This window comes from Pinus tabuliformis, chromosome 8 (assembly GCF_031772625.1).
Source record: "Pinus tabuliformis cultivar Carrire ecotype Pingquan chromosome 8, CPIR1, whole genome shotgun sequence".
In the NCBI taxonomy this organism is placed as follows: domain Eukaryota; kingdom Viridiplantae; phylum Streptophyta; class Pinopsida; order Pinales; family Pinaceae; genus Pinus; species Pinus tabuliformis.
Genome location: NC_142294.1, coordinates 1540030444 through 1540174622, shown reverse-complemented (window position 1 = coordinate 1540174622; position 144179 = coordinate 1540030444). Strand labels below are relative to the sequence as shown.

At 37.4% G+C, this 144179-nt stretch overlaps 1 pseudogene; it reads left to right on the top strand.

Moving 5' to 3' along the window:
* Window positions 1-51083: 51083 nt before the first annotated feature.
* On the top strand, window positions 51084-140548 carry LOC149241807 (GEM-like protein 5; annotated as a pseudogene).
* The last annotated feature ends 3631 nt before the right edge of the window (window positions 140549-144179 follow it).

The following is a 144179-nucleotide window of genomic DNA, read 5'->3' as shown; positions in this document are numbered from 1 at the left end:
TCTTGGCCATACAATTGACAAGGAAATATGATAAAGTATTGGTAGGCATTCCTCAGTATCTTTGTCTTGTAGATCTGGTTGGGTGTCAACCTGAAACAAGCCAGCTCCTTTACCCAATTCTTTAGAATGTCTCTGGAGTTAGCACTACTGTTGGGTAAGTTGGATGGAGTATTCATGAAAATCACGGGCTATGACATCTAATACATCTCATCATAATCTCGTGCCCAGAAGGTTGCAAGCTTCGTCCCACTGAAACTGCTCAAGGTCATTGTCTCGAGGTCAGTGAGAGACGATCCAGTGTATCATTTCCACGCATGGGAACATAGGTTATCTGCATGCAATCTAGTACAAGCCAAACTTGTGAATGTTCACGTACACCTGACGGTCTTCAAGGACTTCCTCAAAAGTGCTTGCAAATTTTTCATTGACATCTTGGAACTTCAGTTTGATATCCCTTTCTAGATACAGCTTTGTATCTTCATAGATCAGTAGACTAGAGGACACTTGCTCAACTACTGCTCCAGCTGCATTTCCAACTGTGTCCTATGATCTTGTTCTTTTGAAAGCCATTGATCCAGTACTTCTAGGAGATGGAGGAACACCTGAAAGGTCTAGAGACAAGTAACATGCATGGAAAGGAATCTGTTAGCAAAAACCAAAGAAAATTCAGGGAATGACACAACACATACCTAGGAAGCTGATGGGAAAGATTGCGCAATTTCTTCTGGGAAGCTGGGTGACTGGCTGCCAGAATTGCACAAAAGTTAGTCCGATCTCTCTAGAGGCAAGAATGTCTATTGGACTCGCGCAATCTAGATTAGCTGCTGGGATTGCATAATGCACAATTCCAGCTAGGAGTGACTATAGGCTCAGGGACTGCGTTGCACAATTTTCTAGGCCAATAGTCACTGTCCCTCAGAAAGGCGAAAAATAGTCCTGGAGGATAGCGCTGGGCAGAAATGCACATTTCTAGAGAGGAAGACAAAGAATTCCTTCCCCATATTGTGCAATGCTATCTCAGTGAAGGCAGAGTTCGAGCCATGGTTGGTCCGACTCGCTGATGGGAAACTGAAAGAAAATATGACAGTGAATGCATGGAGACACTAAGTGAAAGCAGAAGTGATTAATAGTGCGTGCAAACATGAACGAAAAATTCAGCAAACAGGTTAACATGCATGTGGGTGAAGTGATTCATCGAATCGATGACCATTCGTGCAAAACAGTTTCATGCATGCGACAATAGTGAGATAGCAACGAAAATTGAAACATAGCTAGGAAAAGCTAGTATACATGAAAACGACACAAAGAATTCAAAGAAATAAATCAAACAACACTCACACAAGAAAACACACAAAAAGTGACACAAATGCTGAAAAAGACAAGTTGAGGCTACTTACCCATGAATAGCTGAGCCGGTTGTGTCGAAGAGTCCTAGATGTGTTGTGGGATGTCAGAGATCCAAGATCAATGTGAAATAATCAGCTCAAATGCGTCGAATAAATAAGTTTTGAGCTCATGACGCACATGCCACAAATCTAGGAAAAAAGTGACAGTTGGAGGAAGGTTTCTAAAACAACTTTGCATGTAACCTCTAGCTGCTAAAAATAGATCCCTAAATCATGGGATGCATTTTTCATGTTGCCTTTTGTTATTCCGAGAAAAAACAAGCCATGCATGCAAGTCAAGTTTCCTTGGTCCCGGATGGAATTGGTCAACCAGACTGCTCATGCATGAAGCTACTCAATTGCTTGGGGAAAATGTGCATTTTTGGCTGGGAGCTAGGCTGGCTACCTAGGAGATTTTCACAATTTCTCGGTAGAGCAGCTGACTACTGCCTAGATGTGTGCAAATTCTGGGCTGAGCAGGCCTGCTGGGGAAAATTGCGCAATTTTCACTAGGAATGTTAATTGGCAGAATTGCACAATTCTGGAGCCAAGCAGGTTGCCAGATAGGATTGCATAATTTCTAGAGGGAAGGCTAGTTTCCCTCCAGAAATGCACAATTTCGTGGGGGAGTTGCTCAACCTGCAACTGGACCAAGTCTGGGTGATCAACTTGTGAGGGGAATGCATCAAGATGTGATCAACATGCTGCCTTTGTGCAAGCAAAACACTGAAGCTTGTGTACTTGATGAAGTAAGACAAATTGCATTGAAAGGTTTGTAGGGAGGCTCCAAAACGAAGCTAAGACAAAATTTTTGAGGGTGGCTGTAGCCGCTACAACAAGGTCATAAGTGTGTTGAGAAGAAATTATTTTACATAGATTGTGAAGAGGAGGAAGAAAAGGAACAAAGGACATCAAAAGAAGAGGATATATAACAAGAACCAACCCCAGAGAAATAATAAATGAATCTGGCCATATCTTGTAATGCATTAGCGGGAATTACCACTCCTCAAACTCTCAATATAGAAGGATATATCAAGAAGAAAAAATTAATAGTGCTAATTGATTTGGGTAGTACACATAGTTTTATTCATTGTAAGATAACCGAGGAATTGAATTGCTTTCTATATCCAACACCACGTGTCAAGCGATGGGTGCAAACGGAGGAATTATAAATTTCTCTTGAAAGTACCATAATATCAAGCTAACCACGGTGGAATATGTATGTAATAGTCCAAAGATTTCCATTCCAATGGATGATATTGATGTTGTACTAGGAGTCTAATGGTTATAATCTTTGGGGACGATAACTTTTAATTTCATGAAATTTTTCTGAGAAGAAAAGGAAATTGAATTAATGAGTATCACAGGGAAACCAGGGAACATAATTAGATCTAATGACATGGAAAAACTTTTGAAGGAAGAACAATGGGGATTAATTACAAAATTATGCTCACTAGAGGTTCAAACATCGAAATCATCCATTTCTCTAGATCTCCAAAAAGTCTTGGACAACCATTCCAAGGTATTTGAGACTCCCAAAGGCCTCCCACCTATTCATGATTAAGATCATGCTATTCACTTGATTCCAGGAAGTGTTCCTCCAAACATCAGGCCTTACAAATATTCCTATACCCAAAATAGTGAAATTGAACGTATGGTTGCAAAAATGCTAGAGGCTGGATTTCAACCTAGCAAAAGTTCTTTCTCTACTCTAGTAGTATTAGTGCATAAGAAGGATGGATCATGGAGTATGTATTTGGATTGTAGGGAGATCAACAAGCTCACTATTAAATATGAATTTCCCATTCCTCTCATTGATGAATTGTTGGATGAGTTACATGGAGTAATTTACTTCACCAAGTTGGATCTTTGTTTAGGATACCATCAAATTAGAATCAAGACTGAAGACATTTCGAAAAAAACATTCAAAACTCATGAAGTTCATTATGAATTTTTAGTCATGTCTTTTGGCCTTAGTAATACACCTTCCACATTTAAAGGTTTGATGAATTCCATTTTCAAACTGTTCCTTAGAAAATGTGTTAGCATTTTTTGATGATATACTAATCTACAAGAAGTCTTGGAAGGATAGTGTTCAACATGTTGAAAGGGTGCTTAAATTATTGGAGGAGAAATAATTATATGCAAAAACCTCCAAATATTTCTTTGAAGTACAAGAGCTAGAATATTTGGGTCATATTGTATCTCATGAGGGTGTTAAGGTAGACCCTAAAAAAATTAAAGCCATTAAGGAATGAAAAATCCACACAACCCTAAAGCATATTTGAGGATTTCTTGGATTGATAGGGTATTATCACAAGTTTTTTAAGAAGTTTGGGAGAGTAGGAGCATCTCTAACAACATTATTAAAGAAATATGCCTTTTCTTAGACTCCAGAAGAAACTAAGGTCTTTGAACATCTTAAAGAGGCAATGTGCCAAGCACTAGTCTTAGCTACACCAAACTTCACAAAAATCTTTATTGTGGAATGTGATGCCTAAGGAAATGAAATTGGTTTTGTTTTAATGCAAGAAGAAAGACCCATTGCTTTTGAAAGTCGTCCAATCAAGGGAAAATATTTATAACAACCTATTTATGAGAAGGGAATGTTGGCAATACTACATGTAATAAAGCAATGGCGACCTTACCTAATGGGAAGACACTTCAAGGTAAAAAAATTATCATGATAGTATTAAATATTTTTTAGAACAAATATTATCTTCAGAATAATGTTGAAATTTGATGACTAAAAAAAGTTTCCAAAAATCCCAACCCGGTTTTAATTTCACCTTATCACTCCCATTCAGTTAAATGGCCTTTCCCATAAACATACATTCAGCATATAGAATTATGGAAATGAAATTTTCAGATTAAAACACATGGGACTGTCAACACATACTGAAAATAAATATGGACATAACCAGACCAACAACACACATAAAAATACACACAGATTTTTGGTCAACTTAGACCTAGGCAAAACCCCTTCAATTTTCTCCGAGGAAAACCGGTTAGAGAGTTCTTCAAATTTATTTATCTTTCAAGTTTAGGAAAAATACATTAGCAGAAAAAAAAAAAAAAAACAAAATACAACTTATCTCTTCAGCCAAAAACTCCTTGAAAATCATGCCCACTTTGCCTCAATTTCTGTGCCCACTTGACGCTGAAAATATGTACTGTACGATACGGCTGTACAGACGGTCTCGTACAGACTGTACAGATTTCCGTACTGCTGTACGGACTGTATGATGCTTCTTTTTTTCAAAAACTTCTCTCGAACAATGCGCATCTCACAACATTCAATGATGTTCGTACTGTACCTTTTGCTGTCTTCTAAACCTTGATTTCCATGCCCCGCTTTACCTAGAAATCACTCCAACTTGCGGCAACAAATTTCTCCTTCAGAACTTTTCTCCAGCTCTCAACCTCCTTTCTCCAATCTTCTCATGAAGAATGAATGCAATCTCTCTTTTCCTTTCCCCCTTTGTTTTCCTAAATGACTTTTGGGCAACCCTAAGATCTAATGCCTCAGATTCATTTAGATCAAGGGATAAGAATAAATGTGCATTTAATTCTCACTTTCTATTTTTTAACTTACCCATTAAATAAAGTAACCACATTGTAATTTATGTCTAAAGTCACTTTTCACTTTATAATTTAACATTGAATTTACCACTTGTAAAGTCACTTTCACTTTATAAAGTCACACTTGGGAAAATAATTATTTTGGACACTTTTCCCTAAGTAGAGACCAACCCATGGGAAACCACTTTTCCAAGGTACATTAAAAATCAACACTCCCTCTTACTGAGGAAATTTTTTCTCACCACACCCATTTTGTCCCTGAAATGGACATGCTTTTCTCTTATCAAGGACTTCGTGAGAACATCATCCACTTGCTCATCTTTTGATATATACTCCAGCTTCACTGCCCCCTTCTAAACATAGTCCCTAATGAAATGATATCTGATGTCAATGTGTTTTGACCTGCATGAAACATTGGATTCTCCATGAGTTTAATGCAACTCCGATTATCATAGTGAATAACCGTCGGTCTTAACTCTTGATCAAATAGGTCATACAACAACTTGCAAAGCCAAATGGGCTCACAACTAGCCTGGCTAACAGCCATATGCTCAGCCTCAGAAGAGCTCAAAGCAACTGACTTTTGCTTTCGAATGAAACACGATACAACTATCAAACCCAATCCGAAGCAACACCCTGAAGTTTTTTTCCTATTAGAAGCACAACCTGCCAAATATGAATCTGTGTAACCTGCCGACTTCACTCCGTCTCCCCACCTATAGTCCAGAAAATAATCAACGGTCTCTTGCATGTAGTGAATAATGTGCTTTGCAACTACCTAATGCAACTTCTCAGGCTCAACCATGAACTGGCTAAGTGTGTTCACTGCAAAGCATATATCTAGCCTAGTGTTGACCAGATACATCAAGGACCCAATAAGTTTCCTATACAATGTGGGGTCCACCAAACTAGAATCTGAAGCATGAAGCTTCTTCCAGTTGGTGATCATATGTGTAGACATGGGTCTACAGTCTTCCATGTGAAATATCATCAACACATCCACAACATACTTCCCCTACCCCATAAAGATATGCCCTTCCTCTTGCCACACCTCAAACCCCAAAAAGTAATGCATAAGCCCAATTTCCTTCATCTCAGACTCCATAGAAATATCCTCCTTGCAGCCACTAATTAGTTTCTTTTCCCCAGTAATGAACAAGTCATCAACATACAACACAACAATGAGCGGATCATCCCCTACAACAATGTAGTATAGGTTTGGATCTGCATCACTCTTTGTGAAACCCAGTTGCTGCAAGTAAGTATCAACCCTCGAATACCAAGCTCTCGGAGCTTGCTTAAGTCCATAGAGTGCTTGCCTCAACTGGAATACATGGGTATCCTACCTAAGTACCTCAAATCCCTATGGTTACTCAACATACACCTCCTCTTCTATAAATCCGTTCAGAAATGTGATCTTCACATCCATCTAATGGATCTACCAACCCATTTCTACAATAATAGAAATAAGGGACTAGATAGAAGTGTTCCGAGCTATGGGAGAAAAGGTCTCATCATAGTCAACTCCCTCTATCTGTGAGAACCCTCTAGCCATAAACCTCGCCTTGAACTTCTCAATGCTACCATCCACAATGTGATTGATCTTGTAGAGCCAACTGGAAGTCGCAACTGACTTGCCCTCAGGCCTAGGCACCACATCCCAAATTTTTTTCTTAATGATAGAGGCATGCTCCTCCACCATATCCTCTCTCCATACCCCTTGGATGGCAACCTCCTCATAGCTAGTAGGTTCAGAGTCAACAGTTCTGGTAGCCTTGGCTACATAAATGCAAAACTGCTCAGGTTGCACACTCTCCTTGTTCACCCTCTTTAGAGGACCAACAGAATCTGCTTCCTTCAATATGTCTTGAATCCCTGAAGAAGCATCTCGATAGGGAACCTCATCCTCTTCCCCACAGTCTGGTGAACCTGAAGGTCTACCAACTGACCCTGGTGTGCTATTACAAACACCTGTCCTCGAAGAACCTGTACTGGCACCTATGCCTGTGTCAGCTGAAGTGCCATGTGAGCTCTGTACCAGTGGAATCCCTAAATAAGTGCTCGGTGAACTCGTCACTGGTGCCCTAGATGTCACTGACACTGAAGTACCTCTTGTACCAGTCGATCCAGAACCCTGAGGTTGTGCTCCTTGTACCTGACCTCCCTGCTGAGGAGATTCATAGGGAAAATTTTAAGAACCCCCCCTAAATTTACATGTATAATAAATGGGCAAATATCCATGGTATATAGGAAAAATGGAAGGCGATTTTATCAATAATATGATATGTATATATAACTTTTTGGCGAATCTCTCACCAGGCATGGTGAATATTTTACTCAATTATAAAATCTTGTGTTTATTGAATACACAAATGAAATCATTGCATTTCTTTAAAATATCTTTTGAAATCAAAATTACCGAAATTACATATCGATAACCTAGTGGATGTAGGATAAAATTCACCCGTGCCATTCACAGAAAGCATGAGAAAAAACCTAATACTATATATAAAACCAAGAAAAATTCAAATTCATCACTTCTAGGGACCTCCTAACCACCCTGCCAATACACAAGTATGTTCCTATTTGCAATTAGAAAAATTACCCAAATTACAATCTATTACTAGTGAAATCAATCCATTCTTTTTAGCCCTGGATTTGTTTCAGTTTGAAACAAAAGTATATAAATATACTTGTCCAATGTCTATGCTTTAACCATTCACCTTAAGATGTTTTTACAATATAATTTCCTAAGTCTATTTAATATCTTCATTATCATAAAAACCAACCTATATCCATCTTAACTCCACATCTACCACTCTTAAGGGGATGAAATCTATTTATTCCTCTGAGCACTTGGTAGACCCAGAATTAAGATAGATCTAAGATGATAGAATTTCCCCTTTAAATAGTCTATGCTCACATGAATACCATGGTATTACCATGGGTCAATACCATGGGTTATCATAAACCTAGAGCTTAAAAATTACTATTAGTAATTTATAAAAATTAATAAAATTAATAGTTGATTTTTATTTTATTTTTTATTTTAACCAAGCTAAAATGTCTAACATACAACATCCATTTTTACTCTTGATCGGATCAAATATTTTTTCACTCTATGCTATTTTGCATATCACGATATTTGATACCTCTCACGGGTTAGTAGATCCAGAGTAAAGATGGATCTATGCTGGTTTAATTCCCCCATTTAAATAGGCTACATTCCAGGTGAATACCATGGGTCAATACCATGTGCCATTTTGGTGAATACCATGGTTCAATACCATGTGCCATTTTTATTTTTATTAATACTAATATTAGGGTTAATAATGTTTTTTTTGCATGGTATTAGTAACAATCCAGTCCATGGTATTTGTCCCATAGTATTTTGCCCATAGGTTTCACCTAAATATAAAGCATTTTTTTAGTGTTCGTAAATATAAGTTGACTTATGGAGTAAATATAAAAAAATGTTTTATTTGTTTACCATACCTCACGTTTAGTTGTATTTTTATTAATTTACCATACCTCTTTTACAAATATGGTATTTGGCCCATAGGATTCACTTAAATAAAACCTCTTTCTTGAGCCTTCATAAATAGAACAAGGGTTATGGACTAAATATAAACAGAGGTTTTATTTATTTACCATGCATCTAATTTATTTGCATTTTTATTTATTTACCATACCTTTTGAGTAAGTATAAAAAGACATTTTATTTATTTACCATACCTCCACTTTACTTATATTTTTATTTGTTTACACCCTTGCATGTATATAAGGTGGCTTATGGAGTAAATATAAAAAATGTTTTATTTATTTACCATACCTCTCATTTATTTATATTTTTATTAATTTACCATACCTCTTTTATAAATATGGTATTTGGGCCTTTGGCCTATAGGATTCACTTAAATAAAACCTATTGTTGAAAATGGGCGAATGGATTCACTCTATTCTTGAAAATGGGCGAATGGAAGGTTGTAACTCCTAATTTCAAGGGCTAAATTTACCTTTTTTACCCTCTCCCTTAAAATAAGGTGGGCTATTTGAGGTGATTTGTAAAAATGTACTATGATACAAAATATTCGCCCACTAAAAATTTAAAACCCCTTAATTTCGCCAAAGGGCTAACATTCGCCCCTAAAATTTTCTATGGAGGAGAAGTCTGTGACTCTCTCTCATCATACTTTTGTGATCTCTGATAGGCCCTATCCTCCTTGAACTTCACATCCCTCCTAATCACCACTCTCTGTTTAGAAGGAATGAAGATTTGATAGGCCTTCGAAGTCTCGCTGTAACCCATAAAGATACCCTTCTTTGCCATGGGTTCTAGCTTCGTCCTCTGCTCCTTAGGGATATAAGAATATGTGAGACATCCAAAGATACAAATATGTGCCACATGAGTCTTCTCTCTAGTGAAAGCCTCCTCTTGAGTCATATTCCAAATACTCTATGAGGACTCCTGTTCTAAAGATAAACAATAGTATTACAGGCCTCAACCCACAAAAACAAAAGCAACCCCTGATCATGAATCATCTCTCTAGAAACCCCAACAATAGCTTTGTTCTTCCTTTCATACACCCCATTTTTCTGGGGGTTGTAAGGAACCGTGAACTCTCTCCTAATGCCCTCCTATTCATAGAAGTCAAAAAACCCACCATCTGTGTACTCACCACCATTGTCTGACCTCAAGACCCAAATATTCCTACCTATCTGCTTTTCCACAAGAGATTTGAACTCTTTAAAGTGATTGAAGACCTCACCCTTGGTCTTGAGGAAATATATCCAAGTCCTCCTAGAGTAGTCATCAATGAATATAACATAATACTAATAACCACCCAAAGACATATGAGACACGCGACCACTAACATCATTATGAATCAAGTCTAGTATACATGTAGATCTGTTGTCGCTTGCTGGGAATGGTAACTTGCTGTACTTGCCCAAAGCACACCCTTTGAAGATCTCATAATGCTAGACACCCTCTAAAATTAGGAACTCCAGTAGTGATCTCCCTCACTCTCAAAGCTCCATGATGTATATGTGCCATCCTCCGGTGCCATAACTCACACAAGTCTCTACTGCTAGTGGTACTAGTGTGAGTGCTACCAGATGTGCTACTCACCAATTCACCTGTAGACTGAACATTGAACTTGTATAGTTTCCCAGAGCGGACTCTAATCACTTTGGCCGAAGTGATGGAAGCTCCCCTGGGATGCATCAATACCTACCCTCCTAAGAAATTGACGTCAAACCCCTTCTCCTCCATAGTAGACACTGAAATCAAGTTCTTCTTCATCCCTAGAACATACAAAACATACATGACCTTCAAAGGAGGCAAAGAATCCCTCTCAAAGGTCACAATACCCACACCAATAGCTCTCATAGTGTAGTCATCTCCTAATACAATTTCAATATCAAGTTCCCTCTCTGAAAGCTCTAAAAAGAACTCCTATACACCTGTCATATAGCGGGAATCCCCGCTGTCTATGTACCACACATTGTATGATGTACTCCTACTAGATGTATAAGTAATAAATGCAAAGTCCTGGTCAAATTGTGAAGGAAACTACTCCACCTATGCTAAAGCTGCAATACCCTTCTTCGCGTTGTTCTTCCTCTCAGGACAAGTAGCAGCATAGTGTCCCATATTCTTACATGCCCAACATTTGACTTTGGACATATTTGTATCTTTCTTCTTCTTCTCCTCCTTTCCCTTAGCCCAATTTGATGATGCCCCTTTCTTGGCCTTCCCTTTGTTCTCCTCCCTGGCTGTCAAGCCTACATCCTCCTCATCTGCTATATTCACCCCACCACTGCTAGTCTTCCATATCTCATGTTGCACACAATCATCCCAGAATCTGTCCCAATTTGGAAGATTCTCCCTAGAGGTAACAACATCTCCAAATACCTCCAAAGACTTAGGAAGTCCCACTATAGGTATCTTGACTAACTCTGTGGGTGCAACTATCTCATCAAAAACAGTCAAATCATCACGTACCTGTTTGACCTTGCCAAGATAATGAACTACACTTTTAGCCTTTGTCATCCCGATGTTCTTCAATTGTTCTTTGAGTACCATCTTCCTGCTCTCATTGGTACTATGATAGAGAGTGGTTAGATCTATTCACATCTGATATGCATATGTGTTCCTCTCACCTGAGGAACCACATGATCCTTCAGACTATCCATCAAAATCCTTTATACCTTTGCATTATTTTTTGTGAATTCAACAAGTTCATCTGCAATAGTAGGAGGTACAACCGCTTGCCGCACTATGTCCCAAACTGCTGCCTCCTCAAACATTGTCTGAATTCTGTCCTTCCAAACAACATAGTTGGATATCCCATCTAGTCTATCATGTATCCTTAAGAACATGGCATGATTGTTGTCCAAAATTTACAAAACCAAGAAAATGGAGAAATGAACTTTCCAGCACACCTTGCTGTCCCAAAATATCAGTTTGCTATCCAAAAATTAGTTTGTTGTCCAAACCACTGTTTGCTGTCCCAAAATACTATCTGTTGTTCAAGCTGCAATTTTTAGCCTGTACCTCTAATACGATGTTGAATTTTGATGACTAAAAAAAGTTTCCAACAATCCCAACCCGGTTTTAATTTCACCTTATCACTCTCATTTAGTTAAATGCCCTTTCTCATAAAAATTCATTCAACATATAGAATTCTGAAAATGAAATTTTAATATTAAAACGCATGGGACTGTCAACACATTCTGAAAATAAATATGTACATAACCAGACGAGCAACACACATAAAAATACACATAGATTTTTGGTCAAATTAGACCTAGGAAAAACCCCTTTAATCTTCTCCAGGGAAAAAATGTTAGAGAGCTTTTCAAATTTATTTATCTTTCAAGTTCAGGAAAAATACATTTGCAGACAAAACAAAACAACAAAATACAACTTATCTCTTTAGTCCAAAACTTCTTGAAATCCGTGCCCACTTTGCCTCGATTTCCATGCCCACTTGAAGTTGAAAATATATACTATATGGATATGACTGTACAGACTGTCCTGTACATACTGTACGGATTTCCATACTGCTGTATAGACTGTATGGATTTTTTTTTCAAAAAATTCTCTCGAACGACGTGCAGCTCACAACATTCAATGTTGTTTGTATTGTACCTTCTGCTGTCTTCTAAACCTTGATTTTTGTGCCTATCTTTGCCCATAAATCACTCCTTCGGCTTGCTACAACAAATTTCTCCTTTAGAACTTTTCTCCAGCTCTCAGCCTCCTTTCTCTAATCTGATCATGAAGAATGAATGGAATCTCTCCTTTCTTCCCCCCCCTTTTGTTTCCCCAAATGACTTTTGGGCAACCCTAAGATCTAATGGCTCAGATTCATTTAGATCAAGGGATGAGAATACATGTGCATTTAATTCTCACTTTCTATTTTTTAACTCACCCATTAAATAAAGTACCCACACTGTAATTTATGTCTAAAGTCACTTTTCACTTTATAATTTATTATTGACTTTACCACTTATAAAGTCACTTTCACTTTATAAAGTCACACTTAAAAAAAATGATTTTGGACACTTTTCCCTAGGTAGAGACTAACCCATGGGAAACCACTTGTCCAAGGTACATTAAAAATCAACAAAGAACAACAAAAATGGGTTACAAAGAGGTTGGGTTATGATTTTGAAATCATCTACAAAACATGGAAGCAAAATGTTGTTGCAGATGCACTCTCAATAAAGGATGTGGATGTGGAAGCATTGCTTTGTGCCATTTCTATTATCCAACCTGATTGGATAAATAAAGCAAGGGATGAATGGAAGAATGAAGAAGATGTGTGGACACTCATTCAAAAGTTGCAGCAAGATACCATATATCTGATACATTTATTTGGAAAAATGATTCATTATGGTACAATGATCACTTATATCTATGTAAGAATCCCGAACTCAAACAAAATATTCTTTTGGAATTGCACCCCCACCCCCTTAGGAGGGCACTAAAGATTTAAAAAAACTTACCACAAGATTAAGAATAATTTTTTTTTGATATGGCCTTAAATATGATATTCAGAAGTTTGTCACAAAATTTTCGGTTTGCCAACAAAATGAGATTGAGACCATTAAGACCCCAGGTACAACCTTTAGGAATTCCAAGTCAGTGTTGGGAGGAGGTATCAATGGATTTTATCATAGGTTTACCCAAGTCTGAATGAAAAAGTGTCATCATGGTGGTAGTTGATAGACTTACCAAGCATGCACACTTTTGTGTATTATCTCATCCTTTTAAAGCCAATACAGTTGCTACTGCATTTATGGAAACAATTCAAAAGCTACATGGAAAACCAAAGATTATTGTAAGTGATAGAGATCCCATTTTCACTAGAATTTTTTGGACAAAATTATTTTCTTATCTTGGTACTCAATTAGCTCATAGATTTTCTTATCATTCTCAATCTGGCAGGCAAACTGAGATAGTGAACAAATGGGTCAAGTGATTACCTCTAGCTGAATGGTGGTATAATACTTCCTTCCATATTGCAATAAAAATGACCCCATTTATGGCACTTTATGGACATCACCCACCATCTATCACATCATCTTAAATAGAAAATTCTAAGGTTCAAGAAGTGGAAGATCACATTGAGCATCAACAACAATTTATCCAACCCTTAAAGGATAACCTCACGCTGGCGCACAATCGAATGAAACAATAGACATATCAACATCGCAGTGAAAGAAGTTTTGACATAGGTAAATGGGTATTTTTACGGCTACTACCATATAAACAAATGTCCCTCCAGCAAGCTAAGAAGATAATAAATTATCACCCAAGTACTATGGTCCTTACAAAGTGTTCAAAAATATTGGTACTATGGCATACAAATTGGAGCTACCTCCATCTCCCTAAGTACACCTAGTTTTCCATGTTTCATGCTTAAAGAAGGTTATCAATTACAAGTTTCTAGTTTAAACAATATTTCCTGAACTTGACGAAGAAGGAAAAATCATATTGGATCCTAAAATAGTCATGGAAATAAGAACCTAACAACTATGGAATCAATCAATTTCAGAGTATCCCATTAAGTGGAAGAACATACCCACTGAAGATTCTACATGGGAGGATGAAAAGTTTATACAAAAGTATCTAGAACTACTCAGCTGTTAAGGACAACATTTTTTGAAGAAGAAGAGGGGGCATGTTAGGTACCTATAATACTAGTCTAGCCTCCTTATTGTTATTGTTAATGTAACCCCCTTATTGTTATTGTTGTGCCCCTGGAAAGCCCACTATTGTTATTGTTGTTCCTTACATTATTATTGTTATGTAGGCTTTGATTATATTATGACCCCTTAGACTCCTATATATACCAAGGAGGTATTGTCATTTGTATCATCCAATAATTGTCATTTAGGTGATGTAAAGGAGGTTACCCCTTGAAGAGGATAATTTTCAAGTCGTTCATATAACATTTCTTTTGTTTTGTGATTTGATTGCATAACACTTCTCCTATTTCCTAGCTTACCATAGTTAGAAATTATATCCTTAATTATATTGATTCTCTCTGCCCCTCCAGCTTCCAATTTCTTTATTCAATTAGCATATGGAAGTTGTTGGTTTTGCTTCAGATATCATAGAGTAGTGAAAGCCTATGGATAAATGGAACTAATTCATTTTTAGCAAATCACTTTTAACCAAATTCATAAATGTTACTATTTACCATTGCAAACACGTTAAATTGAAAACTACTTGCCATGAATCACCAATAATTTCTAATCTTCGGCATATGTTATCGATGATATGTGACTTCACTAAATTAAGTAGATTGAAATCCTTGTTAGATGCTTGTGGTGTCGCAACAACAAAACTTGAAAATGAAGGCGACTGTATTGCTATTGGAGTCATTAACAAATGAACTCAGGATTTAGAATGTCTTCTAGTTCTTTTAATCTCTTTTTCAGTCTAAGATTTTCTGCAATTAGTTTGGAAACATACTTAGCAAATGAATCAGTGTTATATTGATGCAATACCATGAGCCCCATCATGTCAATGTCATACATATCAATATCCATTTTTTCTTCACGAATAATATTTTTATTTTCAACTTTTACCTTTTCAACTCTCAATTTTTTTGTCGCTTTGTCATATTTTGCATTTTGCAATGTCATATGATGTTCATCGAAAATAATTTCCTCTTTTGAAATTTGCTCCATCATCTTCTGATTCTCTGCTAAATAAGAAGTAACCCAGTCAGGCGATACACTATTGTCATTTTCCATGTCTATAGCTTGTTGAATGCTTTATCTATTTATAGAACTTTTGGACTTGGCTATTTGAACGGTACACATTTTGTCTGGAAAGTATTTACAAAGATTCTCTTTGTAATATCAATGACCTAATAGTGCACCATTGATTCAGGTGGATCTCTAAAACGTATCAGTGGCATGGTAAAAATAATCAAAACTCAAAGTGGTAGAAACTCTATAAACTTAGCATTAGATTGAAGTTCTCGTCATCCTGATTCCAACGGTGTAAACGACACTAAAATTCGAGTTCATATGAAGAAGTTATAGAAAGTCAAAGATCAAGTTTGAATTGGATAGGTGGCAGGAGGAAGTGACGTGGAAAACTCTCAGTGAATGGGGAAGCACCAAGTGGAAGGATGGCATTGGTCTCGCATTTCACTTATCGCAAAAGGCAGAGGTTAGTGGTTTCATATCGGCCCTAGGAAATAAAAGTTGTGATGCGACTATCGCATATCGCAGTTGCAAAAGGAAAGTGTTTATGAATCGGCCCTTGATAGGATCTAGGTTGCAATTGTGATATCACATATTGTGGATTGGAGGTGGATCAAGTGTTTACAAATTGGCCCTCGACAGTCAGGGTTGCGATGCGATGATCACAATCACACATCACAAAGGGAAGGAAGTACAAAATTGGTCCTCGACGGTCAGGATTGCGATTGCGATATCACGATTTCATATTGCACATGCCGCATTCATAGACCATAAGACTTGCAGGTTCTGCCGATTTTCGATTTGCAGAGCTCTATTGGATCCGATATATATATTGTATTGTAGTTGACAAATACCATCAGGTTCGCCTTTTTATTGCCTTTTGCTCATCGCTAATGTAAAGGCACGGGTTTGTCCATCGGGTTCAAGAGTGAATATGCCGAGTATTCCGTCGTTTGAGGTTTAATGCGAAAACAGTCTGTGAACTATTCGATGGTGATTTTTCTATGTTTAAACAGGATTAGTTACCTGCGTATTAGTCACAGCCCGAAGAATATCTATTGGAAAATGCTTGCCTGCTAAAATTTGTCATTTGTTTTGGAAGTGCCCGAAATTGAAGAGTTGGCCGAATAAGTTATATATTGGGCATCCACATAGCAAGAAGGGGGAGAGCAGCAGGGAGAAGCTGCGGGATTTATCAAAATACCATTGCAGAGTAGTAGCACCTGCTCCTGGCACGTGGCCGAAACCTTGCCTCAAGTTTCTAAAGGTTCCGAAAGGTGCAGGAAGCCCAATTATCAGAGTTGGGCGTTCTGACATGCGTTTCTTCATGATTTTTCACTAGGATTTTAGTGATGCTGTTTGTTTCTAGAGTTGGGTTCTCCATTTGTAAGCTATATTTCATATTGGAGGTATAAGGGTGTTTATACTAAATCTACTTGTACTTATTCTCTTTTCATGCCACTTAATAAATGAAGGCCTACCCACTGTTAAGTCGGTCCCGAAGACATTGTCCAAATTGGACAAACTCCGTAATCAAATCTCTGCATCTTGATCTCATGCTTGATTATGTCCTTTTATCTTCCTTTATAAGCTTATGTTTCATGGTTTTAATAAGATCAATTACATGTAATTCCGATGCATCTATAAGAAAAAAATCCTGGATCAAGTGGTATCAGAGCAGGGCTTAGTTGATGCGAATTGCATGAGTACACTAACCATAAATAAGCCTCAAAGTACATGCATCATGAAGAGGAGACATGGAATATGTTGAAGCTCATTGGGAAGAGAAGTGGTCTTGTTGTTGTTAAGAATTGTGAGCGTGAATGACCGAGTGTGTAGCCATGGAGAATCATAAAGAAATGCATGAGACCTTCTTGCAAATGTCCAAAATGGTGGACATGTAGGTTTTAACCCCATACATAAATTACCTGCATATGAATTCTAAAACATAGAAAATAAATGATGCAAGAGCATAACACATAAAACACATATACATAGAGATTTTCCCCTGGATCCCAAAACCGGGACTACCAGCTTGATTTTTCATTATGTTCCTTTCAATGTTATAATACATATTTATACATGCTGAAGCATCCAATACCATGGACCGAAAACCATCGTGTCCAATACCATGGACTGAAAACCATTGCGTCCAAAATACATGTGCGAAAGTCATGCACAAAACCATAGGTGGGTCCGCCCAACCTAACATAGGGTCCAAAACCAAAATTTTCTGGGGCGCTGCCCCGAACCCCATAAAGTGGGGTTACCGGTGCCCCTCAAACCCCCTGTGACCTCCCCCCCTCTAACCCCTGGTTAACTAGTCGTGGAAAGAATATAACACAACCCAACATTCTCCCACTTGTTGTTTTCTTTCCACAGGGGGCCACAAGAGAGCTTAGTCATTTATCCAGCCCTGCAATGCCCATTGTTTCTCTACACCAAGAGAACTTCTCAGAGCTCACAGATTTTGTCAATGCATCTGCAATATTCTTCAAAGTGTCCACCTTTACCAGCAACACCTTTTTGTCTTCTATCACATCCATCACAAAGTGACACTCAACATCAACGTGCTTTGTCTTTGAATGATATGCGGGGTTCTTTGCCAAGAAAATTGCACTTTGGCTATCACAGTCTATCTTTATAGCTTCCTATACTAACCCCATACTTGAACACAATCTCTACAACCAAATTGCTTCCTTGCTTGCATGAGTGGCTACCATGTATTCTACCTCTGTAGTTGATAGCGCCAATACATATTGTTTCTTCCTCATCCAACTAACTGCACCTCCAAATAGGTTAAACACATACCCACTTATAGATATTATCTGATCCATATCTCCAGCCCAGTCTGCATCAACAAAGCCATGAATATCCAACACTCTGTCCAATCCTGGTCTTCCTTGGTAGCACAAACCATAATCACTAGTGTCATGCAAATACCTGAAAACCCGCTTCACTGCTGTCCAATGCTCCTTTCCTGGTTTTGACATAAACCTGCTCAATACTCCCACTGCATGTGCAATGTCTGGTCTAGTACGGACCATTGCATACATCAAGCTACTGACTGCACTTGCATATGGAACATGGGACATGTCCTCTTCCTCTTCTTGTGTCTTGGGACACTGTTCAACAGATAACCTCACACCTACAGGAATAGGAACCTTCACTGGTTTACTATCCTGCATATTAAACCTCTGAAGTATTGTCTCGACATACTTCCTCTGGTTTAACCAGAGCTTCCTCTTTGCCCGATCTCTTTTAATTTCCATGCCCAAAATATAGTTTTCAGCACCAAGATCTTTCATGTCGAATTTGGAGGAAAATTGGGTCTTCAAATCCTGGATAACTTCTTTGTCATTTCCAACCAGCAACATATCATCCACATACAAGACCAGATAAATAACATGGTCACCAATTAATTTAAAATACACATAGTGATCTGCTTTGCTTCTGGTGAAGCCAAGTCCCCATATAAATGTATCAAATTTCTGATACCACATCCTTGGTGACTGTTTTAACCCATACAGAGACTTCTTTAACTTGCATACCAGTTCTTTCTTACCCTTCACCGCAAAGCCTTTAGGTTGCTTCATGTATATTTCCTCTTCCAAATCCCCGTGAAGAAATGTTGTCTTTACATCCATCTGTTCTACCTCAAAATCAAAAGCAGCAGCAACAGATATAAGTAATCTAATAGAAGTTACCTTGGCAATAGGAGAAAAAATATCACCAAAATCAATTCCCGACACCTGGGAATAACCTTCTGCTACCAACCGAGATTTGTATTTCTCCACCTTTCCTTCTGCATTTTTCTTCTTCTTGAACACCCATTTGCTGCCAATGGGTTTCCTTCCAGCCGACAACTCCACCAAATCACAAGCTTCATTTTTGAGAAAAGATGCCATTTCATCAACCATGGCTTCTTTCCAGAGTTTGCCATCCTCTAAATCTACTGCTTCCTTCACAGTTCTGGGACCATCGTCAGTAATAGATAAAGCAAAATTTGAACATAAAGAAGATGGACTATACCTTTCTGGCTGCCTTCTTTCTCAAACTAATCTTGTGGCTCTTCTTCTTCTGATTCCTTCTTTGCTGTAGAGACTGATTCTTCCTCCTTTAGCTCAAACTCTATCTTCTTAGGTTCCTTTGGTTGGACTTCATGTTTAATAACATCTTTTACCTCTCTAAACACCACATCTTGGCTATACACAACCTTCCTTGTTACTGGGTTCCAAAGCTTATAACCCTTTAAACCATCGTTATACCCAATAAAGATGCACTTTTCAGATTTACTATCCAACTTGGTTCATTTCTCCTTTGGAACATGTACATATGCATCACATCCAAATACCCTCAGATGTGAAAGAGAGGGTTTCTTACCAGTCCATACCTCTTGTGGAGTCTTATCCTCCAACGCTGATGAAGGTGACCTGTTGACCAGGTAACATGCAGTATCCACTGCCTCTGCCCAGAATTCCTGTCCTAACATGGTACCACTGAGCATGCTTCATGCCCTTTCCATCAATGTCTTGTTCATTCTTTCTGCAACTCTATTTTTCTAAGGTGTATATGGAGTAGTCTTTTGTCATGCTATACCACACTTCTTACAGAATTCTTAAAATTCCTTGCTGCAAAACTCTCCACTGTTATCTGTCCTCAACACCTTTATCTTCTTCTCTGTCTGGTTTTCCACCATAGACTTAAATTCTTTAAACTTATCAAAGACTTCAGATTTCTTCTTAAGGAAATATATCCATGTATTCCTTGAGAAGTCATCTATAAATGATATATAGTACACAGACTTACCCAGTGATGGAACCTTCACAGGTCCAAACACATCACTGTGCATAAGATCTAATATATGTTTCACCCTCTTACCACCAGAGGGGAAACTCACCTGATTCTGCTTCCCGTATACACAATTTTCACAGAAATAAAAATCCAGAGAGCTATTACTCATACCTTCTACCATACCTTTACCATGAAGTATTCGAAGGCCCTTCTCTCCAATATGTCCAAGCCTTTGATGCCACAACATGGTCTTTTCTCCAGAGACCACTATATTTTCTGCTCCACTTTCAGGAACCACAGAACTATTGCACCCATCAACAACAGTGCTACCTTGCAGCTTGTACAGAGTTCCAATCCGAACTCCCTGCATCAATACCAGTGCTCCGCGAACCATCTTGCAGGTATCCTTCTCGAACACTTTTTTTAGACCTGCATCATCCAACTTGCTTACAGAAATCAAATTTCTAGCCAATGCAGGAATATGCAGAACACCAGGAAGTGTTCTAACCCTTCAAACTTGCAACTTCAACTTTATTTTTCCGTGACCAACGATTCTAGCCTTCCTATCATCCCATAAGAAGACATCACCACCATCATATTTCTCATACTCGCAGAACCACTCTCTGTGGGGAGTGAAGTGAAAGGATGAACATGAGTCAATCAACCATGCCTCATGATCTACATGTGTACTTGAAGAAGCCAAGTACACATCCCCACCTTCATCTGAGGTGGTTTTGACCTCTACAGAAGGAGCATCATCAGATCCCTTTCTTTTATCAGGAGCTTTAGATTTACAGTCCCTTTTGAAGTGGCCTTCCTTTCTGCATTTCCAGCACACCACCTTTACAAGTTTTCCTAGAGATTTAGATCTCCCTCTAGATTTAGATCTCCCACTCAATGACTTATTTTTGTTTCTATTCTAGGACCGTCCTCGTACAGACAAGGCATCACCATTCTGGCTCCATATTTTTCCGTCTCATCTCCTCCGTCAGCAAGGATGAGACTATTTCATCAAAATGCAAGGTAGTTGCATTGCTACCTATTGCAATAACCAGACTATCCCACGAATCTGGTAGAGAACACAACAAACTGATGCACTTATCTTCATCTGAAATTTTAATATCAACAGATGCTAACTGAATTACCACAATATTAAATGCGTTCAGATGCTCTGTCATCGAGTCTCCATCTTTCATCCTCAGGTTATACAACTTTTTCTGCAGGAATGGTTTATTCACCAGAGACTTAGATTGGTACAAAGTCCCTAACTTTTCCCACAAAGCCTTCGCCATAGCTTCCCCTGATACATTCAGTAATACTGAATTTGAGACACACAATCGTATTGTGCTCTTTGCCTTCTGATCCAACTTCTTCCATTCTTCATTGGACACTCCCGTTGGTTTAGTACCCGGATCTACCACGATCCACTGATCTTTATCCACCAATAGATCCTCCATCTTGAGTTTCCACAACTCAAAACTCTGACCATTAAATTTCTCGATCTCTATCTTTCCACTACTCACCATCTTCTTTCACCACTAGAATCGATCTCACAGATCTCCCACTGAACAGGGTCTACCACAGGCCTGAGCGAAACCCCTCAGCAACAAAGGTGTCCCCTTGAAGCTAAAACTGCTTTGATACCAAATGTAGGTTTTAACCCCGTAAAAAAATTACCTGCATACGAATTCTAAAACATAGAAAATAAACAATGCGAGAGCATAACACATAAAACACATATACACAAAGATTTTCCCCTGGATCCTAAAACCGGGACTACTAGCTTGATTTTTCATTATGTTCCTTTCAATGTTATAATACATATTTATACATGCCGAAGCATCCAATACCATGGACTGAAAACCATCGTGTCCAATACCATGGACCGAAAACCTTCGCGTCCAAAAAACATGTGCGAAAGTCATGCACAAAACCATAGGTGGGTCCGCCCAACCTATCATAGGGTCCAAAACCAAAATTTTCTGGAGTGTTGCCCCGGACCCCATAAAGTGGGGTTACGGGTGACCCTCAAACCCTTTGTGACCTCCCCCCCTCTAACCCTTGGTTAACTAGTCGTGGAAAGAATATAACACAACCCAACAAGACACCATGTTTGGAACGTATGAGAATAGAAGAGAGGAGGAGACAGAGAGATCAAGAACAATTCCTCATCCACATCTTCTGGTGCTTATGCATCTTATTCACTGCCTTCCTTGAATCAGGAGATTAACCAGAGACTTCAAGAAGATAACGTTGAATTAAGAAGGCTACTGTGAGAAGAGAAAGATGAGAAGAAATGATTGCAACTTCAGTTGTGAACCATAGATGAGGCCCTGGAAGAGTTGAAACACAACGACCAAAGTCTTCAAGAAGAGCTTGCTAAATTAAGGAGGCTTCTACATGAAGAGAAAGAGGAGAAACATAGGTTACTATGCCAGCTGCAAGCTAAGGATGAGGCCTTGGAAAATATGCACTGTGACACCCGTGAGGTAAAAAGGAATTCTTTGACTCCATGTATGTTTCTTGATGATGATTTTTCTATTTTTGAAAACCATACGACAGGAAGCGGCTCCAAACTGTTAAGGGGAATGGGGTATGAGGGGAAGGGCTTCGACATTAATGGCCAAGGCATCATAAACCCCATCAAAGTAGAGGAACTACCTCATCAGGAAAGACTTGGGTATGTCAAGAAGGAGGTTGGGGAATGCACCAAAATAACCAGTGAACCACCAATGACAGATGATGAGAATCCCTCTTCAGTTCTTTCCAAATCGACAGTGGAGGTAAAAGATGTTGATTTATCTTCAGTTTCATCTTCACATAGTATAATTTCTGTTGGAACTGTGGAAGTACCCATTACGGGGAAAAACATGAGACTCCTTATCGAGAAGAGGTACAAGGAAGAAGAAGGAATTGGTGTTAATATCCAAGGCATAACTCAGCCATTGGAGGTTGAGCAAATACCTTGATTCGCAAGGTTGGGGTGCACTGAAGGGCAGTGCTCAAATATGTCAGATTGCCTCACCTCTTTCTCATTCCCATGATCGTACCAGAGACCAACAAGAAAGGTAAAACAAGTCTCGATACTCTAATGTTCATTTTGATTACAACCATATTGTTAATAATGAGCGAAAATCATGGCATAGAAGAACTTGTAGTTTTTGCGGATTGCATAACCATGTGTTTGCTGAGTGTTGGAGGAGAATAGCAGCATGAAAGAGGATGAGGCATGAAAGACCCTCTCCAAGGAAAGCAAAGAAGAAGAAGGTAAAGCAAATCTAGAGGAAGAAGACTTATTGTAGTCATTGCGATAGAGGTGGTCATCAAAGAGCCACGTGTTAGAGGCTCCATCCAGAGCAACATCGCAAGGACAAAGAGTCCGTGCATGAACCATGTGAAACAATTTTTCGACTAGCAAATGCGCCACATGGAGACAACCCATTAACTTTGAACGTGAAAGATGGTTTTTCTAGGTGTGGTAGAATGTCATGGCCTTGTTTTTAAAATCATGTGTTGCGTGTTAAACTGTAAAAGTGATGATGTGTTTTCCATCACTTGTTGTAGAAACAATGGTGTTTGGCCCTATTTTGTAAATCATTTGTTGTAGTGATGATGTGTTTTCCATCACTTGTTGAAGCAACCAAGATGTTTCGCCTAGTATTGATAGTCGGGGTATTGTTTCCATTTTATGTAAAATTGACCATAGAGTATGTGTTATAAACTTATGGAAAGTATGGGATGTGTTATCACTCTGATTTTTCTTTTGAAGTATGAAGAAATAAAAACCAAAGGTAACCAAAAACCACTTTTGGAGATCAAGACCTAGCCTTCCTGATGCTCATGCTTTTATTACTTGCTCCAGTCTGTTGACTTGAAAATGGTACAATCACCCTTAGGTTCAAGATCACAATAAATCTACAAATATAAAATAATCCACCACAATACTTCGAATTTTGAAGTATTTATACAAAAGAAATTACAAAATATATGAAACTGTATTCAAAACTAATCTAGGAAAAAATAAATATATTCTTGGAAGAAGATAGAGATAGCTATTGAACTGTTTCATGCTGTCCCTGTGATTTTGGTTATGCTGGCTGTTATGCTTTGATTTTTAGCCCTTTATGCTGGCAGGTTGTTTGGCTTTCACGCTGGATAGTCTGTTTGACTTTCATCTTTCATCTGATACTCTTTCACCTGATACACTTTGACTGTGCTGACCTGTCTTCATCCTTTTACCATGCTCATTTACTTTTTACTGTACACTTATATTTTTACTTTGCTTTTACTACAATAAATCATGAAGTTTTTGTCATGTTTCTTCATCTAGTAATTGGATGTTGAGCATTTTCTTATGTATCTCATCAACATGTTTTAGGAACCTATCCTTGGCCCAGCAATGGATTCTCAGAAGGTTGCCTTGGGTGACTGTGTCTTTGATTTGAAAATCCCTGTCTGCCAGGGCCAAATGGTCAATGTCTAAATGAGGGGTTGTCACTGGTCTGACATCTAGAGAGGTTGGGGCAGCCATCTTTGTAATAAATTATGGACATTGGGCTTATATGGTTATTAGAAGTGAAGTCTTTGACAATTCTGTAATAGGAGTAGGGTATTAGCAGTTTGCAGGTAGGGGTTTTGGTACTTCAGGAATGGGAGACTCTCAATTAAATTGAAATTAATCAAATTATTTTAGTTATTTTAAGAATTTAATTTTCTTTCTTTAAAGAGAGGGTAATTCTTGGTTCTTGTTCAAATACCTAGAATTTACAGTCGGGGCTGCAACTGGTTTTCAATTGGGGTTTGCAAAGGGCTTTGACAGCTAGGATGGTGTGCAGTGGTGGCATCGGAAGGCTCTGATAGTTGATAGCTGGTCGCAGGAGTTCGGAAGGTGCAGGTGCTTTAGAGGTTCAACAATTCAATTTGAGCGAAAAAGGGTGACAATGGGGGTCGGAAGGCTTTTAACTGCGAATAGTTGGAAAAATGGTGGGGAAAAAATGTTTTATGAACATTGCTAGTTTTCACTTTGGCGGGGAAGTGGTTTTGGAGGCCACTGAACCACTTATGGGGGTCAAGCGGTATTTTTCCGGGGGAACACGATTTATGCTATAGGAAAACACGTAGGTAAATGGGCCCAGAGCAAAACCGCCGATATTGCGTGCTCTCGGGCTGTTACATCTGGGGATGGATGATCAGATGACCATCGTGTGGGAAAGTTGCACGGTCGGGCGATGGGGCAGAGGTTAGTGGGACCCATGGGTTTTAATTATAGTTTAGAGTAATTAACCCATGTTTAAGTGCAAATTAATTAAACTACAGAGTTTTAGGGGTAGCGAGGTTAGTTTACCTCACCAGGGTGGCGAGTTAAACTTGAGTTTAGTCGGGAAAATGGTTAAGTGGCGGAGTTAGTGAGGCGGGGGGTTTTTAGAGTTAGGATAAAGGGTTTAGAGGGGTTTTGGGTAATTATTGAAGTGAAAACATGATTTTAAAAGGGGGGAAAGGGGTTTCACAAGCCATGAAGGGGTAAAAGGGAAGTTAGTGAGTATATAGTGGGGGTGAAATGCAATGAAGGGGGAGTTAGATAAATTAGCTTATGAGCATGATTTTTTCATTGATAACTGCTCCTGCACACTTGAAACACATAGTTAAGTATGATAGTAGTGCTTATGCTCCAAATGACTTGTATTTTTGCAACCTTTCTTTACTTACCCTTTTACCTACCCTAACATTTTTTCTTCACTTTGGTGGGTGCACTTAAGCTAGCAAACCATTTTCTTTCTTTTTCTTTTATAAAACAAACTATCTACTTCTAACCTTATATCTTCCAAGGGCTCAGATCAAACTGATTAGCTCCTTTTATTTCTCTACCTATCTAATGATTTGCCAAGATTAAATTGTTTGGTCATATTTTTATTCTCTAACTATAAACATGAAATTCAAAGAAGGAAATAGTCAAGATTAAGTAGTTTGACTATCATGGGTTGTGGCATATAGGACAAGCTACATGTAACCATTATTTAAGGCATTAATAGTGAAAAGTAGTGGCACTTGGATTTGGACACTTTCATGATCTGTTTTTTGTTTGGGGTTCATGTTTTTTTTCATTTTTTTTTATCTTTTCTTATTTTTCTTGTCCTTTGATATTTCTTTTGATACATACCCTCTTTACATTTTTTAATTTTAATATGGAAAACATTTGGAGAAAGCAAAGGTATGTACAATATTACAAGAGTTAACCTCAACCAATTCAAAATTATGAATTCTATCACTATAGGACTCTAACAATGGCTCCACATGGGGATGAATTTTTTGGTGAAATGTCAAGAACTATGAAGATCAGTAGCCTTTGAATTGTGACTGTAGTTACCTTGTGAACTGTCCTTCTATAATTTATGCTTTATTGATACTTATGGTAGTAAATCCCTCAAATCTCAGGGCCTTCTCTCCGGGCTTCAACTTCAAAGGAATACCATCAAATCTAATCTACATTCTGCAATGTTATATACAATGATGCAAATTAAAGTGAACTATTTTGAGGCAGTGGAAAAATAATGCTTCAGCATTCTACCATTAATAGTTCCTCCTGGTAGATTTGATCCATCTATGTTTGCCAAGAAAAAGGCATTGTTGCCTCTGTAGCCATAAATGACATAAGGCCCCTGCCACAAAAAATCAGATTTTCCATGCTTGCCTTTGTCTTCTCTCCTTGAATCCCACTTGAGAACTTTATCTCATATGTAAAAATCATCTACTTTGGGTTTTTTATCAAAGACCTTTTTAATTTTGTCTTGGATTAGCTATGATTTTACATATACTTCTTCTCTGGTTTGCTGCAGGTGTATGGTCTGATTTATTCTTCTCTGAATATCATTTGGTTCCACCTAAAATTCCTGGATGATCTTCATTATTGGCACTCCCAAGGATGATTGGAAAGGTGCATCCATCCAATAAATCAGCTGATAGGGTGATGTTCCAATGGATTTCTTAGTAGTCAGTCTATCTGCCCATAAGGCATTGACTAACTTCTTGTTCCATGTCTTTTTGTTATCTTCTAGCAATTTTTTTAATAATATTGACTAGGATTTTGTTGGAAGACTCTGCTAGTCCATTACCTTGAGCGTAATATGCTGTGGAATGGCCAAGGGTGATGTGGTACTTGTTACAAAAATATACCATTCTCTTGGATATAAAGGCAATTGCATTATCAATAATGAGCTTTTGGGGACATCCAAATCTTGACCGGATATTACTCTCTAGGAAGGAGATTATGACAGTGTCTGTGGCTTGCCTAGAAGGTATGGCCTCTATCCATTTGGTAAAATAGTCAGTGGCTGTTAGAATCCACTTGTGTTGAGCTGAGGAGGCTGGGTGTATTTCTCTAATGAAGTCTAACCCTCATTGTTGAAATGGCATTTAAGTGGAAATTGGTTTAAGAGGGAAGGGTAAAAGTTTTCTTTTTCCCTCAAATATCTAGCATTGATGATAGGAGGTCACATGTTTCTTAACATCTGCAAACAATGTGGGCCAGTAGAAACCAGCCCTCATGATTTTGTTAGTAGTAGTCTTCCAATACAAGTGTCCTCCAAAATCCCCTGCATGATTTTATCAACTTCATTTTTCAATAAACAATTCAAAAGAATACCACTACTATCTTTCCAAAACAATGCATTATCTATAATACAATACTTTAATAACTTCATCTTCAAAAATCTAGCTTTAGTTCTTGTCAAACCAGGAGGAGCTTGTAAATTTTGTAATGCAAATATAATATCTGCATACTAGGGTGAATGAGTTAAAGGTTCACTGATCGGTGGAGTCACCATCTCTTCCTGATCATCAAGGGCACTAATAAAGTTTATATCAAGGGCCTGATAGTTTGATTCAGCCATGAGTTTGGCTAAACCTTGGCCTTTGATAAACGTAGTTGGATTTATCTCTATGTCATATTCCAATATTGTGGCAATCCACTTGCCTCTTTTCCCTTCAGCCCCATTTTGTGTCAAAATGTCCTTAACTACAGAATTTGGAACATAAGCAATAATGTGGGAATACAAAATGTATACTCTGAAGTCTTTGATAGCCTTTACTAAAGCTAATGCTTGTTTTTCCATGATATTGTATTTGAGTGTGACATCTCTTAATGATTTACTAAAAAATGCAATTAGTTGTTCATATCCTTCGTTGTTCTTTTGCAGCAAGATTGCTGCAATGGTGTGTTCTGAAGCAAAAGAAAAAAATATAAAATCTTTGTTAAAATCAGGACTTATTAGGAATGGAGTTTTGGTTAAGGCTTCCTTGATGGCTTCAAAGGATTGTTTGGCCTCCACTATCCATTTAAGTGTTGAGTCCTTTCTTAGCATGTTATTTAACTCTCTAATCAGTTCTGCTAGGTTTGAAATGAATCTCCTAAGGAAGTTTATCTTGCCTAGAAATGACTGTAACTCTCTAATGTTTCTAGGATGGGTAATGGTCAAAATGGCCTCTATTCTAGCAAGATATACTCTAATCCCATCTTTAGAAATGATATGCCCCAACAGTTTTCCCTCTTCCAGACCAAAGAGTGTTTTCTTGGGATTTAAAGAAATCCAAAATTTTATACATTTGATAAATACTCTTCTTAGGTGGTCTAAGTGTTCATTGTCAGATTTAGAGAAGATTGTGATGTCATCCTGGTATACTACTAAGAAATCATGGATCTCCTTGGAAAAAGCTATATCCATAGCTCTTTGAAATGTGGCACCTACATTCATTAATCCAAAGGGCATCTTCAAATACATGAAGGTACCCCAAGGAGTAGTAAACGTAGTTTTGGCTTGGTCCTCAGGTTGGATTAAGATCTAGTTATACCCAAAGAATCCATCTAACAGTGAAATCCTAGATGAGCCTACTACCCTCTGCAATATATGGTCCATTTTTGGTAAGGGATAGTTATCTTTTAGTGAGACCTTGTTTAAATTTCTAAAATCTACACAAAGTCTAATTTCACTTGTCTTTTTCCTAGTTGTAACTAAGTTTGAAATCCAGTCAGAGTATCTAATGGGGGCTATTGTTTGGGTGTCAAACATTATTTTAACCTCTTTCTCTAAGGATGGCATAAGGACTGGTTTATCCTCCTAAGTTTCTGTTTGAAAGGTTTATAACCTTATTTAAGAGGTATTTTGTGTTGGATTATGCTGGTGTCATAAGATTTTAAGTCTTCATAACTCCAGGAAAATACATCCTAGAACTCCTTAAACAGATTGATGTATTTAACCTTTTCCCCTGGAGCCAAGGGTTTTGATATTTTAATGAGTTTTGGTTTATCCTCAGTCCCTATGTTGACCTCTTCTATGTCAGCTCTCAGAGGTTCCATCCTGGGTTACCTAGCTACATCATTAGAGTCAAACAAATATTCTAAAGGTACTAATCCTTTAGGCAGAAAATTATTTTTCAAATTATGAATCTCTGGATCATCATCCATTATTTCATCTATCTCTACATTCTCTAAACTATCTATTTCTACTCTAGTAAATTTAGTTGGTTTAGCTACATTGAAAATATTTACATCTATGCTACTTTCTATATTATTGTCTACTATACAATCAGTGTTTATCTTGCAGTTATGAAATTCACCTCCATTGTTCATGAAATCATAGATCTGAAAATCCTGGGAGAAAATCTGCCAATACTTCAGGTTGTCTGGTATAATAGGCCTATGTCTGACTTCTACAGTGTACTTGGTTTGGTTGAAATGACAATTTACAAGTACTAGCAAAGGTGGCCAGACTGTGGGCCTGCATGTTTTGTTTTCTAGGAATGGTAGCAAAGTTTGATTCCAGGAGGTCTTTGAGCAAGTCTAAAATAGTATCCCTTTATCGACCAAACCTAGGTTTGTTGACAGAGTATTAACCACTAAGCTATTTAATGATTAGCTCTGAGTCTCCCATGATGGAAACTCTTTTGGCTCCCAGTTTCCTAATCAATTGTAACCCTAGAATTAGGGCTTCATATTTGGCCATATTATTGGTACATTTGAAGTTAAATTTGAAAGCATGTCCCTCAGCATGATTATTCTCCATATTATGGATCCACACTCCTGCACCAACCCCCAACCTATTTACTGACCCATCAAAGTCTAGATGCCATAGTGATTCATGGAATATGTTCTCACTATCAGTTGTTCTGTATTTAAGGTCTTTGGTTGTGATTTCCTTATTATCATTTTCTTCATTGTATAAGATGAAAGAGTCCATATCTGAATGTGTGGAGTATATGGGAAAGTTTTGTGGCTTTTCCTCACTACTGACCATGTATTTCATCAGGGTTTCCCTATATAATTTTCTCAGTTGGCCAAAAACAGATATGGTGGCATAAGAGATATCCAACTGCAAGGATCCCTGCAGTTTTCTCCCCATGAGAGAGGTAGCAGCATTCCATATTTCGGTGGGATGTCTGCAACTACAATGTCCATTAAAATGCTCTTTGCAGGGCACTAGACAAGAGTCACACATAGTCCTTGATTAGACCAAGGAATTTAACCTGGCTGGAGTCAAAAGAAAACAAATCCTTATATGGCTTGGTAATCTCTAGGTTCAGTCTTTCGATTATTGCTTTAGGCATCAAATTGTGGGAAGCCCCTGAGTCCAACATAGCATTACAAAATATTTCATCATGAATGTTTAGGCTGATATAAAAGGGAGGAACTCCCCCTTGCTGATGAATCCATTGGCCTCAGGGCCAAACAATAATTCAAGTTGGTCATCATTCAAATTAACAGAATCCTCTCCCTCTCCTATGTTCAAAGTCTCAATTATTTGTGACCTATAATATTTATTCTCTACTAGTTCGGTCAAAGGAACTGATATCTTTAATTTTGCTATTTCATTTTTGATGTTGAAAGGGAGCTAAGTGTTGTTTGTTTGATTTAGATCTTCCTTAATATGTGCAGTTTGTGTGTCCTTATTCTGTTTCTCAGTACTAGGTATTTCAGTCTGTGTTTCTATTGTTTTGCCTTGATTTCTCTTATTTTGATTATTTTCAGTAATTGTCTCTGTTTGGGTTTCAGTGGAGGTTATATCTACAATCCTAGGGGTTGAAGTCTCTGGTGTTCCCCTAGGGAGGATTTACAACACTTTATTAATTAGAGCTTCTTTTATATCTTATTATGGGTTTGGATGGATCTTTTAATGGGAGTCTCACTATTCTTCTTACTTCTCAAGCTATATTGTTTATGTACCTCATATATAGCTGATTCATATCCCTGTTTAAAATTAAAGGATTCACCAGATTATAATTGCAACTACTGCAACATATATAACTCCTGTTCTTATTGAGTAAGAAAAATAATGTCTTCCTCTTTGGTTTCTAGTAAGTTAATTTGGGTATCATCCTCTGCTTCTTAGTTCTGTGAATCATTAACATAGTTCTCTTGGAAGGGGGGCCTAATCTGTTGGTCTAGTGTAGATTTTTTTCCAACATTGGGGTTCTTCCTAAAATTTGGGTTTCTTATTGGGGGTTGTTGTTGTTGATTCTCCCATTGATTTTTCCTCTCCATGTTTTCTAACCTATCCATGATTATTTCTAAACTCTTAGCTAAAACATCTACTTTTCCATCTGAAGTGGAAGCTTCCTCTTTAAATACAACTTTCTTTTCATTCCTCATTCACGCTTTCTTAGCTAATAGGTTGGCCTCTACAGTAACACCATTGGTTTGCATTTGTTCAAGTGTTTCAGGGTTCCTTTCCCTTAGCTGGTATGACATGTCAGCATCAAAACCATGAGGGAACTTAATTAATGCTATCAGGTGGAGGCTTAATACTGGCTGGAATTGCATTGTAGATATTATTAAACCTAGTGCAATAGTCCTGAACTTACTCATTAGGAGCTCTTCTAATATTGTCATATTCAGAAAGTACTTGCAATGGGTTTTTATTTCTCTCCCATCTATCAATGAATAACTTATGAAAATTGGCTAAGTTTGCAATATGGTTGGAAGGAAAGGCTTTGAACCATTTCTTGACATCCTCAATTAAATTTTGGGCAAACAATCTCATTTGGACATCTGCTTCATCTATCTCATGCAATTCAAAAATGTCAGACATCTTGTTTACATGCTGTTGGGCAGTGTAATGACCAGTAGCATCAAACAGGAAAATATTACTATGATAATATGCAGGCATGGCATGGAGTTGTGCAGGTAAAACAAGAGGAGAAAATCGGTTTGCCATTTCTGTAATTTTGGTTTGACTAGGGGGTAAAGTCATGGTGCTTGAGGAAGGACTTGAAACTGATGGAGGTGAACTAGATGATGATGAATATGGTTGATTAATAACTGGTTTAGGTGATTGGATTGTGGTAGATACAATTGGTGAAGTTGTGGTAAAAGAAGGTGTATGTACAATGAGTGAAGACTGTGCATAAATTTTAGAAGTAGCAACAGTAAGGGCAACTAGCTCAACAGATTGCTGAAGGTAAGCACTATCTATATTGTTGATCAGTGTTGAGGTCAAAGCTTCTAACTTGTCAAAAGCGTCCAAGAAAATTTTATCTAAATCTAGATGGAAAACCCTTTTTGATTTAATGAGTTGAGTAAACTCAGGGTCTAAGACTGTTTCATGGATGGAATTCTCAGATTTAGTTCTAAATAATGAGAGGTAAAATGACAAATCAAAAGGGATTTCCTCTAAAGTTGACAACTCCTCAGGGAGTGAGTTGGTTCTGACTAGCTGGCTACTACTTGCCTGAGTTTCTTCATTTTTTGGTTTTCTTAGAATTCTGTCTGGGTCATCCACTATAGTTGTAGGGTTTGGATCTAGGTTTTCCCTGGTATAGTGAATCTTCTTAGGAGTTATAATTTTAAGTTTTTTAAACTGTTTTTATGAAATTTTTGAAAATTTACTTCAGTTAATGACCTTAAGGGGCTCAAGATTTAATTTAAGTTTTCCTTAAAGTTTTATGAGACTGAGGATCGAAGTCCCCAGTATGGTCGCCAAAATTTTTATCACTCTAATTTTTCTTTTGAAGTATGAAGAAAGAAAAACCAAAGGTAACCACAAACCACTTTTGGAGATCAGGATCTAGCCTTCCTAATGCTTAGAGAGGGCTCCCTCTTTATAATTTAACTTTGTTTTAGTTAACATGATTTTAGGCTAGTTATTGCTTGCACTTGGGTTTTGTTTTGAAAATTTGGTGGTGGGATCACTTTACTTAGATGGAAAGAGGATTGGCTTATACCATTGGGCTATGGAGTCAGATGTTTGAAAAACAAGACTGGATTCAATTCTAAAAACAATGTCTACAGGGCAAGATAGATAAGTTACTATAGATCTCAAAGGCTAAATGGTGAATGGATTCAAATCGGATCCATGGAGCAACTAAGGGTTCCCTAGGCCGGACTTTGGAAGGAATGAAAGAAGTCAACCGGGATGGGAGAGCAATTAAGGGTTCTCAAATCTGGATATGAGAAGAAAACATGTAAATAAATTACTGTGCAAAACAGAGTGTAATTAAATAAATTCTAAATGATATTTCCAGTTAATTCATTTAGATTTTATAACACATTTAAGATTATGGAAACACATAAGAAAGGTAAAAAAATCACACAAAGAAAGTACTTCACTGCAAATGGCTCATCTCATGAATCCTTTAGCGAAATGCTTTTATTACTTGCTCCAGTCTGTTGACTTGAAAATGGTACAATCATCCTTAGGTTCAAGATCACAATAACTCTACAAATGTAAAATAATCCACCACAATACTTCGAATTTTGAAGTATTTATACAAAAGAAATTACAAAATATGTGAAACTGTATTCATAACTAATCTAGTAAAAAAGAAATATCTTCTTGCAAGAAGATAGAGACAACTATTGAATTGTTTCATGTTGTGCCTGTTATTTTGGTTATGCTAGCTATTATGCTTTGATTTTTAGCCCTTTATGCTGGCAGGCTGTTTGGCTTTCACGTTGGATAGTCTGTTTGACTTTCATCTTTCATTTCATACTCTTTCACCTGATACACTTTGACTGTGCTGACCTGTCTTCATCCTTTTACCATGCTCATTTACTTTTTACTGTACACTTATATTTTTACTGTGCTTTTACTATAGTAAATCATAAAGTTTTTGCCATGTTTCTTCATCTAGTAACTGGATGTTGAGCATTTTCCTATATATATTATCAACATGGTTTAGGAACCTATCCTTGGCCCAACAATGGATTCTCAGAAGGTTGCCTTGGGTGACTATGTCTTTGATTTGAAAATCCTTGTTTGCCAGGTCAAATGGTCAATGTATAAATGAGGGCTTATCACTTGTTTGACATCCAGAGAGGTTGGGGGAACCATATTTGTAATAATTTATGGAAATTGGGCTTATATGGTTATTAGAAGTGAAGTCTTTTACAATTATGTAACAGGAGTAGGGTTTAGAAGTTTTCAGGTAGGGGTTTTGGTACTTCAAGAATGGGAGACTCTCAATTAAATTGAAATTAATCAAATTCTTTTAGTTATTTTAAGGATTTAATGTTCTTTCTTTAAAGAGAGGTTAATTCTTGGTTCTTTTTCAAATACCTGGAATTCACAGTCAAGGCTGCAACTGGTTTTCAATTGGGGTTTGCAGAGGGCTTCGACAGCTAGGATGGTGTGCAGCGGTGGCATTGGAAGGCTTTGATAGTTGATAGCTGGTCGCATGAGTTCAGAAGGTATAGGTGCTTCAGAGGTTCAACAATGCGATTTGATTGAAAAAGGTTGAAAATGGGGGTCGGAAGGCTTCTAACCATGAACGGTTGGAAAAATGGCGAGGAAAAAATGTTTTATGAACAATGCTGGTTTTCACTTTAGCGGGGAGGTGGTTTTGGAGGCCATCGCACCGCTTATGGGGGTCGGGCGGTATTTTGAGGAGGGAACGCGATCTATGCCAGAGGCTTAAATGTAGGCAAATGGGCCCTGAGCAAAACTTCCTATATTGCATGATCTAGGGCCATTAAAGGTCGGACATCGCTCGAGCGCGATATGGGCAATGGCCATTGGATCTAGGGGTGGATGATTGGACGACCATCACGTGGGAAAGTTGCGCGGTCGGGCGATGGGGTGGAGGTTAGCGGGACCCATGGGTTTTAATTATGGTTTAGAGTAATTAACCCATGTTTAAGTGTAGATTAATTAAACTGCGAAGTTTTAGGGGTAGCGGGGTTAGTTTACCTCACCAGCGTGGCGGGTTAAACTCGAGTTTAGTCAGGAAAATGGTTAAGTGAGAGAGTTAGTGAGGTGGGGGGTTTTTAGAGTTAGGATAAAGGGTTTAGAGGAGTTTTGGGTAATTATTGAAGTGAAAACATGATTTTAAAAGGTGGGAATGGGTTTCACAAGCCATGAAGGGGTAAAAGGGAAGTTAGTTAGTATATAGTGGGGATGAAATGCAATGAAGGGGGAGTTAGGAAAATCAGCTTATGAGCATGCTTTTTTCATTGATAATTTCTCCTCCACACTTGAAACACATAGTTAAGTATGATAGTAGTTCTTGTGCTCCAAATGACTTGTATTTCTACAACCTTTCTTTACTTACCCTTTTACCTACCCTAACATTTTTTCTTCACTTTGGTGGGTGGACTTAAACTAGCAAACCATTTTCTTTCCTTTTCTTTTATAAAAGAAACTATATACTTCTAACCCTATATCTTCCAAGGGCTTAGATTAAACTGATGAGCTCCTTTTATTTCTTTACCTACCTAATGATCTGCCAAGATTAAACTGTTTGGTCAAATTTTTATTCTCTAACTATAAACATGAAATTCAAAGCATGAAATAGTCAAGATTAAATAGTTTTACTATCATGGGTTGTGGCATATAGGACAAGCTGCACACAACCATTATTTAAGGCATTAATAGTAAAAAGTAGTGGCACTTGGACTTGCACACTTTCATGATCTTTTTTTTGTTTGGGGTTCGTGTTTTTTTTCATTTTTTTGATCTTTTCTTATTTTTCTTGTCATTTGATATTTATTTTAGGGCATACCCTCTTTAAATTTTTTAATTTTAATATGGAAAACATTTGCAGAAAGCAAAGGTATGTACAATATTACAAGAGTTAACCTCAACCAATTCACAATTATGAATCGTATCACTATAGGACTCTAACAGGATGCTTGGCTCGTTACTGGTCATAGAGTTAAGCATGTAATTTGCAACAGTATTGTACTATAGGTTTTTAGGGGATATAGGTGTCGGCTCATCGCTTATGGCTTTGAAGGACAAAGGTGAAGGAGAAGGAAGGATGGACCTGTTAGGACACTTGTGATGCAAACAATGTACACAACAACTGTAGATTATTTAAATGCTTTTGGAGGACCAAAAGATTCTCAATGGGGAGGATTGATTCAGGTGGATCTCTAAAACGTACCACTAGCATGGTAAGACGGCTCAAAACTCAAAGTGCCAGAAAATATATAAACTTAGCATCAGATCTAAGTGCTTGTCATTTTGATTCCAACGGTGTGAATGGCACTCAAATCTGAGTTCATATGAAGAAGTTACAACAAGTCAAAGATCAAGTTTGACTTGGAAAAGTGGCAGGAGAAAGTGACGTGGCAAAACTCTCAGCGAATGGGGAAGTGTGAAGTGGTAGGGCACCATTGGTCCCGCATTTCACTTATCGTAGAAGGCAGAGGTCAGCAGTTTCAAATTGGTCCCATGAAAGAAAATTTGCGATGCGACTATCACATATCGCAATCGCGAAAGGAAATTTTTTACGAATAGGACCTTGGCAGGATCTACGTTGTGATTATGATATCACATATCACATATTAGAGGTGGATCAAATGTTTACAAATTGGCCCTCAACAGTTAGGGTTGCGATGCGATGATCACAATAGTACATCGCAAAGGGAAGGCAGTACAGAATCGGCCCCCAACAATTAGGGTTGTGATTGCGATATCGCAATCACATATCAAACGATTCCAAAGGGATAGCAATGGGGGAAGCTAGGGTTTGAAACAGGGGGAAATATCAACAAAATGGTAACCATGGAGGGACAAGGAGGAGGGAGCTCCACTCCCTCCTATAGTAACACGATCTTGAACAAAGGTAGAGGGACAAATCGGAGCAAGCATAAAAACACCATGGAGAAAGGGGCAAGAATCACTGAGACACAAGTGTCGGATGGCAGCGGACCCTAGGACAAGAGAGGGACCCACGAGGAGGCTCGGGAAGAAGCGATAGCAGGTGACAGAGGTCAGAGGTTGGAAAGTAGAACTCCAACAGGTCCCTCCAAGTCCAAGGCTATTATTAAACCATGCGCGGTACTTAGTGATCCGGCTTTGCAGGAGCATAGAGATCACATGGCTACCTATGCAGTCATATGTAAGTTCATGGGCATCTGGCCCATGGAGAAAGTGCTATACACTTGGATAAGAAACACTTGGAAACCGAAAGGAGATATAACTGTACATTTGGGTTCCAAGGGTTTCTTCACTGTGGTTTTCAAGAACTTGGAGGATAAAGACAGAATATTCGAAGGAGGACCCTACTTCTTTGCTGCCACGGGTCTCTACATGTGACCTTGGATGATGAACTTTGTGCTAGAGTGAGAAACATTCACTTCAGTCCCAGTATGGATTAGACTATATGCCTTACCTTTAGATTACTGGTTGCCGGAATCCTTAAAAGCTATAGGCAATAAACTAGGACATTTTATAAAAATATCAGAGGCTGCTTTGCGTGGTAAATACACATCTTTTGCGCACATATGCATTGAAATGGACTTATCGGGAGCAATCTCGGATGAGGTCATCCTGGAAGTTTATGATGAGGAATGGGTTCAGGTAGTCGACTATGAACACATCCCGTTCAGACGTCGTAAATGTCATGAAAATGGACATCTCTTCAGAGAATGCCCATTCAACAAAAAAAAGAATAATCTGAAAGGAAAAAGTGGTAAAGACCCTGAAGGTTACACCAAAGTGCTAAGCAAGGGGCAAGGAGGGGGGAAGAAGAACAAAAAAAAGCCCAGTGAGAACAACCTACCAAGTCACAATAGTTTTGAGATTCTAGAAGAGGAGGGGAAAGAAAATGAAAAGAGTAAAGATATGGGGAATACCTCAACAGAAAGGGAAAGAGAAGATAACATGGACATAATATAGGATGACAAAGAAAGGAAGGAGGACCAACTAAACAACACAGGACTTGGAGAAGACCAGGATATGACCCCCAGCGAAGTAGGAATGGAAGATCAAGAACTACAGGAGATCCTTGAGAGGGAGAACTTGGAACTTGAGTAGTTTCTAGAATAGGGCACTAACAAAGGGATTGACTCTCTACCTCAAGAGAAGTTTGACAGAGTACAACAACTCTACCTCAGTAGATCCCAAAAAAAGGCTGCTAGAGTCAAACGGAACTATGATAGCCAGGAGAATAAAGGGGTCAAAAAGATGGAGATCACACCAGGAAACTCCACCAAAAATCCAGGCAAAAAAAGAGGAAGAAGAAGACAGAACGATCTCCTATCAAAACGCGGGAAACTCCTGATTAATTCAGCTAAGATGAAAGATATTACCAGTTACTCTTTTACAAACACCTCATTATGAAGGTCATAGCTTGGAATATTAGGGGGCTAGGTAGCAAAAGAAAGCAAATAAATATCAGTAATAGAATAAAATAAGAGAAACCAAATATGGTTTTCATACAGGAAACCAAATGCTCAATAGAAAAGATCAGGGACCTCCATTGCAAATGGCTCAACAACTATGAGTACCTGGAGGTCAAAGCTAACAACACAGCGGGGGGAATTCTTACCCTCTTGTTGTGGGGGAAAGTATCCAACTCGGAATGACCCTAACCCACTCTAAGGGTGACAGTTCCTTAGCAACAGCTGAAAGCAAAACTATCTAAAGTTTCTTCTTTATGACATGCAAGAGATAAAAGGAAGAGATCCACTTACCGATGTCTTGCGCAAATGGTCGATCCAATCTCCTTTGATTGCCGCTTGCTCCGAGCTCCAAGTCTTTTCACGGGCCCAGCTACACGAGATCCTGCAAATAAGACAAGAAAAGGAAACTACAAGAAGCATGCATGCATAACTGATTCAAGGATTAGCATAAATCAAATACGCAAGTAAGACAATACATCATTGAAACACATGCGAATAGAAGAACCTCAAAAGCTTTATTAATATATGGAAGTAAGGTTCAGGCGGTGATACAACCATGAGAGGTCCAATCCAGCATCACCTTCCCGACGGAGAGAAATCTCTTCTTCACCTCCCTCAAGCAATCACCCAATACTCTCAACTGCAAACCAACAACAATTCTTTGCACTAAATTCCGGCCTCCAGATCCCATGGGATGAGATCCTTATATAGAGTTTTGGAGTGAAGATAAGTCAGCTTGATGTGTGACTTGTTGTCCTCTTCAACTCCAGTTGTTCTTCAGTTCTTCACTCGGAGTTTCTGTCTTCCACTTGGAGTTTTAGAAGCTCTTAACTCATCATTAGGCGAATCTTATCATCAAGTGTCTTTTTAGAAGCTTCCTGGGCACTGGCACTTTGAGAAAAAGATTCCTCCACATGTCCAAGTACGCCCAACGCAGGTAGCCTTTGTTCTACTTGCTATGCAACGCAGGTAGCCTTTGTTGTACTTGCTATGCAGCGCAGATGCCTAGTGGAGTAGCTACAATGATCCAAAACTGACCTGTTTTTGAGTGTTTTTCAGTGGAGAACTGTTTTGCAGTGCTGTGGTTTGCTGACCTTGTTCCTCTAAGGGTAAGAACAACTTGTCTAGGGACTTTGGATCCCTCAGATTATTGACATTTCATGCTCTATGCTGTAAGGCACAAAAATGTCTATAACAGTTGCCCCCTAAAGTATGAGGTCGTTTATCAGGTGAAATGCTTTATTAGGAGGATCCGAAGTTCATTCAATCGCCGGGAGGTGACCTGTAACAAAATACAATACAATACATTATCTTTTCATACTTTCTTTTCATGATCTAGCTGAGGCAGGCATTTCCCATGCTCAGCTTTATAAATACATTTGCTGTACATAAACAGACGATCGTCTGATAATAGACGGATAATTCTCTGCTTTTAATTATCATCCTTTTAGTAGGATGATCATCTGCTGCACATGTCTATGTCTTTATCTCCTGAATATACATCGCAGCTCGGATGGACGAAACTAGATCCGGGGTCTTCAAACTTGTCCGATCTTCACATTAGTACAAGTCGATCCATGTGAGAATTTCTTGAAGTCGAACATGGAAAGACATCGCTTGATTACCAGTCAATAATGTTAACTGTTAACAAGCACGAGAGGAATCACCGATAATGATGATGACCCTCAAGGTACTGCAGCACAATTCACGTGGTGTGAATATAGGATCTGACGTCGAACACCACGCAAAGTCTCCTGGTCGAAGGTCATTAATGTATACCTATCGCCGGGAGTGAGAAACTTGCCATTGAGGCATGCAAGCTTCAAAGTACTGAGGGGGGTGTTCCTAGATCAACTTCTTGGATAATGAGCTGATGTCGACAAGAAGTGATCCGTCAAAGGAGGGCCCTAATGAATCCCATATCAGTGACACGGAACGGAGCTAGTGATGATGGTGAAAACGATCTGTGAAATATGATTCAGGGTGGCGGTCATGGAAGGATGAAAGATGATGTATGGTAGTGGATGGGACCCGGTTGACACATTCTGAATGACATCTCTTGAACATATAACGACACTGATGTGATGGATCGGTAGCATTACCCCATGTATGGATGGTATGGCGAGACCATGGTGAAGGGACCGGTGAATGATAATAACCCAACCCGATATTTACGGAGGCAAAAGTGTCATGTTCAAGAGCGACTTGCTACCATTAAGCTTTGAGGTTCTTCCCAATTTTTCCCCAGTCATTTCTGACCAGTACCTCTTTATTTTTTGACAAGCTTGAGGAGGATAACATATGCTTGATCTGTAACCTGCCCTTCGGGCAAGCCCATCGCTATGTTTTTAATGAGCCTAGCGATAGGGAAACTCGTTCTTGTCTAAGGACAAGTTTGTCGCTATCTAATATTTTTAACGAGCCCAGCGACAAAGACAACTCGGTCCTTTTCATTTTTAGAGAGTCTGAAAAGTGTACATAAAGTAGACTCCAGGGGTCCTTTTTCGTCATCTAATCCCTTAAGTCCGAAAAAGTATAAAACAATACAAAAGGGATGAATGTTCGATATCTTTATCGAGCCGAACTAGACAAGCGCTCGATCTTTTTGTGCAATAATCCCTCAGGTCCAAAAAGATTAAAATCTAGAGGAGGGATAGCTCTTCCGGTCCTTTTAACGAGCTGGAAGGCCAAAACTCGGCAAACTTTTCATTTTTTACGAGTCAGTGAAAAGAGCTCAAAGAAGACTCGTATTTTGAGGAACGAGTGATAAACAGGGATAGCAGCAGATTCCAGGTACAGGTTGGAATTTTCCAATCACGGCAGTGTTACAAGGATGGCTAGGTGGAATCACTCTTCGCAGCTGTTCCTCAAAATAGGTAAACAATCAAGTGGATGTGAATGATCGGCCAAATGAGAAGTGGAGGTGATGGTGCACAAACACGACCAAGGCTTTTATGGCAGATGAATTTATGGTCTCAGATGTTTATTTACCGGTACTGGGTTCATTTTTTTTTTAAAGAGCTTGAATGCGCCAAAACACTGCTCAATCTTATGTTTATTTTTTAACGAGCATGAACTATGCGCTAAAACTGCTCGGTTCTTACGTTTATTTTTTAACGAGCATGAACTTTTCCAAAACTGCTCGTTTTTACCAGTCATAAAGTAGTAAGGTCTCATGGAAGATTCCTATTTTTTAAGGAGCTTCATCTCCCTACGCTTTGCTCCATATCCTCTCTTTATGCAAGCTAGGTATCGGCCCATCCTACGGGTTAGAGGGGTTAGTCCTACCTAAAACTAAAAAGCCGCCCGCGCTTGCATTCCAAGAGGTTTGCATGCCCCCATGTATAAGTTGAATTTCAAGGTTACCCCTCAATTTGCAGGTAAAACATTCGTTTTACCGGGAGAGGCCTACCTCTTTCTGGTTACCCAAAGAATGGTTTTATTTGCAGCCGCAAATGAAACTCTTTCTTCGGCGATGTCTATCATTAGGGTACACAAAGATGGTTACAATCTGTGGCAACAACAGCGTCTCTATCTTTGGGGGCTGCCCCTACTTATCCTTTAAAACATTTGTTTTAATGGGTGAGGCTGGCCTTTTACCCAAAGCCGGTACCTACTTGCTGCCACAAACGGATCCCCTTCTTTGGTAGAGCCTACCTATTTAGACAAAGGTGAATGACCTTTGTCAAACAAGTAACCTTGACAGAAGAATCCTTTTCCAGAACAACCCCATCCCTAACAGCCCCTTCTGAGAGTCCAACTCTCTCTTTGTCTTCTTGTCCTTCTTCTCCACGAAGATAGCTCAGAGGAAGATTCTCAAAGATGAAGGAGGGGGACGGGGTACGGACTAGTCATATTCTTCCGCGGAAATTCTACTTTACACCTAAGGTTTTTTCTGCCTCCAGAGCAGACCAGGATGCATGCCCCCTGGGCTCCTGCGTTCCTTTCCCGAATCACTCGCATTCATCAGGAAGAAGAACCGGGGGAAGAGACCTTTCTTGATCGAAAAGACCATTGAGGATAGGTATGTGACTACTTGCGATGTGTGATCCCGGAAGTGAAAGTTGGTCTACGAGCTTGACCATTCTTCCTTCGTATGGAAAACACATTATTCGAAAGAGTGAGGAGACTATTGCTTTCATGCAATATATGTAGTCTCGTCCAAGGAGTAGGTTATAATCCAAGGGTCCTTGGACGACCATCAAATTCATCTTGACAGCCTTCCCTTTCAGTGTGATAGGCACATTAGGTAGAATCCCTAATGGTCGATTGGTTCCTCTGTCAAAACCCGAGAGATTTCTTGTCTCAGGCAAAAGCGCCGGGCAACCCAGTGCTTTCCAAGCAATAGAGGACAGGATACTCACAGATGCCCCTTCATCAATGATAGTTCCAGCCATCACCATTTTGTATATTTGGACTATAATTCTAAATGGTATGCTGGCTGGTAACTGGGGTCAGCCTAGTTGGTTCCAATCAAAGGACACAACTAGGTTGCTTGGTGGTGGGACCGAATATACGGCCGGATATGATCCTGACGATGCTCCTTCCTGCGATAAAGGAGTGGGTGCTTTGCCCATATGCTCATCAGAATCGGAGTTGACGAAAAGAATATGGACGGTGTCATCCTTATTCTCTTCGGTGGGGGTGTCAACTGAAGATGAATCCTCAGTGACTGTGGTGTTTGAAGATGAAACTTCTGAAGGGAGAACCGGGTCAACTGCCGTTTCGACCTTTGGACTTTCGTCCGGTCCGGATTCAGTAGGTTCACTTTCAGCGACTGACACTTCAGCTGGCCCTCTAAGCAAGACAGCTGTATTTTCGACCAATGAAGGACCTGGCGCGAGTTTTTGATATCCAGGAGGAAGTAGCAACGGTGCAACCGGTTGATCTTCCAAAACTCTCTTTGCTTCGTCTAAAAAGGGACAACGGCGGAGGGTGTGATTGCCTTCACACAATTCGCAGGAGGATGTCCATCCTCTTCGTCGTCTAATACCTTCACGTTCGTTGGTCGACGGTAAGCATTCAACCTGACTGTCAGAGGTTGACGCTTCCGAACTGTGCAAGCGAGGGGACCAGTCCCTTAGTATCCGGGGAATACTGGGACAATCACTGTGGAAGTGGTTCCCTCTACATATGACACATGGCGACTTGGGCCCGGTCCGTGCTGTGTGTGGGTTTTCGTTAGATACCTTCTGCTTCTTTTCTTTCTTCTTCTTTTCCTTCTTCTTTTCTATGGGAGTCGCGCTTTCGACGGCTTGAACTTTCGAAGAAGAAGGATCGGAGGAAGGCTCATAAGAAGTGGAAGGTTGGAGGGTAGTTCTAGACTGGTCTAACTGTTGACTCGACTGTTCAGGAACCGTGGTGGTCTGAACTACAGCGGTTGAGAATAGCCAAACTGGCAGGCCAATTGTCAGTCCTGGAAGCGACAATGTGGCCATGTGGGGCGCACCAACTTCTCCCCAAGAGGAGAAAGGGCTAGGGGTCCCCCCCTGTGGGATCCCTTGGTTGGTGTGTTCCATGTTCTCAACTTTAAAGATCAACGTAGGAATCAAGGGTAATTATGTTCCGTTTAAGATGAATTTTATATGACGACGCTTTAGACACAACTTGCTTTTTCACTTTTTAAGAGTCGAGAAAAAGCTAAAGATGACTCTAGTCTCCTTCGATGTATTAACGAGCCCGAAGTGACAAATGCTCAGATGGACTTTTTCAGTTATAGAGTTTGAAAAAGGCCAAAAGAAACTACTCTGGAGTTCTAGGCAAGGGTGTGCCAAACCTTTTGCAAAACCACAGAATACGTTTTACGGTACGAGTGGTCGATCTTCGTGAATGCTGTGTTCACTGCATCGCGATCAGTAGGGCGGCCGACACGGCTTCCTATGGATAAAGGCTTTGTTCCTATAGGGGTCCCCCAATATACGCGACGGTACGCGGGGGCACAAGTCCGTATTAGTGCTATCGTCCCTCAGGAGGAATCACCCACCTTCGTAGAGATCAACAGTCACTATGTTTAACGACGCCGGTTCACGTCTCTACCTAGACCTCTACTGTGTTTCGTTATGTTTCAAAGCGTTGTTAGATAAATTCAGTTCTTTTTAGGTTGATCTTGCTTAGCAGTTTGCCTTTACGGATCACCACGTGATGTATGATACAACTCCTAAATGCAGTCTAAGAATGATAAGCAAGCTTTTTCAATTCTTTCAACTTATGAAAACCTTAACTACTGAAGGAAAAGAAAGACATCATCTTTTCAAACAGATCATAGAGCACACACTGATGCACTTTTCCTAAATCGACATGCAAACTGTCAAAATGCACATGCACAATGCAAGTATTTCTTTTCTTCTTCCTTAATGTTGATGTATTACAAAAAGGAAGCTGTTGTATAATTTCGAATTCAATTTCAAGCGAACGCAACAAGTGTTTGTCCAACAATCAAAAGAACACCTTAAGATTCACTCGTTTCAACACAAGAAATACTGAAATTCGAACCATATAACGAAAGCAAATGCTCAAGCAGCTATGAACAGCGATAAACTAACTCTTAGAATCACAACGACACTTTCTCACAGGTCTAGATTCAAGAGGTCATAGCAAGACTAGTTCACTTTCGCTATGGGAAACTGTGAATGACAAAGAAATACAATAAGAACAATCACGGTTTCTTCACACAACTGAGGTGGAATGAAGGCAAAGAGAAGTGGTTTCAGCTGGGTATACAGGTTGACAACAGGCTGCAAAAACAGTACTGAAAACTGGGCAACAGACAGTGGAGAATCCCAGCTGCACAAGGCAAGATTAGATCAGCGCAGGTGCTGCACTGTCAATCTGAGATGCAGCGCAGGTAGCCCCTTCGGGACCTGCGTTGCAGTGCAGGTAGCCTTTGTTGCAGCTGCACTGAACGAGACAACTCTCGTCTCTCTCAGATTCCGGCTCACAGTTTGCTAAAAAATGAGCGGTTTTTGGCCAAATCAGTTGCTATCAGTCAAGTATACTCTATAGGATGATTAAAGGAAGATGAACACTATCACAAAGAGCTAAAAAGAGTCCTTGTGGATCAGCTCTTCAAATCATAAACATGCCCAGCACTGGGCTAGAGTAGCTGCCCTCTACTTTGCATTCGAAGAACTCGAATGCAGTTTTCGATTCGGTACCCTTTTGTTTAAGAAATGAATAGCAAATAAACACAAGCTACCAACAAGACACGCTCCCCAGTGGAGTCGCCAGTCTGTTGTGGGGGAAAGTATCCAACTCGGAATGACCCTAACCCACTCTAAGGGTGACAGTTCCTTAGCAACAGCTGAAAGCAAAACTATCTAAAGTTTCTTCTTAATGACATGCAAGAGATAAAAGGAAGAGATCCACTTACCGATGTCTTACGCAAATGGTCGATCCAATCTCCTTTGATTGCCGCTTGCTCCGAGCTCCAAGTCTTTTCACGGGCCCAGCTACACGAGATCCTGCAAATAAGACAAGAAAAGGAAACTACAAGAAGCATGCATGCATAACTGATTCAAGGATTAGCATAAATCAAATACGCAAGTAAGACAATACATCATTGAAACACATGCGAATAGAAGAACCTCAAAAGCTTTATTAATATATGGAAGTAAGGTTCAGGCGGTGATACAACCATGAGAGGTCCAATCCAGCATCACCTTCCCGACGGAGAGAAATCTCTTCTTCACCTCCCTCAAGCAATCACCCAATACTCTCAACTGCAAACTAACAACAATTCTTTGCACTAAATTCCGGCCTCCAGATCCCATGGGATGAGATCCTTATATAGAGTTTTGGAGTGAAGATAAGTCAGCTTGATGTGTGACTTGTTGTCCTCTTCAACTCCAGTTGTTCTTCAGTTCTTCACTCGAAGTTTCTGTCTTCCACTTGGAGTTTTAGAAGCTCTTAACTCATCATTAGGCGAATCTTATCATCAAGTGTCTTTTTAGAAGCTTCCTGGGCACTGGCACTTTAAGAAAAAGATTCCTCCACATGTCCAAGTACGCCCAACGCAGGTAGCCTTTGTTCTACTTGCTATGCAACGCAGGTAGCCTTTGTTGTACCTGCTATGCAGCGCAGATGCCTAGTGGAGCAGCTGCAATGATCCAAAACTGACCTGTTTTTGAGTGTTTTTCAGTGGAGAACTGTTTTGCAGTGCTGTGGTTTGCTGACCTTGTTCCTCTAAGGGTAAGAACAACTTGTCTAGGGACTTTGGATCCCTCAGATTATTGACATTTCATGCTCTATGCTGTAAGGCACAAAAATGTCTATAACACCTCTGGAATCCTCAAAGAATTGAGATCACAGATGCAGAAGCATCCATAAATCATCTCTCTATTATAATCCAACCTCTGGGGGACAAAGATTGTTACTTGACTATAAATGTCTATGGTCCTCAACTGCTTGAGGATAAACTAAGACTACTCAACTCACTAAAGGAACTAATAGGAAGACATCCAAGCATCCCCTGGATTTTGGGGGGGGGGGGACTTCAATATGATCAAATCACTTTTAGAAAAAGAGGGGGAAGCAAAATGTTGGGGTGAGACTCACTCACATTCTAGAACTTCTTAGATAACATGAGACTGGTAAGCATGGAGACAATAAATGGCATCTTCACTTGGAATAACAAGAGAGCGGGAACAACCCAAGTTTCTTTGAAATTAGATCGCTTCATAGTTTGGGAGGATCTCCTTCTATCGGGTCACTCCATGACCACATGGATTCTTCCTTTTGGGGGTTCAGATCACTGGCCTGTTTAGTTGGACGCTTCTTTCATCAAAACACCAAGAAACAGACCTTTCAGGTTTGAAAATGCCTGGCTCACTCATCCAAACTTCTCCAATAACATTAGAAAGTGATGGGTGGAAGACATGCCCACTCAGGGCACAAAAATGTTTATCCTGCATCAGCACCTTAAACATATCAAACAAAGGCTCAAAGAATGGAACCAAAATGAGTTTGGCAACATTTTCAAAGCTAAGAGAGAAATGGAAAGTAAATTACAAGAAATCAATCAAATTCTCATCAAGGAAGGATTCACAGAGGAGAGGAAGGTATTGGCAAACTCTCTACAGCAGGAATGGGACAATAGATGTCAGCAGGAGGAGATCTTCTGGAAACAGAAATCTAGAGTAAAGTGGATTAAAGAAGGGGAGAGAAACACCAGATTCTTCCACAAATCTACTATGAAACAAAGGGCACATAATAGAATCACAAAGCTACCGGATACTCAAGGGAAGGAGTTAAAGACTCACAAGGAAATGGAATTGGTGCTGCTTCAACATTTCAAAAGTATAGCAATGGAAACCTTGGCAGATAGATCACACTCCATTAAGTACTTCACTAAGAATATTCCCAAGTTGGTGACCAGGGAAGACAACTACAATCTCAATAGGCGAGTAACAGAGGAAGAGGTCAACGAAGTGATCAAAGAGATGCACAACGAGAAAGCTCTAGGATTGGATGGTTTCAATGTAGATTTCTTCAAAACTTGCTGGGAAACAGTCAAACATGACATTCTTGATGTGGTAGAGGACTCGAGAACATCCAAAAAAGTTCTCAGAGCGATTAATGAATCTTTTATAGCTTTAGTCCCTAAACAGGAAAAGGCAATGACTCCTGAAAAATTTAGATCAATAGCTCTTTGCAGTGTGGTGTACAAAATCATTTCCAAAGTTATAGCTAATAGACTCAAACCTCTACTACCATCGCTAGTTTCAAACGAGCAGACTGGGTATGTGGAAGGCAGACAAATACTCAACAACATCATCCAAGCACATGAAGTGGTCCATTCCCTCAAGACCTATAAGCAAGCAGGAATGATAATACAGCTGGACATAGCGAAGGCCTATGATAAACTTAGCTGGCAATATATAAAGGAAATCCTTAAAGCTTATGGCTTTGAATTCAACTAGATAAAGTGGGTCATGGCACTGGTCACCACAACAAGTTGCTCTATCCTTCTCAATGGCTCACCTTCCAACACTTTCAGGCCTTCACGAGGCCTTAGGCAAGGCGATCCTCTCTCCCCATTCCTTTTCATTCTCATGATGGAAGGATTGGGTAGAACGATCAATACAGCCAAGAAGGAAGGAAGAATCAAAGGGCTAAAACTGACTCAAAATGGGGAGGCATTGACGCATCAACAATTTGTGGATGACACAATGCTGCAAGGTACACCCATTGTCAAGGAAGCCAAAGCCTTTAAGCAAATATTGAATGAATTTTCCCATGCTACAGGCACAGAGGTAAGCCTTTCAAAATCCAAATTTTTCTTTTTCAATATAGACATTGCAATCCAAAGACATCTCTCCAAAATTCTTGGTTTTCAACGAGAGAATCTTCCCTCTAAATATCTGGGTATGCCTCTTATTGAAAAACCTTTGAGTAAGGCAATATGGGAGGCAGTTACAAATAAGCTTAAGGACAAGGTCAACAACTGGACTAATAGATCCTTGAATTTAGCAGGAAGACTAGTTCTTACAAAGGCAGTACTTCAAACCATTCCAATCTACATGTTCTCTGCCCTTCCAGTCCCTAAAGGAGTTTTACAGTAGATCAGGAACATTCAAAGAAACTTCCTTTGGGGTAAAGGGGAAGAGAAAAAGAAATGGGCCCTGGTAGCATGGGACAAACTCTACAAACCCAAAACCCATGGTGGTTTAGGTCTCCACGACCCGGACACCCTGAGCAAGGTCCTGGGGGCCAAACTTTGGTGGAGATGGCTAAAAGAGTCCAACAATCCTTGGACCAAGTTATGGAAACAAAATTATGCAACAAATTGGCAGGAAAAGGGCCACATTCGTATGTCGGGTCACATTAGGGGTTCTCCTATTTGGAAGAAGGCATGGGAGAATAGAACTTTAATTCATGATCACAGTTTCTGGGAGATCAGAAATGGAAATCTGGCCTGGTTCTGGGAGGATAACTGGCAGCAGGAACAGAATCTATGCATAGATAGTCTAGATATCATAAAAAATGACACCCTTAATAAGGGTATCAAGAGGGTAAGTGACTTTTGGGACCTGTCTGGAGGGGATGGGAAATGGAGATTATGGAGAGTACCATCTTACAGTGCAGAAACCCCTTTGAGAACCCAAGCAAAAATTATTGAAGAGGTCTTAGAAAAGAGATAGATTCTAACCTCAACTTCGGATGATATTCTTAGATGGGGTAGAAATAACAAAGGTAATTTCGACCTCAAAGAAGCTAAAAGAATAATCACAGGATTTAACTATTCAAATGCTAACAAGACTTGGGAGAGCATATGGAGCAATCCCCATTGGATGAAAATCAAAATGTTCATATGGCTAGTTGTACACAAAAAAAGTTCTGACCTGGGAAAATCTCAGAAAAAGAGGTTTTGTTGGGCCTTCTAAGTGTCACTTATGTGGTCTACAGGAGGAGACCACGGATCACCTTCTTAGCATGTGTGAGTTCACCTCCTCCATTTGGAACTGGGTACCGTCTATCTTCAACCAAACAGATAGAAAGGAAAATGACATTATAGAAACTTTAAACAATTGGAGGAAATATTTCTCGGAAAATGAAACAGTCAATGTTGCTTGGACACTAATCCCAGGCTTCTTGATCTGGGATGTGTGGAAAGAACGCAACAATAGAATATTCAAAAATAAATCAAGCTCAACACAAGGTATTCTGGCTTAGATTCTTAATCAGCTCAGAGAAACAGTTAAGGTCTTTATGAAGCAACCTCTTGGGAAACCCCATGTTCAAAGAGACATCCTCATCTTGGAATAGCTGGGTCTTTAGGCTTATGATACAACAGATAACAATAAGAAAGCAAGGCAAAGAACTGAAAACAAAGCCTTCTAGCAACCTCCCCCTCATGGCTTCATGAAACTAAACATTGATGGAGCTTCAAAAGGGAACCCAGGGGATGTTGGTTACGGAGGTGCTATCAGAAATGCAGAGGGAAATATCCAAGTTATCTTTCATAGTCATTTGGGGAGGGCCACCAACAATATGGCGGAACTCATGGCCATTGAGCAAGGCTTAGAGATCCTAACAGATTACAATCTACCCAATACAATTATAGAGGCAGACTCAGAATTAATGATTAACTCAATTAAAAGAATAAGCACTGGCTCAACACCAGATAAAGTTTCAAGGAACTGGAGACTATCGCAAGTGTTTCATAGAGTTCAATCTCACCTCAGAACACTTAAAACTCTGAGCTTTGTTCATGTGCGAAGAGAGGCCAACAGGTTGGCAGACAGATTAGCTAATGAAGGAGTGATCTACACACGAGAAAACAAGTGCCTAGTTTGGGAGACTGTCCAGTCTGGACAGCTTCGCGAGGACTGTAGTACTCTGGCACGTGAAGATAGGGAGCATCACCAAAACTCCAAAGGAAATCAGTTAACAGAAATCTCAGATGATGAAAGTTAAAGGCACAAATGACAGACAGGCTAAGTTCTGGGCCTTAAATAGGATAAGAAGATAGAGGAATGGCAGGCAGAGGAGAAAGAGAGGAAAACCAAAAAATGGATCCAGGGCTTCTTCTCAGAGAAGGGGGGTTTGGTAGCCATTACCAGAGTTATCAGAAGCTCGAAGGTGCCGGAAGCGGTTTCACCAGAAAGCCTCCGATGCCACAAATGGATCTACAAGTGGCCCTCGACAGGTTGAGAATACCGCCTTCATTGGCCTGGTACACCCTGCACATCTCTTCAACCCAAGATCAGGTTCAGCCATCGGATTGGGTGGCAGGAGATCTAGGGCTATGAACAGTAGTGCTTGTTGGTGGTGGGACCGGGGTAGTTTTACTACAGTAGCCCTGGTTTTCGGGCGGCTCTATTTACTTAAGCAGTTTTTAAGAAATGCATGCGATGCCATTGATCATGCAACACGTGGCTCCAGACACAAAGGAAATACCGCCTTCATCGCGCGAGTAGTGATCGTACGATATTCTTCGCAGCCGTCGGATCGGGATGTTGGAGATCGAGGGCTGAGGTTGAAAGGGCTAGTTGGTGGTGGGACCGAGATGGTGTGGCCATAGTTTCTCACGTTTTCGGGCATCAAATCAACCACAATCGGACTTTCGGTAAAGTCAATGACCAAGTGACAAATAGTTCTAGGATCGATGTGCATCTTGGGCAGCTGATTCCCATCAATTCTGCGAACTTCAATGGTCGGAGATTGGCGGCTCAGATTTGCAGATATATCTGTACTTCTAAGGGTGACACTCCTAAGCTTTGGGGTTTGTAAAGTGAATGCGCATGTGACTTTTTCTCTCATGTATATTATGTAACTTTTTTGTTGATTTAGTTGAATAGAAGGTCCGATTCTTGCCTAAGCAAAAAAAAACAATCACATATCACACACACTGCATTCATAGACTGTAGCACCTATAGGTTTTACCAATTTGTGATTTGCAGAGCTCTATCAGATCTGATATATATATTGTATTGTAGTTGATAAATACCATAGGGTCCACCTTTTATCACCTTTCACTCATTGCTAATGTAAAGGCACGGGTTTGTCCGCCAGGTTCAGGAGTGAATATGCTGAGTATTCAACCGTTTGAGGTTTAATGCGAAAACAGTCCGTGAACTGTTCAATGGTGTTTTTTCTATGTTTAAACATGGTTATTTACCTATGTAATATTCACGGCCTGGATATCTCTGTTGGAAAATGCCTTCCTGCTAAAATTTGTCATATGTTTTGGAACTTCTCGAAATTGAAGAGTTAGTCGAATAAGTTATATATTGGTCATCCAAACAGTGAGAAGGGGGAGAGAAACAGGGAGAAACTGTGGGATTTCTCAGAATACCATTGCAGAGCAACGACACCTACTCCTGGCAAGTGACCGGAACCTTGCCTCAACTATCTAAAAGTTTCGAGAGGTGTTGGAAGCCCGATTATCAGAATTGGGCGTTCCAACAGGCGTTTCTGCACGATTTTTCGCTAGGATTTCAGTGTTGCTATCTATTTCTAAAGTCAAGCTCTCCATTTGTCAACTACCTTTCAGATTGGAGGTATAAGGGTGTTTATGTAAAATCTACTTGTACTTCTTCTCTTTTCATGCCACTTAATAAATGAAGTCCTCCTCGCTGTTGAGCCGGGCCCAGAGACGTAGTCCAAATTGGACGAACTCCGTAATCAAATCTCTGTGTCTTGATCTCATGCATGATTATGTCTTTTTATCTTCATTTATAAGCTTATGTTTCATGGTTTTTAATAAGCTCAGTTACATGTAATTCTGATGCATCTATAAGAAAAAAATCCTGGATCAACCATGAACCAATTTTTCAGTACCCAAAATTTTTCTCTTTCCTAGACCCAAGGATGAGGTTGCACTAGTACCTGGTGTGGAAGATGGAGATTGTTGTGTAGGATTAAGGGATTTTTGCCTCTGTTTTTCTTCCCTGTTAATGCTAGTCCCTTAAGCAATTCTTTGAGCATCCATTTCTAATATTTGATATTTGACTCTTCGTAAGTTTTCTAAATTACTTGCTGTACAAAAATATTTTGAACTAGACAAAGATTTAGAAAAACTATTTTCTTGCACATTATGAGATGCAAAAATTGCATTGGTTCTTTGTTCAAATGCAATTATGTTATTAGGGAAAAGAAAATGAAAATAACAAAGGGAAAAGATAAAGTAATAATAAATTGATAAATGGAATGTGTATTGCATGTGATAGAGTTGATAAGATGTAATGTCTATTGAATGTGCTAAAACATTTGCTCGAGTTCCTGTGTTCATAAGGTGTGAAAAGAGAAAATAGAAATCTCTATACAATTGTGTAAAAAAAAGAGATGCATTAGAAAGAGAGATGCGAAAGAACCTGAGCAATTGACAAAATGAATTGTTGAATAACATTGACTCCACCCAGTTGTTAGCCCATGAAAGTATTCGCTACTACAAATGTATTTGTTTCTATTCTTTTCTGTAGACAGATTCAAATACCACTTGGTTGATTGTATAAGTGAAAATAACTTGTTTCCTTTATTTGGTACTTATTTTCGATCCCAATATCTTCTAAATTCACAATTTCCTACTCAGTCCTAATTACTAGTTGTTGCTATTTCTCGTGTGGAAACTACTATATATGACACTCTCAATAAATGACAATTGAAAATATTAAAGCTAACATTTACGGGAAGTAACAGAAATAAGCATTGTTATTCCAAAACTATCTAGTCCACTTAATGTGAATTTTTCTCTTGGATTAATATAATTGAAATACGTTTCATTAAAAACAAAAAATTATGATACAATATAAGGCTATTGTCTACCTGTGCTATGTTTTGGAAGGTTTTTTAGTGCATTTTTCAGTGTAAATTGCTTAAAATATGGCAAGAATTTATTGGAATCACGAATTTGGGTTGAAATTTCTACACAATCTAAGCATCGCATATGTTTTTGAAACAGATAAATCCATATATGTAGTAAAAAATATCATTTTAAACAAAAAAATATCTAGATTAATTTTTTTTACTGGATTCTTGTCAAAAAGTCCAAAACATAGCATGTTTATAGAATTCCCAAAGTAAGTATTTGTGACTATGACAATTAGCTTTGAAACTGCCAACAATAACCCTAAATAATGGAAAATAAATATTTCGCACAAACTTGGCTCAACTACTTATATCATGAATTGATTTTGTAACTGAGCTGGTCCCCATCACTAAATCATTGATTTTGTAACTGAGCTGGTCCCCATCACTAAATCATTGTCAATTCATTTTGTTTTGATAATGGAGTAGGAAAAATGTTGTTTGAAACTTGATTTATGAACTATCTGATACACAAATTTCAAGAGCATGATACAAAGCTAATTGTCATAACACATTCGAGTTGGCTGCCTAAACATCTTCCCATGATTTTTGATAAAGGTTTTCGTCTACCAATGTTATCAATCATGACCTAATAGTTCAATGCCAAAATTTTTATTATCTGTTATCAGAGTCAGATTCGATTTATAGATTTATTGACATGTTTAACACATTTAATAAATAGTAATTAAAAATATCAAAATGAACATTAACAACAGTTGGTAGAATAAATCTTGAAAGTCAAAAATTATTTCATTTGTTTCTTTTTCTAGCCATTATTGCTTTAATATTGTCGATATACATGTACTACGTAGCAGGAATTGATGAAATAAAATAAATACAAATTCATTGTGATCATGTGCATTGTTATATAGGCAATAAATATAGTGGTACAAAAATATCATGTACAAATGTGATCACATAGCTCAAACACAAAATGATTCGATGGTTCTGGTAGTGCTCTACACATAGCATCAATTATATCTAACTAATAATCAGATAAATAATAATGGATCATACTACCACTAGCTCAGAAAATAAAGCTGAAAAATGCCAAATCGACCAGTCCAAAAAATATCTAAAAGGTTTACATTTAATCTTGTAATGAAATTCCTTAATTAATTTTTTTATTGACATTAAAGCATATTGCTAAACATTTGCATTGATTTTTTCTATTGGGAAATGTATGAAGAGTCGTGAAACACATGACGTAAAGGTTCTTTTGCAAAAATCTACAATCATATGAACAACACTAATAAGCATCCCTGCTCCCTGTTAACTGTTAATAATAAAATAACCACTTATCATCGGTCAAAGTATATATTAAATCCCTATTAAAGGTTGTGATCTCGTAATACAATCTATATGCATAGTGGAAGCTCTCTTCACAAAAATTTGTTAATATCTCTACGAAAATGTAGTCGCATATAGCTATGAATATTTGAGGAATGAAAGACATCCAAAAGACAGGGTATATGCTGAAAAACAGGGGTCACAATACAGAGTTGAGGACAAAGTTTTCATTGTGTGTAATGAAGAATGTGCGGAAGACAGGGTGTATGTGGGAGAATAGAGGTGCAAAAAGGACACTCATTTCTAATACATTTATTTTTCATTTGCACATCGTAGCACAAGAAACAAGGGTAACCGAAGTGTCGGGAGTGCAAAACGATGAGCCAAAACGTTAATAGGCAAGCTAGCACAATGACAACTTTATGACATATCCCTAGATAGATTGTTATCTAAATTTTTAATTGCCCCAATATCTTCGATGCAATATTTATGACGTACAACAATTTTCTTTAGCTAAAAGCTTAGGAAATAGTTAGAGTGACAATAAGAAATCTAATGGAAACCATGTTCAAACGTGAAGGAATTACAATAATTGCTATGGTAATGATCCGGATTTAAACAGGAACGCAACAAATTACAGAGATAACCATATACACAAAGATGCAGCGGAAATAATACTTCATTTCATTAATGGAAAATACTGAAATATGCTTATAAACAGAAATGGCAATAAACTAGCTAGGGCGATGGTAGCTTATCTCTGAGAAGAGATGTGATGGCTACATGCCTCTGAACTGTGTTACAATGAGGCTCGAAGGCCTATTTATTGTTGAGAAACAATGGACAACCCTTAACATTCCAAAACCTAACCCTAGGAGATGAAACGCCAAACTGTGGGCCCCGTTTGGGTAAATTGGTACATCAACTTCCCGGGGTCGTAACTTTGGCATACGATCTCTGTTTGACGCGTACAATAGCTCGTTAGAAAGATCTATCCGAGCACTACCACTTTGGGAAGGGCAACATGGGTCCATGGACCCATGTTGCCCCCAGATTTCCCAAAAAACGTCGTTTAGGGCCTCAAAACGGCTCCGGAAGTTCAGGACCCGAAAAACTGCTAAAAATAGTAAGTTGTGCTACAATTAAGGAAACTGAAAATGCTGAGAAAGACAATGGTGGGGGTCCAGGTGGACTTGGCAGGTGGCCACCAATATCCACCTGGATCATTCCTCCCCCCTTAGGAAGCAATGGTCCCCATTGCGTTGAGCTCCTCCATGAGATGAGGAAACTTCTGCTGAACTTGTTCCCTGGTGAGCCACTTGCCCTGCTGAAGGAGTTGGCCCGCTTTGACAACTCGATACAGTTGGATATTCTGTTGGCGAGTGTTCTTGATCTGTGTGTCCATGATCCGATCAGTTGCAGCTTGTTCCATGCAATCTGGATTTAATTCTGTGGGTTTGAGCTGTTCTGCAATGTCGGATGTGTCTAACAATGGTGGAAAGTATGGCCGAAGGCGGTCCACATTAAATACTGGGTGCAGGCCAAGGAATGGGGGAATGCTGAGCTCAAATGCATTGTCTCCCATAGCCTTAGTAATGGTGTAAGGACCATATCGGAGTGGTCTCAATTTTCGATAGGCTCCAGTAAGGCGTTCCTTTTGCAAATGCAACCAGACTTTGTCGCCCACCTGAAACTTGTGTGGCACCCGATGTTGATCATGTCGCTGCTTGTACTTTGCATTTGATTTCTCAAGAATGTCATGGACCTGCTGGCGAATATGTTGGATTCGCTCAATGAAGCTGGTGGCCTTATCTGTTTCGGACTGGACATGAGCTGAATTCATGTGAGTAGCTGCAAGTGGCATGGCCACATCAATGGGGCATAGTGGCTGGAATCCCAAACCCACCTGAAAAGGGCTATGGCCAGTGGAGCTGTGAAGAGCTCGGTTGTAGCTGTGCTGAACGTAGGGGAGGCTCTCGTCCCATGTGCGTGGATGCTTTGAGTTATACATGCGCAGAATGTGCACAATCATCCTATTGACAACCTCTGTCTGGCCATCAGTTTGAGGATGGAAGGCTGTGGACTTCGTGAGTTTGGTGTCCAGCATTGACCAGAGACTGGACCAAAAGGTGCTGAGAAACCGACTGTCCCGATCTGAGATGATAGACTGTGGGATCCCAAAGTGCACCCACACTCGTTCAAAGAAGAGTTTAGCAGTGGCTTCTGCTGTGATATTCTTCTTGCAAGCCATCATAATGGCCATCTTTGAGAACCTGTCGACGACCACAAAAACACAGTCATTTCCATGCTTAGTGGAAGGAAGGCCTGACATGTAATCCATGGAGATGGATTCCCAAGGTCGACTAGGGGTAGGCAACGGGGTATAGAGGCCTTGCTTCTTAATGGTCGGTTTGGCAATGGCACAGCAGTACATGATCGGATGTACTTCCCAACATCCTGTCGAAGATTCGGCCAATAGAAATAGTTTTGCAGTACTGCCACTGTTTTCTCGACCCCGAAATGCCCAGCAGCCCGACTGTAGTGTGCTTCCCAAATCATCTTGGCACGCTCGCTTGAAGGAACACAGAGGTGACCGAGGTGGCATAATAGGGCATCCTGGAGGTGAAAATCTGCAACTTGCCGACCCTCCAAGAGTGTCTGGTATGTGTGGCCGAATTCTGGGTCGCTTTTGTAGAGAAGTGGCCAATCAGAAGTCTCGTGCCCGCAAGAGTTGAGCACGGTGGTTAGCGCCATGATCGGTGGTCGACTGAGGCAATCTGCAACATTATTGGTGCTGCCCTTTTTATACTTGATATTCAAGTGAAACTGTTGCAGGTATGTAGACCACTTCTGATGGCGATCATTCTGCAATTTCCCTTGGGTCTGTATGAACTGCAGAGGTCGGTGGTCTGTGTGGATGACCGTTTCCTTCCCCAAAATGTAATGCTTCCATTGTCGGCAGGCCTGTACAATGGAATACATCTCTTTATCATAAGTGGGGTACTTCCGGACTGTGTCTGAAAGTGTTTCACTGTGATATGCCACTGGATGTCCATGTTGAGTAAGGACTGCCCCAATAGCATAGTCAGAGGCATCTGTCTCGACCTCAAATGGTTGTTGTAAATCTGGTAACGCGAGCACTGGTGCCGTGCAGAGGCGATCCTTCAACTCCCTGAATGACTTCTGTTGAGATTCAGACCAAAAGAATTTTGCTTTCGCCCCGCCCTTGGTGACTTGACTCAAGGGCCAAGAAATATGAGAAAATCCCAACACAAACCTGCGGTAGAAGTTGGCAAGACCTAGAAAGCTGCGGAGCTCTGTTAGAGTGGTTGGAGAGGGCCAATCCCGAATGACTTGGACCTTGGCTGGATCGACATGCACCCCCTGTTCATCAATGATGTATCCCAGATACTGAACCTCGGTCATGCCAAAAGTGCATTTCTCCAAATTGGCACATAGCTTGTGTTGCCGCAGTGTTTGGAGAACCTGTCGGATGTGGTGGAGGTGCTCTTCCCAACTCTGGCTGAAGATCAGAATGTCATCCAAGTATACTACTACAAAGGAGTTGGTGAATGGCCGCAAGATGTCATCCATTAGCCTCATAAAGGTTGCAGGAGCATTCGTCAATCCGAAAGGCATGACCAACCATTCGAAGAGGCCCTCCTTGGATTTGAAGGCAGTCTTCCACACATCTGAGGGTTCAATTGGTACCTGGTGATATCCTGACTTCAGATCGATCTTGCTGAAATATTTCGCCCCCTTTAGTTGGTCTAGGAGGTCATCAATCCGCGGGATCGGGTACCTATTACGGACAGTGATCTTGTTCAGTGCCCGATAGTCAATACAGAGTCTCCACGTCCCATCCTTCTTCTGTACCAACACTATCGGGCTCCCACAGGGCGAAGAACTCGGACGGATGTGACCTTTCTGCAGGAGCTCCTGAATCTGTCTCTTGATTTCATTGTTCTCCAGAACGGAGCGCCGATAAATTGGTCCATTGGGTAGCGGCGCACCTGGGGTCAGATCGATGGAGTGCTTGACTTGACAGTGCAGAGGAACCCCTGCCGGGGAGGTGAAAATGTCTTCGTACTCCTCCACAATCTTGTCCATCTGTAGCTGCCGTGCAGAGGAACCCCGTTTGGAGGCCGTGGCCACTGTCTTCTTCTTCCCTTGAGGGCGTATCATCAGGAAAACAAATTTCCTGGTTTTGGAAATGATCTTACTGCATTGTTTTGCAGTAATCAAAGAGATGGCGGCAGGTGGTGCTACCTCTGGTATCCTGAACAACTTATTTCCCAATGTAATAATAACAGCACGGGGCCTTGATTCATACACAGCATGTCGCTTCCACAAGTATGGTTGTCCTAGTAATACATCACAAACTTCAAGGGGAGCAATGTCACACAATACCTCATCCGTGAAGGGCTTGATGTTGTATGGAAGGCGACACTGCTGGCTCACGCGAAGATCTCGCCCTTGGTGAAGCCACCCAATGGTGTATGGTTGTGGATGTGCTGTGGTCGGTAAGCCCAACCGCTTCACGACCTCTGCCGAAATGAGGTTCTTTTGACTCCCGCTATCAACAATGAACTGTATCGGGGAGCCCTTTACCCACATCTGGGAGTGGAAGAGACGCTCCTCCTCCTCTGGATCTTCGGGTTCATTTTTCTGGATCTTTGCGGTAGCAACAGTGGCGCTGGGATCCGCATCAATGATCTGCTTCCCTTTTTCATACCCCTTATCGGGTTCTGACTCAGAGTCGGAACATGCATCTGATTCTGAAACCTTTAGCTCAGCCACCAGTGACTGCTTGGCCCGACACTCACTTGTGTTGTGAGTGGAGCTCTTATGGAACTCGCACCATTTTCCAGTGTCCTTTCTCGGCTTCGCGGCGTTGCTCTTTGCTTGCAGCTTCGGCTGGTTGTCTTGGGCTGTCCCGCCTTGGCTTTGTCCTTTGTTCTGTGGTTTAGGGGCACCTTTCCCCTGCTTTGGATTCGCAGATCCAAAGTCTCGCTTCTTTTGTTTAAACTTCTGCTCGACCTTGACGGCATACCGGTATGCTGCGCCGAGCGAGGGGATGTTTAAGAACTGTATTTCTTCCTGGATGTACTTGTGCAGGCAGCCACGGTATTTGAGTATCAAATGTTGCTCCGAATCCTTGATACCCAACTTTGTGCGAAGGGTATGGAAAAGATTGGTGAACTCCGGCACGTCTTGGTCCCTTCCCTGCCGCAGCGTGGTCCACTTTATGTATTCATCCTCATAGCTTCCGACAGGGTAGTACTGCTCCTTGATGGCATCCCGGAACGAATCCCAGGTGGGTGCGGCTGAAAATAGTGAGCCAGTACTTTCATCCTTCTGCTCGCAGTAGGTTTCCCACCAGTCCTTGACGTGGGGGGCTGCTTTGAGAAGAGCAAAAACAATCTTTTCCCGACTCGAAAATTCATGAATAGAAAAATAACCCTCTAGCAGATTTAACCATTTATCTACGGCATCGGCGTCTATCTGACCCTCGAATATGGGGATTTCAAAATTAACTTGTACCTTAAAGGGTGTGGTGTTTCCAGAGGAGCTACTGGAAGCCGATGCGCCGCTTCTGGGTAGCCGCTGAAGGATCTGCGCAAAGCTGTCCATCATCGCGTTCCGTTGTCGCTCGAGCGCTTCTTCGAGCAAGATTTTGATGGGATCTCCTGCCCCCTCGTCTTTCTTCTCGTCCGCCATGGGAGGCCGTCGGGATTTGCGAGGCTGGTCTTGCAAAGGTTCAACCAGTTCAAGCCCTAACTCCTTATATCCCGACCTTGTTGGGGACATGCAAAGAAAAACAGAGAAAAAGCAGACCGCTCTGATACCACTGATCCGGATTTAAACAGGAACGCAACAAATTACAGAGATAACCATATACACAAAGATGCAGCGGAAATAATACTTCATTTCATTAATGGAAAATACTGAAATATGCTTACAAACAGAAATGGCAATAAACTAGCTAGGGCGATGGTAGCTTATCTCTGAGAAGAGATGTGATGGCTACATGCCTCTGAACTGTGTTACAATGAGGCTCGAAGGCCTATTTATTGTTGAGAAACAATGGACAACCCTTAACATTCCAAAACCTAACCCTAGGAGATGAAACGCCAAACTGTGGGCCCCGTTTGGGTAAATTGGTACATCAACTTCCCGGGGTCGTAACTTTGGCATACGATCTCTGTTTGACACGTACAATAGCTCGTTAGAAAGATCTATCCGAGCACTACCACTTTGGGAAGGGCAACATCGGTCCATGGACCCATGTTGCCCCCAGATTTCCCAAAAAACATCGTTTAGGGCCTCAAAACGGCTCCGGAAGTTCAGGACCCGAAAAACTGCTAAAAATAGTAAGTTGTGCTACAATTAAGGAAACTGAAAATGCTGAGAAAGACAATGGTGGGGGTCCAGGTGGACTTGGCAGGTGGCCACCAATATCCACCTGGATCAGGTAATGACAATTGAATGAAAGAAAACAACCGACAATATTCCCGAATCACATGTTGACAACAAAAAAACAACACATGACGACCATTTCGACTTATTGGGTATCCAGATGATATGACCAAGAAAAGAATTATGCTAGTAGGAATTGGTATCAATTTGGTTAACCATTATCTATTAGCATAAAAGTGTTGTGCAAATCAAATCTGCGAAAAAATTAACGTCTATGAAACATGAAAAAGTTACTCATATTCACAATAATTTATTTACGGAAAATAGTTGTATTGGAAAATTTAGTGATGATGGAACTTTATAAGAAAATGCAAAACTTTTCGTCGCTAGTATGAAAATTTAGAAGTTCACACAATCGAAAAAGCTTCGCAGTCTGCATGCATTTATTATTATGGTTATTTCTGTGTAATAAGGATTTTTTTTTTTAATTCTTAAGTAGATTGTGTGGAGTGTGGAGGTCCACACAATGAAAACTTGAAAGATTTGTTTGCACTGCGACACAAGACCAATGATTCTTTTATAATTAATAGATTGTGTAAAATGTGGAGGTTATCACAATGAAATCTTAGAGCTTCTTCTACACAATGGATTTCCTCCGCAGTTTCGTACACATGCATTTGCGTTATTTTTCTACTATAGATAAAATTTAATATTTTAATGCTTTGAAAACCAGGTCTCTAGATTTGATATTTTAATGTCTGTGTGGTTTTCTCGTTCCGTCTATGCATGGGTACATTGACTGAATATGTGTGCAAATGCATAGTCGGTGAATTGAATGCTGAGAGGGCTAGTATTTATTGGTGGCAATGTTTTCTATTAATTAGAGGACATACTTCAGAACGTTTAAAACATTAATATTGGCAATGTTTGGCCCATTTAAGATACTTTAGAAGTCGATATGAGCATAGTATTTTATTAATATCATAAAAATAATTTTGTTTTGGTTAACTAAATCTCTTCTGCCAATATGATGTTAATGTTAATATTGGAAAAATATATATGCAAAAGGAAAAAATCACACATAAGGAAAACCGAGGGAGTTGTTTTACAAGTTCCAATGTGCAGAAGCGTTATTGTCTTTTCATTATGAATCTAGGCAGGATAATTGATGAATAATTTTTTAGTGATACTATTACCAATTAATGTAATCTACAATGATGGTTTTCTTTGTTTACATTGTCAACCAATCCAGTAATGCTACAGTTCTTGTTTCTTGCATTGTTAAGCAATCTTAACATTACCTTTTATTTTTTGGTTGAAGAATTTGACTATTACCAAATAGCTTTTTTGGTTTATTGAATGATTGAAATATAGTTTAATGTTATAATTGGAAATGTGCGGATGTACATAAGTGCACAATAATGATTTCTATGCATTCCCCAAAATCATATTCTTTCGCACCAAATACTCCGCACAATGTATTTTTCTCGGAACGCATACACAAGTACAAAACTTTGTTTGGATGCAGAGAGTAAGTGCAAAAATTTCAAATCCATATACAATACCAAATCTCATTTATCAATTTTAATGTTGCGTATCGCAGTGGTTTTTAGCGCAATTTAGTATTCATGTTTATTACATACTATATCTCGCATTCATTATAATGATAGCAGGCAATGTACAAACTATTTAAAGAATTTTCCCCATTCTTGCAAAATCATTTTATTTTGCACACAATACTTTATACTCCATATTTTTTTCTCAGAACACGTACCGAAGTGCAAAGCTTTGTTTGGATGCAGAGGGTAAATGTGTAAAGTTCAAAGCCATATACAATACCAATTCTCGTTTATCAATTTATAGTTGCGTATTGCAGTGGTTTTCACCACAATTTAATATTCATGGTTATAACATACTATATCACACAATCATTCTAATGATAATAGGGAACGTAGAAACTGTTGAAATAATTAATCTAGTACGAAAATGCAGAAACTTGGAATTCACACTTAGCATCCAAGAATTAATTAATGCTAAGTACTACTATTAATATCTATTCAGTAAATTCATATGAAATCACATTATCACAAAAAAATCTTAATAACATTTACTTTGATTCATTGTGTAATAATTTCTGGTTACAAAGATATTGATAAGTTTGTATCTATCGATATTACAAAATACTATTTTCGATATTTATTCAATGAATTTATGTATATATACTGTTGTTAAAAGAGTAGTATTTAACATCAATGGAGTCATTGGCATTAGAGAAAAAAGCTATAAGTTTTGACTGGAGGTGTTGTTGGTGCATACACCTCCTTCCAACAATCTCCAATCCCCCGTTTGCAATGATAATTGTTCATTTTGACATCATAAGTGCATAAATTAAGAACCTCAAAAGCCAACCCTTTCTCCTTTGGTCTACTCTGTATAAATATGGGAAGAGAGGAGGTTGTGGATCCATTTCTCATGGGATGAGATCCACATAAAGAGGGGATGGGATCCATTAAGTCAGGGATGAGTTCCAAGCAGGTAGGGATTTGAGACCATTTTGTTTAGATAAGATTCTCCAATAAGGCTTCTAGATTTTAATTTTTATTTTTTACCCATATAAAAAGGTCACCACACTTTTTAATACAATAAAGCATGTTTATCATCTTAGGTTTGTAATAGTAACAGATGCAACACCACACTCTTATAATGCACAAGGTGTGATGATGCTTGAAATTATGGTTTTTTAACAATGTAATATGAGATTCTTGTATTTTCCATAATGGATTTTCTTATAGCTTTGTAGGGGATTGCTGAAAAGGGTTCATTGAATAGAAAGAGATACAAATTTATGGTCATTTTCCTAAGGGAAACAAAATGACGTGTAAAATATTGCCCCCTAAAGTACGAAGTCAGAAGATGTATATGAAGATTGAATTTCTTTATCATGTGAAAGTTCATATCGAAGACTGATTGGTTGGAGACCTGAAAATAAAAAATCAAGGATTACAGTACAATATCATCATGAGATCATCTCTGAGGTAGGCATTCCCATACTTAGCATAACATATAAACAACTCTAGACCTAAGCATGGAAATGTGCAAATATCCATTTGAACAAAAATCGAAGTCATGAACTTTGGACATATGTCATGGATCCATGCTCGAAAAGACTCAATATGAACATAGCCACCAACATACACCGTGGATCTATGCATCAATCATGAAAATGCAACTTGGATACAATAAAAGAAATCCAGGGTCTTTGTCTCTATCAATCTGTAGCACTAATCTAACCATGTGAATAAATGTCTTGAAGTCGAACATGGTAGAAACCATTTGATTATTGGCTGATAAAGAAGACCATTAATAGATGCAAGAGAAACTACCAATAAAGAAAATGGTTCTCAAGGTACTATAGTACAATCTGTGAGGTGTGAATAAATGATCTAAAGTCGAATACCCATAGAATCATCTGATCAAAGGCTACTGATGAGAACCTATCATAGAAAGTGAGGAAACCTACCATTGAGGCATGTAGGTTCCAAGGTACTCAAGGGGGATTTCTAGATAAACTCCCTAGATAATGTGTTGAAGTTGATAGGAGGTGATTCATTGCAAGAGGGCCTTGATGTATCCCCTATCAATGACATAAAATATGTATCAAGATTCAGAGTAAGACAAAGAAATTAATTCAAGACTGAATAAGGGATGACCGATGCGAGAGACGACTATAAGTACTAAAAAATATTTTAACTGAGGTTGAACTTCTCTTGAACATATTGGCGACACTATACAGAGTTGGCAGCACTAACACAAAATCAGATCAAAAACCAGTTATGAAGGATTTCAATGAGGTATGATCAATAGATAGGTAAGTGGATTCCCCAACCCAATTAGACATGAAAATGAAAGAGTTTCATGTTGAAGAGTGTCTCACTTCCAAATACAGACTCTATACACCACTTTCCCAATTTTCCCCATCATTTTTTGGTAAGTACCTCTATAAAACCCTCCTCCCACATCTACCCAAGTAACTAGCCCGATGGGGTAAAAATACGTCGAGAGGCCACTATGATATGATTTTACCCCCTAAGTCATGTTAAGGAAGTGGAAGTGAGGAAAACACACCATACAGACCTTCAACATCAACATTAGGACCCTTAGGAACCATCCCAACCTTTTTGCCAACCAACCCTCGAGTCCCACTGCGATTTTGGACCAGTTGACCCCCATATACTCCCATGCTATAAGCATTCCAGCGTCTAGGAGGCTCTGAACGATCTCATGACAAGGCATGCTAGTGTCGAGGGATAATATTTCTCAGTGCTGTGTTAGCATCCCCAAGAATTGAGCCACTTTTTCAGGCCTAAAGCCCAGGTCACTGCCCAAAACTGGATGACACCTTTAAAACAGTAAGATAATAGGGAAATGACAGTACAAATGCAATTACTTGAATAAGACCTTGAATGGACCCCTACTAGCCATGACATGCAATTGGTCAAACATATCATGAATATGTAATATACAAGAGTAAATAACAAATCCGAGCATAAGGGTCCCATACTTAGCTGAGAATCGCTAAGAAGCATTGATGCCTCAACACATTAGCTGCCATTTCATCCATTAGGTCATATATACATTGTCCATTCATTTACAAGTAAAAAAATGATGAGATCCATACATAGCTACTATCATAAAACATATACATAACCAACATAATAGCAACAAAAATACCAAGGAAATGATAGCCATATAACCCACATATAAACTAGTATAATATTCATATAAATATAAGGAGAAATAACCTCATATTGATGATGTAAAATCCAAACCCAGGATGGGACTTCCATGTTCCACCTGACTATAGAATTATTGAGCCAAATCTCTCTTCAACCATTCACCCCCGTGCCATATTCCAAGCATGAATGTGGGATCTCACAGAACACATTGATCCAGAACTATCCAGGGCTTCCAGAGGCCAACCACCTCAACCCATCAAGCAATGATTCCACCTCATGGTTAGACATCAAAAAACCATCATCATATTGGTCTCTATCCAATCCATCCAAGGCTCTAGAGCATTTGTTCCAACCAAGGCTACAAGAATAGTAACTCAACCCACAACTTATACCAGGCTCCAAAGCATTTGTCCAACCAAGGCTCCAGGACTAGTAACTCAACCCACCAAGGGCTCGAGAGAGTTTGTCAAACCAAGGCTCTAGGACTAGTAACTCAACCAAATATGTTACAAGGCTCTAGAGCATTTGTCCAACCAAGGCTCTAGGAACTAGTAACTCAACCCAAGCTAAGGAAACATGAGAACCAACCAGAAAAAAAAAAAGAAATGAACCCACAACACCATTGCTATCTAGGAAACAACAAGGGTAGGAAAATCCATTATCAATCCAGGAAATCCTCCATGATAGTGACAGATCATGACTAATAAACCACATTCATATTCCATGCATGCCAAAACTAGTGAGGAAAACATACATGCAACTTGGTGCCTACAAGAAAAACCCGATGTAGCTACTGATCTCGATGTCCTCTTGCTCTTTCCTACTCTTCCTTTGTCTTGTTGCTCCAAAACTCCAAGTATGAAAAACCCTCCAAGAGTGCTCCAAGAAAATTCTAAGTGTCCAAGAGTGAGAGAAAGAGAGAATAATGAGAGAGCTCCAAAACTGAACTGACAAAGTCTGTGAATTGATACTCAGAAGCATTTTTATGAATGAGGCATCTATTTTCTTCATTTTCCATTATTTTCCTTCATTTTCTTCCTCACATGCAACCTGTGACCTTTCACCTCCATTTTCTCCTTATTTTTATGATTTTCATAAATATATGTGCCAAAAATTCCATTATTCCTTTCCAAAGCCTTAACCATTGCCTTTGAAAATTTCCTTAGCCATTAATAAATCGATGAATATCCACACTAGGATGTCTTGCACAACATTTATCTTGGAATAAGTGTCCCATCAACCGTGGTTATTATTTTTACTTTAATAACTTTTATAACATGGAATTTTCACCAGGGTTGTTACAAAAGGCCCCCCCCCCAAGGGTAACACCGTCCTTGGTGTTCAACAACACCTATAACCACAAGATTGTTGTAACAACACCATCGACGCAGCATTTACAATGGTCAACTTGCTGAGAAGTAAACCAACATGAAAACATAACAAATATAACATCATAATGACATGACACCCATACCACTTATTAGAGATTTATAACATAGCTCATGGCAGTATTTATATCCATATACATGTGTACATATACCAAACATCACCAAAACATGTACCAAAACATATACCAAGACATATACCAAAACACCACACAAAGCTACTTTGCCTCAACCAGCAAATAAAGAAGGATACATAGCCCACATCTTATTTTCCATCTCCCAGGTAGCTTCATCGGGCCCAAATAGATTCCGTTGCACTTTAACCTGCTTGATTGCTCAGTTCCTGAGCATGAGAACCTTTTTTTCAATATACACTAAGGCTTTAGCTGGAATTATCCATTTGGTTCCACCTGCAATACAAACCAATCAATCACATGATCAACATCTTTAACATACTTCTTAAGCAATGACACATGGAAAACATCATGGACTTTCATTGTCAGAGGCAATGCAAGTCGATAGGCTACTAGCCCAATCCTCTGAATAATATTGAAGGGTCCACAAAACCATGGTGCCATCTTGGCACATGATCCAATCCGTATGGAGCTCTTCTTAAGTTTGATGTGCAAGTACACCTGCTCCCCAACCTAGAACTCCTTGAACAACCTGTTATCATCTGCATAGCTCTTCTGCTTATCCTGTGCTGCCTTTATATTTTTCTTGATTACTTGCATTTCTTATTCCATGTCCGCACACATGTTCAGTCCAATCAACACCCTGTTAACTAGATCGATCCAACTGATGGAAGTATTGCAACTCCACCCATACAATGCCTTAAATGGACTCATCTTCAAAGATTCCTGATACCCATTATTGTAAGAGAAATCTACGAGTGGAATATACTCTTCCCACTTTCACTGTTGATGCATCACATACATACTTAACATGTCCTCCAATATACTGTTGACCCTCTCAGTCTATCCATATGTTTGCGGATGATAAGATGTACTGAAGGCCAACTCTGTGCCCAAACCTACAAACAACCCCTTCCAAAACTTGGAAGTGAACTTTGCATCCCTGTCTGACACGATATTCTTCGGAACACCATGCAATCTGATGACATATTTAATGAATACCTGTGCTACATCACTATCTGGGAATGTATACTTCACTAGAATGAAGTACACAACCTTTGTCAACCTATCCATAATAATGATGATGGAATAATTCTATCTAACTGTCCTCGGAAAACCTGTGATGAATTCCATGGAATCGACCTCCCATTTCCATTTAGGAATCGCAATTGGATGTAGAAGTCCACTTGAATGCTTACACTCTACCTTCACACGCTAAAAATCGAAACACCTAGCCATAAAATCTACTACATCCTTCTTCAGATTCAACCAATAATAGAATTTCTTCACTGCTGTTAGTGCCTTCTGATAACCTGGGTGACCTAAATATGGTTTCACATGAAACTCTCTCAAGATCACCTTCTTGAGATCACTACTGTCTGACACATATATGTTTTCTCTGAATCTAACCAATCCATCTGCTGTAAGACAATAGTCCACATCTTGTGCACCTACACCTGTACCTGTACCTATACCACTTCCTGTACCTGTACATGTACTAATACCTATACCTATACCTGTACTACTACCTGTACATGTACATGTACCTATACCTATACCACCACATGTACTTTTGCTTTGTTGCAACCTGTGCATGATCTCCATATACTTGACATCCTACTGACTTGCCTACAAGATTCTATCATGTAATTTTATCCCATAGGAGCTTATAGCTGCTAAGTGATTTACCTATGTCCACCTGCTCAGAGCATCGTCCATCCTGTTCTCTTTACCTTTGATATACATGATCTCAAAGTTGAACTCACTGATCATGGCCAACCACCGAGCCTGCTTACCATTCAAGTTCAGTTGGTCAAATAGATACTGTAACCCACTGTGATCACTCATCAACACAAATCTCCTGCCCAAGAGGTAGTGTCTTAACATCTTCAATGCATGTATGATCGCTGCCAACTCAAGATCATGTGTGGGGTAGTTCTTCTCGTGCTCATTCAATTTTCACGACTCATAGCACACCACCTGTCCATCCTGCATAAGGACTTCACCAAGTCCTTTCTTAGAAGTATCCTTGCATACTACGAACTCTTTGTCCAGATCTACAATCTTTAACACTAGTGCATGTGTCAACAACTGCTTAAGCTTCTCAAAACATGCCTCACACTCCTCTATCCATTCGAACTTCATACCTTTCCTCTACAATGATGTGATAGGATAAGAAATATGTGAGAAGTTCCTGACGAACCTCCTATAATAGCCTGCCAACCCCATGAAAGACCTCACCTCATCTACATTCCTGGGAGCTACCCACTCCATGATGACCCTTATCTTTTCTCGATCTATTGCAATTCCCTCCTTTGAGACAACATGTCCCAAGTAATGTACCTTAATTTGAAAGAAAATACACTTGATGAGCTTAGCATACAACTGATGTTGTCTCAACAAGCTCAACACTGTTTCTAGATGATCGACATTCTCTTCCTCATTTTTATAATATACCGATATGTCATCAATGAACACAATAACAAACTTATCCAAGTACAAATGCACCACACTATTCATCAAGCACATAAATCTAGCTAGAGCATTATTCAAACCGAATTGAACTACAACAAACTCATAATGCCCATACTTGGTCTAGAAAGCTGTCTTGTAAATGCCCTCCTCTTTGATGTGCACCTGGTGATATCTAGATCTCAAATCAATCTTTGAGAGAACTGCTTCTCCCTTGAACTGATCGAACAAGTCATCAATCCTCGACAACAGATACCTGTTCTTGATGGTCACTTTGTTCAACTGCCTTTAGTCAATGCATAATTTGAGAGTAGCATCTTTCTTTTTCATAGAAAAGACCAATGCACCCCATGGTGATACACTTGGCCTAATGTATCCCTTGTCCAACATTTGCTTCAGTTGCTGCTTCAACTCTACTAACTCAGGTGTGCTCATCTTGTAAGGTTCCTTTGATGTCAGAGTTGCCCTTGGCACCAACTCAATAGAAAATTCTACCTCCATGTTCAGTGGCAACTCTATAATCTCCTCAAGAAATACATCCTGAAACTACTGTAGAATTGTGTACCTGCTTAAACATCTACATCTTTAACTTCCTTACCTTTGTCACTAGAAATGTGCACTGCGAATAACATACACCCTTTCCTGCCACTGCACTTTTCCTGCATAGTTGTCACCATCCCAACTGATGTTGCTTTCTTCTTTCCTTGTAAGACTCTTAGTTCTCCATTTTCATCCAAGCGCTCATTGGCCTTGTCATAAAAATCCACCTTGGTTTTATGAAGATACAACCAATCCATGCCCAACAACATACTGTACGATCCCAATGGTAATACATTCAAATGTGTTGCAATATGCATACCATTCAAATCAAATGCACAAGCTCTTACCCAATGATGAACACGCTTCTTTGTACATGTATCCAACTTCACTAACAAAGTTTATTCATGCAATTCCTTACTCAAACCACACTTATCCACCAAGTCAAGACTAACATAGCTATAATAGATCCAGGGTCAATCAAAATAGAAATAAGTTCATCACAAAGCTGACTTCCCATCTCAATGATAGATGCTTGATGGTCTGCCTGTTTGTTATCCAATGATGCATAAATACGGGGAACAATTTGACCAACATCCCCAACAGTCTGTTCCTCCTGTGCACTATATATTCGAGGCATACCACCCTAATACTATGGGAAATCTCTTTAGTGATAATCCCCTCCATAAGTCCAACACCGCATAGGCTTCTTAGTCTACTCAAACTAATTTCCCTATCCTCTGTCAGATGCATTGAACCTCTTAGGTGGTACAACATTCTCTTTATTACCTAAATCCTATGGTCTTACTCGCTTCTTATCCCATTTTCCCTTATTCTTTGCATTACCTTTCTATTCTGGCTTAGTCTCAGACTTACGCTTCGATTGTTTGTAGAAATGCTTTAGATTTTGGATGGCCTTCTCCAATGATCTAGGCTCATCGAACTCAATCCTATATTTGAATGCCATTGGTAACCCACTAGTGAATCTCTAAATATTAGCCTTCTCCTCATTGAGGTAAGGCACATACCTTAGTAGCTCCAAGAACTTGCTAGTGTACTCATCGTCTGTCATAGATCCCATATTTAGCTCATAGAATTCCTTTGCCTTGTCGTCAAAGTATCTCTCCTATAGATACTTATTCTTGAATAGCTGCTCAAAATCACTCCAAGTCAAGTATTCCTCATGTGTACCTATGACATTCTTCACATATTCCCACCAAATGTCTTCTTTACCTTTGAGGCTGAATGTATCTAATTTGGATTTCATGTTCTCTGAATAGTCATGCAACCTAAAGAACTTCCTCATACCTATCAACCATGCCTCTGCGTCCTGCGATTTCTTCACCTCTCCATAAAATGTAGGCGGATTTGCTTTCTTAAACTCATTTGGCAAGTATCCCCTATCACTCCTCATGTACGGATGATAACGATATTGATCATTATGCTTGTCAGAACCAAAACTAGAATGGTACCTATGTCTATCACCTCTCCTATCCGGAGCGTCCAACAATCTGTTATCTCTCACTGTGTCATCTTTATTCGACTTTTGACTACCATGCAACCTATTGCCATATGCCCCATTAATTTTTTCCTCCTACTCATGGCTGATCCAAAGTGGTCATTGTCACTACAAATATGATAAACTCTGAAGTATCATTGCATTTACCTCTGCTAGCTTCTCCCGTGCCTTTATGATTCAGTCATCATATGCCTTACAACTCCTTATTTCTTCCTTTAAGCTTCTCAGTGTATTTTCCAAATCAAAATAATTCCCAACACCATACTTCTCATTTGATTCATAGGGAAAGTCTTTGTAGTTTACCATCTTGCTATCCATCTTCGATATTCTTCTTGAAAGGTATATCATGTCAGGTAAACCAAATCACAATAAACCAACATATCTTAGTATAGTTCGGGGAGGCTACCTCATCTGAAAGATCAACAAATCAACGTGATACATGTATAACATAATCATGACAACATATAGAACATAGCACATAAGCATATAACCATGTAACCATTACCAGCTAGGGTCCAGTCATGAATGCATGACCTTATCATCAACGCATACCATGACCTCATGCATGACAACCACCATTACATCACTGTACACTTGACCACATGAAAACATTAACATGCATAAGCAATGCTTAACCCACCACACACACATACACATATAATCAAGCATAAACGAACAACACTTGTAACCAAGCCTGCAAGAATGATACATGTAACCAAGCATACAAGAATGTAACAAAGCGTACAAGAATGAACCTAACATACAAGAATGATACACGTAAGCGACATATAACAACATGTAACCAGTCATACGCTCATAATGGTGCATCCCACAACAATGCCATCAACTTCCACATGGTGACATCAATAACATGATGATAAACACCATGAAAATGCAACATGCACATGGAATACAAGCACAAGAGACACAGATGCAACCAAAATGAATGCATGAAAAACACACACAACCCATCTAGTTCGAGGGGTGAACCATGCTTTGATAGCACTTTGTAACACCCTCCTCCCACATCTACCCAAGTAACCGACCAACCAGGGTAAACATACGACGAGAGGCCACTATGATATAACTTGACCTCCTAAGTCATGTTAAGGAAGTGGAACCAATGGAAACACACCATACAAACCTTCAACATCAACGTTAGGACCCTTAGGAACCATCCCAACCTTTTTGTCAACCAGCCCGTTTGGTAACTCAATTGAACTTAAATTACTTATATGAATTATCAACCAGGGCTAGTAAACTGATGAAGTATATGTGCACTATATGTGCTAGAAGTCTTTTATTACTCACACAAATTCTAAATTAAATTGAGTTATTGAGATGCACATTTCTTCTATGAGTAAATTAGTTATTCCTAGAAAATAAGATTAACTTGACAATTATGATCACACTCTCTTGTTTTCGAACAAAACTACTTGCTTATAAAATTCCACACTTTTCTTCGAAATAAAAATCTCACGCTTCTGCATAAATATAACTCAATCCCACACTTTGCATAAATGAAAACTATATACACACTCATTTGCAGAAATAAAAATTACTCTTAATCTCAAACTTAAAGAAAATCACACATCTGCATAACACACTTGCATGAAATAAAATGAAACAAACTCTTGCTTTAAACATACTCACATCTGCTTAAATTAAAGATCACATATGTTTGAATTTAACAATTAATTTTGCAAATGAATCTACTATCTATAAGAAAGATGAAATTCTATCTATTTGACTGAAATGTAAAACTATGTCACTGCTACTATGCTATATCCATGTGCATTTGAAATCTGAAAGTGATTAGAAAAATGACCTTGACTCAAATCTAAAATAAATAAAAAACGTAAATACTCAATTAAATAAACAGAAATATATGAATTTAATTATTAACTGAAAAAATAAAAATCCTTACTGTCTCGAAGGGGCCCTCCATGAGAAGCAAGCAATCACTACGCTATCGATCAAGCACTTAACCATGCATGAATGCTTACTGAGAAAACAAAATGATTCTTAAAAATAGAGCATCAGCAACATAACTTTAGTCTTGTTGTCGCGTTATTACTACTGTTTTGATTTCGGACAAGAGGCATATTTATAGAGCTCATGGAAATTAATTGTTCAAAACTATACGCCTAATCCATATCAATAGAAACTAAATTTAAATTGAAAAGATAACATCATATAATTCGCTTATGATTTTCTATCATCAAAGCAAATCATGAGGCACAAATCTTGTTCTCGCTCACCTGTTGCCGACTATGGAGGTTGACTTCACCTGTGACCACATTACTAGGAATTGATTCCATCGATCTGGCTCATGAGAGGAGGAAATCGTTGAGTGCATCAATTTCCATCTACCCATATATTTCGCTTCCCAGTTGACACCTTGGAATCTGTTAAGCCACAGATTTGGCTGTAGAATCGTGTTTTAGCTGCAGAATCATTGTAATTCAGTAGCTGAAGTAAACATTAAACTAAATAATAAATAACATTATCATTTTATGTAGTAAAATACAATTGTATAACTTCCATGTCATAATTCTTGTAACTTGATTCCCAATGTGTTATTATGAAGATAAAAAAGAAATAGATGGGGTGAAAATGGATGTCAAGAAGAAGCAATTGTGAGGCTCAACATACCCCACATAGAGGTCATTACATGTCCTCATCCTCATGCAAAATTTCAAAATTGATGAACCCTTTCTGTTATTCAACTTCTTCAGATACTTGAGCCAAAACATCTAGATTTGTCCTCTTTGATTTCTTCTTGGTGACTGCCATTCTCGATTTCTTCATCAAAATCTTATACTTTAGACTTATGGCTTTTATTTTAAGGGATTTTTTTCTTTTTTATCAACTTCTTATTCTTTTCATACCATAGACCAAGATGTAAGAGAATATTGTCATTCTTGGTTCTCTGTATTTTATTCTTCACTTTCAATGTTTCATGCTCCTGTTTTAAGTGCTTGTTTAGTGTCTCCAATTCATAAATATCCAATTTGAGAGTATTTATAATTGAAGGTTCTTGTGCACTATTAGAATGAATTTATTTTTCTTGATTTGAAGAGGATGCATTGGCCTTTTATGTAGCTCTCTTTTCCAAAGATTCTATATAATCATATATTTCCTGTTGGATCGGGTCAATTTCGGGTGTTCTTCTTGCTGGACTAGAAATTGGTGACAAAATGGTTGGTGATGGAGCCCTTGGCTCTTCTTCTTCCTCCAGATTGACAAATTTTGTGGACTGTTGAGATGGTTCCTTCATTGTTTTATTGAGTCTTGCACTCCTCCTTACAGTGGATGAGGTCTTAGTAAGAGGAATTTTCTTTTGAATTTTCCTTTGTTTTGTCTTTTCTTGCTTTGTTTCCTTTGTTTTTCTTTTGGGTGTGTTTTCTTCCTTATCACTGGCTTTCTTTCTTCTAACATTTTTCTTTTTGAGATTCTATAATACATTTGCAAGGGGAGTTTCATCTTTTGAGGGTTGATCTTGTTGTGGAGGTAGGTCATCATTAGGGTTTATATATAACCTTCTTCTACTTCTCTTTGTTTTGCTGCTAGGTTCTTCCTGTTCTACCTCTTTAAAGTGGTTTTTGACTAAGAAACTTTCCTAATCATCTCCTATAATTTTGAGGTGGGCTTCAATCATCATTTTTATCAGATCATGATGATACATGGCATTCTCAATAGATTGTATTTTTCTCTGAGTGTTATCGGTCATTTTCTTCAGACTATTGAGTAAGAAATAAGGCAAATTAATTTCATTCCCCTCAAGGAAATGCATCATCAAACGTACATGATAGAAAAACATACTGCCAAATCTACCTTCACAAGTAATAAATTTTTGAATGACCAACAATAAATTTCTCCATTTGTTTTTAAGATCTGTACTTGGGATGCCTTTCTTAAAGACTGAAGTGTCCATACCTGGATTTTTGAGAAATGTTTTGCATTCACTTCCTTCAATTCCTTTGTTCTTGAACCATTTTTCACCAACCCTGGGTAGCCCAATTACTTCTTCTATGAATGATTCTATCAATACTATCTTCACATCTCCAATTTCTGCCTCAACTCCATCAAATGTTCGGGCAAAGGAATTTGTAACTTATTTGTCATATATGATAAATTTCTCTATAAACTCCAGCCATTATGCCTACTGTAACATCTGTATAACTTATGGATAACCCTCCATGGATTTATTCCCACCTGGTTCTGTCCTCACAATAACCCCCACGTTGGAGAAGTCTTAACTTGCAACTGCTTCTTTTGACAAGGTTATGGAGCGAAAATGGCTTCGGAAAATAGAGTATGGATGAGGGAGAAATTTTCAATGAAATGGAGTGAAAAGGGTTTATGGAGTGGAGTATCTGCATAATGATGAGTGGTGAATTTATAATTATGACGGGCTTATGGCCAAATTTGTTGACAAGGCAGAGTATTTATGGTTAAGTCCGAAGTTGGGATAATAACAATAATTATCTTAAGTGGCAGTAGAAACATCTATTTTTATTTCATAATCTAATGTTTCTTACCTTTATTATTTAATCTAAAATTTACATAACTTTAGCTTAATGATTATTATGTTTTGATTGATATTTTGTAGGTTTTCCTTGGATGCCTTCAACTGTAATATTGATCATCTTATTCTTATGCCAAGATCTTCAATTTTCTTAGTTGATCCCTATCAATATTAGCTGCATAATTTTGTTAAAGCTTCAGATTCTCAATAATTCTGTAGCTGCTTATTTTGAAAAGAAAAAAAAGGTTACAAAGAAAATGGGATTAGATTAGGGTTTAAAAATAAAATCTAGGGTGCCAAGAGTACTTGGTTTTCATCCTAGATTTTCTGTATAAACATGCCAACAATATTGGTTTTCATATTTATACAATTTTTAATAATTTTATATTTTTTTTTTCACATTTATTATTATTATTATTATTATTATTATTATTATTATTAGAAAACAAAAGGATTTTGCGAGTCAAGTTGGAGAGGAAGGAGAATCCTTCCTAATCACCTTCAAATCAATATTGTCTTGTAGATATACAACAAACTCCTCCTTTGTCAATGGTTTGTGATAAATTCTCAATCGATGACCATTTGCAAGGAAGGTCACTTTTTCTTCGTCAATGGTTCTAATCCTAACTACGCCATTATCAAATATAGTTTCAATCTCATAAGGCCCAAGCCAATGAGTTTGAAATTTTCATTGAAAATCTTTAAACATTGGGTCAAAAATTAATGCCCAATCTCCACGCTGATTTTTTTTTTTTTTTTTTTTTTGTTTATGAACTTGTCATGCCATCTGAATCTTTGTTGTTGAACTATGTTAGTTCTTTGAATAAAATACTGTCTCATATCATCTAGTTCATTCAATTGCTCCATCCTTTGTTTTTGTTCTTTTGATAGGTCAAGACCCAATTTGAATGCTATCTTGAAAGTATTTATCTGGAACTCAATAGGAAATAGGACTTACTTCCCATAAAAAAGTTCACAAGGAGTGTGGATAGTTGTATTTCTCCATGTGGTACGATATGCCCATAAAGCTTCTGGAAGATTTTCTCCCCAATCTCTTCTATGCAAATGCACAATCTTGGTAAGAATTTCTTCAATTATTTTATTGGTGGATTCCACCTATCCATTTGCTTGTGGATGATATGGAGGGGACTTTCGATGTTTGATTTTTTATTCCTCCATTATCTTCTGTACCAGCTTGGATGTAAATTGAGTACCTTGATTTGTCACAATTTCCCTTGGGACACCAAAATGGGTAAAAGTATCCTCGATAAGAAATGAAACTACAACATTTTAAGTAGCAAAAGGAAGTGCTTTAGCTTCTACCCATTTTGTAACATAATCAGTGCAAACAAGAATGTACCTTTTTTGTCTTGATTATAGATTAATTGTAACAACAAAATATAAAGCCCATTTTCAAAGGGTTCAATATGTACCTGAGGCTGTAGAGGCATTTCATCTAAAGGAATAGGTTTCTCCATTCTTTGACAACTATCACATCTCTTAACATAGTCTTTGGCATCCTTAAAAGGGGAAGACCAATAATATCCTAAGAGAAGGACTTTGTAAGAAATTCTTTTATCAACGAAATGTCCTCCATATGGTTCATCGTGACAAGACTTTAATATCTCTAGTACTTCATCTTCTCTGACAAATCTCTAAATGATCAAGTCTGGTCCTGTCTTATATAATTCTCCATTTATCAATGAGTAAGATGCACTAATTTGAATTACCTTTCTTTTCTCTCGAGGAGATAAATATAGTGGTAACTTCCCTATAGCTAAATAATTAGCAATATTTTCAAACCAAGGAGATTTAATAGATACTGCAAAAAAATATTCATCAGGAAAATTATCTTCTACAAGTCCATCGTTATTATCATTTTGAATTCTAGAAAGAAAATCAACAACTTTATTTTGTTTTCCAAGCCGATCCAAAATAGTAATATTGAATTCTTGTAACAACAATAACCATCTTGTAATTCTACCGTTAGTGATTGGTTTATTCATTAAACATCTAATTACAGAATGGTATTTATTTCTGAAGGTTTCATAACCAATGATGTAATGTCTAAATTTATTGATAGCATGGACAACAACTAAAAAATCGTTTTATGTTACAATGTAATTTAACTCTGCAGGAGTCAAAGTTTTACTAGTGTAGTAAATGGCATAAGGAGTTAAATCCTTGTTGGGTGTGGAGCCTGATTATCTTCTTTATTTATAGGTATCATCACGTTGGACCCTAGTTCGTAATGTGGAGGAAACACTGCCAGTAATATTTACGCTACAAGGGGGGTCCAGGGGGCGTGACTGCGATCTTTGGGAACCCCCTTTAGCGAGGGATCGGTGGCAGTGCCCCCGAAGCTAAAAATAGATGTAAAATTGTCTTGTAAAATGTTGTAATTTCGTAGTCAATTTGGGCTGTTCATTAGGCAGAGATCTGATGGTAGAAGTTATGTTTAATTTAGGCTTTTTTTTCCCTAGAAAGCAACCCCTCGCTATATATGAGGGAATTGTATTGCGTCTATGTAGATCTATATTCTAAGTGAGAAAGAGAGAGGATATTGTGTGAGAGCGAAGAGGGTATTACAACTGATCTACTGTAGGTTGTATCTCTTTAGTTTGCTGGATAATATAAAATGAAGGACTGTCTGTTTCTCCGTGGACGTAGCCTAGAATGGGTGAACCACGTATATCCGTGTCTCCCTTGTTTTATGTTTTTTCTATGTTTATATTTCTATAATATATTTTATGTGTTCCATTGCTTTGTAATATATAATTCTCTAACAACTGGTATAAGAGCCAAAGGTCTATTTGGCTGATAAACTCATAGGAGAGAAGGGTTCCTGGTTCGAGTGGGAGAAATGGCAGAAGATGGTAGGTTTATGGTCGAAAAATTTAACGACCAAAACTACCAGTTGTGGAAGATGCAAATGGAAGATTATTTGTACCAGAAATATCTATACCAACCATTGAGTGGAAAGCAAAAGAAGCCGACGAGTATGACAGACACAGAATGGGATATTCTCGACAGAAAGGCACTTGGAACAATATGGCTATGCCTAGTGGTGTCAGTAGCATTTAATATTTCAAAGGAAATGACAACAAAGGGTTTAATGGTGGCATTAGCCAAACTATATGAAAAACCCTCGACCTCAAATAAGGTATATCTTATGAAGTGTTTATTTAATATGAAAATGTCAGAAGGTGGATCTGTTGCTGATCATTTAAATGAATTTAATACAGTTACCAGTTAGTTAAGTTTTGTAGGGGTAACTTTTGATGACGAAGTTAGGTGTTGGCTTATTGGGGCCTGACCCAAGTTTAGAGTTAATTTAGCCAAACAAATCCCAGTACTACTGGCCATTTCGCCAATAGTCCGCGGAGCGGATTTAGGTCTCACCCAAAGTAGTATGGGAGGGTGCTAGAATCAGGTTTCTGCACCCTGGAGATGTCTGATGAGGTCACATGGTTTGCAGTTTGACTCTACGCGCAGGTTTCTTCGCGCACTTTCTCGCACCTCACAACCTGATATACTGTCTTCGTGCAACACTACCCAGGGGTTGAATGCCACACTTTGCATTATTACCCAAGATCTTACTGGTATTCCAATGTTAGTTGATTATCTTAGCCTACTTGCATGCTTTAAGTTATACTTAACAATATAAATCATTCATATAGGTGTGTGCAATAAATAAACATTGTATTTGCAAAGTATATCAAACATGCATTAACCCAAGAACAGATATACAAAATTATGACAAAACTTCTCTTTATTAATTCCTTCTTCGGTTATAGACTTGACTTCGCCCTACGCACTCAGCTACAGGGGTCCGCGCACTCAGCTGTGGACTACTAGGTCTCTGCGTACTCAGCTGCAGAGCCTTCTCCTACTCTACAACCCAATGACACAGTTCACACTTCGACTCAATCACTTTCTCTTCTACTTAGTTACTTCTCCTCTTTTACACTTAGAGCCTCACTCTATTTATACAATCCCATGGTCCGGGGACCATGTGTAGGTCTTTCTAGCCGAAATTACATTACAAAACTAGGGCGGACAACCCTGTGACTCTATCATACTTTCGCGCTTTGCACCTGCAATTCGCGGAGTTTTACAACAAGATTCGGTCAAAACTTGGGCTTTGAGCCCCAAAACATGCCTTGGGGGGATTCCATGCCCAATAGGCCCCCAAAACAAACATCGTGACTCGTCCTCGAGTCACTCTGTCAACACGATGATCCTTGCATGGAGTCTCTCCAACTGTTCTCGAATTGCGTGAAGGTCAGCAGCACACTGAGCTGTTGCTTGCTAGATCTGCTGCATACGCTGTTCCGAGACCTCTGTGTTAGGAGTGCTTCTCTGCATCAACGTTTGCATCCCCTGCATGTGTGTGAGCTTTTCTTTGAAATTTGTTGTGACGGTGAAGGCCTCGTTGATCCAAGGCTAGACACGTGCTTTTAGGACTACTTCCTTATGTCATACTGCATCCACCTGCTCCTTCAGTGCTTTAGCCTGCTACATTCTCACAAGCCTCTAGGTGAGGACCACTGTTTGCGCAGTTCCTCGAACACTGTCATATTGTTGTTGGAGTTCTTGTGCCTCTATCTCTAAGCGCTGGATGTTGGGATTCTCCTGAAGAGTTTTGCGGACCCCAAGTGATTATTCCAACATGCTGGTGTAGTCTCACACTACACCTCTGATTTACTCCAATCCTGCTGTGATAGTGCTAGTGCGCTGTTCTCTAACTTCCGGGGGAGTGGATGGCTGCGCCTTTAACCACAGCTGAATGATCTAAAGATTTAGATCTAGATGAACCTTGGTCATTTCTTCCCTGGCCTCACGGACCCCTGCTGCTAACATGTGGATCCGCGCCTCTGCTGGTATATCTGCTGGGGTGGCCAGCTCCGGGACGCTTTGGCAAGCGTCGGCTATCATTGTACCAGTTGCTGACTCTGTGACACCAATTCGTCACACTGCAAGCTTAGTTGTTCCATATTTATCTTTTGCTCACTAAGGACTTGGAGCGCGCAGCTCTCCCTAGCTCGCAGCTCTGTAGTTATCCCATCCTATAACACATATAATGTCTCGTGCGGGAGGGAAACTATATTGACATCGAGACCTTTCAGTGCACTAATCGAAGGCTTGTCGGCCTCATTTGATGTCACTAGTGCCCCTTCTGTTAGCACTATTGTGTTCGTCATCTGCGTGCGCAACATTTGCTCTGCTGCCATGGATCCAGCTGTGAGGTTGGTCGAAAGGGTACCAACCTGAGGGGGGCACATCTGTAATTCCTGCAACTATGCTTTGAGGGCCCCTAACACAATCTGGTTCTCCTGCATAAAATCTTGGAGAGCCTCATTGGTGACATCGCATACCATCTCGTCAATGTCATGTAGATCACCCTTGGTTAGGGTGATCGGGTCAATGGACAATTTCGAGGCCTTGACCTTCTTTTGCGACCCTGCTTGTTCTGCTAGGTGTTGGCGCTTCAGCTGTGTTGACGTGGTTCGTGGTTCTGTGCCTCCTTCTATTTCTGCTTCCTCTGCTTCTTTCCCTTACGAAGTTGTTGTTTGGCCCTCGCCCGCCTTCACAGTTGCTTCCTTTGCTGCTACTATTGCGGCCTTTTCCTGCCCACCTACTTTCTGTGCCATGTACCGCGCTACTCGCACTTCTGCTGTTGCTGTTTCCTTCCTTCGTTTTTTGGCTAACTGTGCGATGCGCAACTTGGCCTCATCTTTCTTCTTTTGCGCTGCTACCTTCTCGTGTTTCGTAATGTCTGGGGCGCGCCATTCCGGTGGCCATGCCTCCAGGACACTAAAAATGGCATCGTTAGTGGCTATAAAGGGTAGCTTTGTCCACTATTTAGTTGGGTCCTTGCGTGCCCTGATATATATGTTATGCATGTCTACCTTAAATTATGCAAAAATCTGCAGACTATTGTAAACCGTGGGTGACAACCACGGATGATGGTTGATCCACATTTTGAGGTTCATCTCCATGAACACCAAGAAGGTATTGCTTCCGCATACCCTTTTAGCGTCCTTCATGGCCCAGAGCGAATCGTACTTCACAACCTCCAGTAAATATCTGTCAATTATTGGGAATTGGCTATCCTCCGACAATTCCCCAGCTATGAGCACTATGGACAACAACAACCATGCATAGTGGAACGTTTTGCCTTATTCCTGGGCTTCGCGACAATTATCTAGAAATTTCGTGCAAAGGAATTCAGACCAATTGAACTGGAGCCCCTCCGCACACTGCTTGACGAGTGCGACCACCGGCCTAGGTACCTCGTCTGCACGACACTTGCGCATAAATTTTCCTGCCAGGATTTGGGTTGCCATGCGTACTGCTTTGTCCTTGATGCTAGAGATGATGTAGCCCCTCTTCTTCTTTTCCATCTTGTACTTTGTCTTCATGGCCTCCGCAAGGGCCAAATCACTGCCCTTCCCTTCTGATATGGCCACAGGGTCTTTTCCTTTGTATGGAAGCCAGGAAACACGATGAATCAGGTCTACCATGATGGGGATGGGCTCCTCCAACCACATATACCCATCATGCACTAGGCAGAGCAGCTGCCTGATGACGAAAATGGTTATTGGTGCGCGTTGGAAATGCGGCACCCATAGTAGGTTCAGCAGCTCAAACTTTTCTACTCCTTGCAACCATTTCCGTGGCTCTAATGTTGTCACCTCCCCATGGTGTTCTGTTTCATGAGGTTTCTAGTCTCAAGGTGAGGGAACTTCTTGTGGTCAGTGAGGTCCCAATCTTTGAATTTCATGCTTGGTACACAGCCTAGGTGTGTGCCTTCAAACATAATGCCATTTGGGAGGAGCGGGATCTAGAGAGAGCTCTTGGTCTCATCCAGGTCCTTGGGCACTTTGGCCTTCCCTTTTCGCAAGGGGTACATAGGTGGGCAGTTTTGTCATAGAGTGCGTAGGTTGCGTATCCACCTCCATGCCTTCATTTTCTTCTTCTGCGATGATAAGGGCCTGCAAATCTTCTTCTTTTTCATCTGTTTCAATAGTGATGACTTTCCCCTTATCCTCCATCGACAGTTTGCTGTGTAGTGGGTTTCGCGAGGACACGTGGACGTAAGCCATTGCTTGTTTGTCCTTCTTGGGTCTTGGCATGCGCAGTGATTTTTGGATTTTTGCCACAATCCCGGAACCTTCTGGAACATCCCCCATACTTAGGGCCTGTGCGACCTTCTTGATGATTACTTCTGGGATGTACATAACTTCTTGAGTAGTTTCCATCATATTCGTCTAGAAATCTAGCACTCGTGAACTTAGGGGCTCAATCAACGCTTGGCTCACAACACTCAGGGCTTTGCTCAATCGCTCAATTCGCAAATGACTGAGTGTTGTTTGTTGGGCAGCCCTTTGTATTTTATAGTGCTTTTCGAATTTGAATTCAACCGTTCCTCCCCATTTTGGTTCATTAATGCTTTCTTGGTAGTAGATTTTCTCAAATATTACCCATAAATCATGTATTAAATTCCTGTCGCCCACTCCATTTGGATTTAAGTCAAGCATCCCATTGAGAATAGTGACTTCAAAGGTCACTTTCTAGCCAATCCGCGCGGCAGCGCAACCCCCCATGTGTTGTCGCAGACCTTGTGACTCTTGGCTTCTGTGCGCATCTCCCATATTGCACAGCTCCAGCCAAAATAGTTTATAATCCCATGCTCCCTTCCAATTTCCTGGAGTGCTAATACTGTCCTTCCCTTGCCTAGTCAGGTGGTCACACCACCCATGAAAAGTTTCATCAGATCATTCATCATATTGCTTGGAGAATCTTTTCCTTTTACTATTATGATTGAGACCACGTACTTTATTACTTGCAACATGCTACTCTGGTCAGTATGTTTAGCAATATGTGGTCCAAGCCAAGACATCAAACTAATCAATTCATGACAATAGGCCTTAACCATGTTATTGTGATCGTACGCACCCTGCCTTACCATTTTGGTCTTTCTGCCGAGAAAATCTTTATTTATTATGTCCTCCATCTTCTTGACTTCCGCGTCCATCGAAGCGATTTTCTTCCTTAACCATACCCTTTCTTCTTCAAGTGTGTGGAGTCTAAGGTTTCCCTATTGGATTTCTTCCTCAATTTCCATGCATTCTATTTCTTGTGGCTATGTGATCCCATATTTCCGAGCTTTGTGAACCCACGTATCTACTGGTGCTACTATTTACGGACTAGGCTTTGCATGCTTTATAGGGATTACAGCATTCGCTTCATACTTCAGCTTCAGAAGTGCCTGCGTGGTCAGGGTTTTGCACATGGTCCTATAAGCCCAGAGAACTGTTGGTACGTGCATGTCCCAGTCAGTTCGTTTCACATGGTGGACCATGTTCAGCGCTTCACATACTTTGTCAAAAGCTTCTACGTGAATATGCTTCTGCGTGCTTGGTTTTGCCATACTTCCTGGTCCCAACTAAAGGGGTTGTTCGCGCCATTGTCTTGCCTGCTCCGGCTTGTCGATCGTGTTTCCTATCACGAGGACAGTGTGCATTTGTTTAGGTTGCGCACCATACGCCTATACCCATTTGGAAAGGTGGGCACGCGAGTTGTTTCGTCTGTCATACTTGGCTTTGATCCGAATTTGAGGCTTTCCAAACTGCATGCGCATCATCCTCCTGCATTCGCAGTATTCCTCAAAACTTCTTTGATGTGTACCCCACCATCTTGCGGGCATAGCACGCAGTACCCATTTCAAAGTGTTGAAACGCTACTGTTCCGGTACTTCTCTTTCAAATTTGTTTAGGAAATCATCCACCTCGATCAACGAGTCATACATAGGTAGATCTCTTACCTCTGTTGCCACGAGGACGGTGTGCATTTGTTTAGGTTGCGCACCATACGCCTATACCCATTTGGAAAGGTGGGCACGCGAGTTGTTTCGTCTGTCATACTCGGCTTTCATCCGAATTTGAGGCTTTCCAAACTGCATGCGCATCTTCCTCCTGCATTCGCAGTATTCCTCAAAACTTCTTTGATGTGTACCCCACCATCTTGCGGGCATAGCACATAGTACCCATTTCAAAGTGTTGAAACGCTATTGTTCCGGTACTTCTCTTTCAAATTTGTTTAGGAAATCATCCACCTCGATCAACGAGTCATACATAGGTAGATCTCTTACCTCTGTTGCCACGTAGCGCAATGACCTTGTCATCATGTTACAATTGAGCATGGTTACCTCGTGTAACCTGTTCTACCATCGTTCTATTTCCTCGTCCGAGTCTGAGGTGCAGGAGCTTTCGCACTCCCACGAGATCCTACCCTCCGCGGTTGGATTTACTGAGTCCTTCTCCCACGCACTTATTTTGTAGATACAATCTAGATCATAGTTGTTATCGTAGTCGTGCACTGGATCTGTGTAGCGCGATCCTTCCGTATGGTTTAAAGGTACCACTATGCGCAGTGATTTTTTCTCAAAAATCATCTTGCGCTTCTTTAGATTTATCACTCCATTCATGTCAGTGGCCCAATCTATTCCTAGTAGCACATGATAGGGATTGCTGTCATCAACAATCTCTACCACTTCAAAATCTTCTAGCGTGCTCGCACCTTCGATATCTATCATTATTCCCTACAATCTCCCCATAGGTAGGATCTTTTGCTGGTTCGCCATTCACAATTGAATAGGAGACCATTGCAGTGTAGGCCTGCCCATGTGCTCCCACGTCTTCTTTGGCAGTTTGTTCATGTCTGATCCTAGATCCAAAATCACTTGATCCATTTCATATTCCCTGATCTGCGAAGTCAATCTCATCTCTCTTCCCATTTGTGTTGTGTGCTTCCCGAGCTTCCGGACTACGCATGGTTCTCTTGGTGTGGTTCCAGCACATCTAGTGATGAGTTCTTGCAGCCCCTTCAAAGCTTTTCTGTCACGCAACAGCTTCATGCATGTCTCCAAGAATGTAGTGAGCATTAATGGGTCCATTTTCGGTTCCATTTTATCTTTACTTCTTGAATTGGAGGCATTTGTGAAGCTCTTCTTAGCTTCCATGAATGTATCCTTAGCGCGCTCTAGATCAAACTCTGGTTCCTTTGTTGGAGCCTTGCGAACCCAGGAAATCTCTTTGGGCTACTTGCCTTTGTCATCTCCTATCGTGATACCACTTCGGAGCACAATATGTACATTCAAGTCTTCCTCGCGTGGCTCAGACCTCATCATTTGTAGGTTCTGAGTCAGGGGAGGTTGGAGTGCTCCTTTATCATGCAACCTGGCTATCAGCGTGGGAAAGTCCTCCATCTCATTATCAAACTGGGTACAATATAAGCATGATGGTTTCGTTATATTTGTACAATCACGGGAATAATGCCTCAGCCCTCTGCAATTGTAGCATATAAGCTGTCCGTGACCTCTTCCTAGTCCCATTCCACCTTTACCTCGTTCGCACCCCTAAAATCCAATGCGTGCCATACCGACATTTTGATCGAGGGCTCATGTTTCAGTCTGAACTTTGTAGGTAGGAGTCTGATCCATCATTAATTCATAACTTCTACAGGTTTGCTCATCGTGGCTTACTGACCTGAAGAAATTATAGGACAACTGCTGGGAATTCTGTGTATACTTCTGTAATAGATGGCAGTTATCCATAGCATGCTTCCCTCCTATGTAACAAATCATGCACCATAATGCAAGTGCCACGCTTGGTCCTGCTTGTGCCTCCAGTCTCAATTGAATTGGTCCTCCTCCTGCCAGGTAGTTCACGAAGACTAGACAATGGTCCTCGTCGTGTCCCTGGGCTTTTCACTTTACGCACCATACCTCCTCGTGCGCTTCTAGGCGAGCCGTCCTATCTTGTTTCAAACTCTACATCTCAAGGCACAAGTTTTTCAACTACGCGTGGATCTGTTGAAATCCCAGGTTAGGATCTTGTATTGGTGTCTCGTGCAGTCTCATTGCAATTATCAAGGCCTCGGCCTAAGTGGTTAGATGTTGCTGTGATAACGTGTTCAATAAATGTGTCTTTAGCGATGTTACAAACCATGTGCAGTGTTGCCCATCTGTCAAGGTCATATTGGCTTCATGAATTGTACACTTCAGTCTCTGATCCAGCTCCTAGGGGGTCTCGCATGGAAGCATCGTGATTTCCTTAAATCCAATGATCGACTGTGTCTCTGATTTTGGCCTACTAAATTCCTTGTTTAGCGGAGCTTGGATATCCGCGATCCTTGCGTTCAGATTGTCATTGGAATGCTTAATGTACCAAGTTAGTGCGCAATCCTGCAGAGCACTGACCAACGTTTCTTTCTTTATATTTTCATCCGTGACTCCCTATGCTTCCCATACAACCCTTACCATAAACCAAAATTGGTCTGGATCTTCCTTCCCTATTCCTTTGAACAACGACAACTTTATCGTGCTTTCCATATTGAATTATGGTGGTGGCGGAGGTGGTGTGGACGAAGATGGGGGTGAAGATGGTGAAACTGGTGGTGGTGTAGGTGGAAGTGGTATGCGTAGAATTCGCTGTTTTATCAAACTGATCTCACTTCTTGGTGAAACCTTCGCGAGCTCTTCCTCGCTTTCTCGCGGAGGTGAAATCAAGGGGCTAGTTTCTAGTTCTGTGCTACCTTCGTTTATGTAGATCCTCTCACTCGCGGTCCTTTGAGGAAGTGTCTCTCTGCCTCGCTATAGCAAACTGAAGTATCTACCGCGAACTCGGTGATAAATCCTCCTATAATTCGATCGAGCCAGTGATCCATAGCGCGCACGATATTATCTTCCAATGCTTCCAGTATGTGCACCAACTCTGGAGTCCACACAATAGGTTTTTCGAGCCTACACCTTTCTTGATTGTCTGCTAGCTTCACAATCTAGTTGTACAACTCAAAGGGGAAGGATGCAACGAAAATTTCTTGGATTTTCGTATATAAGTAGCAATCTAACCACTCTTCCTTTGATAATTGTGGATTCCTGTTTTCCTGCGCCGCGAACTCGTGAATCTTTCTGTCCAACCATTCTTCAATTCCTTTCTTTGTCGGATTCCAGTGATACGACATCAGACATCTCTATGCAGATCCCAGTCTTGACAACGGAACCATTTGTTGGCTTATTAAGGCCTGACCCAGGTTTAGAGTTTATTTAAACAAACAAATCTCGGTACTACTGGCCCTTTCGCCGATAGTCCACGGAGCAGATTGAGGTCTGACCCGAAGTAGTATGAGAGGGTGCTAAAATCAGGTTTCCGCACCCTGGAGATGTCTGATGAGGTCACGTGGTCCACAGTTTGACCCTGTGCGCAGGTTACTTCGTGCACTTTCCCACACCTCGCAACCTGATATACTGTCTTCGCGTAGCCCTGCCCAAGGGTTGAATGTCATGCTTTGCGTTATTACCCAAGATCTTACTGGTATTCCAATGTTAGTTGATTATCTTAGCCTACTTGCGTGCTTTAAGTTATACTTAACAATATAAATCATTCATACAAGTGTGAAAAGTAAATAAACAGTGTATTTGCAAAGTATATCAAACATGCATTAACCTAAGAATAGATATACAAAATTATGACAAAACTTCTCTTTATTAATTCCTTCTTCAGTTATAGATTCGACTTCGCCCTGCGCACTCAGCTGTAGGGGTCCGCGCACTCAGCTGTGGACTACTAGGCCTTTGCGCACTCAGCTGCAGAGCCTTCTCCTACTCTACAACATAAAGACACAATTCACACTTCGACTCAATCACTTTCTCTTCTCGTTAGTTACTTCTTCTCTTTTACACTTAGAGCCTCGCTCTATTTATACAATCCCATGGTCTGCGGACCATGGGCAGGTCTTTCTAGTTGAAATTACATTACAAAACTAGGGTGGAAAACCCTATGACTCTATCATACTTTCGTGCCCTGCGCCCGCAATTCGCGGAGCTTTACAACAATATTCGGTCAATACATGGGCTTTGAGCCCCAAAACATGCCTTGGAGTGATTCCATGCCTAACATTAGGACTTTGTTATTTCTGTGCTCATTGCCAGAAAGTTAGACTGGTTTAGTTATGGCCATTAGTAACTCTGTCTCTAGATCTAGTACTTTAAAGTTTGATGATGTTGTTGGTGCAATCTTTAGCGAGGAAATGCAACAAAATATCTTCGGTGAGACATCAAGTAATTCTTTGACTATAGAGATGTTGAAGCCTCAAAACTCGCTGCTACAACATGGGGGATGACCACCCAGTCCGGACCTCAAAGCAGCTCCTTTTCTGTTTGGAATGGTGGTTCTGACTGGTTCAACTAGGCCTAGTTACCTTCTCTCAATCTTCAATGGCTTTAAAATATGACTTTCATTCACCAATGGAGAAGAGACATTAGATCAACCCTCTTGTTGATTAGGCAAGAAAATGATCCTTAAGCTGATTTGGGGCTCAACCGAGCCACAACTAAAGTTTTCCTATTTGGAAAGAGGACTTAAAAGAATGTAGAAATTAATCTAAAGGCAAATTTATTTTATAATGCAAGCAAAAGGAACTAAAGCCTAATCCTATCTCGATTAGGCAGATATATATCTAACTCAACAAAGAGCAAGATATTTAAAGTATTGGGATTTAAATATGTCCGGCTTATAATGAATATCAAGCTAAAGAAGTAGTTCAATTAACTGACATTATGAATACCAAACACATCCTATTTAGGAACTTATTAACTAAAATAATCAACCAACAACACTTAGGAAGAAGTTCGCAGAATGATTTTTATCATTTAATCAGTAACTTGAATAATTAAACAATAATATGCGGAAAAAGTTCACAACATATCACTATTTATTAAAACAGTATTAAAAGACAGACCAAGTAAATAGTTACTTAGAAATCAGAATTCATCCCATAAGAGCAGAGATAAATAATAACATAAAATAGAGACAAATTACCCATACCGACAAAAGTGCACAAATATGAAAGTAAATTGACACATTCCTGTCATCATAAAATGAAACCAACATTTAAAATAATAGTATTATAAATACCAATTTATTGAATCCATCTCCCGAGCTTCGGTCTCTAATAGTCTTTTACAATACTTGAATTTCTTCTTTTAAAACATGAGCCACAATAGTGCAAACTCTGCCCTCCATACATAATTTAGAATGCAAAAGAAAAATGTTTAATAATCCCTAGATCTGAGATTTTCACTCCTCCCACCTACAAATCTAAATCCCTATTACAGAAGTGCTTTTAGAATTCTAGAATTGCAGAGGAGAGAAGCCCTTATTACATTCTACAATCTGTTATTTATAATATTTACAAAGGAATTTAAAATAGGAAAGTTTTTTGAAGAAGAAAACTTTTTAATCAATTTTCATTGGCTCAAAATTTGATTCTTCTATTGCTGGAGCGTTCTCATTGATTTATTTTCTTTTCTCTTCATCTCTTCAATGGTTTTCCTGCAAAAAGGAAATCAAAACAAAATTAAAATGCAAAAATAAAATCAAAATGTTAAATCTAGAATTAAAACAAATCTAATCAAATTCAATTAAATAAATAATTGGAAAATAAATATGATCTTTCTATTTATTCTTGTGATGATTTAATTGGCCAAGGATATCATTGACAAATGAATTTTCATTCAGAAGAGGCTTGGGCAAATGAAAATGCAGAAAATAAAACTCAGAAAAATTAGTTTTATTTAAAAATTCGGAGCTTGATCTTCTACTAGATTTCAGACCCAATAACTGATCAAATCTATTAATGAAACCTCCTCAGAAATGTTCTTCGTGATTTTGGCTTTCCATTGAGTCATCCCGAGCCTCATTTGGCCAAGTAAAATTCCATTTATGGGCTTCTGAAGTTGGAATATTAAAATTGCCAGAATTCTGGAATTTCTGTTGCATAGGCTAAAAATCAGATTTTTTTGATTAAATTTTAAACCTAAATTAAATTTTTTATTTAATTAATACTAATTTAATTGAAAACCTAATTAAATTAGAAAATTTAATTAATTATTAACAAAATTCAGTTAATTAAATACATTAAAAATTTAATTAACATATAAAATATTATAAACCAATTATACTAAAAGTATGATATAATATTATAATTAAAATATATTGTGTTATAATAAAAATATATAGATGTTATATTTAATATTTACAAATTACATTAAAACTCAATATACATTATACGTTAAGTGTAATGGGGAGTTAATATATATTGGAATTTGAGGTAATGGAGCGATAAGATGGGAGTGATAAGGAGTGGAGGGAGGTGAGTTTGATGGAGAGATAAGGAGTGGCGGGGGATGACGTAGGATCAGGAGGCATAAGGTGCGATCGAAAACTTAAAATAAAATGATTTTTACTCATCACATTTTTTAAGAAATTGTATATCAAAGTTTTTGATATGAACATATAAAACAAACAACTGTTATTTGTGATATGCTATTTGCTATTTATCGTAATTGCAATATCGCATTGCAAATTGTAATTGCAATTTTGAAATTGTATTTTTTGATCGAGATTTTTGGAAGGAAATAAATGATATGAAGTGGGGCCTACGTGAAATTAATAATCTTACAAATTGGAATATAACCACTTTGCAATTTTGAGAATCTGGTTTTGACAATTTGTTTTAAAATAAAAAATTGGAGTAAATTACCAAGATTCTGAAGCACAATTTCATCCGTTGTATGATTTAGCTGGGTCGTTTCGTAGCACTGTTAGTGAAAATTGAAAAATTAACAAAAATTAATTAAAAGTCAATATTTACAATGAATGACTATTGAACTTAATTGGTCATAAAAAATGAAATATTATATAGTTATTTCCATTTTTAGTCTAGGTGAGAAAACGATCAAACTTCAAAGGAGTTCCATTTACAAACCAGTTGACCAAATGGGTCGAAACAAGTATCGATGGGAAGTTTGTGAAAAGTCGGATTTGATGAAACAATCAAAACATAAATCCGACAAAAATGAAAAATAATAAAATTATAAAACAACTAATTTAAATGAAAATCATAAAAGATGCTTAGCCAAAAATTTATACAAAGGGTCCTCATTATTTGAGTCAATAAGCAAAAAATCGTGGGTGTTGGGTTTTCCCTACAACAATGACGACACACTAGGAAGAACCAGTTATCTCTGGTTAAAGATAATGAATTTTAATTTACTCAAAGGTTAAAAATAATGGAAATTACGAAATCATCTAACAGTAAAACATTTCCATAGGTCCCACATAAATAGATTAAGCAATATGAGTATGTAAAGATAAGTACTCAAAGAATACTAGAGTAAAAGTTATGAATCCAAATCTGGAAAAATTTATTTTAAAACTACCCCATATAATAATAGAAGAAAGTAGAGACGAGTTTTTGATAAAGCATATATCCATTTTACGATTGTCTCTGACATCGCTTCGCTGCGAGCAAGTTTGAACAATACCGTGGTGAAGTTTTCTTTTATGCCATACAAGCATAGTCCTGCTTCCAATAAGCTTCCATAGCCCCGACGGGTTTACTTGTATTTCCCATGCTTCCTCTTTAATCACTCTTTTGATAAGCATATTTGCAAGCTTGTAGTTTATGATATATTTGAGTGAAAGAGGTGGGATGGTAATAGATATTTATGTTTACTAGACATAATACTTTCATAATGTTTTCTCCAAATTATTTCCCTGCAGCTATCAATAAAAGACTTTTATGTGGAGGAGTGTGAGGGATTCATTGTGTTGAACTCAAATCAATTATTTCATTGAAAAAGTAAACTCAATCACCTAGAAAGGATGTGTGTTTCTCCATGAAAAATATTTAAAGCAAGAGGAATTATAGTTCCATAAGGATATGCCTTTAATGATAAATGAAATTCATTGAAATGGATAGAATTAAGATATTTCCTATGTATGTCAATTGTTGTTAAGCGAGGAAAAAGGCATTTCATATAAATCATGACTGAGTCACCAAATCAAAACTAAAAACAAAAGGATATTTTTTTTCCTAAGCTAAATTAAGAAAAGAAATCAACAATCCAAAATAAAATTTAAGAAAGAAAAAACTAAAAGAAAAATCCAAATTTAAAAAATAAACTTCATCAAGACTACTTATACAAATGTCTCAATAAAAGAGATAAAAGAAAATAATAATGTGAATGTTCCCTCTTTTGTTGAGATTTAGATAAATTTTATCTTGCAGAGTTATAAGTATTTTGGGTTCCGATAGAAATGATGATAAAAGTCAGTGACAATGAAAATATTTTTATCTGGTGTCAATGTTTTGTTTCAAAGCATCATCTTAACCTTTTTCTAATAAAAGAAATGTTTAAGGAAACAATTAAAGGTTCAGAAACTTTCCAGTTTAGCTAAGTCAATGAGGATTATTACTGCTTCTTTCAAGAATCTCAAAGCAAACTAAACAAAAGAGAATCAGCTTCAACACTAATTTGGTAGAGGAGTAATGGGTTCATGAAGACCTGCAAAAATAAAGTTCAAGATCAGCAAAAATTAAAAATGAAACTAAAAACAAAAGTAATGTAATGAGAATAGGTATATGAAACTTACCATTGGAGAATTTCATTTAATCTTATCTGAAAGATATCATTTTCTCCAATACTAGCTAACTTATTACTTGAATTAGAATTAAAAACATGAAGAAGTTGAACTAGCTAAAATCTTATGAACCCAAAATCATCATTTATTAAATCTATACTAAAACAAGCAATAAACTAGAAGAAAACAATGTTTGATGTTCTAGGAATCTGAAGTTAACTGAATTCATCAGAAATAAAAGGATGTTTTTTAATGAATTGCAGCGATAAATGTTCTCATAATATTATAAGTTTCATATCAACTCCATGATTTTCATAAATATTTTAGAATTAAGACCAAACCTAAGATAATGGAATATAGATGTATAAATGGGGAGGACTTGAATTTCATATATTTAATATAGAGTGATATATCTAAAACTCAAATATAAGAGAAATAAAAATGATTTAACCATGTTGCAATTTTGTTATCAATTGCTTCATTACCATAGTGGTTACCCAAGACTACCTTAAAATCTTTTCTACAACACAACGCCTTATCAGATATTTCGTATCACAAGTTTCTTTCACATACATAAATTTCAATCTGCAATTTTTACCTTTGTCGATATGCAATTGCGGGGATGCGATGGATGACGTGGCAAATTGGTGGGTCTGTCTTATATGTGTGATATAAAAATTACGATATGAAAGGTTGGCGAGAAGTTATATCGGGGATCTTGGATTGCAAGTTTCCTATAGGGAATGCTTATGATCAAATTTTGCGATATGGATGATGCGATTTGGATGGTGCGATGTCGTAATTTTATTTATTGGAGATCGTAGGGGATGAGAGTATTGCATGATCGAAGATATTTAGTGTATTCATATGTGAAAACCTCTAATATGCAATGTAGAACGAACACGATAGTTTTATTAAATGGATTTAGTTGGAAATAATACTGAGAGCGGAGGGGTGAATCAATATTATCAAATCAAACACTTTTTCATTTCCATACTCAGATTCATATACGCTACTTCAGTTAAGGGAACCCGCGTGTATACGCAACTATGTCTAATGCAACTAACATATATCCAGTAAACTTATGATTCAGTTAATCCATTAAATGTTGACCCTTAATTAGTGCATCAGAACTTCATTAATCATATGAACAGTAAACAGGTGCAGTAAAACAAAACAGATTATCACACACAAGAAGCACACATGAACACCATGATGTAAGGTGAAAACCCAATGTGGCTGAAAACCACCTGTTACAATTCGTCTTTATCTTCTTTTAATAAGAAACTTCTTTTTACAATATTTTTGTACTGGAGTAGTCTTATACTAGTATATAGGCTTCTACCTGTAGAAGGCTACAACCTTTTCTCATTCTCCAGCTTCTCCTGGAAGGGAGCTACAACCCCCTTAGCTCTTGTACTAGACGATCCGTTTACTAGCACGTAGGTGCCGCCCTACTGAAGGCTCTAACCTTCACTCGTTTTCTAGCTGTTACTGGAAGGGAGCTACAACCCCCTAGCTCTTGTACTAGCCAATATGTTTACCAGTACGTAGTCGCTGGCCTATAGAAGACTACGATATTCTCTCTTCTTCCAGGGACCACGTTTCATAAATTTTCATACTGGATACTCCTGAAGCACAACACAATAATTTGAAGGCCACGTTTCATCCAATTTTCATACTGGACCCATTAATATCATTAAAGCACAAGATCAATCACCACTTGCATCATCAATCTTTGAATCACCCAATACTGAATCACTGAAACCTTATCAACAAAATGCAGTCACCAGTACACAGAGCAGAACATAGAACTCTTCAACAATATTCAGAACCAATTATATCATCAGAAATCATGCATCAGAGTGCATACGCTACTTGGAAGAGCCGAACCAGCGTGTATACGCAACTTCACCAAAGTGAACCAGCGTATATGTCATCAATTAATTTCTTATAACTTCACTGCACTTCCTGACTTCAGACATACCCAGATCATTACATATACAAGGATAATATGTATGTTAGCAACCAGATTTAGTCCATCAGATCACATAAAGATAAGTCATTATGATCTTGATCCATTATAGATCTCATCCATCAACACTGAAGCTAAACATAATCAACCAATATGAATATGCAGAATACTGACACCAGTAAACAGTCACCAGAATTTAGACTTTGCATCAACAACCAGAACCACCTGTAACTTCAAATATAATAGTTCATATTGTATACACTACTTAAATCTATCTACCTGCGTATATACGTGCTTTTATCAAAGTCAACCAGCGTATACATCTGTAAATATTCATTCATGATTTGCAGCTATTCCAAACTTGAGTTATACCCAGATCACAATATTTACATAGCATTACATGCATCAGTATACAGATCTAGAATAAGCATGATCAAACCATATAGAGATGATGCATTCCAAGCCATTAGATCCCGATCTATCCTTAGATCTTGTTCTCCATCAACCGCTGAGATTCCTCTTTTGCTCAAATCAAGCAAAGCATCATGAATCCATAACCTGCATACTGGATCTCATACTTCATGAGATATTCAAGTTTTTCTGAGTGCCTTTGCCTAATGATCTTCTTCCCCTTTTATAGTCTTAGGTCTTACTTAATACCATGGTTAAAAACCACTTAGAACCAATACTTGGAACTCAATACCTGGGTTCAACACTTCAGACGAGATACCATGGTCAAACCATAGGTTCAAATACCAAGGACTAAAAACAAGTTTTCCCACATGTACGCGCTTTTCCTTGCATGGAAGTGCGTGCATACGCATACGCGTCTTTTTATCGTCGATCCCATGTGTATACGTGACTTGGTTAAGAGGAACCTACGTATATCTCTTTTTCCTTCATTCTAAGAGCCTAAACTGTGATCTGTCATTTGAGTGAGTTGTCATCAAGGAAAACACCTATGTCATAATGCCAACAGATTTAATCTCTTATCGGATCTGGGATATCAAAATTTCAAATGTATGTCTCAATTGAAATTGCGATTTTATGAGTGGATGCGATATATTTTAAAACAGAATTTAAATTCCATATCGAGTCCAGGACATAAAAACTTTTAAAACATGCGCTTCAACTAAATTTTCGATTTATAAATGGATGTGATATCTTTCAAAACTAGAATTAAATGTGTTATAGTGTCTAGAATTTGGTGGATATCGTAATACTTCAATTGATGCTTTATATGAAATGTCCCGACATTGGAATTCTCTAATAATGTTATATGGAAATACAACAATATTAGAATGTTATAAAAGTATTCGAAATAAAAGTTTCAACTCAATTTTCCATTCTATAAAAACTCCTTTCAATAATTTGATTAACCATCAGATTATTTGATCGGAGGAAGATGTTATCGCAACTTTCTTATAGGATATTTGTGATATTATAATGATCCATCATGAATTTTCTTATAATGTTTTTAAAAAATCGAACGGAATTTTAATGAAATATATAAGGAAAATTAATGAATCCTCAAATTCTGACAAAATAACTAATACTTCCCTAAACATGTTGCAGATTTAAAATAGTTGCCTGCTTAATTCAAGTCTTCAAAATGAATAAAAACCTGCAAAAGAAACAAATCAAGAATAAATAATTACCATTGAAAAAAGTAAAACTAACCATAGATGATGATGAACCTGTAAATGTATACCTGGAAGAAAATTAACTGAAAATTTTACCCTATGAGTTTTCAAGTTCTCCTAAATTTTCTCAAAGTTTTCATATGTTCAACATCACTTACTTTTTTTTTTAATCTAAAATGCTAAGTAATGAATTTTCCAAATTGCATCCACCTCCAATTTACATCAGAAATCATGAGTGGTGGCGAGTTCTTTTTCAGAAATACTTATGAATTAAAAATTGTCAAGTTGCAACAAATTGTTGGAATTTCTATATGATTTTTTTTTTTTTTTTTTGAGATGAATTTTTTGCAAGACAAGACAATTAAAAGTTTCATAAATATGTATGATCTAATTTTTCAAGAGTATCTAAAATGTACTAAGTCATTTTTTCAAAAATGAAAGGGGAGGCACATAAGAAGTACAATTCATTACTTGCTTTATTGAAAATATGAAATAATGAAATAAGTGCAAACATAAAATAAATCTATTTTAAATTAATCTATTCCTATTTTTAAATTAATGAAGGAAACATGACTAGGTATAGTCATACTTCCAATGTAAACTTGTAAGCATTTTGATTTCTGCATATATATACAAATCAATTATTAGTAACAAAAATAGGAATAAAATTAAACTAAAGAAAATTAGTCTGATTTTAGAATGTATAGTTTTGTTAGCAGTTTATTTATAGTTACCTTCTCTTGAAATTCTCTTTCCAATTGAATTTTAATTGGATCATAGAAACCTTGATGAATTTCTACTATTGATGATTGGAAGGGATTCAAAAGAGAAGATAACATGTCAGATTGTGAAAATGATCTTTTAGATTCAATGGCATGCATAAATATGTTAGTGTTATGTGCAAGTGTTAAACTATTAACGATTTTCTATGAAGGAAAACTTTCCAAATATTTTTGAAAGGGGTCTATGAAAAATGAATGGAAACCTGTTAGATACAATGGAAGATCATTAATTAAATTCGGTTGCTGGTCATATTGTGAAAATACACCCTCTTGTTGACATTGACTTTGAGAAGGTATAATTAATCAATAAGAAATGATAATCACTTGAAATTGGAAGAGAAATAGCACTTGATGTTCACGATTAGAATCTGAACTTCATTTTCCCATTCAGACAACACATCAATTGAGTGTTGAATATTAAGCTGCTCAATATACCAACACAAATTATCTAAAAACAAAAAATTAAAAACAAAAAACAAATATGAATTTAAACAAAATAAATGAAGGAAAAATAATAAAATCAAATCATAGTTTACACTAGTGTTACAATTATTGTTACAACACAATTGGGATTGATTTAAAATAATTTCCTTTTCACAAGACTTGGTCAGAATAATAGAATTCGAATGATTTATAATACCAACTTGTGAATTAGAAAGAGAAACATGACTATGAATAGGAATGAGATCTTGATCATCATATGAATAATAGATTGGAATGTTTTCTCGAATGTTGAAATCATGAATATGATTAATTGTTTGAAAATGAGAACTGTTTGAAACAATTTCTGAATTCGAGTGTTCTTCATTTTCACATTTTATTTGACTTTGATTATGAAGATCTAATTGTGAAGATGACAAATCTATATCCTCAATATCAAAGTAAATATCATAAATGACCTCACGACATTCATTGGAATTCCTTTCAATCTCATCCAATGTATCAAAACGAGGAGGAGTATAAAGCACATGTTCATTAATGCCAGAAGAATGATCAATACTTAATTCTCTATCTTGATAAAAACTAATTGGCAATTCATTAAGACCAACCTCTTTGTTTTCTGAAATATCATTAATATCATGAGAGGATAAATTTCCATCAGAAAAGTATCAGGACAAAGGGAAAAATGAGAATCAAAACCAATGGATTTAAAAATGTTTCTATTTGAGAAATCTTGTGCATTCTGTTCATTGTAAATTTCAGATTTGAGATCATTCATTTGTGTACTTGTGTTTTCTTGAATATTGTTGCTTTGCTGTCCTGAATTTGACATTTTCTTATCATAAAAGAATTCAAAAATTTGTACAACAGGTTGCATATGATTGGAAACTTCGATCGTTGCTTGTACTTGCTAATTTATGTTCTGATTTTATGAATTTAGCGCATATTGATTTTCAGACTTCAAAGCGGTATCTTCTTCAAGATTATTGCTGGTATCTTCTTGCACTTGAATAACAAAATTATCCAAGCTTTGTGTTTGATATTCACTTACATGTGAAGGTGCATCTTGATCACTATCAATACTATAAGAAGTGTGCACTAAATGAAGAAATTGATCATACATAATAGAGGCCACTGCATTATCATTTGTTTGCATATTCATATTGGAATTCTCAATTGTGTTAATATAATTGGAAGGACTTTGAGAAAAGCTTGAAATACTTTCACATGGATCATGAATGGGAGGAAGAGAGAATATGTTCATAGTAATCTGATAATTCCTCATCGTAGGCTTTTTTTCAATTTTAAATTTCGAACAATTTAAGCGAAACCTGATGGTAAAATCAATCAAAGATTCATTTTTGAATCTTTGTAAATCTTTAAAATTGTCACATACCTGTTCTTAGTCATATCCGTTAAATTTACAAAGGAACATTCTGACAAATTGATCCCAGCTGTCAATTGAGGCAATTGGAAGAGTTCGACACCATTTTCTGGCTTTTGACATGAATGTGAGAGTAAATATTCTGCATAAAATGCCTTCATCATTTCTTTGAAAATCATAATTCGAAAATTCTCGAATAAATTGAAAGGCATGATTAAAAGCAAAATAATTTCTCTTACTATTAAATTTTACCTAAGACAAGAGTCTTACCACATCAGGTGGAGTATTGGAAGATGTACGTCCGTGGATACAACTCCAAATTGGAAGTTTAAGAGGAGCCATAGTGATAAATAATAAGATGTTAGAATACCAAGACTTCACTTAGACAACAAGTTTCAGGCCCTCCTTCTAGTGCCAAAATGTTGAAGCCTTGAAATTCACTGCTACAACATGGGGGATGGTCACCCGGTCCGGACCTTAAAGAAGCTCTTTTTCTGTTCGGAATGGTGGTCCCGACTAGTTCAACTAGGTCCAGTTACCTTTTCTCAATCTTCAATGGCTTTAAAATATGACTTTCATTCACCAATGGAGAAGAGACAACAGATCAACCCTCTTGATGATCAGGCAAGAAAGTGATCCTTAAGCTGATTTGGGACTCAACCAAGCCACAAATAAAGTTTGCCTCTTTGGGAAGAGGACTCAAAAGAATGTAGAAATTAATCTAAATGCAAACTTATTCTATAATACAAGCAAAAGGAACTAAATCATAATCCTATCTTGATTAGGTAGATATAGATCTAACCCAACAAAGAGAAAGATATTTAAAGTATTAAGATTTAAATATGTCTGGTTTATAATGAATATCAAGTTAACGAAGTAGTTCAATTCACTGACATTATGAATATCAAACACATCCTGTTTAGAAACTTCTTAACTGAAACAATCAACCAATAACACTCAGGAAGAAGTTCGCAAAATGATTTTGTTTATTTAGTCAGTAACTTGAATAATTAAACAATAATATGCAGAAAAAGTTCACAACATATCACTATTTATTAAACCAGTGTTAAAAGACAAATTTCTGAGTAAATAGTTACTTAGAAATTAGAATTCAGCCCATAAGAGCAGAGATAAATAATAACATAAAATAGAGACAAATTACCCATACCAACAAAAGTGCACAAATATGAAAATAAATTGACACATTCCTGTCATCATAAAATGAAACCAGAATTTAAAATAATAGTATTATAAATACCAATTTATTGAATCCATTTCCTTAGTGCCGGCCTCTAATAGTCCTTTACAATACTTGAACTTCTTCTTTCAAAACAAGAGCTACTGCAAACTCTGTCCTCCATGCATAATTCATAATATAAAAGAAAAATCCTCAATAAGCCCCAGATCTGATATTTTCACTCCTCCCACCTACAACTCTAAATCGCTATTATAGAAGTGCTTTTATAATTCTAGAATTGCAGAGGAGAAAAGCTCTTATTTCATTCTACAATATGTTATTTATAATATTTACAAAGAAATTTAAAATAGGAAGTTTGCTGAAGAATAAAACTTTTTAATCAATTTTCATTGGCTCAAAATTCCATTCTTCTATTGCTAGAGCATTCTTATTGATTGAGTTTCTTTTCTCTTCATCTTTTCAACTATTTTCTAGCAAAAACGAAATCAAAACAAAATTAAAATGCAAAAATAAAATCAAAATAATAAATATGGAATTAAAACAATTCTAATCAAATTCAATTAAATAAATATTTGAAAAGGAAATATGAGTTTCCTATTAATTCTTGTGATGATTTAATTAGGCAAGGATATCATTGACAAATGAATTTTCATTCAGAAGAGGCTTGGGCAAATGAAAATGCAGAAAATAAAACTTAGAAAAATTAGTTTTATTTAAAAATTCGAATCTTGACCTTCTGCTAGATTTTAGACTCAATAAATGATCAAATCTATTAATGAAACCTCATCAAAAATATTCTCCATGATTTTATCTTTCTAATGAGCTGTCCTAGGCCTCGTTTGGCCAAGTAAAACTCCATTTATGAGCTTCTAAAGTTGGTATATTAAAATTGTCAGAATTCTGGATTTTTTGTTGCCTAGGTTAAAAATTAGAATTTTTTGATTAAATTTTAAACCTAAATTATATTAAAATTTTTATTTAATTAATATTAATTTAATTGAAAACTTAATTAAATTACAAAAATTAATTAATTATTAACCAAATTCAATTAATTAAATACATTAAAAATTTAATTAAAATATAATTATATTTTATTAATATTATAAAAAAATTATATTAAAATCACAATATAATATAATATTATAATTAAAATATAATGTGTTATAATAAAAATATAATTTGTTATATTTAATATTTACAAATTACATTAAAATTCAATATGCATTATACGTTAAGTGTAATGGGGAGTTAATATATATTGGAATTTGAGGTAATGGAGCGATAAGGTGGGGGTGATAAAAAGTGGAGGGAGGCGAGGTTGATGTAGAGATGTATAGGACCGGGAGGCATAAGGTGTGATCGAAAATTTAGAATAAAATGATTTTTATTCTTGTATTTTTTAAGAAATCGTGTATCGGAGTTTTTGATATGAACATATAAAACAAACAATTTATGCTATTTGCGATGTATCATAATCGTAATATCGCATCGAAAATTATAATCGTGATTTTGAAATTGTAAATTTTTATCGAGATTTTTAGAAGGAAGGAAATGATATGAAGTGGGGCTTGCGTGGAATTAATAATCTTATAAATTGGACTATAATTACTTTGTAATTTTGAGAATCCGATCTTAGCAATTTGTTTTAAAATAATAAATTGGAGTAAATTACCAAGATTTTAAAACATGATTTCATCTATTGTATGATTTAGCTGGGTTGTTTTGTAGGAATATTAGTGAAAAATGAAAAATTAATAAAAGTTAACTAAAAGTCAATATTTACAATGAATGACTATTGAACTTAATTGGTCATAAAAATTGAAATATTATACAGTTATTTACATTTTTAGTCTAGGTGAGAAAACGATCAAATTTCAAAGGAGTGCCATTTACACACCAGTTGAACAAATGAGTTGAAACAAGTATCGATGGAAAGCTCGTGAAAAGTCAGATTTGATGAGACAATCAAAACATAAATCCAATGCAAATGAAAAATAATAAAATTGTAAGACAATTAACTTAAATGAAAATTATAAAGGATGCTTAGCCAAAAATTTATAGAAAGGGTCCCCATTATTTGAGTCAATAAGTAAAAAATGGGGGATGTCGGGTTATCCCTACAACAAGAGACTAAGGAAAGAAAAATGGAAAGAGGAAAGAGCCCAAGATATCGAAGTAAGTCAAGAAAATGAAGATCCAAGTCCAGATCGGGGATAGCGTGTTGGAAATGCGGGAAGAAAAGACACCTGAAGAAAGAATGCAACTCTGGGAAGGGAAAAAAGGAGACGCGTATCAAGAAAACAAATCATGAAGCGAATGTGACAGGTGATGTGTTGCAAGATGCATTGATTCTTTTATTAGAAAATATTATTGATGCCTGGGTCGTAGATTCAAGGGCCTCATTCCATGCCACACCTAATTAGAAACATTTTTATGATTATGTTCAAAGAGATTTTGGACAGGTTCGATTGGGTGATGATAAACCCTGTAAAATCATTGGAATTAGTACAGTTTTCATAAAACGACAGAATGGAAATCAATGGATATTGAAGGAGGTAAGGCATGTTTTAGATCTGAAGAAAAATCTAATTTCAACAAGGCAGTTGGGAGGTGAAGGTTGCGTAATTACTTTTACAAATAAAACTTGGAAGATCACTAAAGAAGCCCTGGTAATAGCAAAAGGAGAAAATGTTGGTACATTGTATTTATGCAATGATATTTCTAATTCTGCTAATGTTTTAACCTCTAGAGGGGAAGATATGATATTGTGGTATCATATGCTTGGGTACATGAGTGAGAAGGGGATGCAGATTCTTCACTCAAGAAATTTGTTGCCAGGTTTGAAGAATGTTGATTTAAAATTCTGTGAGAATTGTGTTTATGGAAAACAGAAGAGAGCCAGATTCCTTAGAGTTGGGAAAGAAAATAAGAGCGAAAAATTAGAGCTTTGTGCATATAGATGTTTGGGGACCTGCTCAGGTATCATCTCTCGGTGGCTCTTGTTATTATGTTACTTTTATTGATGATGCAACTAGAAAAATCTGGATTTATTGAATTCGAAATAAATTTGATGTATTTGATACTTTCAAGAAATGGAAAGCTTTGGTTGAAAATGAGACAGGAAAAAGGTTGAAGTGTCTTAGATCAGACAATGGAGGTGAATATTGTAGCAAAGAGTTTGATAGGTATTGTTCATAGAATGGAATTCCCAGAGAGAAGACAGTTCCAAGAACACCACAAAAAAATGGTGTGTCAGAAAGGATGAACATGATAATCATGTAGCTGCAAGGTGAATGAGATTGCATGCAGAATTGCTCTGACAATTTTGGGCAGATGCTGTAGATACAACTGTTTATCTAATAAACAGAGGGCCTTCAAGTTCCTTGGATGGTGGTATTCTAGAGGAGGAATGGACAGGTAAAAAGATAAACTACTTATTTTTAAAGACTTTTGGTTGTGAAGCCTTTGTCCACATTAATAAAGAAAATAGAACAAAGCTTGAGTAAAAATCAAAGAAATGTAGCTTTATTGGATATGGTGTTAATGATTTTGGTTATCGATTTTATGATTATGAAAAATAAAAAATCATTAGGAGCAGAGATGCCATATTCAATGAAAAGATTTTGTATAAGAATCAGATGCAGGAAAAGAAATAAGAAAAAGAAAAGAAAGAATACACAGTGCTTGATGATATCACAGAAAAAGTGAAGGTTCCTGAAAATCATAATGATCAACAGCCAGAAAAATAACATCAATAAGCACCACAAACACCTGAAAGTGGTGTTAGAAGATCTATCAGGATAAGTAGACCCCCTAAATGATACCATCATTATATTATGTATTGTTGATTGATTCTAGTGAACCAGAATGTTATGAAGAAGTAGTGTAGGTAGAAACTAGGAAGAAGTGGGAGCAAGCCATGAAAAAAGAGATGGACTCCTTAGCACACAACCAGACTTGGGACCTAGCCAGGTTACATGTAGGTAAAAGAACATTGCAGAATAAATGAGTTTATAGGTTGAAGGAAGAAGACGGAGGTAGAAAAAGGTATAGTGATATAATTGTGGTGAAGGGGTTTTCACAGAAAAAGGGTATAGACTTTGATGAGATATTTTCCCTTGTTGTTAAAATGACTTCAATCAAAACTACTTTAAGTCTAGTAGCAACTGAAGATTTGTATCTTGAGCAAGTAGATGTAAAGACAACCTTTCTCAATGGGGATTTGGAGGAAGATATATATATATATATATATATATATATATATATATATGCAGCGGCCACAAGGATATGAGGTAAAAGGGAAGGAGAAACTAGTGTGCAGGTTGAAGAAGAGCCTGTATGGCTTAAAACAGGCTCCAAGGTAGTGGTGCCTAAAATTTGACAGGTTTAAGTCTGAACAAGGTTATACTAGATGTTACTCTGATCATTGTGTTTATCTCAAAAGGCAAAATGATGGCAACTATGTTATATTGTTATTGTATGTTGATGACATGCTTGTTGCAGGTTCTAACATGCAGAAAATAAATGTGTTCAAAAGAAAATTGGCGAACTCATTTGCAATGAAGGATTTGGGTGCTGCAAAACAAATCCTTGGTATGAGAATAACTAGAGATAGGAAGAATTGAAAATTAACATTGTCTCAAAGTGAGTATATAAAAAAGGTGTTGAAAAGATTTAATATGCAAAATGAAAAACCAGTTAGTATACCTTTGGCTAGCCATTTCAAACTAAGTAAGGAAATGTGTCCCAAGACTCAGGAAGAAATGGATTATATGTCTAAAGTTCCATATGCATTAGTAATTGAAAGCTTAATGTATGAAATGGTCTGCACAAGGCCTGATATTGCACATGCAGTGGGAGTTGTAAGCAGGTACATGAACAATCCAACAAAATAACATTAGATAATAGTGAAGTGGATTCTCAGGTATTTGAGAGGCACCATAAATCAAGCATTATCCTTTGGTGGTTCAAACATTGCTCTACAGGGATATGTTGATGAAGATATGGCGGGTGATAGAAATAACAGGAGGAACACCACAGGGTATGTGTTTACTGTAGATGGAACAATTATCAGTTGGGTTTCAAAACTGCAAAGTGTTGTTGCACTCTCAACAACAGAAGCAGAGTATGTTACTGCTACAGAGGCTAGTAAAGAAATGATTTGGTTACAAAGGTTTCTGGATGAATTGGGTAAGAAGCAGGAGTTGGGCAGGTTATATAGTGACAACCAGAGTGCCATACATCTTGCAAAGAACTCTACATTTCATTCCAATACTAAACATATACAACTCAAGTTACCATTTCATATAGTCAGTGTTATGAAACCAGCTCACAAAAAGATAGAAAAAAGAGATCAATGCCTTAGAATTCAGCCTTTTTGAGGGGGCAACCTCCTTTACATTACACAAATGAGCAATTCTTGGATGATTCAAATGAAAAAACCTCTTTTCTATATATAGGAGTCTAAGGAGTCACAATATAACCCAGCTGACCTAACAATAATAATATAAAGCCACAAAAATAACAATAGAGGGATTTTATGGGGCACAGTGATAGCAATATGGGGACAATAGGGGCACAACAATATTAATAAGGTATACAACTACAATAGTAATGGGGTAATCACTAGTATTATAGGGACCCAACATGCCCCTCTCCTTCAAAAAAGTGTTGTCCTCAATGCTTCAGTAGTTCTGGATGCTTCTGTATAAAATTCTCATCCTCCCATGTGGAATCTTCAGCGGATAAGTTCTTCCACTTGATAAGATACTCTGAAATTGATCAATTTCATAACTGTCGAGTTCTTGTTTCTGTGATTGCTTCTGGTTCCAATATAATTTTTCCTTCCTCATCAAGTTTTGGCAATATTGATAGAACTGGGAGCTTGTCGCCTATAACCTTATTTAAACATGAAACATGGAAAATTGGGTGCAATCGAGAAGCTGCAGGAAGCTCCAATTTGTATGCCATAGTACCAATCTTTTGCAACACCTTGTACGGACCATAATACTTTGGTGATAGTTTATTATCCTTCTTAGCTTGCTTGAGGGACATTTGCTTATATGGTTGTAGCCGTAGGAATATCCAATCACTTACATCAAAACTTCGTTCGCTGCGATATTGATCTGCCTATTGTTTCATTCTATTCATGCCAACACGAGGTTATCCTTTAAGAGTTAGAGGACATGTTGTTGATATTCGATGTGATGTTCCACTATTTGAACCTTAGAATTTTTTCTTAAATATGATGTGATGGATGGTGGTTGATATCCATAAAGTGCCATAAATGGGGTCATTTTTGTTGCTGTATGGAAGGAAGTGTTATACCACCATTCAGCCAAAGGAAACCATTTGACCCATTATGTCTTTTTATCAGATACAAAGCAACGAAGATATCCTTCCAAACATTTGTTTACTATCTCAGTTTGCCCATCAGATTGAGGATGATAAGATGAGCTATGAGCTAACTGAGTACCAAGACAAGAAAATAACTCTGTCCAAAAATTTCCAGTGAAAATGGGATCTTTGTCACTTACAATAATCTTTGGGTTTCCATGTATCTTTTGAATTGTTTCCATAAATGCAGTAGACACTATACTGGCTTTAAATGGATGTGATAATGCACAAAAGTGTGCATACTTGGTAAGTCTGTCAACTACCACCATGATGACACTCTTTCCCTCAGACTTGGGTAAACTTGTGATAAAATCCATTGAAACCTCCTCCCAACGTTGGCTTGGAATGGATAAAGGTTGCAATAGACCCGATGTCTTAATTGTTTCAACTTTATTTTGTTGGAAAACCAAACATTCCGCCACAAACTTTTGAATATCTGATTTAAAGCCCTCCTAAAAAAATTCCTTCTTAACCCTATGGTAAATTTTTAGAAATCTTGAGTGCCCTCCTAAGGGAGAAGTGTGCAATTCCATAAGAATCTTTTGTTTTAGCTGGGAATTCTTATAGAGGTATAAGCGATCTTTGTACCATAACGAATCATTTTGCTAGCTAAATGTATCGGACGTACTGGAGTCTTGTTGTAACTTTTGAATAAGTGCCCACACTTCTTCGTCATTATTCTATTCCTCCTTTGTTTCGTTTATCCAATCTGGTTGGATAATAGAAATGGCGCACAACAATGCTTCCACATCCTCATCCTTTCTTGAGAGTGCATCTGCCACTACATTTTTCTTCCCTTTTTTGTAGATGATTTCAAAGTCATAACCCAACATCTTTGTGACCCACTTTTGTTGCTCTTCAGAGGATAATCTTTGTTCTAAAAAGTATTTAAGGCTATCATGATCTGTTTTTACCTTGAAGTGTCTTCCCATTAGGTAGGGTCACCATTTCTTAAGTGCATGGAGTATTGCCAAAATTTCCTTCTCATAAATAGCTTTGTGTAAAAACTTTCCCTTGATTGGACGACTTTCGAAAGCAATGGGTCTTTCATCTTGCATTAAAACAACACCAATTCCATTTCCTGAAGCATCACATTCCACAATAAAGGTTTTTGTGAAGTCTGGTGTAGCTAAGACTGGTGCTTAGCACATTGTCTCTTTAAGATGCTCGAAGGCCTTTGTTGCTTCTGGAGTCCATGAAAATGCATCTTTCTTCAATAATGTTGTTAGAGGTGCTGCTATTCTCCCATAATTCTTAACAAACTTGCGATAATACCCTGTCAACCTGAGAAATACTCGCAGATGCTTTATGGATGTGGGGATTTTCCATTCCTTAATGGCTTTAATTTTGCTAGGGTCTACCTTAACTCCTTCACGAGATACAATATGACCCAGATATTCCACCTCTTGTACTCCAAAGAAACATTTGGATCTTTTTGCATATAATTGTTTCTCCTCTAATAGTTGTAGCACCCTGTTAACATGTTCAACATGATCCTTCCAAGACTTGCCGTAGATTAGTATATCATCAAAAAATACTAACACAAATTTTCTAAGGAATGGTTCGAAAATGGAATTCATCAAACCTTGAAATGTTGAAGGTGCATTGGTAAGGCCAAAAGGCATGACCAAAAATTCATAATGACCCTCATGAGTTCTAAATGTTGTTTTTGGAATGTCTTTAGTCTTCATTATGATTTGATGATATCCTGAACGAAGATCCAACTTGGTGAAGTAAATTGATCCATGCAATTCATCCAGTAATTCATCAATCATAGGAATGGGAAACTTATCTTTAATAGTGAGTTTGTTGAGATCCCTATAATCCAGACACATGTGCCATGATCCATCTTTCTTGTGCACCAATACTACTGGAGCAGAGAAAGAACTTTGACTTGGTTGAATTATACCAGCCTCTAGCATTTCTACAACCATACGTTCAATTTCACTCTTTTGGGCATATGGATATTTGTACGGCTTGATGTTTTGAGGAACACTTCCTGGAATCAGATGAATAGCATGATCATGATCACGAATAGGTGGGAGACCTTTGGGAGTCTCAAATACCTTGGAATGATTGTCCAAGACTTTTTGGAGATCTGGAGAAATAGATGATTCCAATGTGGAAACATCTAGCAAACATAATTGTGCAATTACACCTCTTTGTTCCTTTTTTAGAAGCTTTGTCATATCGTTAGAGTTGATTATCTTTCCCAGTTTCCTTGCAATACCCCTTAATTCAACTTTTTTTCCTTCCACAGAAAATTTCATGAAAAGTTCTTGAAAATTAAAAGCTATTGTACTCAAGGATTGTAGCCATTGGACTCCTAGTACAACATCAGCACCTCCCATTTGAATGGAAAGCATTGGGCTAGTCAATACATATTCTCCCATGGATAGCTTGATATTATGGCACTTTCCAGAGCAATTTATTGTTCATCCATTTTCAACCATCACTTGACACTCTGGTGCTAGATATAAGAAGCAATTCAATTCTTTTGCTACCTTACAATGAATAAAATTGTGGGTACTTCTTGAATCAATCAATATTATTACCTTTTTCTTCTTGATTTGTCCTTCTATCTTGATGGTTTGAGGAGTGGTAATTCCCGCCAATGCATTACAAGATATGGTCGGATTCATTTCTTCTTTATCTAGGCTTTGTTCTTGGAGTATATCCTCTTCTTTTGACCTTTCTTGCTCCTTTTCTTCTTCCTCTTCACAATCTATGCAGAATAATTTCTTCTCAGCACACTTATGACCTTTAGTGTATTTGCTATCACAACTGTAACAAAGCCCTTTTGCTCTTTTTTCTTCTAATTTTTGTGGTGTCAATCTTATAGGTTGTGGAAGACAAGGGGCAACAACACTTCCATCTTTATAGTTGTGAGTGGTATGTTTCCTGGTTGCCATAATTTTGCTTTCCATTTTTCTTGCTAACCTGAATGCCTTCTCTAATGAATCAGGTTCTCAAAGGCAAACATCATGTTGGATATTATCCTTTAAAGTCCCTATGAACACATCAATCCTATGCTCCTCTGGAATATTTTTTACCCTTATGTTCAATTTTTGGAACTCCTCAATGTGCTCCATTATTGAACCCTTTTGTTTGAGACTTATCAATTGGCTAAAAAAGTGTTGCTTTTTGTATCCTCATAATGCGCTGTCAATTCTTCCGTAAAAATTGCCCAAGTGATAATTTGTTTACGAGAGCAAAGCCATTGATACCATACAAACTGGTTTGGTTCCAAATATAAAGTTGCAATACGTACCTTTTGTGTGTTTTGCATATTATTGAGATCGAAAAATTGCTCCATCTGTAATATCCATGTTGTGGGATCCTTGCCATCAAACTTCCTCATATCGATTTTTGGAATATGGTGGGTCTTCAATACAACATTAGAGTTTATGGAATTATGATTAACATTTCTTTTTTTCTCATCATGAGTTTCCTTTACTACCCTTTCACCATTAGTGACCATTTCTTGTAGCAACTTATTCATATTTATCTTCAATTCTTCCATCTTATCATCCATGCCATCAATTTTAGCGTCCATGCCATTGATCTTAGCTTCCATGCCATCCATCTTAGCTTCTACGCCTTTCTTTAAACAATCCATCTTAGCTTCTACACCTTTCTTTAAGCCATCCATCTTAGCTTCTACATCTTTCCTTAAACCATCCATCTTAGATTCCGTTGCTTTTTGTGCAAGTGACACTTGTTGCACTTGGTCTCGTAATTTTGATATATCATGTTGCATTTATTCCTCTTCTTCTTGAGTCATGCTAGAGCTTTCAGGTTGCTTACTAGGTGTTTGCATTTTCTTTCCTTGAGGCATCAATTACCGATTCAAACTAATTTTTCAAACCAAGCTTATGTAAAAATTTAAAAAAAAACTACACACCTTTTTTCACTTTGTAGAAGCTTGATATTGAATTTGATGTATCTCTGCAATTTCAGATCATCCAGTTTTGAAATTGCGACCTGTAGTAGCCCTCTATGTCCTCTTTCCAATGCCACTAGTTTGATCCAAATTGGATTCTCTAAGGAAGAGTTATGCACAATCTCCCAAGATGACTTGATTATAGACTAGTTCAGTAGAATGAACTTGTACGACGTGCCACGAGTCACTATTTCGACCTTTGGATATAAAAAAGATATACAAGAAACTACAGTCCGTCCTCTTTCTATACCTTCTTATAAAATTTCAATCCGATGCTAAGAGAGAAAGTTATGACGATTTCCCTAGGTCACCTGTTTGGAATGTAATTCAGGAGTCTGCAAAATACCAACTTCCTCAGATCATATCTCCGCAAATATAGTGCAAAAAGCTCTAAAATTTGGATTCAAGATTCAGCGCAATTTCTTCTCAAGTGGGTTTTTTTTTAGCTTCTGAAATGTCGTAGAAAAAAAGTTATAGCGAAAATTCCACGATGACCTGTTTGGAGCAGCGAAACCCTAGAATCCAAAGCTCTGATTCCAAATGTTATGAAACCAGCTCACAAAAAGATAGAAAAGAGAGATCAACGCCTTAGAATTCAGCCTCTTCAAGGGGGCAACCTCCTTTAAATTACACAAATGAGCAATTCTTGGATGATTCAAATGACAAAACCTCCTTTCTATATATAGGAGTCTAAGGAGTCACAATATAACCTAGCTGACCTAACAATAATAATATAAAGCCACAAAAATAACAATAGAGGGATTCTATGGGGCACAGTAATAACAATATGGGGACAATAGGGGCACAAAAATATTAATAAGGGATACAACTAAAATAGTAATGGGGTAATCACTAGTATTATAGGGACCCAACAGTCAGCATTGGAAGATGGATAGTTGAAGTTGGAAAAGATACACACTAGCCAGAATCCTGCAGATATGTTAACAAATTTTGTAATCAGGGAGAAACTGAGATTCTGCTCAGTTTCAATTGGTATTCAAGTATGATGAAGGAGATGAGAAACAACCAGGTCCAAAGTGGAGTCATTTTCCAATAAATGAAGTAGCAGTAGAGTTGCTATAATTAGTCTCCAAGTGGGAGATTGTTGGGTGTGGAGCTTGGTTATTTTCTTTATTCGGAGGTATCACTGCAATGGACCCTAGTTCATCATGTGGCGGCAATGTTGCCCATAATATTTTCACTGCAAGGGGGGTCCAGGGGGGTGACTGTGATCTTTGGGAGCTCCCCCTTGGCGGGGGATCGGGGGCAGCGCCCCCGAAACTAAAAATAGATGTAAAATTTCTTTGTAAAATGTGGTAATTTCATAGTCAATATGGGCCGTTCATTAGGCGGAGATATGATTGTAGAATTTATGTTTAATTTAGGGTTTTTTTTTCCCTAGAAGGGAATTGTATTGTGTCTATGTAGATCTATATTCTGAGTGAGAAAGAGAGAGGAGATTTTGTGAGAGCGAAGAGGGTATTACAACAGATCTGCTGTAGGTTGTATCTCTTCAGTTTGTTGGATAATATAAAATGAAGGACTAGCTATTTCCCCGTGGACGTAGCCCAGATTGGGTGAACCACACAAATCTATGTCTCTATTGTTTTATTTGTTTTCTGTGTTTATATTTCTGCAATATATTTTATGTGTTCCATTTCTCTGTAATATATAATTTTCTAACAATCCTTTTGACCTAATACAACTCCTAAAGCTATATCAAAAGCATTAGTTGAAATGTGAAAAGGTAGTTTCCAATTTCGTCCTCTTAGAATGGGTGCTTTAGAAATATTTTCTTTCAATGTTTCAAAAGCTTTTTGGCAATTAGAATTCCAGATGAATTCACAATCGTTTGTGAGCAATTTGAAAAGTGGAGAGGAAATTTTTGTAAATTTTTCTGTGAATCTTCTATAGTAACTAGTAAAACCAATAAAAATTCTAACATCTCTTTGGCAAGTTGGTATTGATCATTTAGAAATAACTTCTACTTTAGATGTATCCACTCTAATTCCATTCCCTGAAATATGGTGTCCAAAAACAATTCCCTCAGTAAACATCATAAAAAAATTTTCATGGCTTAATGAGAGATTTGCTTCTTTACATCTAATGAGAATTTTTTCCAAAATTTTAAGAGCTTTTTCAAAGGAATTTCCATAGACAGTAAAATCATCCATATAGACTTCTATGCAATCATGAATTAGATTAGAGAAAATGCCTTAAAATTCCATTTGGAATGTTGCAGGTGCATTACATAACACAAAAGAAAGTACTTGGTAGGCATAGGTTCCCCATGGATAGGTAAAAGTGGTTTTATCTTGATCTTTTGGAGCTACTTAGATCTAGTTATATCCACTAAAACCATCAAAGAATGAGAAGTATTTCTTTCCTGTCAATTTATCTAAAACTCACACTATAAAAGGAAGTGGAAAATGATCTTTGAAAGTGGCTTTATTCAATTCCCTATAGTCAATGCATACTCTCCATTTTCCATTGTTTTTAAGAATAATTACCAATGGTGAAACCCATTGGCTATTTTCTATTGGATAAATGAAATTCACATTTAACAATTTTTGTAGTTCCTCTTTAACAATTTCCCTTAAATTTGGATTCATTCTTCTCTGAGGTTGTCAGATTGGTTTGACATTTTTTTCAATGTAGATATGATGTATGCAAGTATTGGGATCATTTCCTTTCATGTCAATGTATTCCCATGCATATGAAGAGGAATGTTCTTGTAACATTTTTATTAATTCTTTCTTTTGAAATTATTCCAGATTATTATTGATATTCAAAGTTTTTTTGGAAAAGGTTTCTATTAAAAAATTACCAAAATTTTCCATAGAATGTAAAGATAAGTGACAAGATGATAAATATTAAATATTACATTGTTTTTGAAAACTTTGATTAGATTCACAATATGAGGAAGACTCATTATTTTCCATTAAATTCAAAATCTGATCTTCTTCATCTGTTTGTGAAGTAACAAAGATTGATCGTATATCTATATCATCATTTATCCATTCTTCACTTTCTACCTCTATTTTTGTTTTTGCAGGAGGATATAATGTAAATTTATTCACTGAACTTGCATCAGAAATAAACATATCACTAGATCTACAACTTATAAAAGCATCAACATTATCTAACCATGGTCTTCCTAAAATCAATGGATGTCCCCCTAAATTATTCATGGGTGTTAGAATCATAAAGTCAATAGGATACACCCAAGAATCTAAGGATACAAATATGTCTTCTAATACACCATCAGGTTTGATAATAGATCTATCTGGTAATTGAAAAGTTGTAGATGTATATTGAAGATTAGGAAGTTTCAATTGGTTCATAGTTTGTTTATTCATGATGTTTATAGCTACTCCTAAATCAATCAATGTATTTGGAATTTTGACACCATTGATGTGTGTTTTCGCAATGGTACTTCTTGGATCAAGACATTTCTGAATTGTTGTTTTTCCCATCATGATATATGCAATTTTTCCAAATAAATGAATTATTTTAACTTCTTTTTTCTTTCTTCCTGGTCTTTTAATACTTAAATCCCTGATTATATTTACAAATATTGGTATTTCTTTGATAGCTTGTAACAAAGGAATTTTTATGCAAACATTCTTCAATTCATCTATCATATCATAATCAGGCAACATAATTTGTTTTTCTACCCCTTTATCAATTTTCAATCTTTCAGGAAAAGGTGGTGTTTGAACAGACACTGAAGGCTGTTCTATGATGGGAGTTGAGTTTATTGGGATATGATTGGAATGTGCAGGGGTGGTTTGTTTTTTATATTTTTCCTATTGATTAAGAGATTTCTCTTACTCAGAGAGATTTTTTTGATTTATTTATTTATTTATTTTTATTTTTTAATTAATTAATTAATTAATTTTTTTTTTTTTTTTTTTTTATTTTTTATTTTTTTATTTTTTTATTTTTTTTTTTTTTTTCAGATTCTTGAATAACAACTGATGGTGACTTCTTTTCTAATACTCTACTAGATCCAAGTTGGACATTGTTTAGATCTAATGGAGTTATTGTGTAATTTTGGAAATTTTGTGCTTCCACATTGTAAACATGTTGTTAATTTCTATTATTATTCATGTTTGGAAGTGGTTGGGATGATTGATTTGGTCTTTGAGGAAATGGTAATGAAAGTTGTGGATTTGGATTCTGAGGTTGAGTTAGTTGAATAGGCTAAGGAAAATATTGTGGTGGAAAAATAGGGTAAGGTTGTTGATATTGAGGATATTGAGGGTATTTTCCATAAGGATTTTTCCATCTTTGTGCCTAGGGTTGACACTAAGATTTTCAAGGCATGGTTGCAGTCCAATTTCTTTGTGATGGTTGTGCAAATGTTTGAGTGCTAAAACCTTGAGTCATATTTGGTTGTGAATTTTGCCATGGTCTCTTAGCAATAAAACAAAGGGGCTCTACTTGATTTGGTATTACTTCCTCTTGATAGACCACTTTAAGACCAAGTATTGAAGGACAATTTCTTTGTATCATGATTTTTTGAACATATAACACAAGTTTCTACACTTTTTAAGTCAAGAGGGCATTCAGGCTCAAAGCATGATTTTTTTCTACATTTTGGACAAACGATGGATAATGCATCATTTTCAGCCTTCTGCTTGTTTTGTACTTTAAGGGCGTTTATTTGTTCACTAAAACTCCCCAAAATATCTGTTTTAAAGTTGTTAAGAAAATTGCCTAATTCATCCCTAGTTACTGTCCCAGCTACGGATTTATTAATCCTAGACATGACAAGATCTCTTGGATCTTTCCTAGTTCTTGCTTTAGCTCTTGAAATGTGTATGCATAACTCACAACTTCTCCAAATGTTAACTGAGAAATATCTCCTTTTCCCATCAAATTGAGAAGATCAATCCACTAATCTCTAATGGATTTTAATAAGAGAGCGTTCAAAGTTTCTTCATCTAGATTATGCATTGGAGCCCTTTTAACATTATAAGTAAATATTTCAATGAAATCTTCAAGATTTTCATCTTATTTTTGCATCATTTTAAAGACTTCATCTTTAAGATTATGGGGCATACAATAATCCATATATTTCTCTAAAAATGTATCCTTCATTTGTTCCCATGTTCTTATAGAATGTACTCCTAAGCATATGGACCATTTTAATGCTGCATCCTTAAGAGTTGCTAGAAACAACTTCAATTTTTGAGTGTCAAGAAAGTAATCATAAGATCTACGCACAACTTCAAATTCAATGAGAAATGTTTCAGTATCTTCACTCCTTAATCCATGAAAATTTGGAAGGATGGAGGGTGAGATATTTTTCATTGTGGCTGTGGTATCTTCATCAAAGATTGGAAATCCAAATGGTTCTGGATCTCCTCTACCAACTCCTCTCTCTGTTCCTCGACCTCTTCCACTTCCCCTATTTCTTCATTTTCCTCTTCAAATCCTAGATTTTTCACCATTGATATTATGTACCTCTCCTTCCCCTTCTCCATCCATTGTAGATTCTTCAGAACTAATGTAGGGTTCCAAAATTAGATTTTCTAATTCCTTTTCTAGTTCTTCTGGTTCTTCTATCAATGGTAGGTTAAAATAATTTTATTCATTCTCTTCTTCACTGGGAATTCCTAGTTCTTTTCCTATAAGTTTCTCTCTAGTTGAAGATAGAAAAATTACTCCTTCTGTTGGGGACGTAGTATCCTCTTCTTCTATTATGGCTCCAGTTGATGAAGTTGGAGAATCTCTAGGTTGGATTTCAGATCTGAGTACCTTAGGAAGTTTATGTTTGCCTGAAATAAATGGAATATGAGTTTGAGTGGATGGTGTGGTACTACGAGGTCGTGGTGGGGTGAGTGATGATGTTGGAATCAAACTTCTACCTCTACCTATGAATCTAACTCTAGAATCTCTTTCTCTATGCATATCATTTTTCTTTTAATTAAAAAGGAAAAGAAAAAGACTCCTATATACACTTCCCGAGAAACAACACCAAAATGTTTGGTAACTTAATTGACCTTAAATTACTTAAATGAATTATCAACCAGGGCTAGTAAATTGATGAAGTGTATGTGCACTATATGTGCTAGAAGTCTTTTTTTTTTTTTTTTTTTTCTGAATCAGGCTATTCTATTAGTAGTACAAAAAGTCAAAAAATTACATAAGTGTTACAACAGGGCCATGGCCTTGTAACTTTTGCCGAAAGATTGACAGTTTGCCCAAATTATACATACCCAAAATTGAACAGGTACAAAAATTAGATGCTGAGCATGGACATGCTGTGACAGACTAACATAACGACACATGACATTACTTGATCTAAGACTGATAAACATAAGAACCCTTATAGCCGACACATAGATTTGGAAATCCAGACGGAAACCGAACACATACAGATAACAAGGTACGAAAACAGTGCGTAGCTTTCCTTTCCAGGCTGCTGAGGGCGAACTGATTGGTTGAATTAATCCTCGTCTGTGGTATATGGCTCTTCCTCCACCTTGCCCCTAAATTGCTGTGAGTCATCCAAGTCCGAGAGAGGGACCACCGGGCTGGTATGGATCCTCTGAGCCGGTTCGCTTGGGCCCGCAAGGGCAGCTTGAGTAGCCGGAGAGGAACTTTCCCTAGTAGGGCGTTGCATATCAATTGCGGGCACCTGCATATCAATTATGGGCACAGTCCCTTGAGCCGGTGGAGGGTTGCCTTGAGTTGCTTCAGCTTGACCTCTGAGATTGCCACAATGCTCGACAGAAACAGATATAATGAATGTGGAGTTTGCCAGTGTGCAAGGTATTCTATACCTGACTGTGGGATGCGCTGCATGTCCGCATTCTGGTATATCTCCTCTCTAAGGTGCGCTGCCACGTCCAGTTGCTCTACCATGGAAACCATGCTGGTCAGATGTTACCTCGGCAGAGGAAGAAGGAGAAATTGCGGTCCTCCGAGCTGAAGCCTGACCCCGAGAGCCTCCTCGTCGGCTGCTCATTCTGAGGCACTCCCTCTACATTGCTGAGTTTGCCACAGAGCAGGAATGTCCCTGCGCAATCCCCCACCTTACCAGAGAATGCTCCAACGCTGCAGCGGAGTGCCCAGCAGCTTCAAATGAATGCCAGAATGTGACAGAGGCTCCCGGGATATGAAGCGCCATCGCAGAGAGTTGCAGGAGGACAATAAAGGCAGACAAGACTAGTAATAACTCCCGCGTAGGATCATCTGCATGCGCCCTTATGAAGCAGGCTACAGGGTGCTGCGTGGCACGTCCGGGCTGACACATGCCCATGTGACGCACCAGCTGTGGGCTGCGCGGCCTATTAAACACCCGCATCCGGGATGTGCTAGAAGTCTTTTATTACTCATACAAATTCGAAATTAAATTGAGTTATTAAGATGCACATGTCTTCTTTGAGTAAATTATTTATTTCTAGAAAATAAGATTAACTTTACAATGATGATCACACTCTCTTGCTTTCAAACAAAACTACTTTTTCTTATAAAATTCCACACTTTTCTTTGAAATAAAAATCTCACACTTCTGCATAAATATAAATCAATCCCACACTTTGCATAAATGAAAATTATATACACACTCATTTGTAGAAATGAAAATTACTCTTAATCTCATACTTAAAGAAAATCACACATCTGCATAACACACTTGCATGAAAATAAAATGAAACAAACTCTTGTTTTAAACACACTCACATTTGCTTAAATTAAAGATCACACATGTTTGAATTTAACAATTAATTCTGCGAATGAATCTATTGTCTATAAGAAAGATGAAATTCTATCTATTTGATTGAAATGTAAAACTATGTCACTACTGCTATGCTCTATCCATGTGCATTCGAAATCTGAATAGTAGAAATGATTAGAAAAATGATCTTGAATCAAATCTAAAAGAAATAGAAAACAAAAATACTCAATTGAATAAACATAAATCTATGAAGCTAATTACTAACTGGAAAAATGGAAATCCTTACTGTCTCGAAGGGGGCCTCCATGAGAAGCAGGCAATCACTACACTATAGATCAAGCACTTAACCATGCATGAATGCTTACTGAGAAAAGAAAATGATTCTTAAAAATAGAGTATCAATAACATAATTTCAGTCTTGTTGTCGTGTCGTTACTACTATTTTCATTTTTGCTGAGAGGCATATTTACCGAGCTCATGGCAATTAATTGGTTAGAGCTATATGCCTAATACCTATCGACAGAAAAAAAATTTAACTTGAAAAGATAATATCATATAATTTGCTCATGATTTGCTATCATTGAAGCAAATCATGAGGCACAAATCTCGTTCTCGCTCGCCCATGGCCCACTATGGAGGTTGACTTCGCCTTTGACCACATTACTATGACTCATTTCCATCGATCTAGCTCATGAGAGTAGGAGGAAATCGTTGAGTGCTTCAGTTGCCACCTACCCATATTTTTCGCTTCCCAGCTGGCACCTTGGAACTTGTCAAACCATGGACTTAGCTGTAGAATCTTTGTAATTCGGTAGCTGAAGTAAACATAAAACTAAATAATAAATAACATTGTCAGTTTATGAAATAAAATATAATTTTATACCTGTCATGTCATAATTCCTGTAACTTGATGCCCAATGTGTTATTATGAAGATAAACAAGAGATAGATGGGGTGAAAAAGGATGTCAAAAAGAAGCAATTGTGAGGTTCAACACAACCCCTAGGTCCTACTAAGATTTTGGACCACTAGACCCTCGAACACTCCCATGCTATAGGCCTGCCAGCTTCCAGGAGGCTCTGGACGCTCTCATGACAAAGAATGCCAACATCCAAGGACTATTTTGCTTAATGCTGTGCCAATGTCCTCGAGATTTGAGACACTTTTTCAGGCCCATAGCCCAGGTCACTACCCATCACTGAATGACACCTTTAGAACCGTAAAATAATAGGGAAATGATAGTACAAATATGCAATTACTTGAATAATATCTTGATTGGACCCCTACCAGCCATGACAAACATTTTGTCAAACATATCATGAATATGTAATCTACAGGAGTAAATAACAGATTTGAGCATAGGGGTCTTAGACTTAGCTGAGAATCACTAAGAGGCATTGATGCCTCAACACATTAGTTTCCATTTCATCCATTAGGTCATATATACATTTTTCATTCATTTACAAGTAAAAGCATGATGAGAGCCATACATAGCTACTACCATAAAACATATACATAACCAACATAATAGCAACACAAATAGGAAATCGCAACCATATAACCCACATATAAGCCAATATATACTCATAGAAACACAAGGATAAATAACCTCATATTGATGATGAAAAATCCAAACACGGGATGGGACTTCCACATTCCACGCAACCATAGAATGGTTGATCCAAATCTCTTTTCAACCATTCACCCTCATGCCATATTCCAAGCATGAATGTGGGATTTCATAGAACACACCAATCTAGAACCAGCCAGGGATTCCAAAGGCCAACCACCTCAACCCATCAAGTAGTGATTCCACTTCATGGTCGGACATCACAAAACCATCATCAGATTGGTATTTATCCAAGCCTTCCAGGGCTCTAGACCATTTGTTCCAACCAAGGATACAGGACTAGTAACTCAATCCACAACTTATACCGAGATCTAGAGTGTTTGTCCAACCAAGACTCTAGGACTAATAACTCAACCCACCAAGGGCTCGAGAGTGTTTGTCCAACCAGGACTCTAGGACTAGTAAATCAACCCAAGATATTACAAGGCTCTAGAGCGTTTATCCAACCAAGGCTCCAGGAACTAGTAACTCAACCTAAGCTAAGGAAACATGAGAAATAACCAGGAAAAAAAATGAACCCACAACACCATGGCTATCCAGGAAACGACAAGGCTAGGCAAATCCACTGTCAATCTAGGCAATTATCCATGCTAGTGACAGATCATGACCAATAAACCACATGCATATGCCATGCATGCCAAAACTAGTGAGGAAAAGATACATGCAACTTGATACTTGCAAGCAAAACCCACTGTAGCTGTTGATATTGATGTCCTCTTGCGCTTTCCTGATTTTCCTTTTCCTTCTTGCTCCAAAAATCCAAGTATGCCACACCCTCCAAGAGTGCTCCATGAAAACTCAAAGTGTCTAAGAGTGAGAGAGAGAGAGAGAGAGAGATAATGAGAGAGATCCAAAACTAAACTGACAAAAGTCTATGAAATGATCCTCAGAAGCCCTTTGATAAATGAGGCCTCTATTTTCTTCACTTTCCATTATTTTCCTTCATTCTCCTCCTCACATGCAACCTATGACATTTCACCTCCCTTTTCTCCTAATTTCCATTATTTTCATAAATAAATGTCCCAAAAATGCCATTTTCCCTTTCCAAAGCCTTAGCCATTTCCTTTGCCAATTTCCTTAGCCATGAATAAACCGATGAATACCCACACTAAGATGTCTTGCCCAACATTCAAATTGGAATAAGTGTCCCATCAACTGAGGTTATTATTTTCCTTTTTTAACTTTTATTACATGGAATTTTCACCAGGGTTGTTACAACCTATTTATTTTTATAGAAGCTTGAGGAGGATAACACATGCTTATAGTATAAGTCCATCCTTCAGATGATTCATTTAAAATATTTTTAACGAACCATGAGAAAGAATGGTTTGGTCTCATCATGATTGATGAGTTATATACTGTTTATATTTTACGAATCTAGTAAAGGGGTAACTCAATTTCTTTTTCATATTTAGAGAGTTTGAAAAAAGAGATAAAAAAGAAAAACTCGTAGTGTTCTTTGTTGTAAATTTAGTCTCTCGAGGCATAAAAAGTGTAAAATAATATAAGGGAGAATATTTTAGTCATGATTGACCAAAGCATTCCTTTTTCATAAATAGTTTATTTAGTCCATAAAAGGGGTAAACTTATACTAGGTAGACATTTTTTCATATACTTTTATGAGCATGAAAGAAACAAGTTTACTCAGTAATCTTTTCATATTTTGAGAGCCTAAAAAGAGCTTAAAGAGAAATCCATGGGATTCCTTTCTCATAATCAGTTTAGGGATCTCAAAGAAGTGATAAAAGTATACTTATCGTCAAAATGATCTGTTCCAAAAATTATCTTGTAATCTGCACATTCAGATTCAAATAACTGAAAAAATTTGAAATTTTGAGTAAATAGGCAAAAATACTATTTTAATAGACCTCTTTTTGGTTATAAAAAGGTCAAAAAGTAAATTATTTTTACCATTGAAGAGCTCTGAAAGTGCATTTACCCCAAATCTTCAGGAGCTAATTGCGATCAAACCAATGGACGAATTTTAGCGCAGTTGGTTCCAAGTAAGGGTTCTTTCCCTATTCTTTGCTTTTATGGTTTCATTTTTTCATTTTAACAATTATTTTTTGATTTTTTAGAAAGGGGGAATTTCGCCATTAGCTCATCACACTTTTCCTATATCAAGAAGTGCGATTAACCCCAGTGGATTCACAAAGTTTGTTAGCAGACTAATCACTCTTGTGGACAAGAGGAATCTCCCCAAACTCACTAACTAAGTCTAGAACAAACAAAACAATATACATTAAAATTTCTATAGAAATTCTTGAATTATTAGAGATCCACTTACCTGGTTAATGAAATAAGTCTCCAAATTCCTTGTTTTCTTGAAATCTTGCTCCACTTTCAATCCTTGAAACTGGAATTTGTAACAACAAAAATAGACACAAGATCAAAGCATACAATATATCAATAATTTCAAGCTATTACTAAACAGAAGATGAAGGATCTTTAATACATACATGTAAACATTCAACATATTAGGTGAAAAAGACAATGTACTTGTATTAAAATGAGAATAAAAGGTTACAATCCAATAGGCCTTGATGTCATACATCTCCTTCCAGTAATATCCAATCCTCCCTTTGCAATGATAAGCCTTCACTTTGACAGCATAACTTCATAAATTAAGAACCTCAAAAGCTAACCCTTTCTTCTTTGGTCTTCTCTGTGTAAATAGTAGAAGAGAGGAGGTTGTAAATACATTTCCCATGGGATGAGATCCACATAAAGAGGGGATGGGATCCATCGAGTCAGAGATGAGGTCCAAGTAGGTAGGGAGTCAAGCCCGTTCTGTTTGGATAAGATTCTTCAACAAGTCTTGTAGCTTTTATTTTTTATTTTTTTACCCGTGTAAAAGGGTCATCACACTTTTTAATACTATAAAGTGCGTTGATTATCTTAGGTTTGTAATAGTAATATATGCGACATCACAATTTTTTAATGAAAAAGGTGCGATGATGCTTGAAATTAGGGTTTTCTAACAATGTAATTCAAGATTCTTGTATTTCTCAGAATGGCTTTTCTTCTAGCTTTGTAGGGGATTGCTGAAAAGGGTTCATTAGATAATGAGAGATCCATTTTATGGTCATTTGCCTAAGTGCGATAAAATGACGTGTAACAAAAAGTTATGTACAGACCATTTAGATCTCTATAAATCCCCACAACCTTGATATAGGCATCAACACTTCCACTCTTTGTGTTTTCACATTCAAAATAATGTTCTCTAGTGTTCTGATTCTCTCAAACCATTCAACTTTGACTTGCTTCAATCGATTAGCATCCAAAAATCCTAGTTATTTCTCTAGATCAAAGAGAAAATCAAGTTTCTCACTAAAAATAAGTAAGTCTTTGTCTATGAAATCCCTATCTCCCTCAAGGTCACTTTAACCCACACGAAAAATGACTTAATTCTCTATACTAAATGTGATAGACCAGAGGATTCTTTCCATGCATGTCCAATGATTTCCAACCTTCAAGAAATATTACTGATAATATAATATTTCACTTCATTAAGGAGGTTGATGGGTTTATCAAATCTATGGGGTACACTAGACATAGAAATTGTCAATGTTGGTACGCGTATTTCCTATGGAGTTATTAACAAATGACCCAAATTCAGAACATTTTCTAGCTCTTTTATTCTTGTTTTCAATCTTAGATTTCTTGCTTGTTGTTTGCTAGTAGACTATACAAGTGCATCAATAGTAACTTGAGGCAATTTCATGAGTCCCATGGTTCCAACCCCAGACACATCAAAATCCATTTTTGCTCGATCAATAACCTTTTTATTATGAACCTTTACCTTTTCAATTCTCAATTTTTTTATTGCGCTCGTCATAGTTTGCATTTGACAATGTGATAAGACGATCATCCAAAGTAGTGACTTCTTCAGCAATATGCTCCATTACATTTTTATTTTATACTAAATAAGCACTAACCCAAGAAGGTGGTATAACACTGTTTGGGGGGCTTTTGGATTTGGATGATTCAATCATGTTCGCTATTTATAGAGTGAATCTTTGAGGAGGATCTTCATCATCTCAGCCACCTGATAGCTCACCATGAAATAGTTTTCCACTTGTAGTAGCTTTTCTCTTCCTTTGACTGGAAGATGAACTCAAAACAATATTAGGTGCATAATATTGAGATTTTTGCTTAGGATTTGTGCCTCTTTGCTTGTATTTTCCTCTTGTGCTGACACTGACTTCTTTAACATCTTCAATATCTATTATCAGCTCTTGATTTTTTATTGGTGTAGTGTGACTCTCTTCACTTTTCTCTCTAGCTCTTGGAAATAAGTTCACATATCTAACAATATCTAGGTGTACATTAAATATATGTTTTGGATCAAAGGTTTCAGGGCTTCAGATTTAATTAAGTTAAAATAATCTAAAGACCTTGCAATCTTCGTAATGTGAGATGCATTCTTCACAATGAATTCTCCAATAATAAATGGAAAAGAAATAAATTAATTTTTCCTTTTGCGTTCAAATATAACTAACCAGTCATAGTATTTCCCACAAAATTCAGCAAAAAAAATACCTATCTATAGAAAATTTTTGCAACAATAGTGGCTTCCTTTCAAATCCATAAATTTAAATTATCATGTTATTTTTTCTTTATTCATGCACCCCTTTTCCAAATAGGAAAACTTGGGCTTCAACAAATATTTGACAGGGCTCTTATCCAATTATCATGTAATTGACGTGCTTTACAAAGACATCTTGGATTATGCACAAATTTAAAGAAGCATTGTGCTTCCACAGTATGTGATATAAGAACTGTAGTGGTTCCTCGTTGAGAATGAATTTAGGATTATAGGGTATCAAAGAGATGCTTGGAAACGAGGACTATTATCATATATGCCATCATAAAGAATTTATTGCTCTTAGAAAAATTGACTAACTAAAAAGCTAATTCATTGGAAATGACATCAACCTAGTCGAATATACAATATTCTTTGTATGAGCGATAAAGGAAATAGATAATGAATTTTGGGACATTAGTTGTATTTTCTCGGCCCATCGTGTAGGCACAATTCCAAAAAAGATCCCTAAACGACTGTGAAAACAAAGAAATATCTAGGAAAAAAAGATCAGAAGGAACCTCAGAAGTTGGGGAAATGAATTCTTGAATAATGATAGCTCCATCTACTTGTAAATTTAGGAAACTATCTACTTCGAACAATTTTAAGCACTTATTTGGTTCTGGTAGCTTGAATATCCATCTAAATTCCTTGGGACTAAAAGGAATATTCTTCACTCCTAGCATACTTATTCTTCTTCTTGAATCAAAATTGTTTGCACACAAATAATTTTTTTATCTGAAATCAAAGACTTCTGGAACACATGCAACATTCGCCTACCTGTTTGGTCAATTTAGCGTCCTAAATTTCTTTACATGAACTGTCAATCCGGGTATCGTAAACTGATGAAGTGTAGTGCATTGCTTGTGCTAGTTAACCCTTCTTACTTCGTTGTTTTTATGTTTTATGTTGTTTTGGGTTTTTTTTGGTCTTTTAATTCCTAATGATTTACAATGTAAATTATCAAAACTAAATCTAACTTTCTTAAAGACTGCTCAAAATCTAAAAATGAAAATAGAGCTAAGAAAGAAATGAAAACAAAGCTAAGAAAGATATGGAAACAAAGCTAAGAAAGAAATGAAAACAAAGTTTCTATTCTTATTTTACCATTATTTCCAAGTCATGAATTAAAATTGAAAGTGAAAATTGCAATTGATGTTTAACTAATTACAGAAATAAAACTAAATGAAATACTTGGTTACTCTGCCTCTCAATTTTGGGAGAAAGTCTCCTTGGGATGACATTTAAGTAATTATGTACTTCATTAATCTAAGAGAAAGCAAATACAAAGATGCAGAAATAACTCATTGCATAGATGAAATGTTCAACCACTTAGTTAAGGATGAATTATCAACTTGAAGGGTTTTCCATAAACATTTATTAACACCATGAGTTAGTATTTTAAACTAAAAATGAAATGGAAAAGACAGTAAATGACAGTGATCAGTTTAACTGAGAATTTAAACTAGAAAAACAGTGAATGAAGTAAACTATCCAACAATGTATCCTTATCATTCTTCAATCCTACTCTCATCCTGAAACAAGGTTAGTTTTTTAATTGAAGAAACAATATTACACTATTGAGTTCTATCTTCTAAACTACTGATAAGAAAGAAATCAAGCAAATGGAAACTGCTCTAAATTATAAACACCGTCAGTAACAAAATGATAGAAATTGCATATAAACATCGTTAGTAAGAAAATGATTATAAACACTATTTTAGAAAGCAAATGATGAATTCACAGTTAACAAGAAGAAGAAAAATAAATAAAATTAAACCTTCTTCAGTGCAGGGGCCCTCTACAACTGATTAGGCTACGATTGCTCAATCAACTCCAAGAAAACTCCTTCAGATGTTCATAAAAACATGCGGTCTTCTCATATTAAAACAGGGACACAAAATGCCCAAAAATTACAGAGTCTAGAACTTGAATTTCTCATTAAAACTATTACTAACTTCTTCGGTCCCTTACACAGGTATTTATAAGAAAAATCATATAACTGTTTGTGGAGAAAAGCATGCTACAACCAAACACGTAGAAGACAGATACGCGGAATTTCTTCCTCGGCTATTGGAGAAATAAATCCAAGACATGGTGACTGCTGGATTCATTTGTACAGGTGGTTGTTGGAGTCTATAGGTGCAGGTAGTTGCTCCGGATAACGCTTCCCATCACTATGAAACGCATTAATTAACCACAAAACAGAGTCCTGTTACCCTCGGTCTCTTTGTTTGACTTATCCATTAACCGTAGTCTTATGCCATCTTTTTTGTTGGGACCTGGGCTGAATGAATAGGACAGGGTCCATGTCATGATGATTTCAAATTTGTCCATGTGGCTAGTTTCTTCTTCTGACACCTGGAACCTATTAGAGCATTGAGGTAGCTTCGGAACAGCCGGTTAGCTGCAGAATAGGTTGCGTTCCGTAGCTAATATACAAAAATTTATTCAAACATCAAAACATAAAAAACATAAAATGTCCTCCTCAAGACAGTATATACCAGTTATTAGTGATGAGAATGCATCTTTCTTATGGAAAAACAAAGAAAAGGAATGAGAAGAGTTGCTAGGGAAAGAGTAATTTTGAGGCTCAACACTACCCACTAGTCTAAATCTTATTGTTGTTTTTCTCTTTCGTTGGAATATTTACAGATTGCTCATACGTAGTTGACCAATGAAAGTCCTTATCGATATGAGCAAGTGAGTTAATCATATCATTGCAAATAAAATCTTTCCTTCCTCTGCTAGCCATTTTTGATTTGTACTTATTCTGTCAATCAATAATGCTCTCAATACTGTTTAACTATACAATTCCTGATTCCCTTAATAATCACCAAATGTTACTATTTCACATGTGAAATATGTTATACAAGATTCTCTCAATAAATATCAATTAAAGATACCAAATCCAACACTGACGAGAAGTAGTGTAAATAAATATCGAAATTCCAAAACCTTTACGTCCATTTACTATGCATTTTTCTCTTGCTTTAATATCATCGATATATTGTGAAAAATTCAAAACTAAAATCCTATTGAAGGAACTGAAATTTAATTTTCTAATTGTTAATTATTTTAACATTTTATTTGTTACAAAAATATCAAATAAATCACACTGCAACCTTTAAAAATAAAATACTACAGAAATAATAGCGCTAGAAACTGAGAAAATACTAGCACACACACAATAAAAATGACACCGTAATTTTTAAACAATTTTCCCTAGAAAAACCCAACTTGGGAAAACATGTGAAACCGTGATGGTTTTTTTATTATGTAGTAGTGAAAATATGAGTACAATCTATGGATGCCTAACTGGAAATCCAAACAACAAGAAAATACAGGAAAAAATATTTTAAGGGAATTACCCTTCTTCCACAAGCAATCTCGACACAATTTCCTTCAGAAAAGTCAACCGCCTCGACCCTCTGCGTCAGTATCTGCTATGCTTTGCATAGACCCTATGATCTGAAACCTCCAACCTACCTCTGACAAAGTCATTTTTCCTATATCTGTTAGGGAAATCACCTCTCTAGTACAATGGACCCTCTACTGACCTCTGGAATTGAGAACGAATTTTTCTCCAACAAATCGAACTGTTTCTTTGAAGCAACTACATAGTTCTTTGGGCTACCTCACGGGGAGTAACTTGACCCTCTTGCTGCTACCTCTCCGAATCTAGAAAACTTCCTCCATATCAATGTCCCTGCCCCTCACTATCTTTGCTTCGTCATTGAAGCTCAAACTCTCTGGCAACTAACTGCTGCTACTATGGAAAATCGAATTATTCAAGTGACTCTGGTGCCTTCTCCATCACTACATCGATCCCTTATTATATATTCATGTTGGGGCTCCAACGACCAAGATTAAATCTTAATCGATGGATCAGATAATTTATGGATCAATCCGTGTGAGTTTATAGAGAATTCTCACCTCGACTTAATTAATTATGATTAATTAACCATATTCCCTAAGTTTGGACTCAGGAAATATTAAAAAACTGGTTAATAATCTAATTAAGCCATCTCTAGGTGTAATTTATGGAAACAATTTTTGGGTTTTAGAGATCTCATGTATTTTTGCCTCTCCACCAAATTTCATGGATAGAACACATCCGATGCTACAAAAACTAACCCTCCCTCTTAGTGAGGAATGCGTTCTAGTGTTACACATCCTACTACAACACCCTATCTATATATCACCTTTGTCATGCTGCTGATGTCTGGCTACTGCTACCCACCAACTACTATGAAACCCTAATGCTACATCTGTTCTTCTACTAACACTGTTGAACTACTGCCAAAACTGCAACTCCCTCTCATATGTTGTTGTTGTAACTGCAACCACTGCAACTGAGAAGCGTCCAAAATACTGAACCAATTGTGTTCAGTATGATGCATTTGTCACCCGAGTCCTGACTGCTACTATCTACTACATTGTCCAACAAGGATCTGTGGTGTTGTTGACTCTGCACTGTGCCACTTTGCACTGCCGCCAACTCTACACTGCGCTCCCCAACATCTGACTGTGACTAGTCTCTACAACTGTCAATCTGGTATTGACTACATCCACTGACACTAATCTATCTTGCTACTGAAAACTATGGGCCCCGTATCCAGGTAATGATCCATGAGGTGGACTCCTCAGTGGAACCTACCCATCTTTGTAGCTCTCTGGGGCTACAACTCCAAATCACCCCACCTCTCTCCTGGATATGTGGGCCATCATAGTGAAGTCATCCTCAAACCTAGAGGACAGTCTATGTATATCAGCATGTGCTGCTGCCTGGTCCTGTTTGTCCTTCTTGTCCTTCTTTCTGAGAGGACATTAGGTACTATAGTGGCCAAACTCACCACACTTGAAGCACTTGAACTTCGACAAGTCCTTTTCTTCTTCTTCTACTCCATCTATCCCTGACTAGGACCCCTGGATGCTAGGACAACATTATCCTCCTCATTCTTTGGTCCCTTGCTGCTGATGCCACTAATGGTACTCTTCAATAGAGCCCTCCTTAACTCCTCCTTTTTTAGATATGAACAAATCCTACCCCAATTTGGCAAGGTATCTTTGCCCAAGATATTTTGGACAAATACATGCCAATCCTCTGAGAAAATATTCAGTGCAAATCGTACTAGTTCTGAGGGTTGATGTGCTGCCCCAATGGCTGAAATCTAATCTCGAACCTCCTAAATTCTAGTGAGAAAAGGATCTATGCCTTCCCCCTTTTGCATCCTGATGCATCTCAGCTTCTCCTCTAAGAACATCTTTCGCTACTCAGAACTACCCTAATATAGCATGGAGAGAGCATCCCACATCTCTTTAGCCGTTCCCTTGGCCATTATATGTGAGACAATATGGTCTCATACTTCATCCAGGATCAACTGCTTCACCTGCACCATCTCCTTCCTATATTCCTTGAGTTGGTCTGCATGTTGAGGAACTGCCACTACATTATCAATGTAGGATTTCAAGACATATTCATCTAGAAGGAAGGAAACCCTATCCTTCCAGATGACATAGTTGGAAGCTTCATCCATCCTATCCTAATCTCCAAGTCCTGCAATGGTCATCTCTGAAATTTTCAAAAACTCCCTCTTTCCCCATGCTCGACTATTGCTCTTCTATTCACACTCCCTCCTTGAATGCATGGATTTGCTAGCTTCTACTACTAATCATCAACTGGAAATTCGAACTTTCGAGACCCGAAGTTCCCTAAGTAAAATTTTCCCTCTGTTATGTGTGCTTTTCTCTTCCACTCGATGCAGATTCTGCTCCTGCAACCTGCAGCAAAACCCTTTGCGTCCAACCAGGAATCTCCTCAATGAAAATATGAGCTATAGTTGCTCCCTTTGACTTCTGGAATTACAATCCTAAGAAATTTGACTTTTCTGCACTCTTGCAACTAAAAATCAATTTTTTTTGCCCCAATAATTCGGCCCACCTGTCTGGATATTGAGCTACCTTTGAGAATTTCAGCTTGCTGCTCCCTATGAGTAGCAAAATTATTTCCTTCGCTTCTGAGCTTCTGGCTGATCACTTACACTCTGATACCATGTGAAAATTTCAAAATTGAAATCCTATTGTAGCAACTGGAATTTATTTTCTAATTGTTAATTATTTTAACAATTTATCTTCTATGGAAAATATCAAATAAATCACACTACAACCTTCACAAATAAAATACTTCAGAGGTAATAGCGCTAGAAACTGAGAAAATACTAGCACACACACAATAAAAATGACACTGATATTTTTTGGCAACTGTCACTGGAAAACCCCAACATGGGAAAACTCGTGCATTAGTGAGGGTTTTATTATTATGCAGCAATGAAAATATGAGTGCAATCTATGGATGCCCAACTGGTAATCCAAACAATAAGAAAATCTGGGAAAAATTATTTTAAGGGAATTTCCCTTTTTCCACAGGCAATCCTGACACAATTTCCTTCAGAAAACATGACCTCCTAGACCCTCTGCGTCAGCACCTGCACTGCTCTGTGCAGAACCTATAACGTTAAGTCTCCAACCTGCCTTTGATGAAGTCATTCTTCCTGTCTTTGCTGAGGAAGTTTCCTCTTCGGCACTTTGGACCCTTTGCCCAACCTCTGGAACTGAGAATGAATTTCTCTCCAGCAAATCTAACTACTTCTTTGAAGAAACTGTGTAGTCCTATGCACTTCCTCACTGGGAATAACTCAGCTCTGTTGTTCCCTCCTCTCGGTATTTGGAAAACTTCCTTTGGATCACTGTCCCTGCCCCTCACTATCTCTTCTTCCTCACTAAATCTCGAACTCGTTGACAACTAACTGCTACTACTCTGGAAAATCGAATTCTCCTAGTGACTTTGGTGCCTTCTCCATCACCACATCTATCCCTTCTTATATATTCCTGTTGGGACTCCAACGCCCAAGCTTAAATCTTAATTGATGGCTCATATAATTTCTAGATCGATCTGTGTGAGTTTTCAGAGAATTCTCACCTCGAATTAATTAATTCTAATTAATTAATCATATTCTCTAAGTTTAGGCTTAAGAAATATTTAAAAACTGGTTACTAATCTAATTAAGTCATCTTTAGGTGTAATTTCCACAAACAATTTTTGGGTTTTGGATATCTCATGTCTTATGGCCTCTTCACCAAATTTTGTGGCTAGAAAACATCCGATGCTATAAAAACTAACAGATATGTGCGGCAAGAGACAAACATTTACGATCTAAAATAAATATGAATTCTTTGTGATCATGAAAATTAGCTTAGAGGATTTCAATAATAACTCTAAATAAAAAACTATGCAAGGAAAACCGCAAATAAATATTGCACAGACACATGATCAACTACCTCTATTATGAAATGACTTAATGGCTAACCTATCCCCTACCACTATCTAGATATTGATTTGTTCTATTTGATATCAGACTACAAAATTTTTGAATGAAATTTGAATCAGGAATAACCTGACACACGATTTTGAAAACTAGGGTGCAAAGCTAACTATCACAATGTGTTTAAGTCGGTTATGCAGAGCAAGAAACAAAAATATTCTTCCACAATATTCTGTACCTCGATATACATTTCCCCTTCACACACCTCCCTCCCACATAAAACTACATATTAATAAATTAATTAGCAGTTTTGTCTTATTAAAATGTGTAGCATGAAAAGTTTGGTTTACATGTATATCGGATATGAAATAAGAGTGGGTGATTAACTAGTTGCATTACTATGTCAACATGGGCTCAATAGGAATTTAGTCCCAAAATACAAAGAGTTGAATTGGATCTTTGAAGAACATGAATGATAAAAACAATTTTGGTAACATAAGTGCTAATATCGCATACAATGGAAAATTTGGAAACACCATCGCAAACAGAAACCTTAGAAACAAATGCATCATTTTCCAATCATTACAAATTTCTTTGATCTCTTACTTGTCCACGATATCTCATTTTTAGGGAAGTAGGAAGAATAAATGTGTGAAGCAACAAATATGCACAGAGAGAGGATGAAGAATAAACACCTACACTTCTGTTGCGGAATCACATCTCCTGTTGATGTAACAAGCAAGGGGTTCCACATACGATAAAATGTAACCATAAACTAGCTTAAGTCATGGTAACACAATCAACAAGCTTGAATCATCAAATGCTAATAATAATAATAATAATAATTAAAAAAATCTTCAAGATTTAAGAATACTCACAACATAAGAAAGAAATAACTGCGATTGTTGAAATGTCCACTAACTTTCGCACAACTTTTCTACATTTTTCGTATCTCCCATCGACGTAAAAAAGAAGAGGCTCCGAATTTGATAGAATGTAACCAAAAATCAACTTAGTTCATGGAAAATGCTTCAGTATTTAAGAATAATCACAATATATGAAAGGAAGAACCACGTTTGTTGAAGCATCGACTATGTTTCACATTTGTGATTTCTTGGAAAATTCATCCTCGCTTTCCAACTAAGCGTGAATTCCATCTCCACCCTGTGTTAGATATAGATAACAAGGATAATCATACTAAATTGCTATGACAGATCCATCTGGCTATTATGCATCTGTCACATAGACTTATTTTCTTGCCATGACCTGCCACTTCCTGAACACTAATTTGTCCCTTCCTCCTTGCATCTGGATAATGATTTGTCATCAATAGTGAATTAATATTGTATCCCAATAGCTTTATGTTTAGCATTTCATACTTTGATAACTGCTTATTCACCTATATCTTCATAAATTTGTATATTTGGGTACTTTCCATGTGATAGTTAGAGATTCCACTTAAGCCCAATTGGAAGCTAAAGATGAGATCTTATGTGACACCAACTTTGGAGATAAAAGTATGTGTAAGGCAATGGAAGTTGGAATAATACTCCCAACTTTTAAATGCATTCTACCAAGAGTAAATATTAATTGTCATCAATGACAACAATCAACATTATTTGTAGTCTCCAGTCCTCCAAATACCACTTATACACAGTTGACTAGTGAAAGTTCCTATTGATATGATCAAATTAATTAATTGTATCACTACAAATCACTTATTTCCTTCTTTTTCTAGCCAAAATTATTTTGTACTTAAAAATACTTACTTAATCAATGACGTTCTCGATGTCATTTAACTATAGATTTCTTGTTTCCATATAAAATCACCATTTTTTACTATTCGTGTGTGAAATATGTTACACATGACACAACATATACACATATGTACCCTATTTCACAAAAATGTATGAAAATAAATAAATACGAAATCTTTGTACTGAAGATTAGGCTGACACTTATTATCTCGATCCTACACTAATGATTAAAATTCAACCAATGTCTGTCCTCATTGACCAATTTCATGATAGCATGGGTATATATGTGTCCTTATCACTTGTACGTTTCATGAAGAAATACATCAATTCATTGTGGATATTTTCTCAACAGTGGAATTTCCGAAATCAACATAGATAATAGGTTCATAACACGATTTTTCATGTTTATTGTCAAATATAATTCTCATTCTGTCATGGAAAATTGAGAAACAAAGTTTTTGTTCCTTGATCTACAGTTCTCCCACATAACACTTCTTCCTCACACACATTAATAAGCTAAAATTTCTAGTAAATTTATTACTATCTAGTGTTATGCGGGAGGAAGGTGTGCAAAAGAAGTATGCAGATGGGAGAAAGTTTATGTTCCTTTTTCTGGACACCCATTCTCCCAAAGACACTTCATTTATTCAATATTGGAATGTAGTGTGCAACAATGTATATGAAGGTATGGAATAATGTAGAAGAAACTAGTATTTAGGAACAATGTATACCAAGATTTAAAACTTAAAATACAAAATTTATGTTGCTTACTCCAGACAATCATTCTCCCACACAACACTTCTTCCTCATACACATTAAAAATGAACTTCATTTAATATTGGATAATAACCATTTAATTAAAAAATGTAAAATGACAAATGCACTTATTATTTGGAATGCTCAAATAAAACGAGCCCACATGGACATTGTAGAGTGGATATTGTGCAGAAATGTATGCAGAAATTCAAACAATTGCAGAAGAATGTTTTTGCTCCTTGCTCCGCACACCCATTCTCCCACCAACACTTCTTCCTCACACACTTTAATAGGCCAAAATTGCTAATTAATTGATTAATATGTAATGTTATGCGAGAGGGAGGTCTGTGATAGACACATGTAGAGGGGGGAAAGTTTATGTTCCTTTTTCCAGACACCTGTTCTCCCCACAACAGTTCTTCCTCATATGCATTACAAAGACACTTCATTTTATTGGATAATAACCACTCAAGTGACAAATGTCAAATCACAAATGCACTTAGTATTTGAGAATCTCAAACAAAACGAGCCTATATCAATATAGTAATGGGAATAATTAATCACCCACCCTTATTTCACACCCAATATACATGTAACCAAAAATTTTCATGCCCCAAACTTTAATAAGGTAAAACAACTATTTAATTGTTTAATATGCAGTGTGCAAAAATATATGTGGAAATACAAACATTGTGAAAGAAAGTAGTACTTGGTATAGCTATGAATAGCAAGATTTTTTGTTTCTCCTTTGATACAATTTTTAAATGATCAAAGACATCAGATTGGATGATCGACAAAGTAGTTTTTATAAAATTCCTTTACATCCTGATATCAAATAAAATGTAATTGATTAATATGTAGTGTTGTGCATGAGAGACATATGTGAAACAAGCGTGCAGAGCGGGAATGTATGCGGAGGTACAAAACATGATCTAGGGAGAAAGCTTTTGTTTTTTGCTTCACACATTGGTTTCCCTGCACAACACTTATTCCTCACATGCATTAAAAATAAACCTCATTTAATATTGGATAATAAGTATTCAATCCACAAATGTTACATTATAAATGTACATAGTATTTTGCAACTGAAAACGATCAAAGCCTTCGAACATAGTTTTGAAAACCACACATCAGATCATTGACAAAGCAAGCTTGCCACATCTCTTTTGTATCTAGATATTAAATAAAAGGATCTCACATCAACATAAATTGATATATATCTGTTCTCCCACACATACCCCTTTTTCCACACACATTAACGACTCAACACACTGTTCTTTTGTACAACTAAATATGTAAAACTTTAAAATGAAATAAGAAGTAAATGCACTAGGAATCCCTATGTTAGTGTCAATGTCAATGTCAATGTCCATGTTTCTCCTTCCGCACCTCTGCACACATTCCATTCCACATAAATTCCACATCGACATAACCCTATATACATAGAAACCAAACTTTTCATGCCCCAAACTTTAATAAGCCAATATTAGTAATTAATTTTGTTGAGAGAAAACTTCATTTAATATTGGATACTAAGTTTATGCTTGAATTTAAAATATTTTCATGTCTACAGAATAAAGTTCCCTCTGCACCTCGGTTCTCCCGCACATACACCCTCTTCCATATGTCCTTCATTCCACACAAATTTATGGTTCCATGCACTGCTCACAGTGAAAACTTCTTCCATACTCCCACACCTCTACACAATGAAAGCTTCTTCCATAATCCTACACCTCTACATAATGAAATCTTCTTCCATAATCCCACACTTTTACATAATGAAAGCTAAATAAATAATAACATTATAATAAGCACAAAATAATAGACATACAACACACGATCAATTAAAAAGTTAATATTAACTTCATTAATATGAAAAATAAAACAATCCCAAGTCGACATAGTAGTGGAGAGAGTTAATCACCCACCCTTATTTCACACCCGATATACACGTAAATCCAAAATTTCATGTCCCAAACTTTAATAAGCCAAAACTACTAATTAATTATTTAATACATAGTGTTAAGAGGTATAAATATATGCAGAGATGCAAAACATTGGTAATGAAAGTTTATGTTCCTTGTTCCGCACACATTTTCTCCTGCACAACACTTCTTTCTCACACACATTAAAAATGAACTCCATTTAATATTGGGCACTAAGTTTCTACTCAAAGCCAAAATAAAGTTCTCTATGCACCCTCATTCTCCTGCACATATCACCTCTTTAGTACAACCTTCATTCCACATAGATTCACAACTCCATGCACTTTTTCTCCCGCACAACTGAAACTATAAAATTTTGAAATGAAATAAGAGGTAAACGCAGTAGCAATCCATCTATTAGTGTTACTATCAATGTCAATGTTAGAGCACACCCTTTCTCCTGCACTTCCCACACACCAAATTAGTAGTAGCTTGATATTAAATTATTATATCATATACTAGTATTCATTTTCAGTGAAATTAATGTTCCAAATTTATCATTATAATTCCATTGTCAACAATGTTATTAAAATGGGCATCTCTGAAGATTCATCCATCAAATTTTAGAATGAAATATGTATAGCCCACCAGGTCCAAAAGTAGTACAAATGTTTAAAATTGATTTATAATTTGCAAGATATTTCTTTGGAAAAAGATTGCAGCAATTACCATCCTCAAAGGGGCTAAATTCATTCTAATCACTGAATATGTCTCATCACCACTATTGCATCCCGATACCAATAAAAACAAAATTCACCGCGTGGAGTGTGGAGGTGCTTTCATCTGCATGCTCTTTCTCCCGCACTCCCTTTCTCTACACAACAAAATAGTAGCAATTTGATACTAAATTAATAGATAAAGGCTTCCTCCACATATTTGCTCAACACCACCCCCCCCCCTCACTTACAAAGGAACCTGGACACCCCCCCCCCACCACCCCCCCCCCCCCCCCCCCCCTCACTTACAAAGGAACCTGGACCCCCCCCCCCCCCCCCACTTACAAAGGAACCTGGACCCCCCCCCCTCACTTACAAAGGAACCTGGACCCTGTCATTTTTGACATTATTGGGCAGAGTAGTAGCAATGTCAAGCATACCAGTGTCAGAGCACTCACTGAAAAAATGGGCACTAAAAAAATTAACTTTTTTTGAATTTTGAAATGATTTGTGAGGCACTAACAAATATCGAAAATAAATTGCCCTCCACCAAGAGAATTATGTCACATCAAACCTCATTTAGCCAATGGAAAATTAGAAATAAAATTTCCAAAAATTAGAAAATTAGTTTTGAATTTACAGAAAAATAGAAATATTTAGCATTTTCCTGAAACTTTGGTTCAAATTGAAAAAAAAACAACAAATTAATCGAAAGTCAACAAAATTTAACCGTGTGAGACGAGTGCTATATTCCCTCGCGAGGAAGGGACTAATAAAGAAATATCTTTCTAAATCAAAGTGATTATTATCCAATATCCTTAGGATTTTGGCAGCTAGAGTTACGCCACCTAGATTTTGAGCTAGGTAATGGTGTTGGTATGCATGAAAATAATGTTCAATGTTGGAGGCATTTGTAAGAATATATGGGGTAGGTCCCCATCTTATTTCTAGGTAACCTTTCGATTAAGAAAATGGAAAATAACTTTTTCTTTTTTCTCCATAGTTATTACGCCGTAAGGCGTTCCCCTTTGAAAATAATGCCCTCCCATGCCACCTGTATTGTTGTGAGTCATTGATGTAGGCGTTAGATGATTGAAACATTCACTGTCTTAAGATTCAAGATCGGTACTAATCAGTTAATCAGAGATCAATATTAATTAGTTAATTAGTTATGAGCGATATTAGTCAATTATGAATTTTAACTTCCCGGCCATAATCTGCCACAGTTAGAGATTGGGATGAAATTCTATCTGATGCCAATTACTGAATTTTTGGGTGAAGAAGGTTGAGAATTTGACCTCAAATGTTTGGACCAACTGTAAGTAGAACATCAGTTGCTTCTCTTAGGTTCTTGCGTGCGTGCCTGCCTACGTTCTCAATTGACGAATTCCTTTTAAATGTAGTGAAAACTAGGTATAGCGTATCGGATGCAGCATGGGGGAAGCTGAGCCTGGATGCTAAAGCCCTAATAGAAGGCGGCTTCAAAGCTCTATTTTGACAGACGTTTCCTATCTCTTCAGAGGAGAAGTTAAGGAAAATGTACGCCTGTTATCTCTCGACATCCACCGGCCCCGTTGCCGGAACTCTCTACATTTCGACCATGAAGATTGCATTCTGCAGCGATCGCCCCTTGTTGTTTACTTCTCCCTTCAGAGAGCTGTCATGGAGTTACTACCCGGTGAGTGCTGCCTACATTCTTGAATCCTTTTAAATAATAGTAATTCTTGAATTCTTGAAATTGAAGTAATAATGGTAATGAAGGGGAGAAGTGTAAACTTGAAGTAATAGTGAATGTAGGTTGTAATTCCGTCGGCGAATCTGAAGGCTATGAATCCGTCTACCAACAAAGATAATCCCGTTGAAAAATATATTCAGATCGTGACGGTGGACTGTCACGAGTTTTGGTTCATGGGATTTGTTAACTATGAGAAAGCGGTGTGCAATCTGCTGGAATTGACTCGTCAGATTTAGTCTGCTCAGCTTCCAATTCATACGCATCATCCAGAACCTTCTACCTTCAACCCCACAACTGCCCACATGTATTAATTTTAACGGTGGAATGCGTTCATGTACAAACGTATTCATAGTGGCGCGGAGAGTATTTGGCATTTTATACTTCATGATGGCAACTATTGCTTGTTTGTAATGATAATATATTTTAAATATACTTTGTTACGTCAACCTTTCTTTTATTTTTTCACCAAACAGCTATTTTTTTGAAAGTTTAAACAAAATAAAAGTATTTTTTATTTTTTATTTTAATATATCTTGAATTAACGATTCTTATTACCATTATGAGGTGAAACGACTATTTTTTTAAGTTAAAAAAAATAAAAACATTCTTGATTTTTTATTTTAATATATCTTGAATTAAGAATTCTTATTACCATCATTATTATTATACAATACCCAAGTTTACATGGAAAGTATTCTTAATTTTTTATTTTAATATATTTTGAATTAACAATTCTTATTACCATTATTAGGTGAAATAGCTATTTTTTGAAAGTTTAGAAAAAATAAAAATATTCTTGATTTTTTATTTTAATATATCTTGAATTAAGAATTCTTATTACCATTATTATTATTATTATACAATACCCAAGTTTACATGGAATTATTAAACAAAAAATATTTTTCAAGAGTGTTTCCTTGGAGTGATTATCAATGGCAATAAGGTTAGTTGGGGTACATGGTGGTCCAGAGGCATTATAGTCAGTTTGAAAGCATGGAAATGAAATTCTAAATAAAATTATTATAATAGAACTCTATAAAATTAATTATTATTTTTTGATAGATGTCTTTAGCTGGGGTAAAGCATGGAAATGAAATTTTAAATAAAGTTATTGTAATAGAACTCTATGAAATTAATTATTATTCTTTGATAGATGTCTTCAGTTGGGGTACATGGTGGTCAATTTGAAAGCATGGAAAGGAAATTTTAAATAAAGTTATTATAATAGAACTCTATGAAATTAATTATTATTCTTTGATATATGTCTTTAGTTGGGGTACATGGTGGTCTAGAGGTATTGTAGTCAATTTGAAAGCATGGAAAGGAAATTTTAAATAAAGTTATTATAATAGAACTCTATGAAATTAATTATTATTCTTTGATAGATGTCTCTAGCTAGGGTACATGGTGGTCCAGAGGTATTATAGTCAATTTGAAAGCTTGGAAAAGAAATTTTAAATAAATTTATTATAATAGAATTTTATGAAATTAATTATTATTTTTTGATAGATGTCTTTCTCGATGGATTACATGGTGGTCTACGGTATTATAGTCAATTTGAAAGCATGGAAAGGAAATTTTAAATAAAGTTATTATAATAGAACTCTATGAAATTAATTATTATTCTTTGATAGATGTCTTTCTCGATGGATTCATCGTCCTAAAATTGTGGGGTCAAATTTCTCCATTTGGTTTGGTTAAACACATATGTGGGGGAGGACACCACAACGACAAGGGTTTGGTCTGCTTATGTGGGTCAAAAGAATTTGCGGGGTCAAATTTCTCCATTTGTTTTGGTTAAACACTTATGTGGGGGAGGGCACCACAATGACAAGGGTTTGGTCTGCTTATGTGAGTCAAAAGAATTTCAATTCCAGGTGACGAGGTGATGAAGTGCACTAATGACCTTGTTGGTAGATTTTGATTTTTGTCAAAGTTTTTATGCTATTTTGAATTAATCACATTTTAATCCATTAATTAATAATTTTTTAATCAATTAATTATATTATTAATTAATGGTGTAGTTTAGTTTTTAGACAAAATGATATTTTGAGTGCATAATTAAATTTAACAACTTAAAAACCCTAGGGCACTGGAATTCTATAAATTAGACAACTTAAACCTAGGACAACTTAAACCTATGGCACTGGAATTCTATAATCTGTCAATTTTTACCAAGAAAAAAACCTTAATTTTATTCAATTTGAAGTAAGGAACAAAATTACATTTTGTAGATGTTTCATGCCTGGCCATTTAATCTATCAATTTTTACCAAGAAAAAAAAACTTAATTTTATTCAATTCTTACCAAGAAAAAAAACCCTTAATTTTATTCAATTTGAAGGATATAAGCCTTAGACTTACGTGCAACTGAAATTTACCTAAAATATGTGAAAGTTAAGTATCATAAAAATTGGGATCAACCAAAACCGTTGCAAATTCACCATTTCCAATTATCTGCATAAAGACTTCTTTATTTTAATCAAATCCCTCAAGTAAGGAACAAAATTACATTTTGTAGATGTTAAATATGTGAAAGTTAGGTATCATAAAAATTGGGATCAACCAAAACCGCTGCGAATTCATCATTTCCAATTATTTGCATAAAGACTTCTTTATTTTAATCAAATCCCTCAAGTAAGGAACAAAATTACATTTTGTAGATGTTTCATGCCTGGCCGTTTAATCTATCAATTTTTACCAAGAAAAAAAAGAACTTAATTTTATTCAATTCTTACCAAGAAAAAAAAACCTTAATTTTATGCAATTTGAAGTAAGGAACAAAATTACATTTTATAGATGCTTGAAACATTCAGTGATATAAGCTTTAGACTTATGTGCAAAAGTAAAGAAAACCAAAATTTACCTAAAATATGTGAAAGTTAGGTATCATAAAGATATCCTAACTTGTCATTTTTGTCTTTGTTTTTTATACTTTGCACCAACCCAGAATTGGGATCAACCAAAACCACTGCCGATTCATCATTTCCATGTATGTTAGTTTTAGCCTCAACATATAATGCTTTGACATTTGCAACCATCGTCTCCTTCTACAAGCCACAATCCCTTGGCTTTGAATGGCTTTGAAACCACTTGTGAGTAAAAAATGAGATAGAAATAAATACGTTTTATAATACATGATAAGCCAAAGTGAGCCCTCACGAATATTACAATAGAGAATCATCAATCTTTTAACAACTTCATCAACAACTTCATCACATATAATCCACGGGCTCTAAGACCATGGGCCACAAAAGTGATGTGCCCACGTTTATGATTTCCTTTTAACTTTATTATTACTTAGTATACAAGCAAATGATATAATCATGAGTCAAAAAAATACTAAATTACTCCATAATGGTTTCGCTCATCATTTTTAATACTAATAAAAATCTTCGCTATATCCCTCATAACTTTGTAAAAATCTTCTTCTTTTAGTAAGAAGTCAAAGAAAACTTCGTGTGGATGATCCAATTAAATACTTTCTTTTCAAAAATCTTCTTCCTTTAGTAAGAAGTCAAAGAAAACTTCGTGTGGATGATCCAATTAAATACTTTCTTTTCAATATTTATCCAGTTTCTAAAATTTCTTATAACATACTACAACCTTATTTCCATTGCAACATGTGGTGCAATTGCTAGTTTATGTATACTTTTATCTAGTAAGGGGGAAAACAAATTTATCCAATTATTATCTCTCATGTGGCTGAATCAATATATCTATCCCATACTTGACCTTAGGAAGATATGACTCTATGGATTTGGTATTAAAATAGTCCATGGGAATATTTCCATTATTGTGAAAAGTGGTGAACTTATGACTATCCCACTTTTTGTATCAAAAAACGCTCTCGAGAACCTAGTATAAG